The sequence below is a fragment of the Apodemus sylvaticus genome, chromosome 15, assembly GCF_947179515.1.
Source record: "Apodemus sylvaticus chromosome 15, mApoSyl1.1, whole genome shotgun sequence".
Taxonomy (NCBI): Eukaryota; Metazoa; Chordata; class Mammalia; order Rodentia; family Muridae; genus Apodemus; species Apodemus sylvaticus.
The window spans coordinates 70,238,384-70,382,562 of NC_067486.1; the positions used below are offsets into that span (position 1 = coordinate 70,238,384).

The following is a 144,179-nucleotide window of genomic DNA, read 5'->3' on the forward strand; positions in this document are numbered from 1 at the left end:
TCAGAACCGCCTGAGAGAGCTGCCTACCGGGCTGCTCCAGTCTCTTACCAGTCTGCAAATACTGAAGCTGAGTGACAATATGCTAGCCGGACTCCCAGAGGGAGTGCTGGGCGGCCTGGGCAGCCTGCAGGAGCTCTTTCTGGACGGCAATGGTATCACAGAGCTGTCCCCACAGCTGTTCTCACAGCTGTTCAGCCTGGAGAACCTGTGGCTGCAGCACAACGCCATCCGCCACCTGCCCACCTCCGTCTTCTCCTCCCTGCACAATCTGACCTTGCTAAACCTGAAGGACAACGCCCTGAGGACTCTGCCCGAGGGTCTCTTTACCCACAACCCAGGCCTGCTCCACCTGTCCCTTTCCTACAACCAGCTGGAGACCATCCCCGAGGGCAGCTTTGCCAGCCTGTCGAGTCTGGTTTCCCTCACGCTCTCACACAACGCCATCGCCTCCCTTCCTGGGGAGGTTTTCAGGAACCTTGAGCAGTTGGTCAAACTCTCTCTGGACAGCAATAACTTGACGGCCTTGCACCCAGCCCTCTTTCACAACCTGTCCAGGCTTGAACTCCTCAACTTGTCCAGGAACCAGCTGACCACGCTCCCCGGGGGCATCTTTGACACCAACTATGACCTCTTCAACCTGGCCTTGGTCGGCAACCCCTGGCAGTGTGACTGCCATCTGTCCTACCTCACCGGCTGGCTCCGTCTCTACAGTGACCGGATCTTCAACACCTATACTTACTGTGCAGGCCCGGCATATCTCCAGGGCCAGTTGGTGCCAAACTTGAAGCAGGAGCAGCTGATATGCCCGGTCAACCCAGGCCACTCCAGCCTCAGGGCCCCGGGGCTGGGTGACAGGGGACCAGCGGGCAGTTGGGATCTAGCCCTGGAGGGGAGGGCAGCCCACAGCCAGTGTGCCTATAGCAACCCTGAGGGCACTGTGCTGCTCGCCTGTGAGGAGGGCCAGTGCCGCTGGCTGAGCATTCAGCTGTCTTCCCGGGAGGGCTCAGCCTCCTCAGCAATGGCCTTCAATTCCAGTCAGGAGTGGGAGGTGAGGTCAAGCTGTGGCTCCCTCAGGGTCACTGTGTTTATTGAGGCTGGGGCTGCTGGGCCTTAGGAGCAGCGGATTCAGAAGCCTCAGGGCAGAGGGGACAGAATGTCTGAAGCTAATGTAAGAGGCGTGGCCACAGTTCCAGGGTAGAAAGGTGAGAGGTCAGCTTCACCTAGGATTTCCTGGTCTTCCGTCACCGTCACGGTCACCATCTTGGAGCCTCAGGCCTAACAAGTTCATCCTCACACCTTCCAAGGTACCCAGGAGAACCACACCATGGTCTAGCACAGTGGTTCTCGACCTTTCTAATGCTGTGGCCCTGTAATACAGTTCCTCATGCTGTGCTGACCCCAACCATACAATTACTTCACTGCCACTTTTATAACTGTAATTTTGGTACTGTTTTGAATGATAATCTAAGCATTTTTTTTAAGAGATAGAGGTTTGGCAAAGGGGTCCTGACCACTGGCCTGGAGATTATGCGACACCCCCAAGACTTCAGTGTTTTTCTGTCTTTAAGCCCCACCCTACTCCCTGCTCTGAGTTCTAGCCTTGAGGTGTGTTCACCTCTACTCTAATTATACAAAGGAGAGGCCGTGTCCCTTTGATAGATCAAAGATCAATAGTCAGTTCTGATGTCTTGGCCCCAATTTTGTCTTTAATGGCTAGAGAGAGGAGAAGGGGGTGAGAGGACCTGAGGTGACTGGAAAAGGGCAGGGTGGGGCTGTGCTGGGGGGCGGGGAGAGATTGTCCTGGCCGCCTCTCAAGCTGCACCCAGGAGAAATCAAGGCAAGAATGTGCCCTAGGGCAGAGCCCAACTGTATGGCTCTCAGGGAGGCAGTGTGGCATTGCCTCTTCAGCACACAAGGTGGCTGTTCTCTGAGAAGAAAGAAAATGCATGAGGAGGAAGGGGGAGAACAGGGAGGAGGGGGAGGAGAAGGGAGGAGGAAGGGGAGGAGGGAGAGGAGGAGAAGAACGGGAGGAGGGGGAGGAGGCGAGCTGGTGTGGACTTGGATAGCTGCTTTGTGCCATGGCCTTCAGGGCATCTGGTTCTGGGCTGCCCGGTCACGGACCAGCTCTTCTATGGTTTCTGAGATGTCTCCCTTGCCCCAGCTGGTGGTCCTCCTCAGCCACGGCTCACTGGTGGTCCTCCTCAGCCACGGCTCACTGGTGGTCCTCCTCAGCCACGGCTCACTGGTGGTCCTCCTCAGCCACGGCTCACTGGTGGTCCTCCTCAGCCACCGCCCACTGGTGGTCCTCCTCAGCCACCGCCCACTGGTGGTCCTCCTCAGCCACCGCTCACTGGTGGTCCTCCTCAGCCACCGCTCACTGGTGGTCCTCCTCAGCCACGGCTCACTGGTGGTCCTCCTCAGCCACCGCTCACTGGTGATCCTCCTCAGCCACCGGTCACTGGTGGTCCTCCTCAGCACTGATGGCCTCACTCCTTCCTCATCTTAGGCTCAGCACTTCCTCCACCCAATTAGCCACAGCTCGTCTCATCAACCAATCAGCTCTGGCTTCCCACCCTCTGTACCTGCAGCCCCTGTTCTGGAACCTCCCCATTCCCTCAGGCCACCGAGTGGCTCTCCTTCATCTTCACTTCCTTCCTTCTCACTCCCCTCCCCCCAGAATGTCGCACAACCTCCTGCTTGGCTCCAGGACTGCAGAGTGGAAAGGCACTGTGCCCCCACCCTAGCAGCCCATAGCTCAGGGTAGACTGGGGTGTGTGGAAGGTACCTCCAAACGCAAAGGTCTGTGCGCGAATGTGCCAAGGCCTTGACGTTCAGGAGGCATTCTAGCTGTGATTCTGTTGTGATAAAACCCTGGACCAACTAAGCTTGGAGGAGGAAAGAGTTTATTTGGCTAATGAGTCCATACCCCAGTCCATCCTTGTGGGAACTCAGGGCAGGACGTCAAGGCAGGACCAGAAGTGGAGATGAGGAGGAACACTGTCGCTTCCAGGATTATGCACAGCCGCTTTTCTAAAACCTTGCAGGACCACCTGCCCAGGGGTGGTGCTGTGCACAGTGGGTGGGGCCCTCCCACACCAATCATTAATCCATATAAAGCCCCACTGCTGGGCGTAGTGGCACACACCCTTAATCCCAGGAGGCAAAAGCAAGCGGATGTCTGTGAGTTCAAGGCTAGCCTGATTTACATAGAGAGTTCCAGGCTAGCCAGAACTACACAGTGAGACTCTATCTCACCATTAATAATGATAAGAACAACAATAAATAAATAATATAAAGGCCCCTATTGGCTAATATGAGACAGGCATTTTCTCAGCTGAGTTTGCCTTTCCAGATGCCCCTTGCTTGTGCAAGTTGACAAAACTAACCAGCACAGGAGGCCTGCAGGTCCCTGGCCTTGTGGAAGCTACAGGCCGAGCAGAGTGGGCGTTAGATGCTGGAGACACCTAAGCCGGGAGGACAGGGTAAGGCACTGGAGAACAGGCCCCTGGAGTCGGGAAGAGCAGGGGTGAAGATCAAGGTGTGGAGCCCAGAGGAGCCTCTAGGCCTCCTGGGCGTCTAGGGAGGGTGTGGTGGTAGGGAGTGTGGGAACAGAAGCTGGGCCCTCTGCATCTCTCCAGCGCTCTGGAGGAATCTGTGCTCGGTAAGGATTCTGCAGGCAGTTCACACAGCGGCAGGACACGTCCCTGCTTATGCTCCACGCAGTTGGCCCAGAACAGGAGGGTGACAGCTTGAGCTAGTGCCTGGCTAGAGATGACAATCAACAGGGTGAGGGAGGCTAAGGAAATAGAACCAGATGGTTTCGGCAGCTCAACAGCGCGCGCGCGCACACACACACACACACACACACACACACACAGGAGGATTAAAGCCCCCCCCCCTCAAGGTGAATACGGAAATGCAAATGAACCCAAGATAGGCTCTGCTTTACACCTAAAGCCCATACGTAGTCGTGTAACAGGGTCCAGACCTTAGCACAACTGACTCCATGATGGAAGTACCATTCAGGCCGTAAAACTCAGCACATAGACAGTACCACCTGCCAAAATGAAAACACAGACCTAATTCACCAAAGTCCATAGTTCTAAGAAAGTCTCTAAGTGTACTGACCTTGCATTTTAGCTTCTGTAGCTCTGCTTCTGGCCAACTGCTCTTGTTAACTGAGGCATGTCTACTTAAAAGCTCATCTGGAGAAAGGCTCGGGTCTACACGGGCATCCTGAATAGCCAGTGTAGTAGCCGGCCAGCTACTAAAGACTTTCTATTGGCTTACACCCATGTCTGAGCAGTCTTTTCTGTGAATACCCCACAACAGGAATGTAGTGTAGTGGTGCTGGTGACTGCAGCCTTTCAAAAGCTGCCGACAGGTTCCAGTAAAAGAAGGGCTGGGTGGGGAGTGGGGGGCCGAGCGGGCGTGGCGGGCGTGGTGGGAGACACAGAGGAAGAGCCTGGTCTCAGGGGTTTCTCTTCTGTGTGACTGAAGGCACTGAGGTTGTGAACAGGGCAGGGACAGACTAGGCAAAGGGAGGGGCAGGGTGCCTGAGTTAACACAGAAGCAAAGGTTCTCCTTTACTCCTCGGTACTCAAATGGATTAATTCCGAAGTGACAGGAAGGAGCCTGCAGATTTGCCGAAGAAGCAGAACCCAGATCCATTTCTAAAAGTCATCTGGTTTAGGAGTAAATTGGGGGCGGGTGATGGTGGCGCTCACCTGTAATCCCAGCACTTGGGAGGCAGAGGCAGGTGGATTTCTGAGTTTGAGGCCAGCCTGGTCTACAGAGTGAGTTCCAGGACAGCCAGGGCTACACAGAGAACCCTGTCTTGAAAAAAAAAAAAAAGGAGTAAATTGGACAGCTTGCTCTGGAGAGGCTGAGGAGGCTGTGCTGTGCTGGACCGCTAACTTGCATCAGGTGAGGGAGTCTACCATTGGAGACATCATGGCACAGAGCACATTAGAGCATCCTAGGACTGCCATCTGAGGAACTCCTGCCTGAGTTCCAGGCGTGACCCAAGAAGTCATTCACTCACTACAGAAAGAAAGGAGAAAGGCAGCTAACAGTTCTCTCAATTACGACTTCTCAAAAGCATGACTCTAGGGCTGTCAGGACAGACGGCTCAGAGCATAAGAGGACTTCCTGTGTATCACCCATGGCCTGAATTTGATCCCCAGGTCACGTGGTAGAGGGAGAGAGCTGTTCCCAAAAGTTGTCCACTAACTTCACAAACATTCCGTAGCATGTGTGTGCATGCGCGCGCACATCTGTATTCACACACATGCACGTTTGAACACACACAAAGAGTAAATATATATTTTTTAGAACGTTAAAAGCATTCCTCTGGATTACATTAGGATGAATTACCGTGTTGAGCCACGATTCTGAGGAGAAGGCATTGGTGAACAGACAGCTTACACCGAGGTAAGCTCTGCGAGCAGGTGGCTCTCCGGTGGCTCTCCGTGTACTGCCTGACACCCAGCGGTCTCCTGTCACGTCTCCTTGTAGGACAGCCCAGCCTGATCCAACAGCTGAGACTTTTTTAAAAAAAGATTTACGCTAGTTTGAATGATGTATAAGTATGTATATCCATGTAGGAGTATGTGCATATGTGTGCAGTGTCCCTGGAGGACAGAAAAGGAGAGTCAGATCTCGTGAAACTGGAGTCACAGGCATCGCGAGTCACCGGAAATGAGCCCTAGGAACAGAACCTCCGTCTCTGGAAGAGCAAACCACCGAGTGCTCTTAACCACCGAGCTGTGTTGACAACCATCAGGAATCGAGTGGTTTGGGGTTTGGACTCTATGTGTGTTTGTTTTTATAATTCTGTACGAGAAGTCAGGGCATCTGTCTCCTGCTTCCAGAACTTTTGACATTTATTAACTTTATTTATTAACATTATTAACTTGTGACCTCTTGCTGGGTCCGTGTGTTCATCTATGCAACTCAGAGGTCAGAGGAGCCCCAGAGTCATCCAGACTTTAAAAACAGACAGAGCAAATATCAGAAACTGGTGCTGTGGCTCTGGGTGTGTGTGTGTGTGGGGGGGAGGATTTTGCTTGCCTAGCACGGTTGAGCCCCAGCACCAACATATAAACAATGCCCCAAACATTAGCTGAGCATAGTGATGTATGCCAATAGTCCCGACTTCTCAGGGAGCTGAGGCAGGAGGATCACTTGGACAATATAGGGAGAACCCATCACAAAATAAAATAAAATAAAATAAAATAAAATAAAATAAAATAAAATAAAATAAAATAAAATAAAATATCGAAGTCCTGAAAAAAACAAACTAAGATGTCTGGGCTTCACCTTCTGAGATTCTGACTAAAATGATGTTGGGAGGTGGCAAGGATGTCACCCTCTGAAATAAACAACAAAGTGCTCACTCCTCACGATTCTAACCCACAGCCAGGGTTGAGAACAAGGCTCAGCTTGTACAGACGCTGCCCAGATTGTGCCCAACAGCGCCATTGCATCCTAAGGCAGGGCTGTGCTGTGACTGCTGCCTTCATGGGACCCAGTATAACGTGGTATACAGATCTTTGATGGAATCAAGCCACAGACACCATAGAAAACCATGTCTCATATCACCCGCCATGCCTCCCCCAGGTGTCCTTGTAGAGCACATCTGTCGGCACTCAGGATTCCGTCGCAGGAGTCGTTTGACACGCAAGTGGGTGACCTCCTGTCACCTGCTAGCTATGGAACTCTGGGCAGATGGCTGAGGTCTGCGTCTCCTAATCAACAGTTCAGTACTCCACAGCACACCAAGACAGTGGTTTGAGATAGGTTTCCAAAGAGTGATTGCTGTATTATTATTAATATTATTGTTATTATTCGGATGTTATTGTTATTATTTATTATTATTATTATTATTAGCCCTAATGTTTTAGTCAGTGGTGGACCACGCACATGGACTGTCTCATAAGAGAGTAACAGATCTGAAAACTTATTACCTTCTAGCCACGTAGTAACTGTTCAAACATCCGGGGACCTTACTCACCACCTTCTGGGGAATCTACTGTAAACAACGCTGCAGTCATAAAAGTATAGCATATGCAATTATGGACGGCATGCGATACCTACAAGTGAGTAACATACTGTTAGGCCTGTTTACCATTGTTCAGAGTGCATTCCTTCATTGTGAGAAACATTTACAGAGATGCAGACTGCCTGTCTAGTGTGAGAGGCCTTGGATGGTGACCCTGAGACCCCAAAAAGAGCAAAACAAAACGTTTATTGTGAGGCAGCTTGATTTAGACTTTGGCATCTAAATGCATCTCGTGTTGCCCACTCTCTAGATCGCATGAGACCACGTAGAGTGGCTGACCGGGGGTACGCCTGAGCTGGCGCCAGTGCACCCGAGATCCTGACGGAACCTCCTAGCATTATACAAATGTGTTCCCCGTGTGATAAGACACAGCTGTGCTTCTAAGGAAGCGGGCGTGGGTGGGGATAGAGTGGGACAAATGCCGGCCTCTTGCTCAGCCATGGCTTTATTTTACCGGATCTGGTTGACCTGTCTCCTGACAGCGTGGAATCTGCTGTTTCTTTTTCGGGGTTGCATTCTTGGGCATAGGGTAAATGAATTTTCCAAATCTTCAGTTGCTAATAGAAGATGTTGGAGAATTGGACGGTGCTGTGAAAGCGTAAACAATCTAGCACCGTGCAAGGTTCCCCCCCCCCCTCCGCCGCCCCCAACCCCTCCGGGGAATTATTTCCCTGGTTTCCGCTTGCTTCTGAGGACACATCTGGCTGGGACCCTGCAGATGTTATGATCCTGGTCTCGGCACTCCCCCTTGTGGCCGATTGGTAGAACTGCTTTCCGCGGTGGCCGCGACGCCTCCCTCTGGCGGCACAGCTGCAGTGCCAGGGCCTCTCCGCGCCCACGCGCCCAGGAACGGAGTTGGTAATTGGGCGTTCTGCCTGGTGTCAGGGAGGCCGGTCTGGCACAAAGCTAACTTGTTGTTTCCTCCCACGATGCCCAAAGGTGCCGCTAGACACCGCTATGATGTCAATGCTGTCAACAGTCATTACTGTCTACATCTACTACTGGAGACTGTGTGCATGGAAGTCGCTTCTCAGGGTTCCAGGACCGCCAGGACATTCTGGAAGAAGCGGCTTCTGTCTGTTTAGAATTATATTGGTCGTTCATCATGTTGTAAAATCATTTTCTCATGACAATATATAGCTTGTATTTTGGAATCTTAGATTTGGTTTTTTGTTTTTTTTTTTGAGACAGGGTTTTTCTGTGTAGCCGTGGCTGTCCTGGAACTAACTCTGTAGACCAGGCTGGCCTCGAACCCAGAAATCCGACTGCCTCTGCCTCCCAGAGTGCTGGGATTACAGGCGTGCACCACCAACGCCCGGCTGTATTTTGGAATCTTAATTCGAGTGTGAACAGAGAACCTTTTCTTTTACATCTCTATGTACTGCAAGCAGGCGCGCCTGTCTTCAGGCCTTTTAAACGTCTCCCCTGCCCTCAAGGCCCATGTGTTAGAACAACGGCTCTCGGCCTTCCTAATGTTTAATATAGTCCCCTCGTGTTGTGGTGACCTTTCACCATAAAATTATTTCCTTGCTACTTCAAAATTGTAATTTTGCTACTGTTATGAATCATAATGTAATTATCTGATTTTCAGGATGGTCTTGGGTGATCTTGTGAAATCACAGTTCGACAACCCCAGGCCGCAGGTGTCCGCAGGTTAAGAAACACTGTGCTAGAGGCCTAGTCCTCAGTGGACACTGGCAGGGGATGACAACCATTATAGGGTCAGCCACTGGGGGCTGGAGGGAGGGAGATGCCTCTTCAGAGCTCTGTGTGTGTGTGTGTGTGTGTGAGAGAGAGAGAGAGAGAGAGAGAGAGAGAGAGAGAGAGAGAGAGAGAGCGCCTGCAGCATCTACTTGGAAACAAGAGCATCACTCCCCAGGAGACCCGGCGTGCCACACTCCCTCGAGCCTTTGCTTTATGTGGCGGCTGCTGAAGAGTTCTGACTAAGGTGCTTCAGAGTGGCCGAGTGAGCCAGGGGCTTCTGCCCAGTGACTGTCAGAGAACTTGACTAGTACCGATGTTTCTGTCTTGCCCAAGGGACCAGCATTCCACCTGGCATGTGCCCTTGGCCGAGAGTCCCGTTCAGCCGGAAGACACATCGAAGTTGGATCTCCTGTAAAAAGCCAGATGGTGATAAACACAGGTGGTCCCAGGACTCCTACGGCTAAGTGGGAGGCAGAGAGAGAGAGAGAGAGAGAGAGAGAGAGAGAGAGAGAGAGAGAGAGAGAGAGAGATCTAGTCAGAATCTACACAGTGGCAGAAACAAGATCGGACTGTGGTAATTGGCTCCTGAAACTTGTCTCCTGACCTCTACACTCATGCCATGTCTTGTGCATATCCACACACAAAAGAACATTTCAAATACCAGTAAGAGACAGGAAGGAAGGAAGGAAGGAAGGAAGGAAGGAAGGAAGGAAGGAAGGAAGGAAGGAAGGAAGGAAGGAAAGCTTTTCAGAGCTTTTCCTTTTCCTTTTTTTTTTTTTTTTTTTTTTTTTTTTTTGGTTTTTTCAAGACAGGGTTTCTCTGTGTAGCCCTGGCTGTCCTGGAACTCACTTTGTAGACCAGGCTGGCTCAAACTGAGAAATCCGCCTGCCTCTGCCTCCCACATGCTGGGATTACAGGCGTGCGCCACCACCTCATGGCTCAGAGCTTTTCCTAATGCACACACACACACACACACACACACACACACACACACACACACACTGTGACCACAGCACCCCCTCCAGGCGAGCTGAGCACGCTAGAGCTCCCCGGATTCTAAGCACCCCGCGTACCTGGTGAGTTGAGCCACAGAACCACTGTCTGCTCCCTCCCCCTCCCCTCCCCAACGAAGCACTTTCTCTGGGACTGTCCATGCCATGCCTTCTTTGGAACCACCAAGCACACGGTGGAGACACTCCCGGGCCAGTCCTGCTGGGTACTCAGAGCAGGCGTCCAGCGGGAACAGCCGTGTACCCGGCCGGCTGCCCATCCACGGTGCTGCTGATCAGTTCTCATTTCTCAGCTCTGCCATTGAGAATCTCGACTCTCAGAGGCTTTGGGGTACTCCTGGATTCCTGCCTAGAGGCCAGTTAAAGCCTGGGCTCACAGGGTGGAGTCCTTCCTGCTCCTGCAGAATCTGAGAATTTCCCCGGGCCTGTGACAGCCATCCAGGCTCTCTCTCAGCTCTCTCGTCTGGGAGCCTCCGAGGGCTTCCGCGCAGGTGCAGATGTCAGCATCCCACTGACATCCTTTCTGCCAGAACTCACGGTGGTTCTGGCCCCAGCCTTGTTTACTAATGGCCACCCTGAGCTGTCACCCTCAAGAGTACCAAGAGGGTCACCAGATGCCTCCAGAGCATGCTAACAGCTCCCCAACCTCCAGGCAGGAGCCCGTCCCCCATCCCCATCTGCTTGGCTTGCTGCAGCCTTCCAACCACACCAGTGACCGAGCTTTGCGCTGCAACCATGACCTCTAACCCCTGCTCTCTTACCATCTGTTGCCTGAAGACCTTGGGACCTTCACGAGCACGACATCGACATGGAGTCCAGAGCTGTGGTGGAATGTGCCACCCTTGCCTGGACTTCCGGTCCCTCTCCAGAGGAGCACACAGCTACCCCGTATAGCTCCACCCATTCATCAGGGGGTCCCCGTTTACTTTCTGTCCCGGGGAGACCTCTGCAGCAGCCTCTTCCTCTCCCCTGTGTAAAACTTCCCACAATAAATCTCCCAAATGGCTGGGCGGCGGTGGCGCACGCCTTTAATCCCAGCACTTGGGAGGCAGAGGCAGGAGGATTTCTGAGTTGGAGGCCAGCCTGGTCTACAGAGTGAGTTCCAGGACAGCCAGGGCTACACAGAGAAACCCTGTCTTGGAAAAAAAAAATCTCCCACGTGCTACACTAGTCATTCTTCCCTCCCCCACTCCCCGGACTCTGATGCAGGCGACACTGGATACGCCTGCTGGCGTCCTGCTTGTGTGTGCTCCTGAGCCCGGAGATGGAACACACAAATAACGACAAATAACGATTTGGTCGTCACCACATGTGTTCATCAGCTGTGGCATGCAGAGGCCTGCTCCCCACACTTTGAGGTTCAAATGGTTGCAGAGGAGGGAACTCCCCCCCAACACACACACACACACACACACACACACACACACACACACGAGGAACAACACACAACTTTTTTTGTGAAGATTTAGATCTGTCCCTGACACACCTGTGTCTTGATGCTGTGGCTCTCTCTTGAACATTGAGGAGCCTTTGGGAAAAGTGGGGCTTAGCCAGGCGGTGGTGCGAACCTTTAATCCTAGGATTTAGGAGGCAGAGGCAGGGGCAGGGGCAGGGGCAGGGGCAGGGGCAGGCAGATCTCTGAGTTCAAGGCCATCCTGGTCTACAGAGGGAGTTCTAGGACAGTAGGGGCTACACAGAGAAATTCTGTTTCAACAAACAAACATACAAATAAAACAAATGAGGAGGAAGAAGAGAAGGAAGAGGAGGAGAAAGAGGAAGAAGAGGAAGAAGAGGAGGAGGCGAGCTGGCCTTAGAGGGTGGGGTGGAAGCAGGTCTTCAGGGTTGACCCTTTGAAATTCACACCTGCTCTTGGCCACGGTGTTTTCCCTGTCCCAGCCTGTCACCATGGCAACAGCAGCTGGGGCAGATCAAGCCCGTGCACAGCCTTCCGCACAGTGAGAACTTGACCCTGACTGTTGGAGACCCTTAGCCATGATCATTCTGTCTTCCCTCAGTTGTTCCGGTTGGTCACGAGTGTCCCAGTGATGAGGAAGGAGACAGAAGCACCCCTGCCGCCAGCACGCCCCTCCCCCGCCTCCTCCCACCTACGACAGGAAACGGGGGGGGGGGGGGGGGGCTTTCCAGGGATTTGGCACTTGTGAGGGAGACTCAGATGCTGAGGGGAGGGATTGGGATTGGGTGTTGGGATAATCTAATTTTTTGGCTCTGAAATCACCGTGTCCTGGTGTGTGACATTGTTTTGACATCTGTGAAACCAGGAAACTCGTGAAGTCTCCAGGCATCTTAAAAATTGGGTCTATAAAATCGGCGTGTCCTAATAAACGGCAAACAGAAGGCCCAAGGGCATGAACGTGCCATTGGATACCCAAACCTCAACCACAGATGTGGCTGGCTTTCAACTCAAAAAGTAAGAACTCCAGCAAGGAAAATCCCAGTAGCCCATCCTTCCACTCACCGAATGGGAGCTTTCTACAGCAGGAATGAACATTGCTCCTAGGTAGCCAAAATGCTCCAGGCACCTAAGTTACAATCTCTGCATTTGTTCTCAGGGGAGTTTTCCCGCCCTAGAAGTCAGTAGCCTCGGTATTAGATCCAGGCCGGCAGGTTTGCCCACAGGATTTACAGACTGTAGATTAAAAGCAAAAGACAAAAAGCTGGAGGGCATACAGAGTCTTGCTGAGGAAGGACAGAAGGTGACAGAAAATGACAAAAATCAGCCCAACCACAAAGTGCAAAAGTCAGGACAGTCCTGTGGTGTCTTGCAAAGGGAGTTCACACCATGAGTGTAGCACACAGAGGGAGTTCACACCATGAGTATAGCACACAGAGGGAGTTTACATTGTGAATATAGCACACAGAGGGAGTTCACACCTCGAGTGTAGCATACAGAGGGAGTTCACACCACGAGTGTAGGAGTGTAGTACACAGAGGGAGTTCACACCATGAGTATAGCACACAGAGGGAGTTCACACCGTGAGTGTAGCACACAGAGGGAGTTCACACCATGAGTATAGCACACAGAGGAAATTCACACCATGAGTATAGCACACAGAAGGAGTTCACACCACGAGTGTAGGAGTGTAGCACACAGAGGGAGTTCACACCATGAGTATAGCACACAGAGGGAGTTCACACCGTGAGTGTAGCACACAGAGGGAGTTCACACCATGAGTATAGCACACCAGTGATCCTGAGCTCCCTGGGAAATTCAGCACCTCCTAGGTGCTGCCAGGATGGCCTTGCCCTGGAAGCAGGGTTTCCGATAATTCCTTAAACGCCATATAATCAGGAAGAAGCAGAAGCATGGGGAGAAGGAGGAAGACCAGCAGAAGATGTGTTGTAAAAGCTGCCATATATCCCAAGAAGCATGGAGAACAAGTCAAGGGCAGCCTTCTCATGGGGAAAAGGTGAGATTCTACCCACTAAGACCAACCACAGAGGAGTTGGACCGGCCACCACCACGGTGGCTGTCGGGAAGGGGTGAGCTGACTGCGCCTGAGGCAAACAGTACCCACACTAAACAAGAAGGGCTAGGTTTTGTGTCACCTGGGGGGTGGGGTTTGAGGTTACTTTTTTTTTTTTTTTTGGTTTTGTTTTTTTTTTTTTCGAGACAGGGTTTCTCTGTGTAGCCCTGGCTGTCCTGGAACTCACTGTGTAGACCAGACTGGCCTCCAACTCAGAAATCCACCTGCCTCTGCCTCCCAAGTGCTGGGATTACAGGCGTGTGCCGCCACCACCACCACCACCACCACCACCACCACCACCACCACCGCCTGGCTGGGTTTGAGGTTACAAAGGGCCTGTTCTTTTAGCGGTGATCCCCAACAGTGAAGAAACAAAGGCATTCTGTGGAGATGTTGCTTTGAAATGACTGACTGAAGCCTGCAAGAGAGCAGGCTTGGCTTCTTGAAGTGCATGTGAACACACACACACACACACACACACACACACAAACACACACCATCCTGTTTGGTCTAAGGCTGTTTATCTGAGACATTTTTATTTTCCCCTTTTGGCTATCTTGGGATGCTAAGACCCATTCACTAGTCCTAAGGTGTCTTAGGTCAGGATCTGCAGAGTTAACCTAGGAGCAGGAAATATATAAAGGGAAGGGATAGAGACTCCCAGTGGCACAGGCCTGCCATCCCAGCTACTGAGGAGACCTAGGACAGATCAAAAATTCAAGGTCAGCTTGAGCTAAGAATAAGTTCAAAACCGGCTTGGCCAACTTTGTGAGACATTGTCTCAAAACAAAAAGGAAAAGGAAGTCAGGGGCTCTGTTCAATGGTGGTTTGCCTGGCAGACACAAGGCCCTGGGCTCACAGCCACAGTAGGGCAAAGCAAACACACAAAGGTAAAACAAGAGGTGATCTCAGAAGAGTTTGGAACGGAGTAGGGAACTGGGGACACATGTGGTGGGGAACCTCTATGGTGATCAGTGAACCTCTGAAATGCCAGTGATTTGTCTTCGTTTGCCTCAACTCAGGCAAAAGAGGATGCTCCTACAGGCAGCAGCAGGTCAGTGAGTCACAGAGACCAGGAGGGAAACAGGAAGGGTCCCTGATGTCTCCCAGTGTCCAGAACAGCGGCCTCTCCATGCTGGGCCCTCGGATTAGGACATGACCCCTCTGTGTGTGTGACCTCTTCCTGCTTGGAGAACTGTTTTTAGATACCAAGAGTTCTGTCCCTTGGCTTTAAGGAAGTCATTGTCTCTTGGGCCTCTGTCTGCCCCATGTGACTAAAAGCACTTGGCTCTGTGAGACCCCACTTTCCTCTCCCCTGGGAGTTCGAGTAGGTATGGCCCCATAGACTCATGTGTTTGAAGGCTTGGCTCTCATGAAGTGGCACTATTGGGAGGTGTGGTCTTGTTGAAGTAGGTGTGACCTTGTTGGAGGAAGTGTGTCACTATGGGGGTGAGTATGCTCAAGCTACGCCCAGAGTTGAGCCAGTTTCCTTCTGATCAAGATGTAGAACTCTCAGTTCCTCCAGCACCGCGTCTTCCCACGCGCTGCCATCTTTCCCACCTTGACGATAATGGACTGAACCTCTGAACCTGTAAGCCAGACCCAACTGCATTGCATGCTGTCCTTTATAAGAGTTGCCTTGTCTGTTCGCAGCAATGGAAACCCTGACTAAGACACCTCATGACTCTGGTCATCAAGATCTAGATGTAGGTGCTGAGTGAGCGCTTGTCAGCTGGGTGTCCCTCACTCTTGATGTAGGAATATATGAGTGAAACTTTTCCCAAGGCTGTCTGTTGGCACGTGGGTTGGACAGCTCTTCATCTCTGTGGCAAACACCCGTAAATGTAAAAGGAAGCTAAGTCCTGGTCCTCGAGGTCTCTGAGGTTTCCATCTGTCATTGCTTGGCTGGATGTTTCTGGGCCCAAGGCAAGGGAAAGCACCACTACAGAAGTTGTGGAATAAAGGACGATGTTCACATCATGGCCTTGGAAGAAACATAGCAAGAATCAGGTAAGGCTTGGCATAGCCGTAGCCTTCAAAGGTGTGCCTCTGATCATCCACTTCTCCTGGCTTAGACTCTAACTCCTGATGCTACAGCATTTCCCAATACTGCCATGTCAGGAGGAGTCCATTAATGGGTTAACCCACTAAATATCAAGAGTCTTCAAGATCCACTCTTCTATCAGTGATCGCACCCCCAGCTGAGGACCAAAGTTCTAACCCATGAGTCTTTGGAGTTGTTTCAGAGACAGTCCACATATGAGGGAGGGCAAGCTTGTTGTTGGAGGTGGACATTTTCAGGGCGATTGAAGAACGGTCAGGACTGGAGCGGTCTCGGTGTTAAGAGTACCTGGGCCTCAACATCCCTATCGGGTGACTCATAACCACCTATAGCGCCAGCTCCAGGGGGATCCAGCACCTCTGGTCTCTGTGGGCACTCGCACTTGTGTGCATACACACAGATATGCATGCACAACTAAAAATTAATTTTTAATTCTTTTTTAAAAAGTCACTCACTGCTATATCCGAGTTCAGAACAAGAGTGTAAACTGTTGTGTTTTCATCCTTTGGCTTGTGCCCACCCACACTGAGAAGACCACAAAGAGCAGGTTTCCCCGTAGATGATCTCACTGGGAAGCCGCCCCCCACCCCCACCCCCACCCCGGGAGCCGCTGCTGGGTGGGACCAGTGGGATCTAGCACCCTCCTCCCCAGCCCCCGCAGAGGGAATGCAGCTCTGCTTTGTGCGGACTGGCTTGGGTTGATGAAAAATAGTCTCTGTCATCTGTAAAGTGTGATGGCAGGGCATGCAGATGTCCCCAAGCAGGGTGTTCCCAGGTTTACCTGTTCTGGGCCCCGGGAAGGGATGCTGTCTGCTGAAGAAGAATGCTTGGGGCGCACTGGAGCCAGGCCGGGCGGAAGCCTGAATGCCAGGCAGTCATTTCGAGAGATTGATGGAAGGGGCGTGGCGTGTGTCCCGGGAGGCTGAGGCCTGCCGAGTTTCATTACTCTTATTTACAGCGCACCCCTGGGCATCCATCACCTGCTGACAGCTCGCCGTAAACTGATGACTGGTGCTGCCCAGCCTGTGTCCTTCCTGCCCGGCCCTTAGCTGGAGCGATGCTAGCCTCAGAGACACCAAGACTTGGAGGCGAGTAGGAGGTTACAGAGTGTGTCTTGATCGGCATTGAGCGCATTATCCGGGGACTAGGGGCTTGCACACACGCTTGCACACCCGAATGTTTATATAACCAATACTTGTGAGAAGATAGAGCTTGGATAACTTGATTCTTAGTTTAGTACAGGAGAAAGAAACAGTTAACCTAAGAAGTAAGCAACTCCAAGAGTTATTTAACGTTGGTTTCGGAAGAGAGCATCAAAAGAGTCTTTGTCGTCTTGGATAGTTGGCTGGCTCCGCGCGCGCGCGCGCGCGTGCGTGCGTGTGTGTGTGTGTGTGTGTGTGTGTGTGTGTGTGTGTAAAATGTATGTGTTTGTTTTAGTTAGTGTTTTACTGCTGTGACCAGACACCATGACCAAGGCAACAATTATAAGGACAACATTTAATTGGGACTGGCTTGCAGGTTCAGAGGTTTAGAGGTTCAGAGATTCAGTCCATTATCATCAAGGTGGGAGCATGGCAGCATCCCGGCAGACATGAAGTTGGAGGAGCTGAGAGTTCTACATCTTGTTTTGAAGGTGAACAGGAGAATACTAGTTTACAGGCATCTAGAAAGAGGGTCTTTTTGTTGTTGTTGTTGTTGTTGTTTGGGTTTTTTTGTCTTGTTTTGTTTTGTTTTGTTTTGTTTTGTTTTTCGAGACAGGGTTTCTCTGAGTAGCCCTAGCTGTCCTGGAACTCACTCTGTAGACCAGGCTGGCCTCGAACTCAGAAATCCACCTGCCTCTGCCTCCCAAGTGCTGGGATTACAGGCATGTGCCAACACTTCCCGGCTTTTTTTTTTTAACAAGATGTTTTTGGCTTTTTTAAAAACGAATTATTTATTATTATATGTAAGCACACTGCAGCTGTCTTTAGACACACCAGAAGAGGGCGTCAGATCTCATTACAGATGGTTGTGAGCCACCATGTGGTTGCTGGGGTTTGAACTCAGGACCTTTGGAAGAGCAGTCAGTGCTCTTAACCATTGAGCCATCTCACCAGCCTTAGCAAGAGGGTCTTAAAGCTCATGCTCACAGTGACACACTTCTTCCAACAAGGACACACCTACTCCAACAAGGCTACATCTCCTAATAGTGCCACCCCCTGGGCCAAGCATATACAAACTATCACAGTGTGTATATATCTATTTGTGTAAGAACGTATAGATGTCTATGTATAAATGCAAGAGCATGTATGTGTGTGTGTGTGTGAGTTTATGTGTATTTGTGCGTATATGCAAACAGAAGCATATGTGTATATATGTATTGTGTACATGCATGTATATTGCATGTGTGTATGTGACTGTGTGTATATATGTGTATGCATGTGAGAGAGTATGCGCATGTGTGTATGTTTCTTCTGTCAGCAGATGTGCTAGTTGTATCCAGTGCAATGTGGCTGCATGTAGATTTCCTGTGCTTAGTTAACACAGGGCTGAACAACACTCCAGGTGCTCAGAGACAAAGAATCCCTTCATGGTCAGCCAACCCTGAGCATATCCTAGCGGGACCAGGCCTAGTAGCAGCTGTACTGTGTTTGGAATGCCTGAGGGCTGGGGTTTGGAGTCAGAGGTCCAGGCAAGAGACCCCCGTTGACCACTTCCCTTGCCGATAGCAGCGTCTTTGTTCCTATCTTGTCGATGGAAAGGGTGCTACTCAAATGACATATGACAGGAGAGCTGAAAACCGCAAGTGTTCCTGGGAGGTTGCTGTGGTTGTAAATCCCTGCTGGGAGGGCCTCGAGATGCAGTGTTGGCCTGGTACTTGGACAGATGGCTTCCGTGGAGGACAAACAAACCTCTACATGCTGCAGCAGGCACGGCCGTGCTATGCGAAACCTTGACAGTCTAGAGGAATATCCCATCCATGCTGCCTTCGCCTTGAACCATCCATCTTGTGTGGCGAGAGATGTAGCTCATGGTTCTGTCACCAAAGAACTCACCTTTGACATGGCCGATTCTCTCTCCCTTCCTGGGGCCTGCTGGGTAAACCTTTGTGGAATGTGTCTGGTCAGGGAAGGCAGCTGGCATGATGACCTCAGTGTCTGAGTGATGGAAATGCAGCAGGAGAGACGTCTAGTCAGCCGCTGGTGAGAGAAATGCTCTGAGCAGGAGGCAAGGGACCCCAGAGAAGTGTTTCTGTCCCTTGCTGAGTGACAAATTGCTTTCAAATGTCATGGCTTAAAATAGCAGTGCTCACTGAGACTCGTGCATTACTGAGGGTTAGGGGGCAGTGAAGGAACCAGGGATGGTCTGGGCCATCAGATACAGCTTCTCACTGTGGCCAGGACTCCCTCGTGTGCCCCCAAGCACGATGAGAGGAGAGAGAAGTGTTATCCTTTAATAACTCAGCCTCAGAAGTGACGAGTCTCATCCAGGTCCCAGGGAAGGAACACAGACTCCATCTCTGGGTCTCTCCATGAAGGCTGGAACTAGCACATGGGGGAGATCAACTTGGAATAAGGTAGCCTACCATGTCAGGAGAAGGAGGTGGGGTGTCCAGAGAGACCTTCTAGGGGAGGTGATGCTTGGCTTGCGTCTTGAGGACTGGAGAGATTAGATGTGAGAAGATTCTGGGGGCAAGGTAGCATCCACACAGGCCAGGATGCTGAGGAAACAGAGTGAGCAAACACAGGCTGCTTCCTGAGGTGCAGAACATGTGCACAGCAGGCTGGGGGCGGGGTGCAGCTGCAGGGTGGGAGAGCTTAACCTGGAAGTGTTCCCGACTCACTGGCTGCCAGCACCTCTGAGGACTAAAGGAAATGTGCTGTCAGATTCTCACACCATTCCTGGAACCTTGGGTTAAAGCCCTCCATTAAAGTAATCTCAAGAGTCCGTTTTCTGCCTGTACATCTGTGGAACCAGAATGTTCCCGAGGAGGCTCGTGTGTTAAGGAGATGCCTAGGGAAACCGTTAGATCCGAGGACTCAGGCCTAATCCCTTGGTGGATTTATAATCTGATGGTGCTGGGAGGTGGTGGGAGGCAGGAGGTAGGGACCGGGTAGAGGACAGGAATCCTTGTAGTCACATGGGTCTGTGGCCTACAGCATGACTGTCCACAGCAGTCAAGCAAGGTGACTGGCTTTGTTAGAGTTTTTGGTTCCTGCAACACCTTGGCCAAAAGCAATTTGGGGAGGAAAGGGTTTATTTGACTTATACTTCCTTATTGTAGTCCATCCCTGAAGGAAGTCAGGGCAGGACCTCAAACAGGGCAGGATCCCGGAGGCAGGAGCTGATACAGAGGCCATGGAGGGTGCTGCTTACTGGCTTGCTCCTCGTGGCTTGGCTCAGCCTGCTTTCTTATAGAACCCAGGACCACCAGTCCAGGGACAGCATCAACATAGCAGGTTGGGCCCTCACCCAGCAATCACTAATTTTAAAAAAATGCCCTATAGACTTGCCTGCATCTGGAATTTTTGTTGTTTTTGTTTTTGTTTTTGTTTTTTGAGACAGGGTTTCTCTGGCTGTCCTGGAACTCACTCTGTAGACCAGGCTGGCCTCGAACTCAGAAATCTGCCTGCCTCTGCCTCCCAAGTGCTGGGATTAAAGGCGTGCGCCCACCACTGCCTGGCTTGCAGCCTGATCTTATAAAGTTATTTTCTTAAGTGAGTTTCCCTGCTCTCAGATGACTCTAGCCTGTGTTGACAAAACACTATCCAACACACTGACAATGGGTTAAAAACTTCAAAATACTGAGCAAGCTGAGTTCGATTCCTGGAAGAAGAGATGGACTCTACAGTGTCATTCTCTAATCTCCACACATGTGCAGACACCCTAGACACTCGTGCCATGCTCAGGGATATCTGTTGGTCATGCGTGCTCCTGTGTGGCATCTGTGTTGGGCTCAGAACCCAGGTTTGCATGTTCCTACGGGCATTTACCCTCAGTTCAATCACCTCCCTGCTTGTCACAGGTCCTGTCAAAAAAGGACAAGGAACTGTGTGTGGCTCCCGTAGCCTGCCACATATTGCTGTGCCTTCTGAGTCACTTCAAAGGGAAGTGGCTGGCCGTGGAGAGATGTCCAGAGACGGGACCACTAGAAAGCAACCTTCCAGTACAGCAGTCAGCAGCAGGGCTGTGGTGCCACTTCTGTGGGTGTCTATAACTCTAAGAAGTCTGCCAGCCTCAAATCAGTTCTTGGCCCAAATGATTCACCCAACAAACAGTGACGTCTCCAAACTTCTGCTATACCTGGGGCTCAGGTGACATCTTGTGTTTCTAGCCCTTTGTACGCTTACAAAGTACTCATACGTGATTTTGATCCTGGAAATTGGGGAGGTGTGAAATCTAGTTTATGGGTGGGTACTGAGGTTCAGGGAACTCACTTGTCCCAAGTCATACCTATTTATTGTCAGAATGGGGGAAGGGGTCACAGGCCTCATAGCATCTCTAAGGCAGCCCTGTGTACACCACGACACCCCTGTTATTGGAGTTGTTAGGGTCAGAGCCTGGGCTCTCAGAGCCCCTGGAAGCTGGTCAGCTATCTGTCCTCAATCCAGTTGTTAAAGAGATATCTAACAGGAAAGCAGAGAGAAGAGCGATAGTCAGTATTTTTCAATGCTGCTGCGCTGAGGAAAGGAGCGCACAGTTATAGTAACGCTGAACCTTTGAGGTGTTCTCCCACGGTTTAGGTTGGAAAGAAAGAAAAACGTCTGCACAGCGGAGCGGCCTGGCCAAGGCGTGTCCGCACCATTGTCTCCTAGCCAATCTCTCCTGCAAGGTCACCTGAAAGTTCTCAGAACTGAGTAAAATCTCTTCTAAGGAACAAGTTCCTCCTTTGGTTTTTATCAGAGATTCTGCCTTTCTTTCCACCAGCATGAGACTCATGGGGAAATCCCAGTTCCTAGGGAGCCATGGTCTCAATAGTCTCATGGCCAAAGTCTTTCTCTTTAGAATATCTTTACTTCCTCTCTCCCAGTCCCGAGGCCTGACACTGAGTCACTGGCACTGAGTCACTGAGTCACCTGACACCATCTTATGCTATTTCCCCCAGGAGATTCAGCTCCAGGACAGGTGACTCCGTGTAGTGGGTAATAATTACTAATAGTACCGCCCCGCCAGGGCTCTGCACCACTCCTTCCAAGTATCTGGTAAAGCATGACTCTTAAACTTGAATAGTTAACCAAATATGTTCATGTATAAGAAACTCCCAATTTCACAAAGCCAATTTACAATGATAAGATCTTACCCCAATATTTCTAACCTCTTCAAAGCACCAGAAATATGTCTGAAGCCATCTGGATATCCACGCCTCCCTCTCTCTCTGCTCATGTGGTCCACCGAGTCTCTCTGTCTCTCCTCCCCTCACTTCTCTTAGCTCCTCCTCCTCTCTCCCCTCCAATCCCTGGCCTCTCACTGCCTCAATGTGAATGGACAGGAACTATCTTGCAACAACCCGGGAGAGCCAGGAATCTGGGACATGTCTCTTAAGACAGAAAGCAGGCATTGGAGGACCAAAAGAGGACATAGGGCACCTGGAACATGCCCGATGCCGGCACACCAGAGGAAACACTCGAGGTATGCAGACAGAGCTGAAAATGGAAAGCTGAGGATGAGGAGGCGGTCCCCAGAGGGAAGGGGCACCCAGGCTACAGCTTACCCTGATTGGGGGGAGCAGAGGAGGTAGGCATGGTAAGCACACTCTCTGGACTCCCAAATAGGTTTGGGGGTCTACTATCCCAGGTAGTAGACACAGGCTTAGATTTTTCAAAACCTACTTTAATTAGGGTTCACAAACAGGTCGACTCCCCTTCTAGCCCACCATCCAAAGGCAGGGGAAGAAAGACGGTAAATAGGACAAGGGGTGTGGACCTGTGTAGAAGTAGTTCTTTGGTGTGATTCTATTTTCTATTGTCAGGACAGCAGCAGCCCAGGGCAGCAGTGTCAGGATACCAAACATGAATCAGCTTCGATGGCAAGATCCAGCAGAAACTGCCAGGCCTCCGCTGGTCAGCAGGAGTGACCAGGACAAGCCGGGAAAAGTTCTCCGCCATGCCTTTCTCAACAAAGTGAAGATCAGCAAAAACAGGAGACCAACTAATTGTTGCAAGGCTAGCTGTGCAATCTCCTCTTCACTGACCGTTGAGTCCTGTTTATACTCTCTCCAAATATCACCTGCCCTCCCACAGGTCTTACCTCAGCAAAACACCACCAGTGAGTCTGCAACAGGTGACACAGCCAGAAACCTCCACTTCAAGTAGATCAGAGCAGAAGGAAGGGGAGGAGCTGGCTTGTAGCTCCGCCTCACTCTGCTTAGGGGAAGAAGGACCTAAGCTTGGACCCAGGGTCAGACCTGCTGTGGTTTCTATTCCAGCCACTTGCTGTCATTTCTGCTTCTTTTTCTGCAGACGGTTCCAGAGACTTCCATCTGCTGCTAAACTCTGGACAGCCTCAACATCTGGCTTGGCTTTTAGGGTTTGATAGAGGCTATGGGAGCAGTGTCCTTTCTGTTCAATTCCTCTGTTTGAAATGCCAGCAGATGCAGGGCAGTGGTGGCGCACGCCTTTAATTCCAGCACTTGGGAGGCAGAGGCAGGCAGATTTTTGAGTTCGAGGCCAGCCTGGTCTACAAAGTAAGTTCCAGGACAGCCAGGGCTACACAGAGAAACCATGTCTCGAAAAACCCTCTCTCGAAAAACCAAAAAAAGAAATGCCAGCAGGTATAATGACTTCTGGGGAGAGCTTCATGTCAGAGGCTAACAGTGCTTGGAGGTAGGGTGAGCGCTTCTGTCCTAATACGGTTGCTCTTTCCTTTGACAAAACAAAACGCTTATCAGAAGCAATGTGGGAGAGCAAAGGGTTTATTCAGTAGAGCTTAGAAGAGGGTGTCCAAGCCCTTGGAACTCTAGACAGATGTGAGCTGCCATTCGAATACTGAGAACTGATCCTGCGTCCTCCACAAGAGGCGAAAGTGCTCTTAACTTCTCCAGTCGCCTGAGCTTGTTTCTTTTAAAACAAGCGTGTTTCCTAGGCAGGGGTCCACCCCGAGTGGGCTGGGCTCTCCTGTATCAATCACTGATGAGGAGAATGTTCCGCAGAGCACGCTAAAGCTGGCCCTGATGGAGGGGGTGTGGGTGAGCAGGTCCCAAAGGCGTGAGTCCAGGAGAGCTGGCCCGCCACTCATCTGTCGTGAGGCGGGCTCAGGGGTGATGCTCTCCCTCTCAGCACCTGGAGCAGTCGGGAGAACAGGCCCTGCAGTCAGGATGGAGGGTGGGTGGGGCGTGTAAAGGGGTCAAGTTATCCCTGCCCCTCACTGGCTGTAGCACTAGAAGAGTGGGCCCTGCTCCTGGCCTGGGTAACACAGCGGAGCTGACTCTAAGGGGAAGGGGCAGGTGAGTAAGTCCTGAGGGTGTGAGAGCGAGGGAGCTGGCCCAGGCCCGCGTCATCTGTAGCACTTGGGAGGGACTTGGGAGAGTGGTGCTGGTGATCTGTTTTGTAATATGGCGGCATGATGACGGCATGATAGGGGGTGCCTCAGCCGGGCCCATGAGGGGTCGAGTACAAAATACCGTTTATCTGGGGCTATGAGAAGGGAGTAGAGGCAGAGAAAGAGGGGACTGAGAAGGACAGAGGGAGAGAGAAGAGGGAAGAGGAGAGGAGAGGACACAAGAATGGCTGGGAGCACGTAGAGAGAAAAGGGGGTGGGGTGGGGGAGAGAGGGAGGCTAGTACCTGGCGGTTGCTAGGTAACCGTTGGGCGGAGCCTAGAAGAAATGCCAACAGGGCTCCACGCCTTGACTGGGCAAGACAATGGAGCAGAGTCGTGGGTGCAGGTGAGCCAGCCTTGAGGGCGTGAGAGCAGGAGAGCTGACCCTGCCTCCCGCCATCGGTGGTGCCGTGGGTGGTCTAACCTGAGCATGACGAAGAGCCTTGGTGCTACCGATGCTCACTGTTGGTATGGGTGCTGGAGAACCCATAGGCCGGCCGACTCAGCTATCAGTCAGACCCAGGTCCCGGGCTTTGAGTCGGTACCGGGCTTTGAGTTGGCCCATCCCAAAATCTACATCATCTGTGAACTGTTGGGGTCCACGAAAGGGCCAGTCCTGCTGATCCAAAGCTGCAGGATCTCCATGACCCAGGGCCACAACAGGATAACCGGGAGGAGTCCCGGCGAGGATCCAGTATTGATGGTGTCACAGGTGCCGGAGTCTTAAACCAGACTCTCTGCAAGTGAAGATGACTGGACAGAGGGCCACTCTGTGAGACACACTGTGACACGCTTCAGCTGACGCGATGAGATGTCTTCCATGCTTTGTTTTTGTTTATGGTGTGTGTGTGTGTGTGTGTGTGTGTGTGTGTGTGTGTGTATGTGTGTTTATTTGGGGGGTGTTGCGAGGGCAGAGGGCGGATATGAGGGGACAGGGACATGAGTGTCCCTAGGGTACATGATGTAAAATTCATGAAGAATCAATACAAAGTTAAAAGAAAGAAAATGACACGCAGACATGCTCGCAGGCCAGTCTGATAGAGGCAGTTCCTTCCTCAGTTGAGGTTCCCTCTTCCCCAGCTTGTGTCAAGGTGACAATAACTAGACAGCACATAGCACAGTGTCACCTTCCACTGCCCAGCAAGTCAGGAGACTGAGCCATTTCACCTTGCCTCTCACGGCCTCAACCTTGTTACCTGCATCCAGGGCAGCTCAGATGTCTCCCTCTCGGGTCTGTGGTCTGTCCACCCGTCCTGGGTGCCATCTTAGGTGCCATTGTAAGGTGTCTATCTGGCCAGTCCACCATGATTTAGATGAGATTCTTTGACTTCTTTTAATTTATTTTTATTTTTTAAAAGATTTATTTGTTATTATAAATAAGTACACTGTAGCTGTCTTCAGACACGCCAGAAGAGGGCATCACATCTCATTATGGATGGTTGTGAGCCACCATGTGGGTGCTGGGATTTGAACTCAGGACCTTCAGAAGAGCAGTCAGTACTCTTAACCTCTGAGCCATCTCTGCACCCCTCCTCCTCCTTCTTTTTTAAAGATTTATTTATTTATTTTATGTATGTAAGTACACTGTAGCTGTCTTCAGACACACCAGAAGAGGGCATCGGATTCCATTATAGATAGTTGTGAGCCATCATGTGGTTGCTGGGAATCGAACTCAGGACCTCTGGAAGAGCAGTCAGTGCTCTTAACCACTGAGCCATCTCTCCAGTCCTTTAACTTCTAAACTTAGGCCTGTTTCAGAGCTGGCTTTCTCTATTCGGTGCCTCGATAGCTATTCTTGGTTGTCAACTTGACTACATATGAGATTAACTGAAACCCAAAAACGACTGCGCACACCTGTGAGGGATTTTTGCTTAATTTTTTTTTTTTTCTTTTTTGAGACAAGGTTTCTCCATTTAACTCTGGCTGTCCCAGAACTTGCTCTGTAGCCCAGGCTGGCCTAGAACTCAGCTATCCATCTGCATCTGCCTCCCGAGTGCTAAGATTAAAGGGATGCACCACCACCTTGCAGTTTACTTAATCATTTAAAGTGCAAAGATCCTTCTACTCTGGATCTTTTTGGGGAGACTGACTTGTAATCTGGGCCCCACTTCTGCTGACAGCCTGTGCCAAGGACACGGGAGACGGAAGGAAGGAAGCTTACCCTAGCCCGCTTGCTCTCTCTCTCTCTCTCTCTCTCTCTCTCCCTCTCTCTCTCTCTCTCTCTCTCTCTGGCAAGTCCGTTCCTTCGCTGGCGTTAGAGCCTACTTCTTCTGGATCAGCACATACTGAAGAGCAGCTGAGACATGACAGACTGAACAACTACTGGATTCCTGGACCTTCTGTTGGTAGACAGCCATTGTTGGACTAGCTGGACCACAGCCTGTAAGTCATTCTAGTAAATCCCCTTTATATGTGTGTGCGCATACATATATATTATTTATAAATTCTTCATATGTATATATAAACACACACGCATGTATTCTATAAATTCTGTTTCTCTAGAGAACCGACTAATACAGCTCCCAAGCTGCCTTCCAGTCCTGCACCATTGCCCCCACTCCCTCTGCATACCATGCACCCCCAAAGTCTGTCAGCACATTGGTCACTTACTAAGTACTCTGCATTGTCCTCTGTCCCTCTGTTCACGCTGTCCCCTGTGCCCCGGCCTTCTCTTCCTTTCCTAGATTGTCTATTGAGAATATAAGACCCTCATTCCTTTATCCTCAGAGCCCTTCTTGCGTGTAACTGGAGATTTCCTGCCTGAGCCCTCCTTGTGCCCTGGTGTGGCTCGTCCTAAGTGGCTACCCTACACAGAGATTCAGTAAATATTTATTAACTGCAATGAAAAGTACTTCTTGGAATCAGCTGACTCCCAGTCCCTTGGAGATGTGTCCTCCCACATGGTTTCTTCCTGTTTGAACAGTCAACTGGGGTTAGGGAGCTCTGATCCCCTAAGCCAGGACTGTGCATTTTGCCCGCTTCTCAGTCATCCTGGTTAATGTTTAGCTCAGTGGTTTTGCTTTCTGTAAGGCAGCTAACAGGGTAGTGTGGCTGGGAATGCAAAAGAGCAAGGCCCCCAAGAAAGCCAATACCCACTCCATTTTGACTTAACAGGAAAATCGATCACTTGGGAGCTGGAGAGATGACTTAGCAGTTAAGAGCACTTGCCGCTCTTGTAGAAGACCTGGGCTCCATTTCTGACACCCGTTTGATGTCTCCAAACTAACTGCCGATAACTCCAGTTCCAGCGGATCTGATGCCTTCCAGCCTCTGCAGGCACATGCATGTGATGCATCTACACATTTGTGGGAAAGCACACACACACACACACTCAAACACACATACTCACATACATACATGCATACTCACACATATGATAAATTAAACCTTAAAAAATGATTATTTGCTAGAGCTTTTTTGGAGAAAATGGAAATGAATATAGAATGCTAAATAAAATAGTACAGACCATGCGGAATACTTTAACCATAGATCTGGGTCATGAGAGGAGTAGGGGGGGGCGGGGGAAGGGAAGAGGGAGGGGCAAAGGAGACAGAGACCAAGAGAACAAAGAATCCAGAGATGAGCACAAGGCCAAAATGACAGGTCCTAAAGACAGCCAGGACAAAATGACAGGTCCTAAAGAAAGCCAGGACAAAACGACAGGTCCTAAAGAAAGCCAGGACAAAATGACAGGTCCTAAAGAAAGCCAGGACAAAACGACAGGTCCTAAAGAAAGCCAGGACAAAATGACAGGTCCTAAAGAAAGCCAGGACAAAACGACAGGCCCTAAAGAAAGCCAGGACAAAATGACAGGTCCTAAAGAAAGCCAGGACAAAACGACAGGCCCTAAAGAAAGCCAGGACAAAATGACAGGCCCTAAAGAAAGCCAGGCCAAGCAGCTAGCTGTGGTGCCTATCTGCATGCCAAAGCTCCCCCTGCCCCCAGCTTCCCTCAGTACCTGGGCCCCTCTCTGCTCTTCTCACCCCACCCCTACCCTAAAGCTCTCCCGCCTGTGGAGTCGGCTCCCCCAGCTTCTCTTTCCTGTATAACCATTCTTGTCCGTGCTCCCTTGGTGATCCTGGTGCTCTCTCTGCCCGCTGCACTCTTGTTCCTCCCTCTCAATCTCCTTGCCTGCCCCTCCTCCTCTCACGCCCAGCTCAGTCTGCTGGCTCTGTTCAGTGCACCAGTTTCTCTCCCAGCTCCGGACTCTTCCAGATGCCTCTGGCTGTTCTCTCCCTCACATCTGCATCGAAAACCTTCTCTTCATCCCTTGGAGCGGTTATGTTCTTATTTCATTCACTACAGTCAAAGTTTGATAACACGCTGGCCTCTGGGAAGACTCCATCTTCCTGAAGCTTCCATCACTTTCACAACCAACCCCATAATGTAGATGGCTTTCTGTAGAGTCTGAAGAAAGCATGCATGTGCCAACTTTAAATTCAAGGTCATCTCTCTGGAACGCTCTCTTCAGCCTTGGCCATCTTGGTATGAGCCCTCCTTCCAGGCAGACATCCTTTTTACAGATGTTAAACAGTCTTGTTTTTTGTTTTTTGAGACAGGGTTTCTCTGTATAGCCCTGGCTGTCCTAGAACTCACTCTGTAGACCAGGGTGGCCTCGAACTCGGAAATCTGCCTGCATCTGCCTCCCAGAGTGCTGGGATTACAGGCGTGCGCCACCACCGTCCAGCTTGTTAAACAGTCTTGAAGTAAGGTTTACTTACTCCTGGCCCTGAGGACAGGGTAGGGGAGTGACTATGGCTGTGTGGTGGCTTGAATGAGAATGGTTCCCATCTGCTCACATATTTGAATGCTTAGTCACTGAGGTATGGAACTGTTTGAGAAGGATTAGGAAGGGTGGACTTGTTGGAGTGGGTGTGGTCTTGTTGGAGTGGGTGTGGTTTTGTTGGAGTGGGTGTGGTCTTGTTGGAGTGGGTGTGGTCTTGTTGGAGTGGGTGTGGTCTTACCGGAGTGGGTGTGGCTTTGTGGAGGTGGTGTGGCCCTGTTGGAGCAAATGAGTGTCTGGCTTTGAGGTTTCAAAAGTCCACACCAGGTCCAGTCTCTTTTTTTCCTCTGCCTGCTGTCTGTGGTTCAGGATGTAAAGCTCTCACTTACTACTCCAGAGCCATCCATGCCTGCCTCGGTCCCACCATGATGATCATGGACTAATTCTCTAAAACGCTAAGCAGACTTCCAATGAAATGTTTTCTTTTATAAGAGCTGCCTTGGTCATGGTGTCTCTTCACAGCAATAGAACAGTAGCGTGACGTTTGGTTCCCATCCAACATTCACTATGCTCCTCCGATGATGGCCGTCAATCTCCAGAAAGCCCGCTCTGGTGTCCCTGGGCCATGCAAGTGTCTCCTAAGTGTCCACCTGCTCCTTTGTGGACACTGGACTCTCCAGACTTGTGGTGTTATTTCTCATGTATTCATGTTTATTTCGCTTCTTACGTGGACTCTAAACTATGGTCAAATCAGGACTATTACCTGTCTCTGCACACGCATGAGAATCATGACCACCCTGCCTTGTCTGGTCTCAGTGGGAGAGGAAGTGATTGCCTCGCAGAGACTTGAGGTACCAGGGCTGGGGGAGATCTAGGGCACCCCGCCTGCTCAGAGGAGAAGGGGGGAGTGGGGCGAAGGATTGTGAGAGGGAGTGGCCGGGAGGGAGGCAATGAGCAGGATGTAAAGTGTATAAGTAAAAAAATTTAAATAGCGGTTGGGGATTTAGCTCAGTGGTAGAGCGCTTGCCTAGCAAGCCCAAGGCCCTGGGTTCGGTCCTCAGCTCTGTTAAAAAAAAAATTTTTTTTAAATAAAAAAAAATAAAAGGATAATGGCCGCCAGGAGTTCTCACCATGCGCTCCTCACATTTCTATTTGCAGTCGGCGTGGTCTGGGGTTTGTACAACTTCACCGACCACTCAGGGCTTAGCCAAAACACTGGATGATGTCAACAAAGAGGATGGAGACCCACCAGATGCTGCTTCGAGGCCCACTCCGGGGACGGGATGCTCCGCGCTACAGACTTCTTTGGTTCATAAGATAAGCTCTAATCCACCCCTGAGAATTCAGACGGATGATTGCAAGCAGGTGATGGCCGAAGTCTTGGCACTGGGGGTCAGAAGCTGACAGATCCTCCCAACCTCTGCCTGTTTCCTGTCCTCAGCTGCTGTTTTCCTGGGTCTCCGCTTGCTCCCTGGCCCCTCCCAGGAAGCAGAGGAGAGGCCCGACAGCAGTAGCTCCTGACAGTCTGATTAGTAGAGGAGACGACCAAACCCCACAAGGGGTGATAGGTCACCCGGGAACCCAGGTTCTGGGGCATGCTTCCATGCTGTGGGCCTCAGTTTCTCCCATATAGCGTGCAAGATAATTGGATCCTGGGACATCCTATGCTGCCCTCTGATTCAGCACTGTTGGGGAGGGTGAGAAGCACTCCCACCAGCTTGCTGTGTGAACTCTGACCAAAGAGTGCTTAAACTAACATTTCTCAGCCACGATATCAGAGGACTCATTCACGTGTGTCAAACAGATTGTGATTAAGCTGGTGGAAGGTGGTCTCTAAGCCTAAATTTCTAGCGAGGTCCCAGCCAGTGCTCAATCTCTGCCAGTCCTGTTTATATCCCGGGAAATGAAAAGCTGATTCACAAGACCCTACCACAGACCCATGGGATCAGACACTCCGGGGGTATCGCTCAGCAATCCACGCCTTATGCTGTCTCCACAGTTGTTCAGATGCCCCTCAAGTTCAGAACTACTAGGACAGATGCTTCTGAACTTGATTGAGGACTGGAGACTCCTGCAGAGAGTTTTTGAAGCCCTAGTGCCTGAATCCGGCTCTCATATTCAAATTTAATAATGGGATGCCAACGAGGCATCAGGATTTTTAAACACTCCCGAATGTATATGAAGGCACTGGCTTCCAGGCTGCCAGCACGCCGTTCTCTGAAGCCGCTCTGCCTGAGACTACCATGAGGGGGCGCTGTGGCGCCACGGGGAGAGCTCCCGGCTCCCGGCGACTGCGGGTCCGGGCTGCGGAGGTGGCGGCTGCGCCTGGGGCGCGCGCCTCCGGGAGCGGCTTCTGGCCGAGGCTTGCCCCGCGCCTGCATCTGTACCTAATTAATGCTGGCGGCTGCCTAGTCGCGCCTGACGTTAGATGTGCTGGTGCTGGGGGAACGCCTGCAACCACTCGGCACAGGTTGCTTCACTCCACCAGCTTTGCTCTCTCTGCCTCCTCCCGAACTCGGGCTCACCTCTGGGGCTGCTCCCTGATACTTTCTGCCTGTTCTAACTTCACCTTGCTGGGTTCCTTGACTCATTCCGAGGATCCCGGCAAGTTCCCCAAGCCAAGGGACCTGCTGCTCAGCCCCAGAAACCAGCTCCTGCTCCTGCCTTCCTCTCTCTCTCTCTCTCTCTCTCTCTCTCTCTCTCTCTCTCTCTCTCTCTCTCTCTCTCTCTCTCTCTCTCTCTTCTTTCTGCCTTTAGCTGAGCTCTGTGGGTCTTAATAATAAAGGTTTTCATACTCAGGGTTTGCCTCTGATTTTGTGACCCATAAAGCAGGGTCGTTTGTAAGGGACTTTCGATGTCTATGGGGTGGAGGGTTAGGAATGGAGGGTTGCTTCTGAGTTTTGATATGTGTGTGTGTGTGTGTGTGTGTGTGTGTGTGTGTATTCTATTTTTAGGGATGAGGCTTTATGCTGGAAAGGAGAGTTCCTTGTTTAGCTTCTTAGCTGGCTGGATACATCACCCACCCCCTCCAGTGGTAGGCGGGGGCAGTGTGTGTGTGTGTGTGTGTGTGTGTGTGTGTGTGTGTGTAGGGATGGGAAGGGGCGGGGGTCGCTTTCCCAGCAGGCAGCTAAAGTGACCTTTATCATAAATAATCCACTTCATATTTCATCCCACCCACTGCCCCATCTGGTTGATATTCTGCCTTTCCTGGTGTGAGGCCTCATCTGGAGACAAGCCGTGCGGGTAAAAGAAGCTGCTCTGTCCCTGCTCTGGAGGATTCCTGCTTGTCCTGACAGCTTCCCCAGAGCATACTTCCCAGAGGACAGGAAGAGGGGCAATTGGAGAGACTGTGGTGCTTCTTTCCTGACCCCCGGCGGCTCTCGGTCCCAGGGCCTGGTTTCCTCCTGTGAAGCCCATGCTACCTCTAGGAGCCAGTCCTCATTCCTAGGCAGTTGGCAGGGAGCCACCCCAGTCCAGGGGCCTCTGAGGCCCAAGAAGTTTGAAGGCACACCCTCCCCCCCTTGCCGCCGGCCACATAGCTGATTCCTGGCAGGTTCTGTTTCTACAGAAGTGTTCAAAGTTCTCCCTAGGGTCAGTGGACACTTCCCAGCAGTAAGGCAGCGGTGGCAGAGGTCCAGAGGGAACTGGTTTAATTTGAAGAACAGCCGTCCTTCCTAGAATCCAAATGAGCCACGTCATCACAGAGCTCAGCTCGACTCCAGGGTGTCAGACTAGGCCTGGCCTGTGGGTAGAAACCAGGCCTATGGGTTCAAAGGGGAATCCCTTGTCAGCCATGAGGCTCGGGACTTGATGGGTGTGGGGGGACTTGGGAGGGTAGATGTGCTGTGTCAGAATGAGTCCTGCTCCCTCTAACGGGAACCCTGAAATGAAGGCTCTCAGGTGGGACTAGGGGCTAGCCAGGAAAATCTGGGCAGCAGTCATTTGGGACAAGTTTCCCTGCTGGCTTGGCCATGTGTCTGGGCAGAGCCCAGCTGGAAACCATGACTCTGAAAGAACTGCTCAGGAGGACAGAGCTCTGGTGTGTGTGTGTGTGTGTGTGTGTGTGTGTATGTGGAGGGGTGGTTTGCTGGTAACTGAGGGAAGAGCAGGAGAAGGGCTAGCTCAAGGTCACGGGGCAATCGGCAGCACAGCTGGAGCTCCGTTGCAGGCACTGGACAGGGAACCAGGTTGTCCCCACTATTGTTCTTCCCTATGGACGGATGGATGGGTGCTCTGACCCTGCTCCGACCCCGTTGTTGGTGGATGCTGTGTCTTGTTGAGATTTTGCACAGACATTTTCAGTTGTGTCTTTCTGCTCCCAAGTTGTTGTTGGTGGTGGTAGTGGTGATTGTCGTTTCTCCTTCTCCTCCTCCTCCTTCTTCTCCTCCTTCTCCTCCTCTTCCTTCTCCCCCACCTCTTCTCCTTCCTCCTCCTCCTCTCCTTCCTCCTCCTCTCCTTCCTTCTCCCCCTCCTCCTCCTTCCTCCTCCTCCTCCTTCTCCTCCTCCTGTTTCTTCTTCCTCCTCCTCTCCTTCCTCCTCCTGCTGCTTCTTCTTCCTCCTCCTCTCCCTCCTCCTCTCCTTCCTCCTCCTCCTCTCCCTCCTCCTCCTTTCCTCCTCCTCCTCTCCTTCCTCCTCTCCCTTCTTTTCCTTCTCTTCTTCTCCCTCCTCCTTCAGTTTCCTCTCCTTCTCCTCTTTCTCTTATTGCCCAGAGAAAGAAAACCCCATAATCTTATTCACCTATACCAGAAACCCCACAAGAAAGTCATGGTTCTTTCCAATCACATTTCCCACATTCTAAGTCCCCACAGGTAGAGGTGGCGAGAGTCTCTGGGACCTTCTCTCAGGGATGGAGTGCTTAACCTGTGGCTCACAAGCCGGATAGATAGGAAGCCTCAAATCTAAAAGATCCTCCTCAGCCATGCCTGCCGGTCTTTGCCTGCTGCTGCTGCCGCCACAGCTGCCCCCACTGCCACTGCTGCAGCTGCTGCAGGCTGAGGAACAGGCTCTGAGTGCAGCAGGTTTCCAGGCTCCAGTCTGGCTAGTGCCAGTGCTCACATACTTCCCCGAGCAGGGTTTCTGGTGATGTGGGTCTCTGGACATCTATCTGCAATACCGTTGCTATCTCGTTCAGACAGTTGTTTGAAACAAGTAGTTGAACCTGCTTGGGGCTCCTGGGATTTGGCAGTGGGCAAGGCAAGTCCTCCCTCCCCTCATGGACTCTCTATGTTGGGGTTGGGGGAACAGGGATGATCAATAACTAATATGGAAGATATGTACATTGCATGGCAGAGTAGAAAGTAAAGGTAATTTGAAAAATAACAATAGGAAAGGGGCTAAGAAGGAAGTATGTTGGTTGTAAATGGATGGATATGTTTATATGTATGTATGCATATATTAAGTCTTTGAGACATGGTCTCTGCCTCAGTCTCCCTAGTACAGGGCTTACAGGTGTGCACCTTCATACCTGGCTTTTTGTAATGTTAAGTGTAGCAGTTTGGAAGGCTCTTACTGCAAAAATGACATTTGAACCAAGACTTCAAAGAGATAAGCCCTTAGCTATTGAAACTGGCTCCTGCGCCTGTTGCAGCCTGTTCCTGCGAACCCTAAGGAGAGAGCCCAGGGCCTGAACCTCCAGAGTCCTTTACACACGGCACCTGGCAATCCTGCTGCTCATCTTAATTCACGACCCCGCAGGGCTTTCCCCTCCCAGCTCAGGAAGTGTGTGCCCAGGTGTGACTTCAGGGGGTGCCATCTAGGTGGAAGCTAGACTGGGTGTCTCAGTGGTACCTCTCGGTGTGACATGACAATCAGCCGGTAACTCAGACAGATGCAAGTTTCTCACTACTGGGACATGTCTGGAAAGGTCCGTGTGGGAACAAGGAGGGATGCAGCTGTCCGGTGAAGGTGCAATCGGGCTATTAGAACAGCAAGCTGGCGTCACAGAGAGAGCACAGAGTGAGCTCCAGCCGGGAGCCATGGGAACTCTGTAAGTCATTTACGTTAAGGCTTCTCACCTTCTGAGTTGGGGGCATGAAACAGCAAAGCCTCTCCTCATCCCACAGGGCCATGGTGACCAGGAGTCTGTGTGTCTACCCATCCACCTACTACCCACCCACCCACCCACCATTGCCACCACTATCACCAGCCCTCAGACACCAACAGCTTCTTTTGGTGTGCCCCATGCCAGGATCTACAGAATTCCAGCCCAATCAAATAATTTGGCTCATGGTTGGGACCTTATAGCAAAGCAAGCTGACATGAAAAAATACAGAAGAAATATGGCACTGGGAGCAATGAAATGGAAAACCGAAATCTTGCATCTTGGAACCTCTGTTCAGCCAGGTCCAAAGGGTTGTGTTGCTTGCTCTTGTAGGTGGGTCAGACAAGTGGGTCTGTAACTCAGATGCTGTGAAAGCCTCTATGAACAGCAGCCCAGACTCTCCCTCCGGTGGCAGGGAGCCCTGCCTCAGTGCCTAACCCTATTAACTGTTGGCTTCCCAGTTGCGGACTCGAGCCAAAAACATGCTCTGCTGTTTGAAGTGCTTATTGGAAAAGCAGACCTCATCTTGGCGGCTGCTCTGAGCAGTTCCTTGTGTGTGGGGTGCTCCCCAGGGCTGTAATGAACACAAGAAAGCATTCCCTACGTTTGGCGTGTTTGCTTTTATCTCCAAGTCACATTTAAAAATTTATATTTAAAGAAAGTCAGGGAAAGGGGCCAGCACGGCTCACACAGCCCCTAGCACCAGAACACCCAGCACAGCGACTCCAGAGACCAAGGCTTCTGAGGATTAGCGGGGGAATTAGAACCATACCAGTGTGGTAGGGCCTCTAGCCAGGCAGCCGGACCTGCAACGGCTTTGGAGACAGCACAGCGGTACCTCTGGGCTGCATACAGAGTTCTCAGGGTCCAGGTGAGCCCATCACTCCACTCCAGGGGTGTCGGATTTTCTCTAGGACAGGGAGGACTTGGGAGTCCAAAGCTTGCCTCAGGTCTAACTAGCCCCCACCCCCCACGCCCCACTGGGCTACTGGTGAACCCACTTCCTGAGGCTTGCTCTCTACATTGACAGCTGAGGTTGGGGGGAAAGGGTTGAGTTTTCCTTCTGCTTTTCTACAGGATTCTGGAAACAATGCACTACTGGTGTTTATCAGCACTGGACTGCTGAGCTCCTCTCCCTGGAAGACTGAATTTAAAGAGCATCCCATAGGGCGCCTTTAATCCCAGTACTGGGAGGCAAAGACAGGTGGATGAATCTCTATGCGTTCAAGGATGGTTTAGTCTGTGTAGTGAGTTCCTGGAGAGCCAGGGTTTTGAAGAGAGACCCTTTCTCAAAACAAACAAACAAACAAACAGATAACCCCCAAAACAAACAAACAGCCAGACCACCACCACCATTAACAACAACACAACTTACCACCAATAAATAAATATTCTTTCCCCAAATAAGACCAAAACAGTCTTCCAACATCCCAGGGAAGGAAGACACCCCCCCACACACACACACACCACAGTCAAACATGAACACACAGTTCTTGTGCACAATTGTGTTTACCTCTAGCTCATGCCCCACCCTGACCCCTTACTTTTTTCTGGGAGTGTTGGTTTATGGGGTGCTATTGGTGTTTTGGTATCTGGCTTCTCTGGGTGTAGTCCCCCGTATTTATCCCTGTTTGGCACTGAACTCAATGATACTTTGTAAAGACAACAGGCCTGAGAATACAGCTCGCTCAGTGGGTAGAGTGTTTGCCTAGCATGCATAAGGCTCTGGGTTCAAGCCCCAGTACTTCATAAATTCAGAGTGGCAGAGGCAGGAAGATCAGGAATTCAGGGTCATCCTCTGCTACAGAATGAGTTCAAGGCCAGTTGGAGCTATATGAGACCTGCTCTATTAAAAAGAGGGAATCGGAAAAAAACATTTGAGAGGCTTACAACAAATAAACGATACTGAGATTATTAAAATAGTCATCTTATTTTCAGAACCATAGGAAAGAAGAGGGAAGTACACATGCAAAAATTAAACTTTAAAAAATGTTTTTGTTTCATTTGTTTGCTTGTTTATTGGTTCATGCATGAACACAGGCCATGAGGTGCTTGTGGGGTCGGAGGGCAAAGGTGGGAGTTCTCTCCTTTCACCTTGTGGGCCCTAGTCAGTCAGTCAGTCAGTCAGTCAGTCTGAACCACAACCTACCGAGTCATCTCAACAGCCCCAGATCTGACAGCTTTACTAAACTTAACTCTTAGGCTCTCAGTGGCCGTAGAGGGGGAGGAGATTATATGGATTCTAGGAGAGATAAAATTGCATAGTTCTTGAGTTCTAAAAGAAACTTGTGAGGGATTCCTACAGGATGTGCAAAGGGCAAACCTGTTGGCAGTGCCTGTAAGAAAGATACAGATGGATTTTTTCATGATGACTTTCCTGCGATGGCCCAGCGCTGTCATGTAGAGAATCACCTTAGTGACCCAGTCTGGTATGCAACAGTAACCTTGGGGTAAAAACAGATAGGAGATTCCAACATGATTGATGTAACCGCTGGGGTTGCATGAGCGCCTTCCATGCTTCACAGCACTTTGAATTGGGTCTGGGGCAGAAGACAAGCTGCAGAAAATACGAACACACACGCCAGCGTGGACCAGGGCGGGGTGGCCGGCTGCACTCGCAGAGCTTTGTCCATCCCCAGTCAAATGTGGTTCAGCTGGCTGAATTAGCTGATGCCCACGTGCTGGTGTATGTCTGTGACACGAGCCCTCTCTACCCTTCCACCCTTCCCAACCCCAACTCACGTCCCACCACTGAGCAGAAAAGTCTCAGTAGCTTGAAATCAAGCTGGTTCTGGTTGGTACTGAGAACTAGCCAAAATGGAAGAGCTTTTCAGAGTCCAAAGATCATTGTCCCTTTAGGAGCACAGGATGGTTTTTGAATGCTAGGGACCGACAGCACAGGTCTAGCCACTCTGCTACCTGCTCAGGAATGGAGGCAGGCAACTGGACAGAATTCAGGGAGGGATTTGCCTCAGCTCTATGTATTCCCAGCTAGCTGACTGGCTCTGAATATCGCTTCTGTGTAGTCTCAGCTGGAGTGCTCTGGTCTCTTTGGGAAACTTTGGCTTTAGAACTCAACCAAGCATATTTCTCAAGTTTCTCAGGCACTGTGGGAGGAGGCCTTGGGTGAGATGCCTCCCTGTCTGAGCAAGTCGGAGAGTCCGTACCTGTCTCCATCACACGCTTGCATTGTGAGACAATGAAATCTCGAGTACCATGGGAACATTCTAGAAAATGAAAGTAGCGTCTGGAGTTCTGCCGTTCCAGACTGTGGCTTTTCTGCTCTGCACAGGTGTGTTTTTTCTCCGTACGGTGATTACAACTATCACTGACATTCAGAGTGTAGCTTGACTTTGATGTAAATGATGCACAGTTGATTGCCACAGGGTCGCTATAAACTGTAAGAATGGGACCCTCGCCTCTGGGTGGAAGGTGTCTTCCAGAGCTGAGGAAGTAGGTGGCCACTGGGGTCAAGGGTGTCTTGCCCCTGTATTTGCCTCCTGCCAAGTGGCCATACTTCTTAAGAGAGGTTCCACAAACTCTGCTCAGTTCCAAGTTCTCATTAAAAAACGAGTGGCGATGCAGTTCACACAGCCAATTTCCCCAGTTGTGACAAGAAAGACAACGTAGGGTCTACAAATGTGGGCGCTGCCTGTAGCACTGTAGGCAGAGCCTCGGTTGGCGTGCTCTGATGTCAGACTCTCTGTCACTTCTCTAGCATTTCAGCACTTGGCAGGAGAACCATAGAGACACCAACCCATGCTCTTTCCCACGTCAGATAAGAGAGCACTTTTCCAAACCAGCCGATCTTAACCATTTCCTACAGCTGGCTTTTCAGGGCCTGAACTGGCATCGTCTGGAACTTGCTAGAAACCCACAGAAGCGTGAGAGGGCTGAGTAGACTAAGGGACTGCTTGAGCCAGTTCCTCGGTGTCTGTGGTGCTCACTGGGGTTTGGAGTCACTGAGGACAAAGGCTGTCTGTGGTGGTATTCTTGGCTGGAGCCCAAGCCAGGAGCTCTAAAAGGGGTGGAGGTGGCTGACGGTTCCGGTCCCAACCTCTTCCTGTTCCCCCTCCTCTCTCTCTGAGAGTCATGGATCTGAGAGCAACCTTTTGTCAGAGAATAACCTCCAGTAACTCTGTATAGTTTGAGGTTTTTTTTTTTTAAGCTTTGGAAATTTTATTCCAATATTGGAATAGCTTGCGTTTAGCCCAAAACTCTTCCTCATGGCTGCTACACAAAGGTTTTCTTTATGGAGAGGGTACTGCGGACCGTCAAGTGTTTGGAGACCCTGAACATCAGGATTGCTTTGCCAGTCTCCAACAAGCACAAGCCCACAGCATTCTGCTTCAGGCACACTTTAATAGATGCTAGGGGTTCTTGTAGTCTCCCTCCAAGGAGGAAAAGCTACTATCTGCAGGTGTTCTCCGGCCTCTGCCCGCCCCCACCCCCCTCCCGGGGCCAACCCCATGGGAAGGGGACAGGCTTCTTAGAAAATGTGCTTTCCTGTCATGGTGGGCAGTGACAGGCCCCTCCTCTCCCCAGGCTGGTGTTTGTCTTGTGGCCACTGCGGGAGGAAGCAGGTGGCAGGGCGCTGACCTCATAGCTATCCCTGAGCGGGTGGGTGGATATGCCACCAACTGTGGCACGGTGGGAGTGGGCTGCTGTGGCTGATTGCTGAGTGGTCCTGAGCCGCTGAGAGAGATAGACAGGAGCAGCTGACGTGCTCTGGTTGACAGATCCTCACTGCAGACCGGAGAGGAGGTGCATCGGGGCTCCCACTCTGGGAACTAGGACCAAAAGGATCTAAGGCTGCCGCTCACCCTGGCATGACGAACTCTGCATGAACCTGACAAGGAGGGGTGTGGGAGGGAGTTGAGTTGTCTAGAACTGTGTCTGGGATATAGTAGGGTCTTTTTTTTTCCCTTTTTTAAATATTTATTTATTATATGTAAGCACACTGTAGCTCTCTTCATACATACCAGAAGAGGGCATCAGATCTCATTACAGATGGTTGTGAACCACCATGTGGTTGCTGGGGTTTGAACTCAAGACCTTCGGAAGAGCAGGTAGTACTCTTAACCGCTGAGCCATCTCTCCAGCCCCTAGTAGGTTTTTGTTTTTTGTTTTTTGTTTTTCTTCGAGACAGGGTTTCTCTGTGTAGCTCCGGCTGTCCTGGAACTCACTCTGAAGACCAGGCTGGCCTTGAACTCAGAAATCTGCCTGCCTCTGCCTCTCAAGTGCTGGGATTAAAGGCATGCGCCACCACTGCCCGGCCCCCTAGTAGGTTCTTGACAAATATGTCTTGACTTAGTAATTAGGTTTGTCTCCAACCTTTCTTCCTCAGCCTCCCATTGGCTTGACAAGGAAGGAATAAAATCCTGTTTCAGCAGGATGTGCCTACTTGTAATCTTAATACTAGGGAGGATGGTACAGGAGGATGTCCAGTTCCAGCCGGGACTACACAAGATTCTTCCAAACAAAAAAGGCCAATCCATTACCCAACAAGCAACCCTCTCCCCTGCTGCTCTTAAAAAATAGAGACTTGTGCCTGGCTGTGTGGGTCACCTGCTGTTCAGGTGTCCTGGGGATGAAAAAGAACCTAGAAGGATGGCTTACTTTCTGCAGATGTGGCCAAGGAGAAGCTCAGACTGACTGATGAAATCAGTGTTCTATACTAGGAACACCGATGAGTTGGGATGGGGGTGGGGAACCTGCCCCTCCCACCTTCCAGGTGGAGGGGGATCCGGTAACTCCTTCTCAGATATTTGTTGTCATTTAAGGCAACAGCTTCACTGGTTGGCTCTCTCTTTCTCAATCTCTCTCTCTCTCTCTCTCTCTCTCTCTCTCTCTCTCTCTCTCTCATACTGTTGTGCCACCAAACATTCGTGAACCCCTAAAAGACCACCAAGGAGTCAAATGCAGTTACATTAGGATCTCTTTATTCAAGTTGAGCTTGGGCCGCACAGAAGTCTCTGACACAGAGGAACAGGAGCCGCCCCTCCCCCAAGCCCAGTTTCAGGCAAGCATTTATAGAGGCAAGAAGAGATTCAATCATTGATTTGTTACTTTTTTTTTTTTTAAAGATTTATTTATTTATTTTATGCACATGAGTACACTATAGCTGTCCTCAGACACACCAGGAAAGTGCATCAAATTTCATTACGGATGGTTGTGAGCCCCCATGTGGTTGCTGGGAATTGAACTCAGGACCTCTGGAAGTGTAGTCAGTGCTCTTAACCTCTGAGCCACCTCCCTAGCCCTGATTTGTTACTCTTAAAGATTTATTTTTGACTGGGCTTAGAATTAGAAGCTCTGAGCAAGGACGGCCTATCTCTTGGTCATCTGTTCCTGCCATTTTCTTTGGCTTCCTTCATTCTCTTGACTAAAAGTTTAGCTCCTTCTACAGCCTCCTTGTTTTCATTGTTTCCTCATAGCGCTACATTACTGCTCATGGATAATAAGGCACGAATCCCAATGCTACCGCTGTGCCAGGACGTGTTGGCGAACCCCTAAAGACCACCAAGGAGCCTCCGATGTGATGACATTAGGGTCTTCTTATAAACTCAAGTTTGGGTGGACTCACCACCAGCCCACAGGACAGTCTGGTGAAGTAGCCTCAAACCGCATTGGGACAGGGTTTTAAAGGAAAATGGGGACAAGTGAGAGGGTGACCAGCCTGGCAAACATCTAACTGAATACTATTGTAAGCAGACCGGTGGATCCTCTGAAGCCAGTGACTGAAGGAACACCTGAAACAATCAGACTAATCTTTGACTAACTGTTGTTAGGAAGTAGTTAGGAGCCAGGCAGTGGTGGCGCACGCCTTTAATCCCAGCACTTGGGAGGCAGAGGCAAGTAGATTTCTGAGTTCGAGGCCCGGTCTACAGAGTGAGTTCCAGGACAGCCAGGACTACAGAGAAACCCTGTCTCAAAAAGCAAAAACAAAACAAAACAAAACAAGGAAGTAGTTAGGGAGTAGCTCTGGGGAATGGGCTGTGGGATCTTTTCTGGTACTCGGGTGTAGCTTGGGTTCAGCTGCAGGTCAAGTTTTTAGGATTTTTTTCTTTTTAAATGGAGGCTGGTCCCAAGATGCAGTGGTCTTGTCCTCTCATTGTGGTCCTGAGTTTCTTACCTTCTTTGTTTAATGGTTTTCTGATAACATATCGATGGACACCATTTTCTTTAAAGAGATTAGAAAGCTTTCAGATTCTGCTAGCTCTCGGGCCCCAACAGCTGAAGCACGGTAGCAAGCCCCTCCCTCCCAACTACCAAGTTGAGAATACTCAGATCTGCTCCCACAATGCATCTGCAAACAGACGTATACTTCCTCTCCAGTTGGTCCCCTTTCTCGACAGCAGATGCACCTACTGTACTGAGGGCAAAGACACATTGTTTCGTGGGGAAACTTTGTCATCCCCCACTGATGCAGACCATGTAATTCCTCTTCTACTCTTCGTCCAGAGCATCAGCTATATTGTGGCTGTAGCTTCTCATAGTGCAATGGTTCTCAACCTATAGGTCACAAGCGCATTTTCATGACCCTTTTGGGGGTTGGATGACCATCAAAAAAAAATAACACAGAGATTTACATTATGATTCATAACAGTAGCAAAATTCCAGCTATGAAGTAGCAACAAAATAATTTTATGGCCGGGGGCGGGGTTCACCATGACATATGGAACTGTGTTAAAGGGTCATTTAGGAAGACTCAAGTTGAGAACCATTGCCATAGATGGTACAAAGCATCTATTCATTATCAGGACCACCTCACTGAGCTTCTGACAGCCAGTGGCTAGGGAGGAGATGTTCAGCTTCCTCTTGATGGCCACACACACACACACACACACACACACACACACACACACGAAAATAAAAGAAAAAGGAAAAAATTTTTTTTTAAAATATAGGGCACTAAACCTAGAGCTCACAGATATGACTAAAGTAACTAGCCAATGAGCGTCTATCTGTCTCTACCCTCCCGACCAGATCTGGGGTTATAGGCATGCACTATTATACCTGTCTTCTTATTGTCATTTTATTTTTTGAGACAGTGCAACCCTAGCTGTTTTGGAACAGAAATCATTCTGTTGATTAGGCTGTCCTCGAACTCAGAGATCTGTCTGCCTCTGCCCCCAGAGTGCTGGGACCTAAGGTGTGCGTCACCACACTTTCTGTTTTTCATGTGAATGCTGGGATCTAAATGAAGGTCCTCATGCTTGCTCAGCCTATTTCGTCGCCTGTGTTACCTCCCTCGATTCTTGGCCCCTGCCTTTTGAACCAGCAGTTCACTCAGAAGTGAGGGCCACCCATCAGGTTGCAGGAAGGGCTGATGTTGGTACAGGCTGGACTTGGTGGTTTATGCTTGCTGCCTATTGCATTGTGGCAGTGGTCTAGCTTTCTGCCCTTGGGGGTACTGTTGTGGGAAATGGTAAAAAAAAAAAAAAAGTAGAACCGACACGTTCCTGCACTTGTGCCTCGAACACTCTACCCTGGCAGCCTGGGCCGCCATGCACTGGCGAGCAACGGCTGACCTGGTTTTATTTCATGGAGATTCCCTGGCCTGGAGCTCCCGAAATGTCTCCACCCAGGTCGCTAGGTTCCCAGTGGCAGGTTGCTACCATGCCAAACCATGCTTCCAATCCCCCACAGCCTTTGTGCAGCACCTCGGGCAAGCCCACACTTGACTGCCGTACCTTTCTCTCTTGAAACCAGCCAAGCCGCCTGTGAAGGAAAACACAACACAAACTTAGTTCAGAAACAATGGTCACTCAATCTCTGGGTGCAACAACTAAAACCTAATCTTGTAAGCCTTATTAAAATCTGATCCCTCCAGTGGCAGATCCTTGGATCTGCCACCATACTAGGAAACTCTAGCAGCTACATCTTACCCCTCTGCTGTCCCTGCTCCAAAGAGAAGTAACTCCCTCCTGCTTCCTCTCTCCTTTTGTCCAACCCGGAAGTCCCGCCTACTCGCCCAGTGATTGGCTCCTTTATTCATTAGGGTATTGGTTCACAAGAACAGCACCAGGCCTATCCTCAACAGGGTGCAAGCTATATCCTTGGATAAAGGTCTTTACCTCTACAGTTTTGGTATAAACCAGAAGATTCCAGACAGTTTAAAATGCTAGGCATATACATGGGCATATTAGTTTTGTGGTGAATTGACACTCTCTGGGTCTTTACTCAGTGATAGGATTGTAATAGTACCTATAAAAATAAGTGTTTTTCTTTCCTTTCTTTTTTTCCTTCTCACTCCTGTCCTGCTCACTCCAGCCCCAAATAAGTGCTTTTCAAACCTTCATTTCTCTAGAGATGGTGACAGTGACCATGAGTTCACCTCCTTGGGGCCAGCAACACAAATATGACAGTGTGTAATATCGCTGGGAACAAAATCAAGAGCCTCGGATGCATGCAGACATGACATGCTACACGCATGCAGATGTGACATGCTACATTGAGCCTGAATCAGACACAGCTGGAGCTCACCCTTCCTAAACTCAGTTCAAAGGCGGGCGGGGCAGACTGGCGGGAGGTCCAGAGGAGTGTAGGCAAGGCAGCTGTACATCTACATGGTTCAGATTAGCACTGGGCTCTGTCTGGAGGCTGGAACACTGACTAGCTAATTTCAGGCCCCAGACAGTTTGCCCATTCACCATCGAGCAAGCGGCCTAACACCTGGCCAGCCTCACAGGACGAGGCTCTCACCTTCATGACTTTAGAGTCCAACCAGACCAGCAGTACAATACGCTTTGTTTTCCACGGTGGAGAGATGATCTTGAACTATCTCCAAATCACGCCCACCTTTCTGTGTTCTTATGTCTTGTCTCTGCCTCGCCTGCCAGCATGGGCCATCTCTCCATGCTGCCTAAGGCTAGCCCTCTACTGTACCTCCATTCTTTGTCCCCTAATTGCTTAGGGGTGACTCTACACCTCCCTTCCCATCACGGACCACTGGCCTCTCCTTGACTACTGGTTCTCTCTAGCACACTTTCACACCACCACCCCTGACTCACCCATCCTCCCCTCCCAGTGCTGTCCTCCAGACAGTTCAGTGCTTGTTCCCTGCGAAGCCTGACCCCTCATTCCCCCTTGACCCCACCCTAACCAGACTGTCTTCATTTGTCTAACTGAGTGTGCATTTCTAGATCTCCATCTTGACTGGCTCTTTGCTACTCTAGGGGTCCCCTACCCCCCACAATCCAGGTGAGCTCTGGCGACCGTGATCGGCTCAGGAACCCATGTGCTGAGTCGCCCACGGCTGCCAGGGGGATTATTTCCCTCCGCATCCAGAACAGAAACCTTATAGACTTAAAAAAAAAAAGAATTTTGAAATAAAAAAAAAATTTAACTAGTTCAAAGTCAGAGTTCAAAAATGGGTCAGTTCATATTTAAGTTGGATAGGTGGCTGAACAAAATTAATTTTGAAACTTGCACTGTTTTTTTTTTTAAAGAAACCTAAATTAAAAAAAAAAACAACTGTTTCACTTACAATGTATTAAAGCATTAAATAGATGTTGAGGTTTTTTTTTGTTTGGTGGCTTCCTCCCAAGACCTTACAAACCACTGCCAATGAATACAAATTTTCTCCCCTCTCCTATGCAATTCCCCTGTACATGTGAACACTGCTCACTTTGAGACCTGGTGGACTGTCCTCAAGTGCCTTCTGTGAGACGCCCCTGGGATTCTGCTCCCCGAGAGTGGGGATTCTGACCCTTGGGAAATTTCGGACCTCAGGCTGCCTAAGCAGGACTGTGAACCTCACGGGCATTTGGAGATTCTTGGTGCGGAGGCCTTCTGCCTCCTTTTCAGTCAGCCCGCCGGAAGAGGCCAGGATTGATGACGGCATCCATCTTGGGCCTGATCCCACCTGTCTGAGACCTGAGTGTTTCCAGAGCCTTCCCACAGCTCAGCTGTCATTCATGACACCCAGAGGGGTAAATCATCACGGGGCACACGCTCCTCCAGAAGGCTGCAGACATCTCCCAGGGTTTACAGGACAGTGCGCTTTCCTGAGGGACAGTAGAGTGCCAGCCTTGGGTGCAGCTTGAGACTTTGAGAGGAGGAAAGTTCATTGTTAAGTAATTAATTAATGATAATTAATGTTTTAATTTAGGTTCAGGGGACCTAAGCTCAGATTCTGTCTAGTTAAGAAGTCAAACTGCCCAGCACTCTGGGAGGCAGAGGCAGGCAGATTTCTGAGTTCGAGGCCAGCCTGGTCTACAGAGTGAGTTCCAGTTCAGCCAGGGCTACACAGAGAAACCCTGTCTCAAAAAAACCAAATCCAAAAAACCGGAAAAAAAAAAAGAAGTCAAACTGTGTCTGCTTGTTATCCCAGTTCTGGGTGGCACAGGTGAGGAGGTGTACACAGACAGATCTTTGGAGCTTACTGGCCAGCCCATCTAGCCAAAACACCCTGCTTCAGGGGCAGTGAGAGACTCTATCTCAAAAAATGAGGTAGAATGCCCAGCAGTGGTGACATACCCCTTTGATCTTGGTAGGCAGAGGCAGGCAGATCTTTATGAGTTCAAGGCCAGCCTGGTCTACAAAGCAACATTAATAATAATAATAATAACAACAACAACAGCAGCAGCAACAACAATAATAATAATGAAATAAATGATGATGATGATGATGATGGTGATGATGATGATGATGATGACGATGACGATGACGGTGATGATGATGATGATGATGATGATGATACATAGAGAGATACCTAACATTGCCCTCTGGCCTCTCCACATGCATGCATTGTCAAGCACGCCCCAAGGCTACATGGGAACATACACATGCACTCTCCCACAAAGTAAAGAAAAGTAAGGAGGGTATATAAACAGAAAGTGAAAATCCTCACCTGTCAGAGTTGGCAGTGCATTCAGATTTGTTAGTAATTACGCGGTATGGGTGGTCTGGCTAAAGTTAGGCCCCATTGGTGTATATATTTGAATTCTTAGTCACTGATCAGTGGCATTATTTGAGAAGGACTGGGAGGTGTGACCCTGTTGGAAGACGTATGTCACTGGGGTGCATATTCAGGTTTCAAAAGCACATTCTAGCCTTAGACTCTGTTTCTTTCTCTGTCTGACTGTCTCTGTCTGTCTCCATCTGTCTCTGTCTCTCTGTCTCTCTGTCTCTCCCTCTCCCTCTGCTTGCAGATCAGGGTGTAGCTCTCAGCTCCTTCTCTAGCATCATACCTGCCACCATGCTCCCGCCATGATGATAGTGGATAAACCTCTGAAACTGTGAGTCAGCCCTCAGTTAAATGCTTTGTTTGATAAGAAGCAGTGACTAAGGCAGGCATGCAGGCAGACATGCAGGCAGACATGCAGGCAGGCATGCAGGCAGACATGCAGGCATGCATGCAGGCAGGCATGCAGGCAGACATGCAGTCAGGCATGCAGGCAGGCATGCCTGAAACCAACCAAGGAAAAGAAAAAAGTCAGATCAGCAGGTATGGTGGTGTAGACCTGTGTAATTCCAGTAATGGGAAGGTTAAGATAGAAGAATCCTGAGTTCAAGGCCATCCTTGGCCTTGGTTTGCGGCCAGGTATGTACGCATGTGATCTGCCTCAATGACAGACAGAGAGAGAAAAGATAAGGTTCTCCTTGGAGGGACCTTGCTTACCACAGCTAGTGTGCTATGGCGCGTCAGGCATCACTAGAGGAAAGTGCCCAGTATGAATCAGTCATCTGAAGGGCTGGCAGGAGCCACTGTCCCACACTGTCCTGGCCCTTAGGGGGGGCGTTCTAAGCAGGCTGTTGGCTGGCATATGGGGAAAGGCTGCCTGGTCGTGCAGTCTTCTGTCTTCATATTGACCACCCTAGTGAGAAGGAAGACCATCTGGATGGGGCGGTGTATGGGACTGTGGATGTTCTCACTGTCTGCGGGGTTGTCCTTCCTGCCTGTCCGGGAAGAGGTGTCACTCCATCCCTGGTTCCTGTCCTGTGGACACTGGCCAGACCCCTGTGCCTCGAGGAGGCTCAGTTGGGTCTGCAACTGCCCGCCAGCATGGGAGACATTCTGATAACTGGAGGCCGCAGCTTAAGTGTGACTTCTTCCTGGGCTTAGGATCCCAGAGCTTTCCCATTAAGAGAGGGCCACGCCCATCTCGGGGCAGCTCCCTATGTAAGTCACGAGGGATCTGGGTGGGTCTTCTTGGGGTGTGGGTCTAGGGCAGCTTGTACCAGGGCTACTAGCAAGGCCGGAGGGAGACACAGGGAGGGTCACCTGGATGGGTGGACATGCTCACAAGGCCTAAAGTAGAAGAGCGGTGAAGCCCAGCGTGCCTCGGTAACCTTCGCCTTTTGCTCCATTTGATAAAGGCAAGCCCGTTTCCCTGGAGTGGCGGCCGGAAGAGCTGAACGCCCCCTTCTGGCGGCTCCCAGGCGCTGTAGTCACCATGCACTGTGGGACCTAGAAGCCCACCAAGAGACAGCAAAGGATGGGAGAAAACAAGCCTTCTCTGCCCCGTCGGGGTGAAGGGTTGCACGGTGTAGATCCCTTAGAAGTTTCTAGAGGCTCACCTGGCGGATGAGCACAGTGGCCGCTGGGCCTGTGAGACGAGTCGCCAAGTTTCCCCACTGCAGCCACCGTGCAATTATCGGGAAACCAGGGGATCTTTTCTCCCCTCCATTCCGCTCCTGCCCCTCCTCCCTTCAGTTTTTTCTTCCAGGCATGGAATTATCTACTTTAGCAGTTCAAACGGCATTCCATCCCCATGACAGAAACAGAAACCCGCGATGCTGGCATGCTGTAGCTCTCGAGCTCTGTTACGGGGAGATTCCGGCAGTAAATCATCATGACTGAAAATTTCAAAGACCATTTCTTTACATTTTAATGGCCTACCTTTCTTACTTTGAAAGCAGCACCAGCAGCGTTCCCATTGCCCACAGGGGCCATCGCTGAAGGAGCCAGTGCTCAATTTTATTCCTTTAGTATATTAGAAAAGGGGGGGGGGGAGGAGAGGAGGGTTGTTGACAGGCTCGTTTTATTTTTTTGATACAGGGACTTGCTATGTAGGTCAGACTGGCCTGAATTGGAGGTGTTCCTCTCACCTCAGCCTCTTGGGTGCTGGGATTACAGGTGTGGTGGGCCTTACCTGTCCTTGGGAATTTGTTTTCAACCCTCTGAAAACTCTAAAAGGCCTTGTATATTCCTTATACCAGATGGGTTTTTAAAACATGGGATGGGGGGATCACCATGGCAACAGCTGGGCCTGGTGGGGCATGCAGAGGCAGGTGGATCTCTGAGTTTGAGGCCAGATGGGTCTACAGAGTGAGTTCTAGGACAGCCAGAGCTGCACAGTCTCCAACAAACAAACACAAACACTAACAACAGAACTGGTCCTTGTGACTTCGCCTCCATCTCTTTCAGAAGCAATGATCGATACACGTGGACATGGTAGCTCATAAAGGCCTCACTTCAGCCTATGCCCAAGTATCTGGAGTTACATGGTCAGGAATGTTCTCTATAAGGTGCCATCAGATAAAGACACCACAGTAAATCAGGAGGTATTTCCCCCAAGAGAGCAGGGTATTTGGAAAAATTGAACCTGTCTTTAAACAAAACAGTCTTAATCCTTCATAGACATGTTGCAATTTACACTTGGGCTGGAGGAGGATTTCCAGACTCATAAAATCCCTGCAAGTCCTGTTATACTGGTATTTTCCACAGTTCACCGGACCCCGTGGGTCTCGGGCAACACGGTGGAAGAGAGGATGGGCCAATTACCAGCAAAGCCCACAGTCTTCTATTGGAGAGGTTAAGGAGGGGAGCAGAGGCCACTGAGCCCTTGTCATCTGTCTTGGGGCTTAATCAAGTTATCGATCACATTGCTGCTTGTCCCCTAGCCTTCACCCCTCATTTGAATGAAAGCAAAAATTTGCAGACAGAGTTCTAGCAGCAAGTAGCACAGGCTTTCCTGGGAGGCAGGATGAAAGGCACCTGTAACCTCACCCGCCTCCATCCAGCTCCTGCTGGGAGCCACCCAGGCGGCAGCCTGCCGGCTTCAGAGTCCCTGTGTTAGTCCCAGCTGCTCTGGGGGAGGATGGCGGTCTGTGTGGGAAGAGGATGAGGCAGAATGGACTGAGGTGTGGGAGGGAAGGCACGACGTGGCCAGCGACCCATGAAAGGTGAACAGTCTCCTGTTCTTTTTGATATTGGATCTTTCAGGGGACTGATGTGCAGGGATCCTCGGGGTGGCGAGAAGGGAGTAGGGGTATCTCTGGAGAGAGGATGAGAGGCAAGGAGGGTGACAGCTGGCCACCAAAGCCTGCCATCGGCTCCTCTAAGCTGCCTTTTCTCCCTTTGGGGAGTTCAGGCATGTGGCAGATCACATGGAATCTCCCGGTAGTGGAAAGGGATCCTTAGGTCCCAACTCGAGCGTGTTGTGTAGGGGTCAGGAACTGTGTTGTAGTTCTGGATGCTTGACTTGAGGAGGGGGCTCAGCTATTGGTTGTAGTTATTGTAAAAACAAGAGGGTAACTATCAGGCTAAACCCTACTCTCAGAAAATGGCATAGGCTGGGCAGGAAACGGAAACCCTTGGAAACCCATCATTAGAATCTCTAGAGGTCCTCTATCTAGTGTTGATGTTTTGTGATCCAACGTCAGGAAGAAGGATGAGAGAAAAGGGGAGATCTGAACTGGCGTTAAGATTTCAGTATTTCATCCTGAGGATAAATCGATCACTGGCCAGGGGTACCCTTCTCACCAGCAGGAAAAGCCAGGCAGTGAGACTAACAGGGTGAAGTTCCTTGGTCTGGTCAAAAAAATCTTTCGAGGCTCACAGGCAGTGTTATGGCTTTTCTTTCCCCCATTTCTTGTTTCTTTTCTCTCTCTCTCTCTCTCTCTCTCTCTCTCTCTCTCTCTCTCTCTCTCCCTCTCTCTCTCCCCCCTCTCTTCTTTCTTTCTTTCTTTCTTTCTTTCTTTCTTTCTTTCTTTCTTTCTTTCTTTCTTTCTTTCTTTCTTTCTTCCTTTCTTCTTTTCTTTCTGTTTCTGTTATTTTTGGAATCAGGGCATCTTGTATCTGAGGCTAGCCCCAAATTTGCTAGATGGAAGATATCAGATGGAAGAATGATCTTAAACGTCTGATCCTCATGCCTCTGTCTACCACTTACTGTGCTAGCATGTGTACCTCATCAGAGCCAAATTGATTTTTAAAAGATCAATCATTCAATTGATCGATCTGCGCGTGCGCGCGCGCTTGTGGCTGTGAATGTCCATATGTGTACGTGCAGTTGAGCAGGTGTCTGCATGGCAGCCTCAGGTGCCCGTCATCTTGGGGGCACGGTCTCCTGTTTCTCCCTTTTGCACTCCAGGCTAGCTGCCCTGGGAGCTGGGGTGCTCATTCTATTCTGCCTCTGTCTTTCGACAGGAGCACTGGGATTATACTCACTCCTGCGCCTGGCTTTTGTGTGGGCTTGGCGTCAGGTTCTTCTTTACCACAAGTGCTTCACTCACTGAAAGTGAGCATCCCCATCTCCCAGCCCCTTTTCCTTCTCACGACTGTCTCACTACGCAAACAGACAGCGAGTAGACGCTGGGCCTCAGCTGTGATCTCCCTGCTGCAGTTTTCAGATACTGAGAGGTCACATCTGCATTATTGTATGTATTGTATGATTCCTGGTATGTAGGATGTGGGTGTCCCGGGTGCTATGGGTTCCATGTGTGGGCATCAGAGGATGGTCTTCTGGTGTTAGTTCTCACCTGCACCTGTATGCAGGTTGTAGGGAGTGAGCTCGGGGCCCCAGGCTGAGCAGCAGGCTCTTGTATCTGGAGAGTCGTCCTGCCTGCCCCCTTTCTGCATCTTGATACAAAGCTTGTGGTTAAAACTCCAAGGTGGAGACCCACTCACTCCGTTCCTCCTTCCCCTCCTGCCCTTCGCACTGTGTTTATTTAGGTCCCAGCCACTCTGGCAGAAGAGTGTCAGCTGTCGGCTCAGGTGGTGGCAGCTGTAGCCTGCTTCCTCAGGTATCCAGCAGGATGCCGTCAGTCTGTGCGCCTCGTGGAAGCAGTGCTTGAGTCTGCTGGTCCATGGAGAGGAAGACAGTGCTTTGTGGTCTGGAAGGTCTTGTTCTCTAAGGTCCTGTGTGCTGTTACCTTCTGTGCGGAACTGGAGGGAAAGAAAGCGTTTCCATGTTTATTTATTTCAGTGAAAGCCAATTTGGGTTTTCCTTGGCTTTCTGTCTTACTGTCTTTCTTTCTTTCTTTCTTTCTTTCTTTCTTTCTTTCTTTCTTTCTTTCCTTCTTTCTTTCTTATTTGCCTTATTTTATGAATATGAGTACACTGTCACTCTCTCTCGTCAGACACACCAGAAGAGGCCATCAGATCCCATTACAGATGTTTGTGAGCCACCATGTGGTTGCTGGGAATTGAACTGAGGACCTCTGGAACAGCAGTCAGTGCTAGTAACCACTGAGCCATCTTTCCAGGCCCTAGTTTTCCTTTCCAATCTGTGTGACAACTACAGGTAATTTAAATGTAAATGTAAATTCTAGTCAGAGAAATGGAAGCACTAGTAGGAACAAGTTTGTGCGTGTGTGCATGTGTGTGTGTGTGTGGGGGGTGCATGGGTGTGGGTGCGTGGGTATGTGTGCATGGGTGTGTGTGCATGTGCGTGCGTGCATGTGTGTGTGCATGTGTGTACGTGTGTGTGTGTGTGTGTGTGTGTGTATGTGTGTGTGTGTGTGCACATCTGTGCCTGTTATACAAGTTATCCCATGCAGTTATGCAGATGCAAATCTCACTGCGGAGACTCTAGGCAGCCCCAGCCTAGCAAACACGGCTCCTGTAGGTCTTGCCTTCCTCCCCATGCCCTGTCTCACTCAACCCGTTAGATTGCATCCTTAAACTCGCTCCACAATCCATCCTCTGACCTGGCTGCTTCCACCACCCGGGTCTGACTACCAAGGTCCAGCTATCAGAGCAGTAAAGTCCAGCAAGCAAAAGCCCCCTTTAGCTCACCTGATTAGCATGCCTGATTAACATTAAACACCTCATCCTCACACAGGGCTTCCATTTTCCTTTCATAAACTGCCATTTTCCTATGCCCCACATCTGTCTCCTCTCCATCCAGAGTCAGCTCTTTGTTCCTCTGGGATAAGTATTCCCTCCCCCCTTCCTTGTTTCCTTCCTTTCTCCCACCTCCTCTATCTTCTGCTTTTGTCTTTTATTCCCTGCCCTCTGTCCTTCTGGAAGCAAATAAATCTCCTTGGTGCTGAGACTTTGGTCTGGGAGGTCCTGAGCTGATGTTCTCGCTTTCACTCACAGTCTGCTTGGAGGGAGTGGGAGAAGCGGAGCTGCCCTTCGGTCCAGACACAGGGGAGGGGGTGGAGGGGGGTTGGGGGTGGGGGGTTGGGAGTGGGGGTGGAGCTGACATCTGGTAAGAGCCGTGTAAATCCTGATCTATACCCAAGGGCCTAGGAACGGGAGAGCCAGGATGTCTTGCTTTAGAGGGGAGTTTGTCCTCTTCCACGTGTGGTTCTATGTGAGTCCCCAGCGGATTGGAGGGTGCTTACCACACAGGGAAGGGAGGTTTTATCCAACCTGCCGATGTTATACTCACACAGACATAGATATCTTACCAGATATCTGGGCAGTCCTCAGTCCAGTTGAGATGACACACAGAATTATGACTCCTTTTTTGAAATATTTTAAGGATGTCCACTAAGGGTTCCTTTACTGCCTCCCAAGACGGATGGAAATCCTGGCACAGATGATTCCCGGATAAGCAGGTGGCATGGTGCTAATTCTACAGATTCGAGGAGAAAGGCCACTGGCCCCAATCAGCATTGGCCAAATTAATTAAATCAAGCAATTAATTGAAGCAAGCTTTTTTTTAAAAAAAAAATCATGTATACAACTGTTTCCCTTTAAAGGTGGAGGTCACCACTGACACGAGGAAGATAAGGCAGTAGGGGGTTTCCAAATGGGGGATTTGGTAGGGAAAATAAGGTTACAGGAATAGAACACAAGCACAAAGTAGTCACAATGATCTCCTGAAACAAAGAGATGATTGGTGGTTGTAACTTGCAACAACAAGCAGTTATAACAAGGTAGCCATAACAAACTTTTGAAACAAAGGTAGGGATACAAGATGGTTATAGTGACTTTTTGAAACAAAGATTCGGTTGCAGTTTCCTGGAACAAGCAGTACAGAACCACCTATGAGTTGAGTTAAGGTTTCAGATGGGGCTTAGTTCAACCCCCATCAGAGGTTTAACCATAAACAGACATGAACCTAGTTCGTCTTTACTGAAAGAAGGTTTTTAAGCCTAAGATGGAGGCTAGTGTAGAAGTGGCGGCGTGAGCTCTTTGCTTAGCTTTGGTATTCTGGATTTATGAATGAAACACACACACACACACACACACACACACACACACACACACACACAGCCTTCTATTTTAATATGCCTTAATCAGCTCAATGGCTGGGCCACTCCCAAACTTCAAACTTCTAATGCCTCCCCTCTGATACCCCTGAATTGTTACTTACTAAAATCTCTATTTCATCTTCACTATCCTAGATCCAGTGGGGAGGGGCCTGAGGCCATTCTTCCCCGGCTCTTACATGATTGGTATGGTTTTTCCTCTGCAGCTCTCAAGCCTGGATCCTAGCTCTCAAAAGCTTAAGATCTTCTGGATCTTATTCCTTTCTTCCCATGAGGAGTCCACTCCCTCCTCCCTTCTGAGTTTCTTGCGGGGGTGGGGGGGGTGGGGGTGGGGGGCGGGCGGGAGGTGTCCTAAAAGTCCTGCCTCTGTCTCTCTACCCAACTATTGGCTGCCAGCAACTTTATTTACCAATCAAAGCTAACTAGGGGCAGAGACGTGCGGATTCCTGTGTAATCTGAGGAATGAACATAAGTAGTGTTAGACCCAATCCACAGCAGGCTAGTTCATCAATGGCGGCCCTGGTTGGGAACTGAGCCTTACCAAACACCCTGCGTGCACGGCCACGTCCACACAAAGGTATAAACCTCATGCATGCTTCACGAAGGACCCTGTAGGATCCTGTTTCCCAGTTCCATTTTCATGTTTAGCACGGAGCTCACTGACTCCTCTGGTGCTCAGTTAGAGCCCTGGACTCCCTGGGATTCACAAAAGCAGTACGATGGTTTTGAGCTTTGCAGCACTTCAAAAGCCTGACCTCCAAATGCCTGACTTGGGAAGTCATAGAGTTCCTGTTTGGTTTTGGTCCAGTTCTGTATGGTCCTACTAAATAATCAGAATCATAAAACAAAGTTTCTAATAACGATCTTTAATTTCTTTGGTTTAAGGATTTTTGTAGGTATGATTCCATAATCATAGTCATATGTTTGACGTAAGTAACTTGAGTTGTCTGCAAGCACACACTGTCATGTGGTTAGCAGTGCAGTTAAGACATTTCCATCATTCTGGGAATCTCCTTCGAGCCTTATGGAAGTCGTCGCAGTCTCTGGGCAGCCTGCAGCAGACTTGCTCTGTACCCTCTGTCAACTGACTTTAAAAGCAATTATTTGTTCTAGTTTGTTCTACTGAGTACATGGTAGCATCTCACTGTGGCTTTTTTTTTTTTTTCAAGACAGGGTCTCTCTGTAGCCCTGGCTGTCCTACTGTCCTGGAACTCACTCTGTAGACCAGGCTGACCTCAAACTCAGAAATCCGCCTGCCTCTGCCTCTTAGAGTGCTGGGATTAAAGGTGTGCGCCACCATTGCCTGGCTCACCATGGCTTTAATTTGTATTTTATTCATGTTCAGTCCTGTCTATATCATCTTTCTTCCTTCCTTCCTTCCTTCCTTCCTTCCTTCCTTCCTTCCTTCCTTCCTTCCTTCCTTCCTCTCTCAGACATGTATGTTGCTTTTGTATTATAAGATGATAAGATATAAGGCAAAATTTAATATTCAATACTCTAGCTCAGGAATATATACATATATACCCTCTTCCATATATCTGCTCTTCTAGAGTCTTGAATTCAATTCCTAACAACCACATAATGGCTTACAACTATCTGTAATGGGATCTGATGCCTTCATCTGGTGTGTCTGAAGACAGCTACCATGTATTTACATTAAACAAACAACAAACAAACACATAATTAATTAATTAAAAGAAAGCAGGCCAAGCAAGCCATTGAAAGCAATCTGGTAAGCCGCACTCCTCCATGGCTTCCATATCAGCTCCTGTGCTAGGTTCTTGATCTGTTTGAGTTCCTATCCTGACGACTTCCTTTGATGATGAACAGTGATACAGAAATGGAAGCAAATAAATCCTTTTCTCCTTAAGCTGCTTTGGTTAGTTAACTAAGACACCGGCTTCCTATATTTATTTTATGTCCTGCTATCTTGCTAGACTCCCTTATTCTTGAAAATTCACAGGTTTCTTTGCTTGTTTCCGATTCTAGAGGAAAGGGTCTCACCTGTTGCTGTTAAGTAAGATATTAGCTGTAGTATATATACATATATGTGGCATACCATATATACATAGATGTAGGATATGTCAAACATCTTTTCATGTGTATGTGATTTATTGTTGAGAGCTTTTTCTCTTTTTTAAAAAAGTCACCAGTATGAAATGTATTGATATATTCATGTTTTCCCTCTTTATTAATATGATGAATTGCAGTTATGTATTCCTGGGTTAAAGGTATATAGTTATACTGTATTACCTTTTAAAATTCTAATATCATGTTAGATTTTATCTTCTAAAGTTCTGATTTAAAAAAAATGAGCATGTAACACTCTTTTAAAAAAGATTTATTTATTTATTTATTTATTTATTTATTTATTTATTTATGTGTATGAGTACACTGTCACTGTCTTCAGACACACCAGAAGAGGCTACTGGATCCCATTACAGATGGTTGTGAGCCACTGTGTGGCTTCTGGGAATTGAACTCAGGACCTTTGGAAGTGCAGCCAGTGCTCTTAACTACTGAACCATCTCTCCAGCACTAAAGTTCTGATTTAAAAAAAAAAAAGATTTATTATTTATTTTATGTGCATGTACAGTTGTGTACTGCATGCCTGCAGTGCCAGCAGTGGCCAGAAGAGGGAAGTAGGTCCCCAGGAATTGGGGTTACAGATAATTGTTACTGACTATGAGGGTGCTGGGAATCCAACATGGGTCCTTCTAGAAAACAGGCAGTGCTCTTAACCACCGAGTCTTCTCTCCATGCTAAAAATCTGATTTTATGTGGATGTTTGTGAGGGATTGTGGATTCAATGGAGAGTTGATTTTCTGTAATCTCTTCGTGGTTTTTGGTGTCAGAGTAATGCTAACCTTCTAGAACAAATGAAGAAATGCTCCTGCCTCTCTCCATTTTGAACGGTTTGTGGCGGCACAGCCTGTGCTATCAGCACCAGGGGGGTGGGAGAGTGAGCAGGGTCAGGTGCTTCTAACTGCTGAGCTGTCTGCGGCCGCTCTGCCTCCTTCGTTTTACACACTGGATATAACGTCTTTGTTTCATATTTAAGTCCATTTCTCTCCTTCTCTACTAAATCTATCCTGTTGTTAAAATGCGGGGACCATTTTATTTTTTTCTGATCTTGTGTTTTTTTAGTTTTGGGATTTCAGTGCTTATTATTTTCATTTTCCATTCCTATCTAATAATTTCCTATGAACGTGTTTTCTTTTATGGATTATTATAATCCATTCTCGAAATCCCCTGTCTGCTAATTATATCTGTCTCCTTTGGCGCTGCTTTGTTAGGGAAATGCATCCTTTTTTGTGGTTCTTATCAGAGTGAGTGCTTTAGGAATGTAATTCAGGACACTGTACATGCTAGGTACAGTTTTTGGATTTTGCTATTTTTTTTAGTGGATGATTCTCTCTCTCTCTCTCTCTCTCTCTCTCTCTCTCTCTGTGTGTGTGTGTGTGTGTGTGTGTGTGTGTGTGTGGTGTTTCTTAGTGGTGGTAGGGTGCAGGATCTTGCTGTGTATCCCAGGTTGTCCTCGAACTCACAAAATTCTGCCTTTCTCTGTCATCTGAGTATGGGGTTGAAGGCCGTGCTAGCACAGATGGCTGGATATTATTTCTTTAATCAAGCAATCGTTTTAGTTGGATTCAAATGCAACGTCTGAGTCTTACAGAGCAGACACCAGAAGCAGCTCAACTCTTTAACAGCTTAGTGGGTTTCCCTGTGAATACACAACTCGATGCTTGAGCAGACAGGCTGCTGGGAACCGCCCTGACTCTCTCTCTTGAGGGCTTACGGTTTCCCTCTGTTCTTGAGGTTTGCTTGATTCCTACAACTAAAACCTTTTTTCTTTCACTAGCCCTTTGCTCCCCAATGCCCCTGGCCACACAGAGTGGGCCGGATTCCAGCCAGGAGCTCCCAAGTGGGTGCAGCGGCCTCAGCCCCTCCAGCCAGTTTTGTTAAACATCTCTAGTCCCAGTTTGGCCCTGGCCTCTGTCCTTCAAGCTTCATGGCTTTTTTAAGGTGTGTTGTCTGGAAGGACGTCTCCACCTTTCTGGTCCCAAAGCCTCTTCCTTTCACAAAGCCGGTGAGGTTTCCAGTGACTCTCCTGGCAGCCGCGGCGCGATTGGCTGATACTGAGCCAGTATCTGCGAGCAACATAGCGCCTCTTTTCTCTCTCCCTCTGTAAGAGCACACATCAGTTTTTCCTCACGTCCTCCCTTTCAAAGCCACCAAACATCTGGTTTTGAGGAACTCGTTACCGTCAAAGCCCAGCTTGCTCTGAGATGGTGTCACCTTAAGGGCATCAAGCTTGGACAGGCTACTTACACATTTCAGAAACATTAATCTCTATCAGATGATATAATTTTTGTTCAAGGCAGGGTCTACCCAGACAATAGTGGGGCAAAAAAAAAAAATGAAAAATGCTATTTAGAATCTTATGGTTGGCAAAGCAGTTTCTACACGACCTCACTGGATCTACAGGAAAATTGTTTGGACACGGGAAGGGCGGGTGTGCGCGCACCGTTTGACAAATGTGGAAAAAGAGCGTCAAACACCAAGGGGTTCTACATGTTGATTGGAAAATACTTTCCTCTGTACCTCAGAGACCACAGTCGGAATTCATCTCCGCCAATCTCTCTCCGTGGCAGTTTTGTCACAGAAGATCTGTACTCAACTGTGTCTCCTTACCCTGATTCCAGGGCTGGACGGGAGGGCCGCTGTGGGCCAGGAGACAGAGGCTTCTCAAAGATGCTTTTCAGGACGCTGCCTCTGGACTCCAGCAACCAACAAAAGCCCAGGTATAGAGGCTTGGCTGCCCCTGACCTTTTACACACCCTGAGCTGAGTTGGGGGAGGAGGGGGATTGCTACACAAAAGGGTCTAAGGAATGACCCGGCCTGCCTCAGCTACCTGCTGTTCCACACAAAGGGGCCCGAGGCCCCCCGGCTGCCTCTGGAGGCCAGAAAAAAGGGCGGAATAATGGGTGGCTGGGTTACCGCTGCTCTCTTCAGAGAAACCAGAGAAGGAAGGCGGCAAAACCTCCCTGATAATAAAGAAGTAACAAATGAGGAATAAAAGCTTATGGAAGACATCTTAACCCGGGGATGAAAAAAAATGTCAACATCTGTGAAGCTTTCTGCACCGACGGCCCCGGCCCTAATGAAAACTCTCCAGAAAGCATTCACTGCACACAGGCAAAAAGGCTACATTTTTCTCCGGGGCGTGGAGGGTTCGACCAGGCTGCCCTTTCTTTTTTCAGACGCTGCTGAACCAAACACTAATGTTCATCTCCAGCTCTCTGAAGGACGCAGGGGCAGCAGGAGAATGAAGCGCGAGACCGGCTTTATTCCCCGAGTCAGAGGTGGGTGGATTTAAGAACTGGCTACACGTCTGCACGTTAAGGCCGGGAGAAAAAGGCAGAGGAATTAGAGAAAATGCTGTTTAACAAGGGTCTCTTTTGACCGGGGCCTCTCCAAAGGACGCAGGACCAGGGAGAGTAATCCTCTTAGCACAGACTTATGTGTGTGTACAAAACAGGAGAGTCGCATCTGGCTAAAACACCTCATGAAAACACAGAGATTTGTGTTCTGGTCTTCACCTTGCATTCAGGAGCCAGAGAACCGCAGATGTTTGCTTGTAAGGTTGGCTCATTTACAAATGCAGACTGGGAGTTTGGGGGTGGGGGAGGAGCTGACGCCGCTGTCTAAAGAGGTGGGGGTTTCAGGATTTTGAGCCCCACAACTTACCTTTGGGGTTTGGGGCAGTCCTAACCCCCCCACCTCATGCCTTTGAAGTGTTCCCTGTGGTCGGAATTTCTTGAGTGTGTGTGCTGACTTCACCATAGGATGGGATTGCAGGGCACAGCACAGGAAATGTAAAACCCTGACCAACAAATGCAGTTGGCTCTGGAGGCTGGCACGAGAAGAAATGGGCCTCTAAACCCGGACACAGTTCGTTACTGTAGTCACCATGTCATGATCAGAAAATGCAGAGATGGTCCTTAACACCACACACACACACACACCACCACCACCACCACCACCACTACCACACAAGCAATGTACACACACACACACACACATACCACCACCACACATGCATGCACACACAGACACCACCACCACGCATGCATGCACACACACACCACATGCATACACACACACCTTCACACATGCACACACACCACATGCATACACATACACCACATGCATACACATACACCACATGCATACACATACACCACATGCATATACACACATCACATATACACACACACACCACATGCATTCACACACACCACATGCATACACACATACATACCACATGCATACACACACGCCACCACACATGCACGCACACACATATGTACATGTGTATACATAGTAGGCAACCTGAAGAGCATGCGCACATATGGACATTATTCACCCACAGATGTATGCAGACATCTGCATCCTCTCAGTCATAAGCGGACACCCTCCTACACCTCCAGATTGGTCCCTGCACCCCCTCCCAGCCAGGTCCCTTTCCTGATTCTTCTTCACACACAGATTATCAGGTCAAAATGCCTTTTATGATTTAACCTTAAACCGAAACAAGAAGTGATAGGGTAAATGAACAGAGACGATTGCCAAGGACAAGTCACCTAACTGAAAACAGGGCTCTTCCTTCCAGGGCGGGGCTGCTCAGAATCTAAACTGTTTGCTCTTACAACACAAAGGAGAGGGCAGCCAGGGCCAGAGCAGCTCGGGTCAGGTGTAAGCTGTCCCTCTGTGGGTTGGCCCTGTGGTCCTTCTGGGACAGGGAGTGAGCTTCTAGATTGTTGTGGAAACTAAGCAGTGTTCTGAAAGTTTTCTGTCCGGTCACATTATTTTTATTAATTTATTTTATTTGCACATATGCACACACACTCTCACACACATACACACACTCACACATAAACACACAAACATGTACACACATGCACACATACACACATACACACACACTCCCCCCCACATGCACACATGCACACACACTCTCACACATACACACACGAATGCCTGCACACACATGCACACATATACATACCCTCTCACACATACACACACAAACACATGCACACACATGCACACATACACACACTTCCCCCCCACACACATGCACACATGCACACACACTCACACATACACACACGAGTGCATGCACACACATGCACACATATACACACCCTCTCACACATACACACACGAACACATGCACACACATGCACACATACACACACACTCCCCCCACGCACACATGCACACATGCACACACACTTACATATGAACACATGCACACACATGTACACGAATATGCTTGTGGAGATTAGCAGACAACTTGTGCAATTTGATTCTTTTCTTCTTTCCCAACTGCAGGGGATTGAACTCAGCTGTGGGGTTTGTATAGCAAGTCCTTTAGTCAGCCGAGCCCTCTTGGGGTCCCAGTGCAGGTCTTTTTAAGTTGGAGAGGATCAGCCTGGTGGTGATGGGGCATGCCTTTAATCCCAAAGAACAGGCAGATCTCTGAGTTCAAGGCCAGCCTAGTCTACAGAGTGAGTTCCAGGACAGCCAGGACTACACAGAGAAACCTTGCCTTGATAAAACAAAAAAGAAGCAAATAAGCAAATGGGGAGAGGATCTCTGCTGATGTGTAGTTGATGTGGGAGTGCCCTGGCATTTGTGACATGTGTGACCTTCAGGGGGTTCAGACACTCAAGTCCTCATTGTTGGTTTCTGCATTGATTTCTGTGGCTGCCGCTGCTGACCGGGCCACACGTGCGCACCCCGGGCGCCGGGCTGCAGGCCGCGGTGGAACCGTGAACCGCAATGAGGCACGCTAGACCAGATAGTTCCACGTGGGCTTTATTTAAGAAGGGGGGGGGGTAGCCGGCGGGAAGGGAAGTGGGAAGAGAAAGAAAGAGAGAGAGGAAAGGAGCGCTGCTCAGTTATATACCGGCGGTGACGTAATTACAGGTAAAGGTGGGCTATGGAATTCTGGGTAAATGGCAGCCGTTGCCTAGGCAACAGACCTATACATTGCTTTGCAGGCTTCAGGCCTTGGGTACCTACACTCATGCCTGCCCCTTTGTGTCTGAGCCATCTCCCCAGTCCAGATTCTCTTCTGATGCCGAATTTGCCTATAAAGAATCATGCCCAAAGAGGTTTATGGACATAGCTAGCGGTGACAGTATCTGAACTCAGAGACAGCTGCCGGCATTAGCCTCGCACTGGTATCCTTTGAAGAGACTGTTAACTGGTAATTTCCCTTCCCCCTCCCGTCGTGGTTAGTGATGAGACCCAACTGGACCGTCTCATCCCTCAGCATCTTGCTTGGAGGGAAGCCATGAACATCTTTGGTCTCTCCTAGAGAGACTTCACATTCAGTCATTGCTAAGGTCCAGGACCACTGAGGTGGTTAGACATTGCTCCTCAAATGTCCACAGTCCACAGCTGGGAGCTGGGTCAGACGCTATGTTCAGGATGCAGGACAGCAGGTCCTCCGTGGGGGGAGAATGAGTGTCCTGGTATGTACGACTCTCAGAGTCACCTTTCTCACTCCTCCGCAGCCCTTCCTCTCCTCTGAGGTGAGCCCCTCATCTCAGAGAAAGAGCCACAGACCTGCTGCTCCTTTCATGCCATACCTAATGCTCTGAGGGTAGGGAGCCATAATCGGAGATCTAGAATCTTTAAAGAGCTGGGTGGGCTGGAGACATGGCTCAGAGGTTAAGAGCACTGACTGCTCTTTCAGAGGTCCTGAGTTCAAATCCCAGCGACCACATGGTGGCTCACAACCATCTCTGATGGGATCCGATGCCCTCTTCTGGTGTGTGTGTCTGAAGACAGCTACAGTGTACTCACATACATAGAATAAATAAATCTTTATGTGTGTGTGTGTGTGTGTGTGTGTGTGTGTGTGTGTGTGACTGGATCTAATGCCCTGTGCTAAGTCCAAGGGGAAGCAGTTACCAAATTGCAATCGATACAATTCCACTTTACCCTTTTCAGAGGCAGGGGTCCTCTTGACTGTGGCCTAGGTTTGGAGTGGGGGGGAAGGGTGTGCTGTCACTACTAAGTCTGGGTTAGGGAGTGACAGCTGCTGACATTGGTTCTCACATCTCTCTCTGTCCCCATAGCCCTGGCTGTCCTGCAACTTCCTCTGTAGACCAGGCTGGCCTCAAACTCAGAGATCTGCCTGCTTCTGCCTCCCAGGTACTAGAATGAAGGCATGCACCACCATCTCCGAAATCTCACTGCGGGGAAGGTCACCTGCCATTTGGGGAAACCACGATGCACTGTGGAAAGGCCATTTAGTGAGAAACGGAGCTCTGCCAGTCCCCGGAGTGGCTCTTCCCAGCTTTATGGAGGCCATGTAAGTGGGTCTGGGATAGGTCTGTCTCAGTCTAACTGCAGGACTAAGAACACATTGACTGTAACCTCAGGAGAGACCTTGTACCTAAGACATCAGAATAACCCCCTTCAGAGAAACAAATGCTTGTTGTTGAAGTCACTGCTTTTGGGGACAATTTGCTATTCAAGAGCTATGTAGCTAGTATGAGCCTTCGTTGGACAGCTGGGAGGACAAGGACTGAGAGGAAGTCACAGCTCTTGCTCTTGTCTGCATGCTTTCTAGGATAAGAACAACTTCCTCCATCTCCTCTTCTTCCTCCTCCTCCTCCCCCTTCTCATCCTCCTTTTCTTCTTCTTCTTCTTCTTCTTCTTCTTCTTCTTCTTCTTCTTCTTCTTCTTCTTCTTCTTCTTCTTCTTGATTTATTTATTTTATATAAATACGTGAATTCAGACACCAGAAGAGGGTATTGGTTTCCTTTGTGGATGGTTGTGAACCGCCATGTGGTTGCTGGGATTTGAACTCAGGACCTCTGAAAGAGCCATCAGTGCTCTTAACTGCTGAGCCATCTCTCCAGACTGATATAAAACTTCTTACATATTTTTTCCCCAAAATACTCCGGAAGAAGTAAATTTAGTTAGTTTCTTGTACCGAACTCGGGTTTCTCTGTGCTGCAAGGGCTCAGCATGTGGTGGTAGCAGGGATAATTGGTCATATGTGTGAGTGTGTGTGTGTGTGTGTGTGTGTGTGTGTGTTTTATCACCTTGACACAAGCTAGAATCATTTGGGAAGGAAAACTCAGTTGAGAAAATATCTCCATCAGACTGACTGGTGAGCAGTTCTGTGGGGCATTGTCTTGATTAATGATTGATGTGGATGTCTATGGGGCATGGTGCTACCCTTGGGCAAGTGGTCTTGAGTTCAATAAGAAAGCAGTCTGAGAAAGCCATGAGGTGCAAGCTGTGTCTTCTGCTTCAGTTCCTGCCTCCAGGTTCCTGTTCTGCCTTGAGTTCCCGCTTTGGCTTCCCTTAGTGATGACTCCTCGCCAGGAAGTCTTAGATGAAATAAACCTTTTCTTCCCCAAGTTGCTTTTGATCAGGATGGGTTTTTTGGTTTTGTTTTTTGTTTTTTTTTTTTTTTTGCTTGTTTGTTTGCTTTTCGGTTTTTCAAGACAGGGTTTCTCTGTGTAGCCCTGGCTGTCCTGAAACTCACTCTGAAGACCAGGCTGGCCTCGAACTTGGAAATCTGCCTGCCTCTGCCTCCCAAGTGCTGAGATTAAAGGTGTGTGCCACCACTGCCCAGCAGATCAGGATGTTTTATCACAGCAATAGAACCTTACCTAAGACAGGAATTGGCACAATGGACTATCGCTGTGACAGATCCAACATGTTTTGGGGAGGATTGTGAAAGGATTTTGGAACTTTGGGCTGGAAAACCCAGTGAGGCTTCAGAGCTTAAGGGGGTTATTGTGTGAATTTGGGCTGTAGAAACCCCAAGAACCGTGTAGATAACGGAAACCTCAGATGTGAAGTTTCAGAGTGCAGTAAAAGCTCTATGAGGGCTGTTGGAGCTGCAGTGTGAATGTAAGAGTACTGCAGTGAAACCTCTTCTTTTCCAGGGCCATTGATGCCGGTCAGCTGAGGCCGAGAAACAAGCTGTGATTAAAAAGCAATCAGCATCAGTGAGTTGAAGGCCTTTGGGAGGTTGACCTCAGGCTCAGCCCACTGATGCTGTGGTCCAGCAGTAGCTAACGCTACGGTACATCGTGCCCGCAGACAGACTTGGCAATATAAAAGTTTCCACTGTGGTATTGAAAGCATGAAGGGTCCTGGATTGCAGCTGCGACTTGGCACCACGTGGCCAGGTTAGAGTCCCCGGAGAGAGCGAGCCCAGGAGAGGTTATTGCTGAGGGGTACAGTCTAGTTGCAGTGTAGACTCCAGCAGTTTGGAGATGTCTGTACCATCAAGGACAGCAGCAGCTATGCAGGGGAGTCAGCTGAACGGAGGAGACAAACTGTGCATCATAACACAGAGGGCAGAGTCAGAGCCGCCCTGAGCCCTTTGGAGTCTCGGGATGATGAGTGGGTCCCAGACAGCAGCACTGAACTTTTTGCACTGTCAGATTTGGGGTTTGCTTTGATTGATTGTAACCCTGTGCCCTGGATTCTTCCCTCTTGGAGTGAGAAAGCATTCAATTCGCTTTTCAATTTTACTGAAGTCCACTGTTGAGAAACCGGATATTTTATAAGGACTTGGGATGTTTTAAAGAGGCTAAATTTTTAAAGTGTTTGGCTAATATAAGAGGTTTAACCCGTCCATATCAATTTTGAAAGCTGTACAGAACATGCTCATGAAGTGAGCATGATTTATTCACTCATTCATTCATTCATTTATATGAATTTAAGCAAAGTTTTTGGAAAGAAGGAACCTGACAGTCATGAGGTATAGCTTTTTTTTTTTTTTTTTAAACCATCTGTACTCTGTACCCAGCTGTCAGGGTCTCTGTGCTTTGCCGCCTGACTTACCAGAAGCACCCTGTGACCCTGGCTGGCCCTTTGTGGTTGGAAATCCAAGTCTGCAGTACCCGAAGCCCTCCCAGACTCTCTCCAGATCCCCAGTCCTTCCTGGCCCAGCTGCCTCAGGTTTCACACCTGGGTCAGCTCCAGATCCCCTCCTCTTGGCTTGGCTGACTGCTTAAAGCACAGCTGTGCGGGCTCAGGTCTGCAGTCCCATCCCCCTGCCTCAGGCTTCTGTGTGGAGTTGCCTTGGCTTGTCACTCCCCAGAAGTAAGTGGTTCTTCTGTTGCTCCCCCAGCCAGGAGGCTCCACGCACAACCTTGGTGCTGCTGAGGGGCCCGAGAGACATCGCTGTGGGGCTTGAGCATTCATCCACCAAGTTTGACTGGAATCTGGTGGGGCTTGCATTACTGCCCTGTTGCTGTGAAGAGACACCGTGACCAAGGCAACCAGGGGCTGGCTTACAGTCTCACAGGGTTAGTCTGTTGTCATCATGGTGGGAAGCAAACAGGCTGAAGCAGCAGCTGAGGGCTTTAGGTGGATAGATAGGGGAGAGAGAGAGAGAGAGAGAGAGAGAGAGAGAGAGGAGAGAGCGCCTGGGCCTGGTATGGGCTTTTGAAACCTCAAGCTCTAGAAACTTAGGACCCTGCAGCACACCTCATTCACCAACCCCAAGAAAGCCCAAGACAGAGGCGAAACAGCTAAACAGTCTCAGCTTCTACCTCCAAGGCGGCTGTAGCTGTGCAGTGGCCACGGAGAACCGGGTCCACCTGGAAGGAGAGCTGGGGATGGAATAGGACGGGCGGGCGAGAGAGGTAACGAGAGCCAAGACAGAAGTTCTTTCTGATCAAGGCTCAAAGTTTACTGTTGGGCTCTGAGTACATAGGGAACAACCCAGGGACCTATCCTTTGTGACAGCTGGATTGAGTTGCAAAGTGGACTCAGGAGGTGATCAGAGTCTGCAGGAGAAGTGTGGATATGGCAGGACCGGAGAGGAGACTTCTACGATGTCAGAAGACCCCGCCCTAAGTGGGCCAGGTCCGCGGAAGACCGACTGTCACAAACAATTGAGGTCTGTTTAGCCTGCTCACGGCTGGGGGAAGGGCACAGGTGGCTTCCTTCCTTGTTCACCTGTCTGGAGCTCCGGGTGACATGCCAACAGCAGCTGGGATCAACGTGTCAGTGGGTAAGAAAAGTGCGGGGCCACTCCCAGTGACACACCTCCTCCAACAAAGCCACACCCCCTAAATCCTTCCCAAACAGTTCTCCAACTGGGGCCATTCCCACTCGAGCCACCACAGTGGGCTTTAGTCACTGTTCTTCTCTCAGTCATCCATGATACTAAGTCTATCACTGTTCTTGATTTCCCTCCCAATAACTATCACACATCATTTGGAATTTGGAAAATTATTTTGCCTCCCAGTGTCTCCATTTTTGAGAGTCATTGGGTTCACCATGGCTCCAGCTGTAGGTTGGAAAGTCATTTCTAGACCCAAGGTCACGAGATATTTGTAGCAAATGGGGGATCTCTCGGTATCACTTAACTCCTACTTGAATACGGTCTCCTTTCTTTCTTTGAGGCTTGGACCAGTAGTGTTGGTGTGTGACCCTGTTCCCAGGTCCTGTAAAATTCTCCCAAGTTAGTGCAGAGATGAACCAGAGGAAGCCCCATGTGTTGTGATCATAGAAAGAGAAATAGGTAAAGAATACATTCTGTTGAGGTGTGCGGGAAGGGGCCCATGCCGAGGCATCCCTTCCCCACGAGGGACCAGACACACGACAATATAGTATAGAATAGAGTTTATTCAGAGCATGGGGAGGGGAGCTAAAGGGAAGGTAGAGGCAGAGAAAGGCAGAGAGGGAGAGAGTAGAGAAATAGAGGTTGGCCATGACCATGTGGAGAGAAGGGGGGGGGGGAGGGGAAGAGGGAAGAGCCCAAGAGGGCAAGAGAGAAGCTAAGAGAGTAAGAGAGGATAAGACAGAGAGGAGGGGCAAGCAGCCCCTTTTATAGTGGGCCAGGCCTACCTGGCTGTTGCCAGGTAACTGTGGGGCGGAGTTTAGACAGAATCCTAACACCACGGGCTGCAAAGGAGAGTCTGCGGATCCATGCTCCCTTTCATACCTGCTGAACTGACTCCCAAGAAGAAGGCTGGGCAAGCAGCCAGGAAGTCGTCAGCCTCTAGCTTAGTACCTTTGCTTTGAGGTCTGGGATGTCTGAGTTTGCCTCTACCTGTCTGAGAAGGCTGCGAGGGGTAAGGAATTCCCGGGGATATGCACAGCAGGAGGCAGGCATGATCAGAGTCTCAGCAGGTCTGCTGTGAGAGCCGTAGGTGGGAGGCACAGGCTAGTACAGGCCCCTGGACTTGTACCCGTGCATCCCTGTGTGACAGCCAGCCTCTCCCTCAACCTGGGTGTCCTCTGTGTCACCTGCAGCCACTGTTACGATAGCTTCTGTTGTTGAGATTTTGGGTCTTGCGCAATGTTATAACCCAGGAAAACCTATTTGTGGTATTCTCTGTCGTGGGCACTTTTCTTGCCCACTGACACGTTGATCCCAGCTGTTGGCCGGCCCCCCAGAACTCCAAACCGGTAAACAAGGAAGGAAGCCACCTTGGAGGTGGAAGCTGAGACTGCTTGCCCTTTTCACCTCTGTTTTGAGTTTTCTTGGTGTTGATAAGTGAGGTGGCACAGGCTCCTAAGTTTCTAGAGCCCCTGCTGCAGGAGCAAGATCCATTCATTAACTATTTCAAAAATTATTTATCTTATGTATCTGAATATGCTGTTGCTGTCTTCAGATACACCTGAAGAGGGCGCCAGATCGCGTTACAGATGGTTGTGGGTCACCATGTGGCTGCTGGGAATTGAACTCAGGACCCCTGGAAGAGCCATCAGTGCCCTTAGCCACTAAGCCACCTCTCCAGCCCCCACCCCTTCCCGTTCCATTAACTTGATGCTGGTTTCCATAGTGGGTCTAATTCCATAAATCCTCACTCGAGCACACACAGCGGTAGCCAAGAGACCAGAGAGGATGGCCAAGGCTGAGAGACAGAAGTCTGGTCATATCCTGAAGGCCAGGACAGAGGGACAAAGTCACCCCTCCCAGAAAATGCTGCCAAGATATGCTTGTGATAAATGTGTGATCCGTGCTGGGAATCCTTTTCTCATCCCCAAGGGGAGGAAATGACCTCATAGCAGCCTTGTAGTGAATCCACCGGCTGGAGTGTGGGGAGCTGAGGCTAGTGTCCTACTACCACTGTCTGTCCAGATCACAGTGGTCCTCATCCACCCTGATGCTGTGACCCTTTAATATAGTTCCTCATGTTGTGGTGATGCCCCCCCCCACCATAAAACCAAAAAATTATTTTTGTTGATTCTTCATAACTGTAATTTGCGACTGTCTTGGTTAGTAGAGTTTTCATTGCTGTACACAGACACCATGACCAAGAACTCTTCTTATAAAGAAAACATTTAATTGGGGCTGGCTTACAGGTTCAGAGGTTCAGTCCATTATCATCAAGGCAGGAGCATGGCAGCATCCAGACAGGCATGGTGCAGGAGGAGCTGAGAGTTCTACATCTTCATCTGGAGGCTGCTAGTGGAAGACTGACTTCCAGGCAGCTAGGATGAGAGTCTTTTTCTTTTTTCTTTTCTTTCTGAAACAGGGTTTCTCTGTGTAGCCCTGACTGTCCTGGAACTTACTCCGCAGACCAGGCTGGCCTCGAACTCAGAAATCGGTCTACCTCTGCTTACCAGAGTGCTGGGATTACAGGCGTGTGCCACCACGGCCTGGATGAGAGTCTTAAAGCCCACACTCACAGTAACATACCTATTCCAACAGGGCCACACCTACTCCAACAAGGCCACACCTACTTCAACAAGCCCATACCTACTCCAACAGGGCCACACCTTCTAATGTCACTCCCTGGGCCTAGCATATACAGACCAGCATATACAAATCATAATGTAAACATCTGATATGCAGGATATCTGACATGTGACCCCCAAATGGGTCATGACCCATAGGTTGAGAACTGCTGGTCTAGAACTACCCCTGTCTATTTCCCATCATTGTCAGACATCTGTTTGTCTCAGTGTCTTGTCTCACTGTCATCTATGTGAGGCTTTCTCTGGGGTGCCCCAAATAAGCAACCGCTCATCCCACCAGACCGCTACCGAAGCTCACCCATCCCCTCCCTCATCCTCAGGCCAGGGGTAGCCTTTGCCAGGGCCAGGCCTGCACAGAATGAAGGTCTTTCCTACTGTCTTTCTAGCTTTCTGGAATGACCGGAACATAGTAGGTACTCAGTGAATGAGTGAGAAGTTGAAGTTACTCCGAAGGTAGTAACTTCCACCGTGAAGGCTCCCCAAGCTTGTTACTGTTATCATTGGGCCTTAGAAGTGAGGCTCTGTACCCCAGCTACATTTTACAGATAGTGCAGAAGTGTGCAGGCACGAATGTCCCAATGTAAGGAGAGGCAGAAGGGGCTGGAGAGGTGGCTCAGCGGTTAAGAGCATTGACTGCTCTTCGGAAGATCCTGAGTTCAAATCCCAGCAACCACATGGTGGCTCACAACCATCTGTAATGAGATCTGATGCCCTATTCTAGAGTGTCTGAAGATAGCTACAGTGTACTTTCATATAACATAAAGTAAATCTTTAAAAAAAAAAAAAGGAGAGGCAGAGGGAACCCAAGATAGGCTTCCAAGTGGACTCCCTGGGGGTCTTTGGAGCAGGCTGGAGAGAGAGGATCCTGGGCCCCCTGTGCTTGCCCGTGGAGAGGACTCAGCTGAGCCTCTACCTGAGTGGCCATGACTGAGATGGCGCCGTCTTTCCATGGCCCATTTTCACCGCTGGAAGTGTCCGTTCAGTTCCCGTTTGAAGTCCAGTGAGCGTCAGGGCCAAGGATGATGGAGAGGTGCCCTGGTGCCTTCCTCCAAGTGACACCTACCGTAGAATCTCTTCTTCCCATTTGTTCAGAGCTGGGTTAAAGCGCAAGCTTCTGAACGACTCCTGGACACAGGCAGTAAGTACAGACCCGAGATGGCCATCGGGCTTCCCAGAGCTAAGCCAGTGCTGAGCCACCTGCCCACGCGCACTGTGGGCTGTGTCCTCCTCCCTCTCACATGAGAAGCTCTGCACTGGGCCATGTGGTTTCAACCTAGGCTGTCAAGTCAGACAGGCTGGAGTTTAAAGCCCAGTCCTGATGCAAGGAAACGATCCTTCAGGGAAACATCTGCCTGGAAGTTGTGGTTATGTTCAACCCCAGAAGCTGTCTTCAGAGTGTCTGAGACCCAGCACTTTCTTTCCCTCATAGTAGGAGAGGGAGATAAAAATTTGCCTCTTAGGGACCCAGGAGGCAGATGTGAATTCACTGTGCTTCCCAGAGAGAAGTTGAGGTTACTTCAAAGGTCCTTCTGCTCCACCACGGGGGTTCCCCAAACTTGTTACCTGACATCTTTAGGTGTTAGATGTGAGATTCAAAGGTCCTGGCCCCTCCCTGTGATGTGTGGACTCAGGGGAGCTTCAGGGAAGAGCTAGACCTTGGGTAGTAAAGGGTAGTATTTTACCAGGTCCCTGGCTCCTTACCTGACCCTCTGCACGGTGTTACTGGATTTTGGAAGGTCTGAATCTTGTCCAAAACTGGAGAGTCTGAAAAAGGTCTGTCCAAACCGTGTAGACACTGGAACCTTTGTTGTTGACAGCATTTTCCTAAAGAATAACGACATTAAAAAAAAGTCCTAACAGAATATCTTACAAACCTTTTTCACCGGAAGAGGTGGTGATGGTGAGGGAAAGGTTAAAAAGAGATGGGGTTTGAGCCAATAGTTCTGACTTGCTGCAGGCCAGCTTGGGGGGCGGGGGGAGGCGGGTAGAAGGGAGAGGCAGGGCTTTCTCTCCAGGGGAGTGCGCTGAGGCCAGCTGAGGCACTGCCAACCCTGATGGGCCAGCCGCCAAGATCACAGGGAGGGGGGCGACTGCCCTGTGCCCTCCGGGCGCTGTGTCTTCTGCTGTGTGTTAAGCAGGGATCTTCCTGAGGGGTGGGGGGACAGTGGGGAGAGGAGGGTAAGGGGCCAGTGGTCCCCCTTGGGGGCCTAGCTTCTTGAGGTTGGGTCAAGTTCTGCTTCTCTCTGGATGACCCTCAGGGGAGAGAAGGAGAGAGGGAACTGGCTGAAACCTGGAGGTTTGAGGCTTCATCCAGGACGATCCAGTGATGGCCAGCTGCTCGCCCATGTTGGGCTGAGTGACAGGCAGAGCCTGGGGTTTGGCCAGGAGACCCTGAGCGTGAGGGCAGGAGGTATCTTCTTTTGCTTTCTCTCCTGCCACAGAGCCTGCAAAGGTTGCTTTAGTTCATCCTGTCTTCTGTCATTCTTTACTAAATCTTTATTTGTGACAGTTCTCAGGTGTCCCTGGAGACAAAGATGATTGCAGCTCCCTCTACCTCTCCCCTATCCCAGGCTGTGTCCCCCGGTCCCTCCCCAGTGCCCCCCACCATGGATGGCAGAGGGCACACTGGTTGGAGTGGACTTTGGTACCTCCCTCACTGGGACCTCGGCTGTGGGCATACTGCCTTGTCAGGAAGTCCCGAGAGCCATCCAAGGCCAGACAGGAAGGGACAAGGAGGTGGGATTGATGGGGTCGCTTGCCAGCCAGCGAGACTGTCAGCCACTGGCAGGTGCAGACACCGCCTGGCCCAGTGAGCAGCATCGGCAGACAGGCCTGGCAGGAAGCGGCTTTCTCCTGTCAGATACTGGTATGTTCTCACTGGTGAATTCGGTGGCAGACAGTTCCTCCTTCTTCACCATACAGAGAGACCCTTGGGGCTGTAAAAATGCCCGACCCTGCAAGAGGAGGATGGGCGGAAGGCAGGGACAGGCTCACACATGGCTGTGAGGGAAAGGTCAGAGGCAAACCTTTCCTTAGAACCAACCATCCGGCCCTTTATTTATGGTTAGGAAACAGGCCAGGAGCGGGGCGGGGACTCTCCCAGAGGTAGAGTCCTCCACCCTGAGCTCCTATCAGCTCTGCCACCCAACCAGGCAAGGCCATGGGTGTGTCCTGTAATCACAACCAAAATCAAGCCATTCGGCTGATTGTTGAGCAGGTATATTTCCCCAAAGAAAAGGGTATTTTTTGGTCAGCTGCACCTCCCAGGGTAACGTGTGTCTTTTCCATCCTTGATGTCTTTTAAGCGAAGACAAGACAGACGGTTCTTTAGAAGGTCCCTTGTCCAGGCAGTGCCCACATGAAGGGATCTCAGCTGAAGGAACGGAGTCACTCTGGCCCCCTCTGAGTACACGAACGTTCACTCAGACAGATAAGGGAGGAATCTGTGTTGTGGGTGGACTGTCATGACACATACAACCCCTGTGTGTCACACACATTGACTCACAAACACACAGCACACACAACACACATACAACACACTGTATACACAACATACATCACACACATACACACACACATAATCAATCCCATATATATATGGGACTCACACACACACTCACCATATATACATTTACATTATACATACACACTCATGAACAGTCTCATACATATACCACACACACACAAACCACATACACCTCACACACATACACACTCACACACATTTACACGCTCCACGCACATTCACACACATATTAACACACCCATACACAACATACATCACACACATCACAAACACACAGCACACACAACACACATACAACACACATACGACTGTATACACAACATACATCACACACATACACACACACATAATCAATCCCATATATATATATATATATATATCACTCACACCACATACTCACAGACACCACACACATATTCACATACACCACACATACGACTGTATACACAACATACATCACACACATACACACACACATAATCAATCCCATATAATATAATATATATATATATATATCACTCACACCACATACTCACAGACACCACACACATATTCACATGCATACATACATGCTACACACATATTCACACACACACCACATAAATATTCACACACACACCACATACATATTCACACACAGACACCACATACTCATGCACATTCACACATAACATGCACACACACACAGAGACAGAGAGAGAGAGAGAGAGAGAGAGAGAGAGAGAGAGAGAGCTAACCATTCCAATCCACAGAGGCCATCTGGCCTGACAACATCCTTAATGGGAGTTTGAAGGAAGATGACAGAGGAGAGGGTCTAGGCTTGCCCACAGGCAGTCACAGAAAGGATTTGAAATTGGAGCCTGAGACATCATTTCCTTACTATTGCAGTTTCCCAAGGCTACCCCACCCTGCCACTCTGCTCTGCCTGGCCCCTTTCACCCGTCCCTTCTCCTGGCAGCAGCCCCTAGACTGGGTTTTCCCTACCACCGTCTGTTTTACTGACATTTAAATGTTAATAGGAAGAAAAAGAAATATGTGCACATGTGCACACACACATGTGCACACTGCATACACACACAAACAGCAGAGGACACTCTCTAAAGTAACATGCTGGATCATGATGTAGCGGGCAGGGAAGGCTTCCTGGAGATGGCCCAGGAGCTGAGGGCAGACTCACAGCCTGGCTACAGAAGGAGGAGACTAGCTAGAGGGGTAGCATTGACAACGGGACTGCTGGGTCCAGCAGCATTAGGAGAGAGAGAGAGAGAGAGAGAGCGCAGCGTGGATCCCTATAGCAGCATGTGCCTCACCATGTGTATCTCCTAGTTCATGTGAAGCAGGGTCTGGTGGGGAGAGACCTGTGGTGGGAGGGTGCTGATCTAGATCCGACCTGCTGTGGAGGTGCTGCAGGATGGGCCTCCAACAAGATGCTTCCCAAGCTACTTCCTGTCCTGCCCTCTGCTGCTCCTCTCCTTTGTGACGGCCGACCATGACACTTCTAAAAAGCACGGCTATTCCAGTGCTTGGCTATTACAAGCTAGAGGAAAACAAGATACAGTGTAATCCGGTTGTCGAGATTCATTTGCCTGAAGAAGCCCAGCTCCCTTCCATGTGAGCTGCCCTTTCCTGGGGGGTCTGGGCTAGGCCCCCTCTTAGATGAGGGCTGCGTCTCTGTGTCAAGGCTCTTCCTTGCTGGTTTTTCTCAGGCCAACAGCTGGTCTGCAGCTGCCCATCTGCTGGCCTGGTTCCAGGCTGATAGGGATGACTTGATGATAGAAAGCCATTGGGGTTGTAGCCCCACCCCCACCCCCACCCACCCCCTTCCCCCACCCCCCACCCCCCCCGGAAATCGCCTAGTGTCTCCTTAGAAACCGGCAACTGCCTAATACCTTCCCTCCATGACTTAATGTGACTGGCGTGTGGATTTTGGCAGGTGAACACCATGCACCAATCTCATACGGAGCAACCCGGGGACCACCCAGCCCTGAAACGCTGGCCTGCCACACTCCGGGGTGAGTTCCCTTCATGCTTGGTCTTGATTTTCCTGGCACTTCGAAGGCCACATGCTTTGTGGCCTCACGCGTGAGCTCCCTTTCCACAGCAAAGGGAGAGAGATAGAGCGGGCTACGCGGGAACAGAACCATTTATAACCCATTAAACTGCCTGTCCTGATAGATACCCAGTCCCTCCTGCTTGGAATAATGTGTACAAGATGTGTAACGCTTCAGGCGGTCCGCGCAGTGTGATCTGGCCAAGCGCTCGTGTTCTGCATAACCTCGTAGGCAGTGCTTGCTAATTAATACCAGGAATGGCCTCCCAGTCCGGAGAGAACAGAGAAGCCAGAGACAAGGGGAGGATTCGCTAACGCCCTTGACTCCCCCTCACTTTGTAGATTCACCCACCACCCTCACAGATCCACACAAACACTCCTAGTGACTGGAATACACTGCCTATGACTTCAGACTAGTCTGCTGGAAGCTAGCTTCTAGAAAGTTCTTTTCTCAAGGAATCCAGACCCAGTCTCTGCAGATCTTTGCTTTGGGGCCTTGCCAGTCAGCGGAGTGTAGTCCCTCTCACAGGGGAGCCCTTTGCAGTTGAAAGACAATTGTCCAGAGTTGGCTCCAACTACTTGAGACCCTCAAACTTCATTTTCTGGGATCTTCTGAGGCAAGTAATTTGGCAAGTGCGTGCCAAATGGCCCAATGAGGAATCAGATGAGTTCCAGACTCACCCATGGTTTGTCCTTAGTGGCCAAGGACACCTGCTGTGGCAGCTACCAGGAACTAGGAGGCCTCTTCCTTCTCAGGGTCTCATATGATAATTGTTAAGAGCCCAAGTCTATGCCCGGGAGCTCACACCAACCCTTACCTTCATTTCCTCAACAGATTCATAAGATGACATCCAAGCCTTTGACACCAAGAAACTGCAGCCCTCATGGGAGAGCCGCTCTTCAGGTGCAGCCACATACATCTTAGGCTCTTAGGTTTTAAGCAGCCAGGAAGGTTAGCACATCTGGGAAACTGAGGCTGGGATTAGGAGAAATGACAGGTACAAGGCATACTAGTTAGGATTAGTGCTCTGCCTATCTACTACTGTTTATCTGTCTGTCTATCTATCTATCTATCTATCTATCTATCTATCTATCTATCTATCTATCTATCCATCCATCCATCTATCCATCCATCTATCTATCTATCTATCTATCTATCTATCTATCTATCTATCTATCTATCTATCTATCTTGAGACAGAGTTTCTCTGTGGAGCTCTGGCTGTCCTGGAAATCACTGTAGACCAGGTTAGCCTCAAACTCAGATAACCACCCGCCTCTGCCTCCCATGTGCTTCCAGAGTGCTGGGATTAAAGGCACAAGCCACCACAACCTGGCTGAGCTTGGCATCTTTTGTGGCCAAGCCAAAGGCTTCTCCCTTGCCCTCAGACAGCTGGCCAAGTAGAGGAGACAGGACTCACTTAGGATCAGCTACCAGAGACTTTGTGTGTCCTTTGTGTGTTTCTGGGCACAAGGTGTGTGGCTCTGAGTCTCCACTGTGCCTCTCCTCCCTTCAAGAGCAAGGAACTGAGTGTGTGTGGCTATCTGGCACCAGAAGCAGGGTGTGCCCACTCAGCCCGGACTGGAGGGAGCTGAGGCGGCCAGTGCCTGCTCTACCACTCTCAGTGCCCGGAAGCCTGAGGGCAGCAGGACTGGCTTCCTTCCCAGAAAACCCGGCTCACTGCCTGCCTTCTCTCTGTCCTTGAGCTCAGGCCCAGTGTGGTCCCGTGACAGGATCCCAGCTGGGGATGGTGGGCAGCAGACATTTTCCTCCTCCTGTGCCTTCCAAGAACCTCCCAGCTAGGGTCTCCAGACCAGACCTCCAGGGCTGGTCCCTAGGACACACACTCCCAAGGCAGCATGTGGCTTCATTCAGCCCTGTTTCTGAAGAGGACAAGGGTCACCTCCCCTCCTTGATGAGTGACTACTTACTCCAAAATGCCCTCTCTCCTCTATGGCAGGGGTGAGGACAGGGGCTTGGAGACTCTCCAGGGGACAGCCTGCAGCCTTCTGTGGTTTCTACTGACAGGGCTGGAGACACTCCCCACTCCAGTAGCTTGTGAACTGGTGTGTGGTAGAGTTAGCCAGAGGCAACTCTTGGAACTCACTCTGCCCACAGTGAGCAGAAAGCCCCTGGCTCCTGCTTTGGTGGGGTTAGGTGGATTGTTGGCTCTGAAGGGGCCAGTGCTCAGTCAGTCTAAAGGCTTTTTTAATCAGATATCCCAGGGTGCTGGGTTTCTAGTGACCAAGGTCAGAGAGCAAAGAGAGATTCAGGTCTGTTCTCAAGATGTTCTCTGTGACATCTGTGTGTGACCAGGTGGGAAAGCATGGGCCATGGGTATGAGAAAGGTGGTCAAGTCTTGCTTGTTGTTAATTTTGAGAGTAACACACTGATGTAAAGAAAACAGTTGCAGTTTGGCCTGAGGCCGACTCAGTGTTCTCGTCTGTAAAATGGGTCCCAAAAGTGTGCCGCACTCAAAAGGCACTGGGTATGAGTGGGCCTTTGGCACTGTGAGGTGGCTTGAGATCTGTTGGTGTGGCCATCTATCTGGCCTGGGAAGAAGCCCTTGGTTTTAGCTGCCCAGAGGAGGGCAGCAAGTGGGGGTCGCGCATCCTTCCTTCCCCACTAGGAGGAGCACTCGGCACTTGCTCAGACGCGTGTGCGTGGCGGGTCAGGAGGGCGGGAGGAGCGCAGGGTCCCCTCTGCGGGCTCCTGCCCTCCCCGCGGAGCCGGACCTCACGTCTCCTGGGCCTGCTCTCCCTCCCGGGTGCTGGCAGACTTTCAGAGGCCTGAGGAGGAGGAGGTCTGGCTGCCAGGAAGGGTGGGGCTGCCAGACACTGCAGAGCCACACTGTGACCCAGCCGTCCCGGAAACGCTCCCAACCTCGGCCCTCTGCGCGCACATCCGGCCGGGAGGAGTGTCCCAGGCTGGGGGGATGAGGGGTGGGGTGGGGGGTAAGGGGAGGAGGAGGGAGGATGGGGGGTAGGGCAGAGGGTGCTCGTGGGATGCCTCTGGGGTCAGGCTGCTAACGATCACCCAGAGAGTACAAGCGCCCCCCCCCCTTTTTTCTCTTTTAAAAACCTTATTCTGGGGCGAGAGCCTTTGTGACGGGCTTGGTGTTACAGAAGCAAGCCACTTAGTGCGTTGCACTCCCGAGGCTTCCCCAGGCTTGCGTGTAAGTGTCTATTCGATTTATTAATTAGAGTGTAGTCATCTTGTGCCAAATTGGTTACCTACAGGAGCCCTTTTACAACTGGCTGCTTATTTTGTCCATTTTATACACGAGAATGCAGAGGTGGCAAGGGTCACATGACCAAAGTTACGGTCAGTCTGGGTTCTTGGATCTCAGATACAAACCTTGGAATTTTTTTTTTTTTTTTAAAGCAAGACCTCAGGTTACCCATCTCTGCAAACTGCCAGCCCCTGGTAGAGCACTCAGTACAAATGTGCAAAGCAGGAGCCCATGGGCACTTGGGCGTGTCTCTTCACCACTGTGGACAGATGAAACGTCATAAAACAAGTGACAGACAGCTTTAGCAATGGTCATGCTATGGGGTCACATGATCCTGGAGCTGAGGGTCTAGCTTTCTTCTTTTGATGTGATTTTCCTTTTTCCACAGACTGTGTCAGGGCGAGGCATCCCAGGCAGACCCCTCATTCTGCTGAGGAAGGAGATACTTTGTTGTGGGAGTGGAGGAGGCAGGGCGGAGAGTCTCTTCTGTGTCCCAGATACTCCATGCCTGGGGGGGAGGGGTTGAGTGGAAAGACACCTGCTTCCTTCGATGACATCACTGTGGGAGGCCTTCTCACCAAGTCCTGTGGAAGGGGTGACGTGGACATGAAAGCTTGACCTGCCCAGATCCCTGAGTCACAGGATCTGGCCCGGATACTTGAGAAGCATGGGCCCTTGTGTCCTGGCTTCAGAGGATACCAGGGCTGGCTCAGCCTTCTGCAGCTAGGTGTGAGAAGGGATGGGGTACAGGCGGGTCTGAGAGTGGGTATCCTGACCCCCCAACATGGCACCTCACTTACAAGCTACCAGCGTAACTCAGCTTTCTCTCCTATGCCCCATCCGGGCCCTGCGTTTGTCTTTTTGTCCAGTCAGACCTGCTCCTTCCTCCCTTCATTTTGACATAACCCATCAGAAACCTCAGGAGATGGAGGTGTGGGAAGTCGGGAAGTGTCGGGGACACATGGGGACAGCAGCCTGAGACTGACAAGACAGGAAGCCGCTGTTATTCCAGGCTACCAGGCCAGAGAGAACATGGCGGGGGCCAGAAGCCGGAGGGGAACTAGGACCTTGGTGCAGATTTTTCGGTAGGAGATGGGGTTCTAGGGTTGGTGTTGAGGACAAAAGGAAAGAAACTGGCCCTCCTCCTCCTCCCTTTCATCCCTGGGTCTCTGGCCATGAGAGGTTCCTTGGCAAGAACAGAGCCAAGTATCAGACGGACAGACGGATGGACGGACAGACGGATGGAGGATGGGCTAGTAGGGCCTGGATCTGAGGCTGAACAGCTCACAGACCTGCTAACGTCTTGTCCCCTCCAATGTCTCTCCAGAATGGAACAGCACTTCTGCCTTTGATGGTTGGCCGAGGTTGTTAATCACTAATAGTGCAAATGTTACCTCTGTCCTGAATGAGGACGGAAGGGACGGACTATTTTAGGAAGATAACCTGCTTCCTGCACATTTTTTTTCAGAAGATAGACGAGTGTCTGGTGCTTAACCGAACACCAGATGTTTTGATAGGCCGTCACAGCAAGATCTGTGGAGGCGGTAAGACAGACTGATTGACACGCACATGTGGATGACGCTGGACTCAAATCAGCTTAAAGAATCATCTCAGATGCCGTAGCTGTCCTTGAGCTCCGGGCTCTGTGACTTTGCCCAAATGGGGACTCGCATTTTCAGGGTTCTATAGAAATGAATAACAAAGGGAACATATAAATAGCTTGCTTGTGCCCGTAAACAAGTGCCCCACAGGGGAGCTGCCCGTCCTCGCCCGTTCGTGGTTATTATCCGGACGCCCTCTGGGGTGGGCACCTGTAATCTTCACCTCATAACCACAGAAACAACAAACGGTGTTCAAGAGCAGGCTTGTTCACCGTCTCCCCCAAAGGAGAAGTTTGCTCTTCAAAGTCTGCAGGCCCCTCCCCCTGCCCTCCTTTATGCCTCTGTCACCTCCCTGCTCTTGTTTCGAAGACATTCGGAGCATTCTGTCAGGAACTGTGGGAAAGCTGTCCCTCCTGGAGCTGGGTCTGGGCTCATCCACCCATGTGCTTTTTGAACAGTGTGTGAACATTGTTGGGTAGGGCTGGTAGCAGGAGGCTTGCCGCTCTAAGGGGCAGCATAATCTCCTTTATTAAAACTGAGTTCTGCCTCTCTGCTATGTTTGGACCGACTCCATGGATCTTTCTAGATTGAACGTAGCTCCATTTTCTATGTCACAGCCCTTGAAACGTGGGAGAAAAAAAAACATGGTAGGCCCAGCAAATATTTTCACTCTCTGGTTTCCATTTGGGACCGGGTAGCTGATTTTTCCACACAGCATTAAATCCCTCAAGATAGGGAGATCAAAGCCAGGATCCAGGGCTGTTGGTGCCTGGATTCTGTCACCAGAATTCTTAGGGCGCAGGGAAGCTGGATGGTGTACCCACAGAGGAACACAGGTGGGGATAGAGGTGAGTTGCTGGGAATCCCAGGGGTCCGCCCATCTGGGGTGTGGCCCGTCTGGGAACCGCGCTCTGGCTGGCTGCCTGAGACAAGCCTTAGCCGCACTTTGGGGTCTTAGCCACAGCTTCTCTGGTCCCAAAGGATCCCTTTCTCACAGCCTGACCCCAGTATCCCTGGGAACAGCGGCGACTGACAGCTGCACTGAGTGAAACCGCAACAGCCCTGTCGGGTGCCAGCTGGACGTGTCTGGCCGCCACCCGGGGATGTCAGAGCAGGGCTGCAGGCCACCCTTCCGCCAGCAGGAAGCCCAGCCGCAAACACTTGGACAGGAAGCCTGTGTGCTGGCCAGCTGAGCCAGCTCTGGTTTCTCTTGTGTCTGAGGGTTTGGCCTCTGGGTAGAGGAAAGCGAGCCAGGTGCTGTGGCCTGTACTGTTGGGACATGGACTCCCCCCCGCCCCGCCCCCGCATCTCCTCCCCTGAGAGCTTGGGTTGTGGGTTCAAGGGTGTAAGCCGAAAAGCATCATCCAAGCTGAGGCAGAAGGGGTGTTTCCTGGAGGAAGGGCGAGGGAGCAGGGAACACAGTGTTTACCAGGACTGGGCCAGCTGGCTGAGACTCTGCTGTGAACCCTCTGTGCTGGCTTCAGACACGATGGAGTTGATGGTTCAGACCTGCTAACCCCGGCTGGTTCCCACTTCTTAGCTGCATCTGTCTCAGAAGGTTGCCATGTCCACATATTCCTGGCTGTCAGGGGCACCCCTCAGGGGTCCCAAGTTGTGCTGTGAGAGAATTACTGGAAACTGAGTATGTTCAGCCAGGGATAGAGATGATTTTGCATGCACGGCTGACTAGATACATAAATCTCTTGAAGGCGGTCAGTCTATACTTGCATATAACAGTCATGAAGGCATCTGGGATCATAGGACACTTAGGCGTTTCACAAGTCCCCCTCACAGCCTGATTGTCCAGTAAGAGATGTCTGGTGTCAGGGACCCAGGTAAGCAGATTAGCTCAAGGCCACACAACTGAGCAGCGACAGAGCCTGGGTGACCACAATGGCTCCTGCCGCTCTGGAAAGAGAATGGAGAGGTTTCTTTTCAAAATATATGAGCATCTATCTAACATGCTCTCCTGGGGACATGCTCTGGGCTGGCAACCGCTGCGCACATCCCAAGGGAGACTCGTAGCTTTAGTCACTTCCGTGCTCCCTCACAGCTTGAATAATCCAGGTTTTATTCCACGTTATGGTCTCTGTGGTTCTGACTTTAGACCAGGGCTTGGCAGCTTTGTCTACAAAGGCTACCCCGGTAATCATGCTAAGCTTTGTTGGTGGGACATATATTATTGGTGGCTGTGACTCAATTTTTTTTTTGCTGTGGAAGTGTAAAATTAGCTATAGATAATGCATATCTTTGTCCTAGTAAAGCTTATCCACCAAACAGAGAGTGGGCTAGAGTTCCGCGCCCCCCTCCCCCCCCCACACACATAGTTTGTTGGTCTTCAAGTCAAAACTGTTGTCTTTTTATTTTTAAGATGAGTCTCATGTAGCCCAGGCTAGCCTTGAATTTACTATGTAGTTAAGAGTCAGAACTGATCTAATGACTGAATAAACGGATGAATTAGTTTTGCAGTAAGATCGTTTTAGGTACTACTCCCTGTACGCCATTCTCATCCCCATGTGGGGACAGTGTGATGTGTGTGACTCAGTGCCACCCCCCTGAAGGAAGGCACAGGCTAGTTGCAACTCATCATTCTCATCTTTGTCCCCCTTTGAAAGATGAGGTGACTCCAGCCGCAGGGGATTGCAGCAGGGCAGCAAATGTATGTGAAGTTTGGGGTTCAGAGGCAAGGGTGGGAGAAATGACAAGAAGTGTCCCCCGGGTGGAGGCTATGCTGCTGGGGGGCCACCTACCGCGTGCTGACAGTGAGTGTTGGTGCCTGTGTTCCCTCGTCCTCAGCACAGGCAGAGGACGCCGTGCCACCGGTACGCCTTAGCCAGGGCACCGGGCTCCCAGAAGCTTGCACAGGGCTCCCGTGTGGCATCCCAACTCACTCTGTCCAAAATGACGACTTCATCGCCACCCCTTCCTCTCCATCTCTCTAGACCCCACGCAGGAAGCCCTCTTGACCCATCTCCTCTGCTCCCCGTCCTGCCTGCTTGGGGGTTCATCAGCTTTATAGGTTTATTGAGAGAGACCCAATACACAGAGTTTGTAACTGACTGGTTTGGGCTACAATTCAAAGGTTTTCATATGTTTACACAGTTGCATGATCACTACTACAATGATTTTGAGCATTTCCATTGTCCCTAAAAACAGAACCCCGGAGGCACTTCAGTGTCCACACTTCTTCCTAGCACTGAGCGACTGCTAGGCCAGCTTACTATGATCTGCCACTAGAGACCTGTCCACTCTAACATTTTGTGCAAATTGATCAAACTATGCTATACGTGCTCTCCGGGGCTTAACTTCTTTCGCTGAGCCTAATATTTTTAAGGGCTCATCCAATTTGCCTCCCTTACCAATACTTTTACTCTCTTTTAAGGGCTGAATAGTATTCCATGGTATAGATTTATGACATTGTATTTATCCATCCATAAATTTTTATTCATCTTTCAAAGAAGAAGGGGGAAAAAAGCAAGGAGATGCTCAAGGAATCACTGTTCCCATGAGATTTAATAGAATAAAAACCGGACAGAAGTTTAACAGCCGTGCATTGCTTTGATGTTGTGACTCACTGGGGGAAGACCATTTCCCAAGCTCCATCCACTCCAGGGCACTGGGGTGAGTACCAGTGACCTGGCCTCCCATCTTGCTCCGTTTCCAGCTACCTTACACGCCGGAGTGTGGAGAGTGGATGAAAGCCCTGGGAAGTGTGTGTTTTTGACATGAGTGTGTCCGTGTCAGGGTTGCCAGTGCCTCAGAGTCATGGGAACAGCAAGGCTCTCCCAGGGTCAGGCTCCGGAGAGCGGTACAGCTTTTCTTTGGTTCAAGTTTGAAGGTTGACCTTTGGTTAGAAACAGAAGGTTGGCCTTTGGCTAAAAATGGTACATTTAAAAAAAAAAAAAAGGACTTCAGGGTCATTCGCCACAGGCTGCTCCCTAGATTAGATGACCCTCTTTGTTTGTGCTGCGCATAACAAGCACCCGAGTACCCTGGCTTCATCTCCAGTCACTCCTGCCCAGATTTCTAGGAGCCTGCCTCGTGGACAGAAGCACCACCGCTTTCAGGACAGACATCTAGGTAGACATAGACACAGCGAGCAGTGCAGAGCCTGTTCGCCTCAGTTTTAATCTGTGTCCTGGAAAAACAGAGCTTAAAATCCTGAGGTAGGTCTCCGATTACTTTTAGAGAATGATTTTAAAGACCGGAAGCCACTTTCGGTCATAATAATAGATCCCCAAGACCATTAGTTGTCATGCTAAAAGGACTTCTTCTGGTTCAGAGGCTTTGAGCGAGAGTTCGGTCTCTGATGGACAGCTGTTGATTAAGTATTCATGGTGGGAGCACATAGCTGAACAAAACCACCCACGTCATGGTGGAAGGGAGAAAGGAGGCATCCAGAGTCCTCCAGGCTCCCCTGAGTGTGCACAGCCAGTGTCCTGAAGGCCTCCTCAACAGCCCCCACCTCTGAAAGACTTCATCCTCTCAACAGACCTGTCCTAGAGACCAACCTTTACCCCGTGGACCTTCGGGGGACACTTAGAAGCCAAATTATAACAAACTGTTATTGCATTGCTTGTCTGATATTCTGGGTCCCACCCAACCCTCTACCTCACTTACAGCTTCCTGCCTTAGTCAGTGGGAAGGCTGCACTTACAAACTCAGGAATCAAGTGTTCTAGAGCTGGAAGATACCTTAGAACACCTATTCTATAGCAGGGTTCGCAGGGGGAAGATGACTGTCCGGGAAGCACCTCTGGCAGGGACAGGCAGCGTTTGCAGAGCCCCATCTGTCTGCGGTTTTCTAGCAAACCACAGAGGCTCCTTCTGTGCATGATGCCGCCACCCAAGGGTACTAGCTGCCTCTCTGTTGGGTCTTTGGCTCTGCCACCACCATAAACAGCCATGCGGGCTCCCTGCCTTTGTATGGTCTCGCTGGCTTCATGCTGTCAGGCAGAAGCGTGTGTTTAGCGGGCTGTGAAGTGTGGAGGGCGGAGACCCGCCCTCCTTCGGCCTCTCTGCCAGCAGGTGGGCCAGGCTCTCACCTATTTTGGGATTTTTCTAAAACAGGAAAAAAATCTTTGGATATTGAACTGTTGCAAAAAACAACAACAGGTGTCCATGACAGCTCTAAATATAGCCTTCTCGAGGGAACAAAACGCAAAGCATTGTCCCATCAACAATGCCAGAGGCAAGCAATGAGTCAGAGAGCCGGAAGCCGAGACGATGGGAGACAGACGCTTTAGAAGGTTGTGTCCTAGCGGGGTGTCTCATAGGGACAGCAGGGTGAACTGAACAGGGCACTGGGGTCCCACAAGGGGTGAGGTGTTCCTAGTAACCAGGAGGCGGGCTTTACAAGCAAACAGGCCGATTGAAGAGGGCAGGGAAGGTCTGATGCCCGAGGTCTTGAGTGGACACTGGAGTGGCGACCAGGTTCCCACAGGTACAGAGCAAGCCGGCTGGCTTGTCTGTCTACCACAGCAGACAAGCAGGTACTCATCCATGTGACATTGGGGCTCTCATTAAATGATACTCTCATACGGGGCCGGAGAGATGGAGCAGAGGTTAGAATAACTTGTTGCGCATCAGAGGATTCATGATCAGTCTGGCTCTAACACATTGAATGTCCCTGTCCCCAAACTGTCCCTTTGGGGCTAAACAGGTGTCCATATTGGCGGGGTCCTGTGGAACCCAGTACAAAACAACCTTGTTCTCTTCCTATGTGTAGAAATAACTCTGAGGATCCTTGATCTTGGCTAGGCTGAAGAACAGTGAGGCCCTATAGGCTTCCTAACACAGCCTCTGGAAAGGACAGCCTTTTGCCCATGTGCCAGGGTCTTACGCAGATGGGCAAATGTGGGCTTCCCTCAAGGGCAGGCAGGCCTGATTGGGGCGGGGTGGGGGCTACTGTTTCCAGGATGGGAGAGGCAGGTGTGGGCTCTTCTTCCCCAGTCAGAGCAGTCATCCTTTTTGTGGGGAAAAGCTTATTTCTGTCAGTACAGGTGGAAGACCCAGGCCAATTCAGCGTTTTAAAGTTTGAGAAATATCCCAGTATCTGGTGTGGAGAGAGGCGGAGTCTGGGGCAGGGAATGGACTTCGGAGCCGTCACTTGGGCAAATTACTCAGCCTGACTAAGCTCTCTCTGTCTCCTCATCAGTGTTGATAATGGTCGCTTGGGCACCGAATGACAGGGTGGGGAAAGACACCACCTTACTGAGTTGGGCTCAGTACAGCCGCTTCTGCTCACACTCAGTGTCTATTACAGGCCACATCCCCCAAGCTGCAGGCTGTGGCTGGGGTTTTCCTATCTCTCGCTAGCTGGATTTCTATCTTGTCGGGTTTCAGAGCCGTTAGGGATTCAGATACCATCGAGTCTGGTTGCAGATTAGGGAACTGGTCTGCAAGTATGAAAGGGATGGGGCAGCTAGGAAGAGGGCCATATATGACCTGGCTTCTCCACCCTGTCACCACAGCTTCCTAGACCTAGTCATTCAGGGAGACGGTCCAGTCCACCTAACCAGAAACCAGGAAGCCTGCCGGGCCCCCTCCCATCCTGGTTGCAGGAGGGCCCCACTCTCAACAACCACATTGCCTGGAAGTGTCTCTCCCATGGTCTAATAGTATCTCCAGCACACCCTAACGCCTTGATGTGGCCTGGATCAGGAACTTTAGATCCCAGTTGCTCTGTTTTCTTCCCCTTTTATATCCTGATGGCAACATTAGACCATCTGAGATTCCAGGGGCCCTGTCCCAGCACCTGGAAAGAGATAAGGAGATTTGTGTGTGTGTGTGTGGTTTAATTTTTCATATATTCCATTCTATTGCTTTTAAATTTTAAATAATTATTAGATTAACTAATTTAACATAAGTCTGTTCCTAACTCAAAGTATCCTATGATACTTTGATAAGAAGCTACTTTTCTTACATTTAAAGAAGTCAAGCCACAAAGGATATGTTGCAAAATCAATTTTCATCTTAAAGTAAATACAAATGGGCCAAAGTTTCGCTAGGCGTAATGACACCTGTGGACACCCATGCCTTCGTATGTGAGCACAACATGCATCATAGCCATTTGCTCCAGACACACGTGCTTTGGGGAGCTTACTTCTAGTCCGTTTGATGATAAGAAGCAGGAACATTCTGGAAGAGAAGTACAGGCAGGCCAGGTGGAGTTCACCTACAGTTTCTGATCACCTCACATGTGGAGAACAGTCACGGGAACGCACGGCAGAGGTCTGGCTTCTCAGCTTGGTGTCAGCCTGTCGAGCTGTCATGACGTCACTCTTGACTCTATCTCTACAACCTTTGGAGATGTGCCCTGCTGAGCCCTGTCACACAAAGACAGCCCTGGGGTTACAAAAAAAAAAAAAAAGACCTCTGCTCTGGTGTCCCAGGCCAAGATGAATCACAGGGATGGCACCTCAGAGTCTGTGGTGCTGGGCACCATGACGTGTCACAGTGTGAGGTGGAGTCTGTGCTTCTGAATCTGCAGTCAGCCAGCCATGGCGCTTGTGCAGCTGAGTGAGATTTTTCACGTTCCCGGCTTCCAATTTCTTTTCTGTGGTTCTGTTCCTGTCAGTCTCCTCATGTCTCCAGCTTGGCTTCAAGTTCCAAATCCTCCTGCCTCTGCTCCCTGAGTACTAGGATTATAGATGTGTCTCACACACTGGTCTCCATTGCTTTTCAGTGGGAAAAATTCTGGTTTTTCCAATTGCTTGCTTTGTAGATTGCAATTTATTTATTGCAATTATTTATTGAGCGAAAGCACTTCTGAAATGCACCTATTCTGAAATGCACCAAGAGGTCCCTCTTGGAAGGGCAATAAAACTTCAGCCTTAAAACTGTTCTCTCCCCCTTTTTGTCTGTCTGCCTGTTTTTATTTAGTGCAGGCACGAACTTTCAGCCTGGTTTGTGAAGTCTGTCTGTTTATTTTGAACAATGAGTCTGGACTTCATCAAAATGGCAGTATTTTAGAGACTCCCCCTAAGGTGAAAGTTGGAGTCTCAGGGTTTAAACCCCAGCCTCTGACTTCAGTCCCAGAAGCATAGAGGTGGTTTTTTTAAAAAAGCCACTGCCTTGAGGGAGGATTTCCTCTAACCAGCACCCCGCATCTGTGGGGCATGCGTTCTCCAAACCCCAGAAGATGCAGGAACACAAACAGGATATGTGCTGAGCTTTGTCCTGTACAGACACACTGCTAATGGTGTGTAATTTCTAAGGTGGGTTCAGTAAGAGGTGAACTACAGCGCCACACAGCATAACACCGGTAATAACCGACTGCGCCGTGGAAGCCACGGTGCACATCTGACACAACCTGAGTACAAGTCATGTGGACGTGGCCTCTTTCTGTGTCCGGCATTGTATTGTACCCCGCCGCTTGGCTTCCTGTGACTATGTGACACACGCTGGAAGGAAACACTTCCCGGCCTCTGTGGTGTCTGGATTGTTCAGGTTCCTGTTCCTGGCTTTTGGGGTCCTTGTTAAGTAAGTAGGGGTCATGTGAACTGAGGTGCTATCATGCTACAAAGTGACCATGAGAGGGACCACAGCAGCTCTGGCGGCGTATGTTGTGTAGATTCCCTCCCTACCCCGGGGTACAGTGGAACAGGGGCTTCCTCATATCATTCAGAACTTATGAACTGTAGCCAGCTGTGGCAGTGCATGGTAGCCCTTGGGAGCCATGAGGAGCATGGGGAGCACGGGGAGCAGGAGGAGCACAAGGAGCAGGAACTCAAGGTCATCCTCAACTCATAATGAATTTAAGGCCCTGGGTTTCATGAGACCCTATCTCAAGACAAAGCAAAGACTCCACAAAACCAAACCATTTTTCTTTGTTCCTGGGATCTTCCTAATTGATATTTTCAGACCATGGTTGGCAGTAGATGGTAGTAGTCCATGGGGCAGGGTGGGGAGATGGGGTGGGGTGGGGAGATGGGGGGTATGCGAACAACAGGGGACTCCTTCTGCAAATGAGACTTTCTTCTTATGTAGTCAGAAGAAGCCAGCAGCTCCAGTTCCATCCAGAGAAAAGCTAGTGTGGGCATTCAGGGCATCGCTGGAGCGCCTCAGCGTTGGCCAGGGGTCTGCCCCCAGCAGGGTGTTTAGTGAGCACTTACTAACACACCAGCTTTGTGACCAACCTAAGACTATATCACATGGGAAGCTATATCACATGGGGGAGGTAGGCCCCCTCCCCAGCATCGCTCACTGTGTGCCTTCTGTGCAGATTCCTGGCAGCCAGAGCCCTGGTATTTTGGTTGGTTTTAATGGCAAGCTGGCACAAATTAGAACTACCTGAGTCAGGAGCCTCAGCAGAAAAACCAAGCATCCTGATTGCCTTGCCTTGATGTGGGAAGGCCTACCTTGATTCCAGGCCACAGCCTCTGGATAAAAAGGTATCTTAGAAGGTTCTGCAGCCAGTGAGTCCAAGCATTTATTATAGGGACCAGTGGCTGTGCAGGAAACTTCCCAGCCAGACTAGGACAACAGAGGTACCCCACCTCACAGACTGAGTAACCGAAGGTTGCTCCCTACACCCTGTGAGAGACAGCTGTTTCAGGACTACTCCCCACTGTTCAGACATCTAACCACCTAATCCTAAGGACCCAGTAACTACCAGGTTCTCCGTTTCTCCTGTGTGATTCTGCTGCTATTCCTATTTTAAAATTGACTTAGTAAATTCATGTACTCATGTATACATACACACACACACACACACATTGCTGTAAATGAGCTGTGTAATTCACGGTGCACATGAAGTTACACACGGTGTAACTACAGGGCTGTAATAGAAGTCATGTGAATGTGTTCTCTTTCTGTGTCCAGTATTGTATTGTACCCTGTTGCTTTTCTCCTCCTCCTCCTCCTCCTCCTTCTCTTCCTTTTCCTCTTCCTCCTCCTCCTCCTCTTCCTCCTCCTCCTTGTGCTGGTGGTGGTGATGATGATGATGATGAGTGTGTGTGTGTATGTGTGTGTGTGTGTTTTCACTTGGACTGTAGTTTCTGCCTTGCGTGCTCCAGTCCCCATCTGCAGCTAAGTTTGTGTCCCAAACCTTGCTTTTCTAGGTTGGAGCCTGCTGCTGGCTCTGGGCTGTGCCAGCCTGGATAGCCACCGGCTCCCACCTGACTTGACTGCCCCATTGCCTCTGAAAACAAACAAGGACAATGCAGACTCAACAGTTCCACTCTGCCTACACTGGGTCACCTTGGCATTTCCTATCACCAAGAGATGCCTCCTACATCCTAGCACCCAACATATATCAAAGACTCGAGAATCATCTTAGATTATATCTCCTTCCCCCCATCTTCCAATTAAAGGTGTGCATGCACTCTCTGCTCTGCAGAATTCGCTCCTTCCCCACGTGACCGTTTGCTCGCTCACCGTGGCAGCCTCAGACCCAGCACGGGAGCTATTAACTAGCTTGTGACATATGTGGGACCCTTGGATATGGCATGAGTGAGCTGCAGGTTCCTTCCCTGATGACCTGACCCTCCCAGCATCTCGACCTCTCTGATTTCTTTTTTTTTTTTTTTTAAGATTTATTTATTTATTTTATGTGAGTACACTGTTGCTGTCTTCAGACACACTAGAAGAGGGCATCAGATCTCATTACAGATGGTTGTGAGCCACCATGTGGTTGCTGGGATTTGAACTCAGGACCTCTGGAAGAGCAGTTAGTGCTCTTAACCGCTGAGCCATCTCTCCAGCCCACATCTCTGATTAATTAACTGGCAATTTCTGAACACCTTGTAGCTCTGCGTACATCCTGGGCCCTTCCTACTCCTCCAGAGGCCCCCCACTTCTGTCTTCGTGGATGGTCCCTGCTCCCTGTTCTGTATCTGTCTATAGAGAACATGCCTTTTTGTTTCAAGATAGGGTTTCTAACCTGGAACTCACTCTGTAGACCAGGATGGCTTCAAACTCAGAGATCCACCCACCCTGCCTTCCAAGTTCTTAGATTCAAGGCATGAGCGCCTTTGTCTACTTTATCTGCCACTGCCTGTTGCTATAGAGACCATTCTTAGAGAGCCCACATCCCGTGCCTCCGCTCTTGCCTGTCCCCATATTGACTGTTGTTGTTGTGTACATTGATTGTTCTTTCTGGGCAACGTACCAGAAACAGGTTCTGGGTTCTTCAGTCACTGCATTTCAGCAAGGAGTGTCCTAAGAATCTGTTGTCTGATAAAGATGTAGAGTCCTGACTCTGTGTCTGTGTCTAAGTCCTGTGTTACTCTCCTGTGTTGCTCCCCACTCTGGTTCATTCTGATTCTAGCACTGGTCACTCAGAGGTGACTGTAGAGCTGCTGGTGGCCTCAAGAGCAGCTCTACCCGGCTGCTGTCTCCGAGAGCTGGAATTGCCTGTCCTGTTCTTTGCCTTGCCAGCTCGACTTAGGGCACAGTGCCCTGACCGATGCAGTAAGATCTGGCTTACCGCCCTTTGACCTCCTAGGGTGTGTGCAGTGTCCCTGCCTTTCTGCGGTGCCCCATGTGTTTCTCCTGTGGGGCTCTGTGCTTTGAAAGGTTCACTGACTTGTGAACTCCCCTAGGGCAGGGGTGACATCAATTCTCCCATCCCCCCTTCCCCATGCCTCAGACACCCAGAACAAGAGCATGTGTGTACCAAATAGGTTCCTGGGAAAGGGCAGCTGGTTCTGCTGAGTGGATTTGAAGGCCGAGGGGAGGGGAAGAGGGAAAGAACTCTGGGAAATAGGCCAGCCGGGAGGGAAGCCATGAAACTGAGGGAGGAGGAGGGTGGAGGAGGGTGGAAGAGGGAGAAGGAGGGAGGAGGAAGGAGGATGGTGGGAGGAGGGTGGAGGAGAACAGAGAAGGGAGGAGGAGGGAGAAGGTGGGAGGAGGGAGGAGGGTGGGGGAGGAGGGTGGAGGAGAGCAGAGAAAGGAGGAGGAGGGTGGGGGAGGAGGGTGGAGGAGAGCAGAGAAAGGAGGAGGAGGGTGGAGGAGGGAGAAGGTGGGAGGAGGGAGGAGGGTGGTGGGAGGAGGGAGGAGGGTGGAGGAGGGAGGAAAGCCGGTGAAGGGCCATGCTGGAGTAGTTAGCACAAAAGCCCCGAGAGCTGCCGAGGAGAGCAGGGCCTGAGCCCCGCTGCTTTGCTGGACAAGGTAAAGCCTCCCACACAGCAAAGATCCCAGGGCTCACCAGGCACAGGCCCCTCTGGCCACAAGCAGGGCTGATAGGAATGGGTGCTTAATTCTCCATCCCGGCTACCTATGTAAACATCTTCTGTTCTTATTAAGGTGAGAGCCAAGCCAGCAGGATGCTCTCTGTCCCCTGCATAAGGGGCGTTGCCATTGTCCTCCATTGGCCCGAGATGCTGATGCGGTTGCTGCCTCCACCACCAACACCTTCGCCTCTCACATCAAAGGCTCCACAGTTTCTTGGTGCTCACCACTGTTTCTCATTTCGGTCCTTGCTGCTGCTGTGGTTTGTACAGGCCCAGAGAGGTCGGAAGGCTAGCCTCAGGTCGCTGGACTCCCATCTAGTCTTCTCCTGGGGATGGATTCAAACCTGCTCTGGTGACTGGAGGAGAGAACATTTGCAGTGCTAGCGTGCGTGCCTGAGTTCGGATCCCAGCACCCATGGAAAAGGTCCTGCATGGACATGAGTGCCTGTAGCTCCAGAGCTGGGGATGGAGATGGGGGAGGGGTGGTGTGGGGGTGGTGTGGGGGTGGGGTGGAGTGGGGTGGGGGTGGGGTGGTATGGGGGTGGTGTGGGGTGGTGTGGGGTGGGGGTGAGGTGGGGGTGGGGTTGAGTGGGGGTGGGGTAGGGTGGGGGTGAGGTGGGTGGGGTGGGGTGGGGGTGGGGCAGGGGTGGGGGGTGGGGAATAAGAGGATTGCTAGGGCTTGCTGGCTGTCAGCCAAGCTCTAGATTCAGTAAGAGTCCCTATTTCAAGAGAATAAGAATGACAGAGCAGGACACTCAGTATTCTCAGGTCTCCAAATATACACACAGGCATGTATTTCTGCATTTGAGTGCACACATGTACACCATGTGCTCCCCAAGAGAGAGAGACAGAGACAGAGACAGAGAGATGAGAGAGAGACAGAGAGATGAAGAGAGAGACAGAGAGATGGAGAGAGAGAGACAGGGAGATGGAGGGAGAGAGACAGGGAGATGGAGGGGGAGAGAGAGGGAGAGAGAGAGAGAGAGAGAGAGAGAGAGAGAGAGAGAGAGAGGCAGCACTGGCTTCTCCTAGAAATTATTGCTGGGCATAGCTTAAGTCTGTGCCTGTGTGTCCTGGTCCTCTGTATGTGCGCACCTGTGTCATTGATACCCTTCATGCTGGGGTGACCATAAGCAGTCAGTAGGTTACACACCATAGGCACTTAGTAGGTATGCACATGCAGAACCGTGCTGGAGTGTTCTGAGGTCAAGCCTGTCACACGTGGCCCGTGTGTACAAGCCGTCACGCACAGGGGCACTCCGCCCCCTTCTCAGATGTCTTGGCTGTGGCTTTGACAACTGAAACCCAGCTGCGCTCTGGCTGGGGACACATCCGCTGTGGAAACCTAGAGGCTGTCAGTCCCTAAAGAGGGGTTCCACATGCTGCCAGTGAGCGGGCCTGGCCCTCCGCCTAATTCCCTGCAAATGCTCCTTAAATCTGTTTCTAATTTGAACGCTGCCTCCTCCCGTCCTCACCAAGCCTTCCCAACTTGCCCCAAGCCAGTCAAATTATGCTGAATAATGGCTGGGGGCGGGGGCAGGGACGCCAAGGGTCCACGGAGGACTGTTGGGGGGGGGTCATAACAACAGTGTCACTTATTTTTTTATTTATACAGAGAATGGTTCAGAAATCAAGAGTAATAAATAATTTGGGTTAACGTTACAGGTCACGCCGCTTTGTGGGAGAACTCAGTAAAGATCACGGCCCACTGTTCTCCATGTTTAAGAAAGCCCGTGTGCATGTGTGTACAGATACACAGCAGGGGAGTTCCTTTCAAAAGAGAGGTGCCACACCAGCAAGATCTCCAGTTGTCTGAGCAGTAGCCAGATGTTCTGGGTATAAAGGTTCTCAAATAGAATATGGGAAACAGAGTCAGAGGAGACAGAAAGGGAGTAGGGTTGTTACATACATACGCACGGTACACACTAACAGGCTTGTCCAAGGAGGGAAGGGTGGGGCAGAGGGCCAGAGACGTCGGTCAGAACTTGTCTGTGTTGGGGGCTGGGAAGCACTGGAGATACAGTTGTTTTGAGGGTTAGTGTGCACAAGGAAATGGTGCATGCATTCTTTAAAGCCAGAGGACTTGCCCTTCTGAACCCCTTTGGCACCTTGCAGACCAGTGAGCTGGGAAGAGGCCAAGGAGGACTTAAGTCAACTGGGCTTTGCAGCCAGGTAACTGAGGAGGCCTTGAGGAGGACCAGGCCTCGTTGTCTGTCCTTTGCAGGACTCTGGGAAGGAGCACCATGTGTCTCCCCTGCCCCAACCCTGAGCGTGAGCGTTAGCAGCTGGTGTGCGATGGAGGTGACCGGCGAGTGCTCGTGTGTGTGTGTGTGTGTGTGTGTGTGTGTGTGTGTGTGTGTGTGTGTGATGCTGCCGAGCCTGGCGTGTAGCCAGCCCCTCAGCTGGCTTGGCAATTGTGGGAAGGTGGGGCTTGCAGCCTCGGGCCACCAGGGAAGCTGTGAGGCTGTCAAGACCCAGAGCCACACGCTTCCCGCTTCTCCGCTTCTCCGTCTGGCTGCCAAGGAAGCCTGGTAGAAACCACGCTGAGCTCAATGACACCCTGAGGACTTTGCTCTCCTTTTCCTAACACAAGGCAGACAAGGCCACCAGGAAGCCTTGAGAAGAAAGGGGTGGATGTGGCCACCCTTCTGTGTGCCCAGGCCCTGTCTCCTATTTCACCCAGCAGACACTTCCCCCTCCCGTCTTTCCCATTTTTAAACTGTTGCCACTTAGTTATGTGCAAGGCGAAGCGCCCTGCAGACGTCCCAGCCCCGTGTTTAGTGCCAAGTGCACATCCGGAGGTTCTATCAGCAATGAAGGCTAACTGTCTGAGACAGGTCCCCGCCCCCGCCCCCGCCCCGCCCTGCCTTGGAATTAGCCATTCCTTCACAATTCCTACCCTGCCCAGTGTCTCCTGGGCCTTGGTTCTGACTCAGGTCTTTGAGGAGAGGAGAGGGCGATGGTCCCTAGAAACTTCCCAAGAATTTTCCATGCTTTCTCCTCCTCTTCCCAGACGGGACAAGGACGAGCTGACCTTGGGGGGGACACCAATTAAAATGGTAAAGCAGCTGCCCCTGGCACGCTGGCTTTCTGAGTCCTCTACAGAGAATGGCTAACGGCAGCATGTCTTCTAGATAGTTCTGGGCAACAAATGAGCCACTCTCCTGTGTTGGTAACACATGCTGCTGGTGTTTGTTATAGCAGCGAACTAACCGCTAACTGATTAACTAGAAATCTTCTCTTCCCTTTACTCAAACGAGGAGAAACAATGCCGCAGTTGTCTGTTCAGTAAATAGCAAGTCTAGGAGCAGAGCGCCTTATGCTCTGCTTGTGGTCTTTCTCTCTCACAAGAGCATCTTACCTGGAGGTCAACAACAGCTCTACCAAAATAACGTTAAGACCCCCACCCCCAATCCCCTTATCCAGTAGGCTTGGGAAATGTCAGCTTCAGGTCCACAGGTTTCTTCGCTCAGCCCTCTTCAGGATGTGAATGTTCTGTGATGTCTCAGTGACCTCCAGCCCCGGGGGGTTTCCCCTAATGTCAGGAGATAGACGCCTTTCCTCTCAGAGCATTTGGCAGAGAGGTTAAACTCCAGCTTTCTGCCTGTCAAGAAGTGATGAATGTTTCCTGCTGTATTCAAGAATGTACATCAAATTCCAAGTCCCCGGGGACGTTAGTTAAGAGGAGTCAATGCAACAGGTGTCAGTATACAGGAGAAGATTCATGTGTGAGTGGCTCAAGGGATGCAGAGGGAGACAACTGAGATCCGCATGTCACGTGAAGACAGAGTGTTGGAAGGAAGTGTGTCTGAGTCAAGAAGTATTAATGGCGGTTGGGCAGTGGTGGCGCATGCCTGTAATCCCAGCACATGGGAGGCAGAAGCAGGCGGATTTCTGAGTTCGAGGCCAGCTTGGTCTCCAGAGTGAGTTCCAGGACAGCCAGGGCTACACAGAGAAACCCTGTCTCGAAAAATACCAAAAAAAATCACACACACACACACACACACACACACATACATACAAAAAAGTGTCAATGGTGCCAGGATCTGGAGAAAGACCCTCACAGAGCCAGTAACTCAGTACCTGGCGCCATCGTTTGGTCTTCCAGCCTTCAGAACGACCCCTCTCCCTTCAGGCATGAGTGTTGTCTAGAGAAGCACACAGCAGCAGAGAGGGGCCGCTGGGCTTGGCCGCCTACTTCTTCTGAGTTTTGGGTTCACCATTTCATGTCTCCCAAAGGCTTTCTTTTCTGTAAGAGGAGATGCTAACACTTCATAGAGGGGGCAGAAGGGTTAGATGGGTTCAGGTATGTGAAATGCCCAGGCTAGTAGGCTTGAAGGTAGCCGGTACCTGTTTGCTTTGACACAATCCAGGTTTCACATGCTAACACTAGAGGTGGACATACCTGCGTGGAATTTGAAATGCTTCACTTTACGGCGACTGTTGTTGTGGGTGATCGACACTCACCCAAGTGAGGGACCAAAGCCAGGGCCTTGCACATGTAGGTGAGCCCTCTACCACTGTCTTGTACCCCCCGAGCTCTTTCTCTGAGACTGGGTTCCATGTCATTCAGGCTGTCCACAAACTCAGTCTTCCGGCCTCTACCAGCACACCTGACTCAAAGATTCTTTCTCTTAAAGTAAAACCATGACTCCAAAAAGGATAAAGCAAACCTGTGTTACTATAATGATCGAACAGGGGATCTTGAACCTAGTTCAAAGTTGAATCCGAAGAACAGACACGTGTGGGTCAGGAGTGTTGGTTTTCTGGTGGGATCCGTGAACACTTCGAATGCTCTCTATCTCACCTGATTTCAGAAGGTCACAGCACACTGGTTTTTGTTCTGGGTAAGGGGGTGGTGGATCTCATTTGTAGGTCCATCTTTGAGAGTCCCTGTGTGGAGCTCTACAATTAGCTCAGAGGCTCGAATCAAGCCACCAGTCTGGACCGACTTCCGGAAGCACGACGGAGTTTCTTGCACATTCAGTGGCACTGCTGCTTATTCTAGATCTCCTTAGAGTCGCTCGCATGCTGCTGCGTGTGGTGTTGGGAAAAGAACGATGGACGCACAGGAAGAGGGAATCTCTTCCCAAGGTATGATCCTGTTTTCATACAAACAAATAAGCTGTGTTTATATAAATATGCACACACGAGTGGGTGTGCATATATAGCGCTGATTAAATATAGACAAATGTCAGAAGGCATGCACAAAGACTAAACAACGGCCGCCTCTAGAGAGCAGGATTAGTGATGGTGGTGGTAGAGGGAGCCTTTCGTGACTTATTTTCTAAACTTTGGACTTGTTTAAATAAAAACACGCCTTCCCGTGTGTTGAGACGAGGAATATCTCCGTGCGGAAAACATCTATTGTGTTTAGCAACACGTCTGGCGTTCAGTATGATTAGTTACACTCTAAGAGTCCAGTGGCCTGTTCTTAGGAAGAAAATTGTCAGCAAGAAGCCTCCCATTGAAGCCCAAGGCCCACTCTTTCTGAGAGAAGCTATTTGGCCTTATCCTGAGTTGTTAAGAACTGGGTGGTTCTGTTTTGTTACCTAAGCTCCACAAATAGTCCCACACTCATGTGTACCCAGGGTTTGGCTGAGAGAAACATCTCAACTAACGGGGGCCAAATCCCTAGATGGAAGATTTGCATGGCCTTAGGTTAGCCCCTGCCCAGCCTGGGGCTAAGAGACACTCATTAACTTGAGGAGTCTGGTTAGCCTCTGTGGTGGTTTGAATAAGAATGGCCCTCATAGGCTCTTAGATTTGAATGCTTGGTTACCAGGTAGGAGATGTGGCTTTGTTGAAGTGGGTGTGGCCTTGTTGGAAGATGTGAGTGGGGGTGGGGGGCGGGGTGGGGGTGGGGGTGGGGGCGGGGGATGGGCTTTGGAGTTTCAAGTGCTCAAGCCAGGCCCCTCGTCTCGCTCTCTTCCTGCTGCCTTCCAATCTGGATAGAGACTGCTCAACTTCCTCTCCAGCACCATATCTGCCTAGACGCTGGCATGCTTCCTACCGCGATGACAGTGGACTAACCCTCTGAATGTTTGCCTTTATAAGAGTTACTGTGGTCATGGCATCTCTTCATAGCAAGAACAATGACTAAGACAGCATCTCAAACATGGAGGAGGTATGAGACACCTAGTTGTTTGGTTGGTTGTTTTATTTTGCTTTGTTTTTGAGACAGTATAGCCCTGTCTGTCCTAGAACTCACTCTGTAGACCAGGTTGGTCTCAGACTTACAGAGACCCATCTGCCTCTGTCTTCTTAGTACTGGGATTTAAGGTATGTATCACCAATACCCTGCTAGAGAAATCTAGTTTTTGATCATGCAAAACTGAGGGTCAGTTTGAGCTTCTGACTCGTCAGCCAGTGATCAGCTGATTACATTGCAGAGGACTTAGGGTGTAGGTGAGGTAACCCTTACTGAGTGAACATATTTTCTGTGTTTCTATAGGCTGTGCCTGTTTGCCTATCTGTCCCATGACTATAACAGTACTGCCAATATCATTAATGGATACTGTGAGGTTCTAGTTCTACTGGGGCAACACCTGGGAAAATTCCTTAAGGTCTATGCAGATCTGTAGAGATTTTACTTTGACTGATTAAGTGAATAACTTCATGTAGTCAATATACTATTATACTATAATAATAGCAAACATATGGCTCCCACCCATGCAAGGCCTGGATTCCTGATGTATAGGAAAATAACTGACATTTATACACTCACATACAAATTTGTATATTTGTATATGTACATGAAACATTTATAGGTTTCATGAAGGTGTTTTAAATCTTTTGTTTTTAAATCAATTGTTTTGGATTTCTATATGAACAATTATGTTATCAGTGAACAGACAATTTTGATGATTTTTCTTCCCTGAATAAGTATATCTCTTATTTCTGTTTCTTTCTTGTTGCAAACGAAGTCTTTAGTTTCAACCACTAACTGATATGTGAGCTATATATTTCTGTAGATATTTTTTATCAAGTTGAGGGTGTTCAGTTCATAGAGGAAATTCCTTACTATTATTAGTGGCTATACTTTATCAAATGATTTTTTAGAGCATTTTTTACATTTAGTCATTTAATGGGTGGAGGTCAGAGGACACTTGTGAGAGTCAGTTCTTCCTGTCTGTCATGTGGTCTAGGAATAAAACTCAGGCCGTCAAGCTGGGTGGCAAGTGGTTGTTTTGCCCACTGGGCTATCACAGTGCACCACCGATCTCCCCCATTTTTCTGTGTCTATTGGTTTGTAATGTGATTTTCTTCTTCAGACTGTTGATTTAATTGGTTAGATTATTTCATTTTCCAAAGTCCAGTCAGTGCTGCATCCCTGGGACAGGTGTCAGCTTGGCTGTAATAGATAATTTTCTGTACATTGTTGGGTTTGACTTGTTTTTTTATTTATTTATTTTTATTGAATATCATCTTCATTTACATTGGCAATGGTAAAACCTTTCCCGATATCCCCCCTCCCCTAAGACTCCCAACCCCTCCCCTTCCTCCTTCCCTCTGCCTCCACATATATGCCTCTCCACCCAACGCACTACCATCTCCTTCCCCTCCTTCCCCTCAGTTTTGTTTGGGCCTCTGTTGAGCCTTTACCTGACCAAGGACCATTCCTCCCACTAATGCCCAACAAGGCCTTCCTCTGCCGCATTTTTGGCTGGAACCATGTGTGCCCCTTAGTTGATGGTTCAGTCTCTGGGAGTCTTGGGGCGTCTGGGTGGTGTTCTTCCCATGGGGCTGTAAGCCCCTCAGCTCTTCTGGACCACCCTCTAGATCCTCCATTGGGGACCCCATGTCTAGTCCAATAGTTGATTGTTAGCATCTGCCTCTGTATTTGTAAGGCTCTGGCAGGGCCCCTCAGGAGACAACCATGGCATGCTCCTTTTGGTATATACTTCTTGTCCATAGTGGTGTCGGGGTTTGTTGACTGTTTATAGGATGAATCCCCTGGTAGGGCAGTCTCTTGGTGGCCTTTACTTCAGTCTCTGCTCCACACATTGTCTCCTTTATTGTTCCTGTGACTATTTTGTTCCCTTTCTTAGAGGAACCAAATCACCCTCACTTAAGTCCTCCTTCTTCTTGTGCTGGGTGAATTGTAACTTGTTTATTTTGAGCTTTTGGGCTGACATCCACTTATTAGTGAGTGCATACCATGTGTGTTCTTTTGTGACTGGGTTGCCTCGTTCAGGATGACACTTTTTAGTTCCATCCATTTGCCTAAGAATTTCATGAATTCATTGTTTTTAATAGCTGAATAGTACTCCATTGTGTATATATACCATAGTTTCTGTATCCATTCCTCTGTTTAGGGACATCAGGGTTCTTTCCAACTTCTGGCTATTATAAATAAGGCAGCTATGGACATAGTGGAGCATGTGTCCTTATTACATGTAGGACCATCTTCTGGGTATATGCCCAGGAGTGGTATAGCTGGGTCCGCTGGTAGTACTATGTCTAATTTTCTGAGGAATCGCCAAACTGATTTCCAGAGTGGTTTTACCAGCTTGCAATCCCACCAACAATGGAGAAATTTTCCTTTTTCCCCACATCCTCTCCAGCAACTGCTGTCCCCTGAGTTTTTCATCTCAGCTATTCTGACTGGTATAAGATGGAATCTCAGTGTTGTCTTGATTTGCATTTCCCTGACAACTTAAGGATGCTGAACATGTCTTTAGGTGCTTTAGAGCCATTTGCGTTTCCTCAGTTGAGAATTCTCTGTTTAGCTCTGTACCCCATTTTTTAATAGGGTTATTTGACTCTCTGGAGACTAACTTCTTGAGTTCTTTGTATACATTGGATATTAGCCCTCTATCGGATGTAGAGTTGGTAAAGATCTTTTCCCAATTTGTTGGTTTTGTTCTATTGACTGTGTCCTTTGCTTTACAGAAGCTTTGCAGTTTTATGAGGTCCCATTTGTCGATTCTTGTTCTTAGAACATAAGCCATTGGTGTTCTGTCCAGGAACTTTTCCCCCTGTGCCCACGTGTTCAAGATTTGTCTCCACTTTCTCCTCTATAAGCTTCAGTGTGTCTGGTTTTATGTGTAGACCCTTGATCCACTTGGACTTGAGTTTTGTACAAGGAGATAAGAATGGGTCTATTTGCATTTTTCTGCATGCAGATCTCCAGTTGATCCAGCATCATTTGTTAAAAACGCTATCTTTTTTCCACTGGATGTTTTTAGCTCCTTTGTCAAATATCAAATGACCTTACATGTGTGGGTTCATTTCTGGGTCTTCAATTCTATTCCATTGATCTTCCTGCCTGTCTGCATACCAATACCAGTTTTTATCTATATTTCTCTGAAGTAGAGCTTGAAGTTAGGGATGGTGATTCCCCCAGAAGATCTTTTGTTGTGGAGAATAGTTTTTGCTATCCTGGGGTTTTTTTTTGTTATTCCAGGTGAATTTGAGAATTGTTCTTTCTATATCTATGAAGAATTGATTTGGGATTTTGATGGGGATTGCATTGAATCTATAGATTGCTTTGGGCAAGATGGCCATTTTTACTATATTGATTCTACCAATCCAAGAACATGGGAGATCTTTCCAACTTCTGAGACTTTCTTTGATTTCTTTCTTCAGAGACTTAAAGTTCTTGTCATATAGATCTTTTACTTGCTTCGTTAGTGTCACACCTAGGTATGACATATTATTTGGGACTATTGTAAAGGGTGTCATTTCCCTAATTTCTTTCTCCTCTTGTTTATCCTTTGAGTAGAGGAAAGCTACTGATTTGCTTGAGTTAATTTTATATCCAGCCACTTTGCTGAAGTTGTTTATCAGCTGTAGGAGTTCTCTGGTGGAAGTCTTGGAGTCGCTTAAGTATACTATCATATCATCTGCAAATAGTGATATTTTGGCTTCTTCCTTTTCAATTTGTATACCTTTGACCTCCTTTTGCTGCCTGATTGCTCTGGCTAGGACTTCAAGTACTATATTGAATAGATAGGGAGAGAGTGGGCAGCCTTGTCTGGTCCCTGATTTTAGTGGAATTGCTTCAAGTTTCTCTCCGTTTAACTTGATGTTGGCTACTGGTTTGCAGTATATTGCTTTCACTATGTTTAGGTATGGGCCTTGGATTACCAATCTCTCCAAGACTTTTATCATGAAGGGATGCTGGATTTTGTCAAAAGCCTTTTCAGCATCTAATGAAATGATCATGTGTTTTTTTTTTTTTCCTTTAGCTTGTTTATGTAACTACATTGACAGATTTCTGTATATTGAACCATCCCTGCATCCCTGGGATGAAGCCTTAGGCTTGATTTGTTAATATATTGTTGAGTATTATTTCATATATATGCAAGGGAAATATTAATAGTTTTCCTTTCTTGTAATATTTTTGTCTAGTGTCTCAACTACATATTAGTTTGGTATTAGGATGATGCTGACCTTAAAGGATGAGTCAGAGAGCATTAATACTGTCTTCTCTAACATCTTCTAAGATTGTAGACAATGGATGCATTCTTTCCTTGAGTGTGTGGTAGAACTCACACATGTGAGCAGTGGTTGTTTATTTTTAAGGCATTGGTTCCATTTCTTAAATAAATTTAGGTCTATTTAGATTGTTTCTTCTTGCAGGGCTTTTTGCAGGCTGTGTCCTTCAAGAAATAGATCTCTTTTCTTTTCTTTTCTTTTCTTTTCTTTTCTTTTCTTTTCTTTTCTTTTCTTTTTTCTTTTCTTTCCTTCCTTCTTTCTTTCTTTCTTTCTTTCTTTCTTTCTTTCTTTCTTTCTTTCTTTCTTTTTTTCTTTCTTTCTTTCTTTCTTATAGAATAGAGTTTATTTAGGGCATGAGGAGGGGGTTAAGAGGGTTGTAGAGGCAGAGCAAGGCAGAGAGAGGGTGTGAGTAGAGAAGTAGAGGCCGGCCATGACCATGTGGAGAGAGGGGGGAAGGGAAGGGAGAAGGGAGGAGAGCCCAAGAGGGAAAGAGGCAAGAGGCAAGGAGAGAGAGAGAGACAAGAGGGTAAGAGGCAAGAGCTAGACCTATTTTCACAGGCATGGTGGTATAGGCCTCTAGTCTGAACACTTGGGAGGTAGAAATGGGAAGACATCCTCGGCTGCACAATAAGACCATGCCTCAAAAATGAAAAGGAGAGAGGCCGCTGCTGCTGCTGATGTGTGTGGGGGGTGGGGGTGGGGGTAGGGACTGGACTTAGGTTCTCAGCTTTGTGACATAATCTGGTTCACAGTGTTCCTTTTTATCCTTTTAATGTTCATGGCGTCCAGAGTGATGCCTTCTCTTTCATTTAAATATTTGCCCTTTCTCTTGTATTCTTAACTAGTTTGTATAGGCTTTTCACTTGTCTTAAACAAAAACAAAAACACCCAGCCTTTTTTATGTGCTTTGTATATTCCTTTGCATTTCTTCAGATTTGACTTATTGAACGTGATCTGTCATGGCGATGGTACGTGTCCTTGAGAAATGTGCTTTGTGCTGTTTGTGGTCAGCGACTCTCCAGAAGTCCTTCATCTCCAGGTGGCTGCAAAGGTTCCTGAACTCAGTGGTGTGTGCACTCACTCTGTCCATTGCTGTTCCGGTTTCTGCCGGAAGTGGCGGAGTCACTTATTTCATACTTTGCAGCATCTTCCCACCTCCCATCCTGTGATGCTCTATGGGGTGCACACACGTTAAGGACCACTGTGTCTTCTGCAGAGCTGACCTACATCGTTGCACAGAGACATTTCCTTAGCCCCCATCTCTTTCCTTGTTCTGACGCCCGTCCAAAACTAATCTCGCTCTTCTCACCTTCTTACGTTGGCCTGGTGCACCTTTTCTCATCCACTTGCTTGACATTTATATGTGACCTTATATATTTAAAGTGTGCTTTTCGTAGATACACGGAGCTGGATATTATGTTCTGATTCACTATGACAATCCTTTCTTTCCTCTTTCATTTATTTGTATTCGTAAGGCAGTCTTTCACTATAGCTCCCAGACTGTCGTCTTGATTCCACGCTCCTTTTGTCTTTCTCCCTCCCCGGTTTTTTATATTTACTTCTCTCTCTCTCTCTCTTTTCTTTTCTTTCTTTTCTTTCTTTTTTTTTTTTGGTTTTTTCAAGACAGGGTTTCTCTGTGTAGCCCTGTCTGTCCTGGAACTCACTCTGTAGACCAGGCTGGCCTTGAACTCAGAAATCCACCTGCCTCTGCCTCCCAAGTGCTGGGATTAAAGGCGTGCACCACCACTGCCTGGCTCTTTCTTTCTCTCTTTCTTCCTTCCTTTGTTCCTTCATTCCTTTCTTTCTTTGTTCCTTCCTTTTTTTTCTTTTTGGTTTTATTTGTTCTGTTTTTGTTTTTGTTTTTGTTTTTGTTTTGGCTGGCTGGGCTGTGAGGAACATCTTGGGTTATAGATGTATACCACTGTGCCTGATTTTAGATCTTCTTTTCTAGTGTGTATTAAATGCTATAAATAGATGCTGAAGATCGGAACTCAGGTCCTTGTGCTGAGCCACTTGGCCATCTTCCGGCCCCCATACATGTGTGTGTATGTATGTATATATGTATGCATGTATGTATGCGTGTATGTATGTATATATATGTATGTATGTGTGTGTTTGTGTGTATGTATGCATACATGCATGTATGTGTATATGTATGCGTGTATGTATACATGTATGTGTATATGTGTGTGTATGTATATGTTTATATGTATGTGTGTATGTATGTATGTATGTATGCATGTATGTGTGTGTGTATGTGTGTATGTATGTATGCATGTATGCATGCGTGTGCATACAATGGGAATGTCAGAAGGAGAAGAGAGAGAGGAGAGTCTTCCTCTGGCTTATTTCAGGGATATTTTCCCTTTGTTTCTGGAGTTTGAGGTAACATGCACAGATGTGGCATTTACTTTATTTGAACCAGTTTGTTTGTTCGCTGGTGTTTATCCTGCATGGTGAGCTTGTTGTGTCCTTGGCTTTGTGCGTCACACTAATTTGAGGGATGTTCTGAGTCCTCGCCTCCTTGCCCGGAGTCACCCTCTCCGGGTCCAAGAAGCCCTGCTGTGTTTTCAGGCTGCTCAGTTTTACACCTTTCAGGGTGGGATTGTGGCTTCCCAGCTTCCCATCTGCTGCATTTGAAGCCCGACATCCTGTCAGCCTTGCTTTATTGAGTTTTAATAACAAGAATATCCAGTACTTGGGAGGCAGAAGCAGTTGTATCTCTGTATGACCAGCCAGAGAGTTCAGGGCAGCCAGGGCTACACAGAGAAATCCTGCCTTGAAAAAAAACAAAACAAAAACAAAACTAAAAACAAAAAACACCCCCCCAAACAAACAAACAAAAAAAAAACCCCTGAAAACTGCCAATAGCACCACCACCACAACCAACAACAACAACCCAATGATAAAACAAAACAAAGCCCCAAATCCAACCAGGAATAGAGATGGAATCCTCTTCCTCTCTCAGACCCTTCATGGTTAGTTCTCTCTCTCTCAGTGTTTGTGATGCCTCTGTAAAAGAATGTACTCTAGGATCAGGGGCAACTTGGACCTAAGTGGAACCCAAAACCAGAAAGGAAAATGGAGGTCTGGAGAAATGGTTCAGGTAACAGTACTGGCCATCCTTCCAGAGGCCCCAGGTTCAGTTCCCAGCACCCACATGGTGCCGCCCAGACATCTGTGACTCCAGTCCCAGGGGACCCAGTGGTCTCTTGTGGCTTCCACGGACATCAGACACACATGTGGTTCAAGACAACATCTGGAAAACTCAAGAGCTCTTCCATCTTCCCATGATTTAGTCAGAAACCTCCCCCTGTATAGCAATAGTAATTTGGGGCTAGGATGCTATGGTGGAAGATGGTATCTGTAACATATCCTAGGGCCTGGGCTTTTGATCCCAGGTCAACACAGCAGGATCAGGAGTTCAAAGTCATCTTTGGTTATACAGTGAATTCAAGACCAACCTGGGTTACATGAAACACTGTCTTAAAAACAAACAAACAAACAAACAAACAAACAAACCAAAAACCCCATCACTTCTGGAGAACACACAATATTGCAGATACTGTTTTAAATTTTAGTTCAGTGTGAAAATGAATTTATTCTCCACAAGCCTGTATTATTACTGTTTAGAATGAGGAACCAGGCTGATGTACCATGACTACAGTACTGTGTGTCATGTCACCCCCTATGCTTGCTAGAGAGAAAACAGCCTTATCTTGGGGCATCCTGGACTCCCCAGGATTACTTAATCGACACTTTGAAATGCTGTTTTCTTACTCCTCCCAGCCTCTTGCATCTCAACACAGAGCATAAACTAAAAATTCCTTTTATCTTTGGAGGGTCAGGGAGAGGGGTGGGGGTTGGGGGGTGGGAGTGGGGGTGGGGTGGGGGTGGGGGTGGGGGGAGTGGGGGGTGGTGGTGGGGGCGGGGTGGTGGTGGTGGTGGGGATGGGGATGAGGGTGGGGGGTGGGGGCGGGGTGGTGGTGGTGGTGGTGGGGGTGGTGGTGGGGGTGGGGGTGGAGGTGGGTTGGCAGTTTGCCTGCCCAGCCACTATTTCCATCCAGGTCCCCATCTCAGAATTTCCTCCTAGACCACGAATCATGCTTTCTCACCAGGCAGTCTTCCCAAGATGAGTCCCTGGTGAAAGGGGGAGGCTCACTTTACCTCTGATGTTAGGAACACACAGTGTTGCTTTCCCACAAAGGCATTCTGGGAAATCCTGCTTATTTTGGCTGACTCTCCAAACAAGGATTCTCCTACCTCAAAACAAAGTGAAGGAACAGCACAGCCTCCCAGGGTCCTGTGAGATTAGAGATTAGACGCTGAGCAGCGCCCAAAGCCAAACATCTGCAGAATGAGGAGGTGACCTTGGCGCCTCCTGAGGATGCCACCTGTCTACCACTCCTTGTGAGGGTGAGGTGGGGTGGGGGGTGGGGGGAGAATGACTGATAAGCTTTAAGCCACCCCAAGGTTCTGTTGGAAGTCAAACCACCTCTCTACTCCCAGAATGTAGGACAGGAGGGACTGTGGGGGAGGGGACTTAGGAGTCCTGGCAGTTTAGATTCCTCTCCTCTGAGATCCTTCAAAACGTGCTTATTAGGGTTATAACGTTATTAAACGAGGCCCAGGGGCTGGAGAAATGGCTCAGCGGTTAAGAGCACTGACTGCTCTTCCAGAGGTCCTGAGTTCAAATCCCAGTGACCACATGGTGGCTCACAACTATCTGTCACAGGGATCTGATGCCCTCTTCTGGTGTGTCTGAAGACAGTGACAGTGTACTCACATACAGGAGCTAAATAAATAAATCTTTAAACAAGGGCCAGTCAGGCTGGTCATTTTTAATTGTGGTTCGTCTAACTGAATGTTGAAACACTCTAGAGAGAGGTAGATACAGCTTCTGAAGGACAGGTATGTGGGGGTTGGAGCTGTGTAGGACCTCCCACACCAAAGTAAGAAATGGCTAGGACGGTGACTTCTGCTCGATGGTGTTCCTTATTACGCTTATTAGGGTTATAATGTTATTAAACAGGGGTGATGTGAGGACAGGTTAACAAGTGCCTTGACTGAGCAGTGAAACCGTGGAAAGCAAAGTCCCTGATGTCATCTTGGTCTGGTCAAATAAAGATACGGTAGAGTGAGCGATTGACCCTGAGCGTCGCAGAAGGTTGAGGAACTGCTGTACCTCAGCTTCCTGGCAAACAGCCATGTTTGGTAGATGTCCACCAGCGTGAAGAAGGTCTGGATGTGCCAACGTGCAGGTGAGATTTCTCTGAGTAAGCAGACTTCCCCTCACTTCAGTGGCGGAAGAGTGGATGGCCACCAAACAGACAGCTATAACCTTGAATCGGGTCTGGAATGCATCGGTGTGCGCCCCGTGCAGCTTTTCCTTCCTGCTGCTGCAGGATTTCAGGGGCAGAACACCATGGGACGGAAACCCCAGTGCACAGCATCAGAGGAGGCAGACAGATCAATCCCTCTCTGCACAGGAGCTGTTCTCTGAGGGACCTGTTGCACACACCTCCCTGGAGTCCACTGAGGCTCCACACTCTCCGCTCACAGGCTGCTAAGCCCACTGGAGATATGCAGTCTCTGTTGGTAGAAGGTTCCACCATGTTCCATGACCTTTCTTCTCTGCCGTGGCAAGGCTGAAGGTGATGACAGACTCTGTCAGCAGAGGAAATGGCCTGGGGCAAAATTCCACTGAGTCCAGAAAGCAAACGGGGTTTTCTGAGAAGTTACAAATATGGTTTGAAGACTCACTCAGCCCTTGACTTGGCCAGCCGTTCCCGTGGCATTGTGCGCCAATTCCCTAGGATTGCAAACGAAAGGCTGGGGATTACCATGGTCTGCCTCTGTCAACACCAGCTATGTGAACTTCGAGGAATACTTGATCTTTCCTGGTGCTTCCTCTTGCTCACGTGTAAAAGGGGCCATAATACTATGGGCTGTTGAGAGAATCGTGTGACCTCATTAGAGAAGTGTCTCTGCCCTGTAATGAGTTATCACTGTTATTAAATGAGAAACATGGTTGGTTAGTTAGATACATATAGACAGCCATCAAGAGAAAGCATTCCTGGTTAGCTTCTTGGTAGCACCAGAGCCTTGTGGATGTCTACGTTCTGGTCCATGGCTTAATGTTCAGAGCATCTCTGAAAGCAACTCTTGGTTGACACACACTTTGTTGTATCTTGTCTCCAGATGAGTAGACTCCTCGTTCCTGCTTCCAAAGAAAAGCTAGTGGGGTGGGGGGTGGGTGGGGTGGGGGAGAACTTCATAACCACACTTTGGATGAATGCTGGATGAACTGTCAGCAGAAAACCCGGCAGGCTGAGGCTGCTGGGTGTTAAAATGATAGAACACGAAGACAAGGTGGTGGTGGTACAGGCCTTTAATCCCAGCACTTGGGAGGTAGAGGCAGGTGGATTTCTGAGTTCAAGGCCAGCCTGGTAAACATAGTGAGTTCCAGGACAGCCAGGGTTACACAGAGAAACCTTCCAAAACAAACAAACAAACAAAAATTAAAATTAAATAAAAAAAAAAAAAACCAGCTGGGCGGTGGTGGCGCACACCTGTAATCCCAGCACTCTGGGAGGCAGAGGCAGGCGGATTTCTGAGTTCGAGGCCAGCCTGGTCTACAGAGTGAGTTCCAGGGCTGTACAGAGAAACCCTGTCTCGAAAAAACCAAATCTCCCCCTAAAAAAAAAGGAAAGGAAAGGAAAGGAAAGGAAAGGAAAGAAGGAAGGAAGGAAGGAAGGAAGGAAGGAAGGAAGGAAGGAAGGAAGAAAGAAAGAAAGAAAGAAAGAAAGAAAGAAAGAAAGAAAGAAAGAAAGAAAGAAAGAAAGAAAGAAAGAAAGAAAGAAAAGAAAAGAAAAGAAAAGAAAAGAAAAGAAAAGAAAAGAAAAGAAAAGGAAGACAATTCAGCTTCGGGTTTCCACAGGGAATTTTGATCTGAGCAAACTAGAGCAAGGCGAGCCAGCAGCTGTGACAGCTGTGACAGGTGAGAAGGAAATACAGACAAAGGACAGAGGACAGACATGGACCCAGGGACAGCATCTCCTCCTGGAGACACTTTGGAAATGACAGTGGAGTTTGCCACAACTTACCACATCTGAAACAGGAAAGATGCTTCCTACTTCTAAAGGCAACATTCCAGCTGGGACCAGGAAGGTATGAAGCCACATCTGAAGACCTGGGTGTGAGCCACCTGGACCTCTGCTCTGTTCTTCTTTAGGACAGTGGGTCCCCAGGGACACAGCGTGAGACCCACGTCAAGGAACTGTGACCCGATCTTCATCACACTAGAAGCAAAAATAGTACAAACTCAGAGGTCTTTCGGTTGGTAGTGAACTTGCTTCCACCGCTGCCACTGCCGCTGGCTCCACCTCAGTCTTCACCGGGCTGCCTTCTTCATTACTCACATCACCCTGTGCTGAGTCAGGTCTGGTGCGCAGAAAAAAGGCCACCTAGCCAGGGAGGATTGCAGCAGAGCTGCTGCTGGTGTTCAGGAGAGCAGATCTCTCCCCAAATGTTACAGCTCTTAAGACAGAAGCTCTCTTCTGTCTGAGTACTCCTCGCACACCTTAATTCCCTGGATAGGATTTATATACAGTTTCGAGGGTGATTCGGGGGTTTGACAGCAGGTACTTCTCATTGGCTTGGACTGAGAGCTTGGGGAGACCTTACTTACATGTGGGAAGGCTTGGTGCTGCTCCTATGTGACTGATAGCCACACACTTCTCCTGGGGGGTGTGCTGGGGGGCTGTAACTGTGACAGGGGTCAGGGAGCCCAGGGGGTTTGACTGAACTACTTCCGTCCCACGTAGGGGGAAACCCCTGCCTACTAGGTCACTGGGGGTTCAAGGTCTGTGTTCAACCTGGTCCCAGGCTGCCTGTGCACAGCTCACTCCCCTCAACCCCCACAGTCCTCTGCCTCACAATGAGTTGGAGAGCATTCTGGGAAACATGAGACCTATTATTTGACTAGGACTTAAGAACTGTAGATTACCTGCTGTCAGAACCTATAGATGACGTCTTTAAAAAGTTTGGTGTGCTTTCTTTAGGGTTTAGGGGAAAAGCTCGAATGATATTGTCCTGGGTATCTTTTGTCAACTTGACACAAATGAGAGTCGTCTGAGAAGAGGAATCCTCAGCTAAGAAAGGTTCCCACTAGATTGGCCTGTGGGCAAGCCTGTGAGACATTTTCTTGATTGATATAATTGACATGGGTGTGGCCATTTCACAGCTGGGTGGTGTCATCCCTGGACCAGTAGTCCTGAGTTGTATTAGAAAGCAGGCTGGGCAGGCCAGTAAGCAGCGGTCCTCTGTGGCCACAGCCTCAGTTCCTGCTTCTAAGTTTGGGCCTGGACTTCCTTGGACCATGGGCTGTTATGTGGAGGTAGAAGTGAAATTATTCCTTTCCTCCCCAAGTTGCTTTTGGTCATGGTGTTTTACCACAGCAATAAAAACCTAACTAAGATGAATATAACTTAAAAAGTATGTGTAATTGTAACTTGATCTTCCTTAATATTGCTTCGTATTTATTCTATATAGCATAATAGCATTCTGTAGATATGATTAAATCCCTATATAGTATATCAATAAAAGTAGATTTATTATTGGTGAATTATTCTTTTACATAAAGACATTTTGAACAGTCCATACTTTTACTAATATAAATAATACCACAACAAATGTCTCTTAAATAACTTATTGGGCTGTAACTCACATGTTATAAAATTCACTCATTAAAAGTGTATAGTGTGGGGCTGGAGAGATGGCTCAGTGCTTGAGAGCACACAACTGCTTTTCTGAGGTCCTGAGTTCAAATCCCAGCCACTACATGGTGGCTCACAACCATCAGTAATGGGATCCAATGCCCTCTTCTGGTGTGTCTGACAGTTATAGTGTACTCGTCTAAATTAAATAAATCAAAAAGAATCATCTTTTAAAAATGTGTATAGTGTGGGTCTGGGAGACAGTTCAGGCAATAAAGTTCTAGCGAGTCTTGCGAGCATGGAGACCTGGGTTTGATCCCTAGAACTCGTATGAGTAAGCATGCCCACCTCTGTGAGGCTGAGGACTGGCTGGCCGCTGGACCTCACTTGCTAACCCGCTTACACCACTTGTCAATCCCAAGGGCGGTGAGAGGCCCTGCCTCACAGAAATCAACACAAATGACTCCCGAGGAGTGAGATCCCAGCCTGTGCAAATGCATACCCACCCCATACACACATGTGCCTCCACACATCAGTGTACAAGGGTGAAGTTTTCAGCACAGCAAAGAGTTGGACAACCATCAGCACTAGTTAGTTCTAGGGCAGTCTATCAGCCTGCAGAGGAATCACCTGTAGACTGCTTGCAATACAAGATAAATAGAAAGTGAAGAGCAGATATGCTATATTGTTTAGGGAATAACAGCAAAGAAAAGGCCTGTTCATGTTCATTACAGATGACACACACGCACACACACACACACACACACACACACATGCACTTACACACACGCACACACATACACATGCACTTGCACACACACACACACGCACATACATATGCACTTGCATACACACACATATACATGCACTTGCACACACACACATGCACATACACATGCACTTGCACACACACATACACATGCACCTGCACACACACATACACATGCACTTGCACACACACACATGCACTTGCACACACACACATACACATGCACTTGCACACACACATGCACATACACATGCACTTGCACACACACATGCACATACACACACATACACATGCACACGCACGTGCACACACACACACGCACATACACATGCATACACACACATACACATGTACACACACACGCACATACACATGCACTTGCACATGCATGCGTGCACACACACATACACATGCACACACACACATACACATGCACTTGCACACACATACATATGCACACACAAGCACATACATATGCACTTGCACATGCGTGTGCGCGCACACACACATGCACTTGCACACACACATACACATGCACACGTGTGCGCACACACATGCACATACACATGCACACACACACATACACATGCACTTGCACACACACACACACACAGACATGCATGGGCCACGCACACACATGAGCTAGTTTTTTTCCTCTGTAAGACTCTGGTGAGCCTTAGCTTACCAGGGACCTCCTGAGTGAACACGCAGAGTCAGCAATCAGTGCAAGAAGCAAGAGGAATTTATTGTTCCAACATGTTGGCGTAGCCCTGCACATGGAGAGAGAGAACACACACAGCCCGTCCAGTGGGCCTTTATACACTTCTCAAGGCAGCAGCCATTCGGCACAATGTGATTGGCAGAACAGTGTGACTTTTAAACTGATTGGTCTTTGGGGAAGGAGGTAGGTGAGCAATGGTCCTGGAATAGCTCCAGGCCTCCCCTACCCGCAGGTGGCCGTGGTCAGTCCCTCCTCCCTGTGGTCTGAGGAACGTAATCAGCCCTTCCCTTCCGGAGGGGAGAAGTGCCTATGTTCTTTATGACCTTTCTCTTTCTGGTGGGGAGGGGTCTGGTGGAATTTTCCAAAGTTCCTGAGCTGACCTCTTCACCTCCAATCCACAATTGATTGACTCCCCAGATGAGGAAGCTGTGCCGGCTGTGAAGCGGTGACATGCGCTTCACTGTACAGATGATGCAACACACCCATGACAGTGGTAGGAGGGGCCTTGATACAAGTTTTCAGACAGCCAGTAACTCAAGCCTCGAGAGCCAGGATGCACACATAGCAGGCCGCTGTTTGACAGTCCGCCTTCTCGATTCGGGCTGTCAGGGAAGCTGCAGCTGGAATCAAGAAGAAAAAAGAAAAGATCCCAGCTAAACAAAACTGGACGGGAATGATGGGGGTGGGAAACAGGCTGCCACCCAGAGCAGAGATGTTGATTGGAGCCAGCTGTGGCAGCTGGATGGCTACGCTGAATGGCTTCTGGCTGAGAGCGAGGCAGTGGCTCTGGTGTGAGGGTGATCCTAGCATCACCTTGGCAACCAGAAATGGATGAGCACTCTGACAGCTGGGTACCAGCCCGCTACCGTCACAGCGGTGGAAGCGGGATCTGCCACTTGATGGGGAACTTCTGGCCAGCCCAGAGTTCTTCCCCCTCCCCTCTACACCTGACAGTTCTTCCCCCTCTCTTATTAGTCCCATTTTGCATCTTACTGGCATGCACACGCACCCGGCCAGTCAGAGCCCACCTGGCTGATGAAGGAGACAGACAGAAGAGGAGAGAGACTTCAGAACCCAGACTGTCTCCAGATTCCAGCTCCCAGACCTGCTGGAGACTTTCGGTGGCCCAGCCTTGGGCCTCAGGCCTGGGACTGACTCAGGTTTCCACTGCTCCAGCTTCTGGGAGCAGCAGCTGCAGGCAGGGGTGGAGTGGGGGGGAGAGGGGGAGTTGTTATTCCTGCCTCAATTTCTGAGACACTTGGGCTGCAGATGGGAATTGGTTTCTGCAGCCTGGAGGACACCAGCTGTTCATTGATCTCAGGCCCACAGGCCCTGCCTCCAGCCACTCCCGCTGACCTGCCTCCTGAAGGAGCGCTTGGTGAGAACTGCTCTCAGTCGGCACCCGGAGGTCCTCCAGGAACGTTTGAGTGATAACACTTGCCAACAGGCTCTCAGCTGGCACCCAGAGCTGCTCAGAGTGCGCTGGGCTCAGTATTGCTGGTATTGCCACCCACTGCCTCGGGGTTCTGCTCTTCTATCGGAGGTTTTACTGTCTTATTTGTCTTATTTCTCTCAGGTGGCAAATGAAGCCACCCACCCCCTTCTCCTTGACCATTTGCCCACTTCCCTCCTGGAGGAGGAAGAGCAAGGCGCAGACTTGAGGCAGAAAAAAAATCGACGTCTCAGCTTTTAAATCCGTTCATCATTTGGTGACACATTTGACTGCTATAAATAGTGCTGCTGGGAACAGTAATGGACAAGGTTTTCAAGGACGCATCTTTTCCCCTCCATTCCTTCCTTCTTCTTCTCCTCCTTTTTTTCATTCTTCCCTCTTATGTCCCCCAATCTCCCCCAGTCTCCCCACCCCCACATCCCCTCTCTCCCAGACCCCTCCTCCTGCCTCCCATTATAAAGGAGTAGGCCTCCCAGGGACATCAACCAAACATGGTGAAATGAGCTACAATAAGAACAGGTGCATACCCTCACATCAAGGCTGGGTGAGGAAGTCCAGTGGTGAAGAAAGGATCTTACAGGCAGCAAAAAAGCCCGCCCCCTGCTCCCTCTGTTAGGAATCCCACAAGAACCAAGTAACTCAGCCATAATATATACAGAGAACCCATCAGACCTTTACTGATCTCTGTTAGCCCCTACGAGTCCAGGTCATTTAATTCTGTGGGCCTTGTCCTTGTGGTGTGTTCCTTACGCCTCTGGCCCCTCCAAATATTCCTCCTTTGCTGTGAGACTCTGTATCTACTGGATGAAGTCTCACTGGTCTTTCTGATGATGTTTAGGTTAGCTCTGGTCCCATCACATCATGCAGGCACCATAAACTATAGGTTGAAGGTTTTGTGGCTGAGTTGGTGTCCCAATTCCATTTGAGGCGTTCCCTCTCCCCCCTCCTCCTCCTCCTCTTCCTCCTCCTCCTCTTCCTTCTATTCCTCCGCCTTTTTCTTCCTCCTTTCTCCTCTTCCTCTTCCCTCTCTTCCTCCTCCTTCTCCTTTCTCGTCCATCCTCCTCTTCCTTCCCTTCCTCCTCCTGTAATGCCTCTTTCTTGCCAATAGCTGACATTGCCTGGGCCTCACGGGAAACATGTTGAACCAGCTGTGGGATCTGACAAGCTTTGTCAATCGGGAAGAGGACTGAGCTGCAGAAGAAAATCCTGGGAACGGGATGGATGGAAGGTGGCAGTAGAAATGTCCACTGAGAACATCTCCTTTCTGCTTCCAAGACCTTAGAAATGTCTAATCCTTCCTTGTGTCCAAAGAGGCGGAGAGGAAGTCAGGGTTTCTTAGCTACTTGCAGCTAAGTGAGAGGCAAGAGGCAGAGGGAGTTCTTAGTGGAACTATGTGGGAACAAAGGTTTGAAGGCAAGAACCAGTGAGCCAAGAATCACCAGTAGTCACAGGATGACATAGGACAGTTGGCTGTCAGTGATCTTTTCAAGGGGTTCTCCACTGCTGGCTTTTGGGTGACCTCCTTTTTCATAGAGAAAGCCCCCTTCTTGAGCTTGGAGAACACCAGCTGTTCATTTCTCTCAATCCCCAAGGACCCTGTTCCCCTTGAACTCAGTCTCTGGGCCCAGATAATTCTTCTTCACGGCATTTTCCAGAGCAAGGTAGGTTACCTCAAAGCTGCCCCATCATGACTGGGCTCTGCCCTGGCTCCCTAGTTATCCCTGCCACTCTGCTCCAGGGATGCTCCTGCGTGCCTGCCTGTCTGCCCCGTCCCTCCTTCCCTCCTTTCTCTCTGCCTTCCCTTCCCTCTTTCTTTCTTTCTTTCTTTCTTTCTTTCTTTCTTTCTTTCTTTCTTTCTTTCTTTCTTTCTTTCTTTCTTTCTTTCTTCCTTCCTTCCTTCCTTCCTTCCTTCCTTCCTTCCTTCCTTCCTTCCTTCCTTCCTTCCTTCCCTCCTCCTCCTCCTCCTCCTCCTCCTTCTTCTTCCTCTCTCTCTCTCTCTCTCTCTCTCTCTCTCTCTCTCTCTCTCTCTCTCTCTCTCTCCATCTCATATATCCCAGATGGACCTTAAACTCACTATGTAGCTGAGGATAACTTTGCACTTCTGTTTTTCCTGCCTCATCTTCTGAGTTCTGGGTGTGTGATGTCTGTCATGCCTACTTTTGTAAGTGCTGTGGGTTAGACTCAGGGCTTCAAAGCTGACGGTGCAAGCACTCTCCCCTCTGAGCTACCTTCCCAGCCCCTTATTGTCCTGATAACATTCCTTAACACACCGAAGTTTTAAAATTAAGTCCAACTTACCTCATTCTTTCCTTTGATTGTGAGTGCTTCTGACATACTATCTGAGAACTAAGTGCTTGGAACAACATCACTAAGTCCACAGCTCCATTTTCTTCTAAAAGATTTACAGTTTGGGCTGTTACCATTCCATCTCAACATCTGTATCCCAAGATCTCAGTAACCATACCCCATGGAAACACTTATGACTGTTTCCTAGAAAAAAGTACCAACTGAAATGCCCCCAACATTTTGGCATCTCTAGATACATAGTATCAACTTGTTCTCCAAAGTGAGTGCACCAATTTTCATGCCTTCTAGCAAATATGGGAGGTGTGTTGTTTCATTGCACACTGAGAAGCTTGTATACAGCTTCTGTTAATCGTGGTAGATCAGACAGCATCCAATCTTACTACCCTTCATCCCATGATACCACTCTTTTCTAACTAACATTATTTCTAAGTATTAAGATAATCAGCAATAGGCAGAATCTTTTTGTGTTGCCCAAACTGAAGAAATGAATACAAATTGAGATACCATGGGCAGATTTATCTCATCAGTGTGAATAAGACCCCATGTATGAGCTTGGGGCACAGCGCTGTGGAGGGCAGGGATAACAGGAAGAGAAAGGAGACACAACAGTGAATGAGTTAGCTCCACATGCTCAGGGTTCATCCCTATCAGGAAAAACTTGTGCTCCTGAGGTATGGTCTTACAATTCTGAGAAGTTCTGAATAGTCTGATGATAGACAAGATCTGCAGTAACCATGAAGATCAGCTTGGCGGTAGAAATGATTGGCGTGAAGTCAAAAAGTCATTAGCTACTAGTTACTGATTATCCGTCATGCACTTGGTGCTGACTTAGAGGAGAGGTACTTAGCTTGGTACTTACATTGTGCTTGAGAAGACACAAACACAAAAAGGTCAATTTTTCCAAGGAAGAGTGAATGTCTACTCATCTCAGATAGGGTGCCAATGAAAGACCCAATACATGAACCCATATACATCTAATTTATTAATAAACTGGTGAATTTATTGAGGTGAATCAAGAGAGGTGTAGATAAAGAGGTACCACTTTGTGACTGAAAAGCCTACCCACTGCGGACGACCCTTCAACAAAGTTTCATATCAGAAAGAATTATCCAGTGCTGCACTGTGGGACTGGGCCCCAGAGAGAACAGCAGTATGCAAAAGGACAGAGCAGAGCCCCTGATGGTTTGGCCACATTCATAGACCTGTCCCTCCCAGGTGCTGGCCTTTGCTCATCGGAAGCTCGTACACACTGGGCAGTTTGCCCAGGGTTTGCTAGATTGTGTTGAATGTCCACATGCCACCCTCCTCGAGGAGGACACAGAAGAACATTCCCACGATGGCAGGTAGGATCCTGAGTGCAGCTTGTCAGCCAAGTCTTTGGAGCTTTTTAGTGTTGGGTGTTTTCTGCTGAGCTTACTGGCCTAGGACATGGATGGGTGCTGGGAGGGGTCGTCTGCTGAGAGGAGAGTGACAGAGAGCAGACAAGAGCTTCACCTCAGCTGCCCGGTGTCCTGAGGAAGGAGGCATCGGCCAAACGGAAGCCTAGAGCACCTGACGGGCAGGACAGCTGCCGGCTCCCTGGCCACCTCACTTCCACCAAAACAGCCTTGAGCTTTCTGTCCTCTCTTTAGTCAGGCTTCAGTCCCATCTGTGTAGTTCCCAGGGTATAGACAAATCCTATCTCTCCCTCACCAAGTTTTAACTTTTCGCTAATCAGCACAGTAATAGAGGAATTTTCCCCCTAGACTTAAATTAAACCCTGCTTCACAAAAGTGGACTTTCTCTGATGTATGCTCATGAAACGTCCATTGAAATAGAGATTCTAGCTCACCTGTTTGTCCTGAGTGCAGGATTTTCACTTTTTACCAGCTTCCTGGCAATGCCAGTGCTGCTGGTCCCCAGGTCACAGTTTGGGGTCATGATTTTCAAGTGCCTATGAGACACACACAATTGATCCAAAGCCTGGAAATCACAGAGCCATTTCTGGCTTGTGTGTGCACGCTTAGCACATCAAATGGCCCTGACAGGAGCCTCCAGCAGCCATAGCTGGTTTCTCATCCTTGGGAGCTTAGCTCCAATCCCAGTGCACACCCAGCCGCAGCTCAGCTTCCACTGCTGCTTAAGTGCATCTTGCTCTGAACCCCTGAGCCATGTCTGCTGGGAAGCCTGGGATGGTTGGAGAATCCTCCTCCTGTTTCTGATGCATGACAGCTTAACCACACCCCAGAACCCTGCCTTCAGCTGTGTTTGGGGAGAAATCCTAGCATGTGCTACAAACACACACACACACACACACAGTCCACTGAGGAGTTGCCTCCTCTGATGCCAGGGGGTTTAAGTCTTTCCCTGGTGATCTAAGAGTTGGGCTTCCTGTTTGGGTGGGTCTGAAGGCTGAGTTTACTTCCAAGAGAGGACCTAGGCTTCAGAGAAAGAAATGTAAATTAGGAAGAGGTCCTGCTTAGGGAGACCTAAGGTCTTTGATGACTCTACCACAGTGAGTCTGATTTCCTTCTTAATCACAGTGGAATATATAAATATGATCCCTTTAAATGCCAAACCCACCTGACTACTGGCAGTCTCAGATGGGTTGACCTAACACTGCAGTCCACAGCGAGGCCAACCTCAGTGAACTCAGAGACACAGTGTACAGAACTGTCATGGCTTGAATGGGAATGGCTCCCAAAGACTCACTTGCTTGAATGCTTGGTCAGTCTGGCCTGCAGATCGGGATGTGGCTCCCAGCTACTGCTCCAGTGCTGTCCTTTCCCCCATGTTCCTTGTTATGATGATAACGAACTGACATTCTGAAATGGTAAGCAAGTCCCTAATTAAATGCTTCCTTTTACAAAAGTTGCCTTGGTCATAGTGTCTCTTCACAACAACAGAACAGTGACTAAGACAGAAGTTGGTACCAGGAGTGGGGTCTTGCCCCGACTCCCTTTGTTCCACTTAGCATCAGGCTTTCCTTTAAACATTTGATCTCCTTGAGCACTGGACAACTCCATTACAATTCCTGGTGCTCCTTTTCTGCACAAATGACATTTTATATTCCTCTTTGTCCAGCTTGCTCCTTTCATTATAGATCTGTGTGAGATTGATTACTAATAACCACATGACATAGTCAATACTAGGCTGCCTTAAAATCTCCTCTGCCAGCATCAGTAAACCCAAACTCTTCAATTTAGCCTTAGGCAGACTTTTAGGACAAGAGCATCACATTCTTTGACAGAATATCACAAAAATGTCCTTTAAAAACCTTTTTATTGGTTCTGTGTTAATTTTACACCGTGTATTCTAATCCCTCTCATCACCCCCTCCCCTGGCATCTGCCCTCCACCCTTGCAATCTCTCACCAAACCAGAAAAAGCGATCTCATTGTGTAAGCTGTAGCATGTCACAGTGTGTCCCACAGACTACCCTTCTGTCCACTCTTCTTTGCTCACAATGTTGACCATCACAGGAAGGCTTGGCGAAGACCTCCCTAAGGTAGTGGTGTCTGAGTCAAGGGTTGAAGCATCTGGGGAAGAGCCTTCTGTGTAAAGGGGATAGGAAATTCTGGAGTGAGAGCCAGCTTGAGGATTTTAGGAATGAAGAGACCTGTGTGTGTGGAAGGAGGAGAGCAAGTGGATGATTTGTGGGGAGGAGGTGGGAAAGCCCATGCTGTATGGCACTGTAAATCGTGAATAGACCTTGGATTTCATTCTAAATTATATGGAAAGGTGCTGAAGTGACATCAAGAAGACTGTGGGAGGAAACAGGAAGACCATCTATTTGTGTTTGCTGGGGGAGGGGCCAGTGTAAGGTCAAGACATGGGGCTGTAAAGATGATGGTCATAGATTAGATGTATTTTGATAGTGGGGCTTGTAGAACCTGCTAGTGGACTTATCATAACATGGAAGACTAAAAAATGAATAAAATATTATTCCTGGATTCTGGGCTGAGCAAGCAGGTATATACTGGTGTTGGTTATAAAACTAGCAAGTGTTTTCTGGGACAAGGAATAACATTTTAGAGATGATCAGAGTTCTCTTTGGACCACACCCAAACCCAGGTTTAGTTCTTTTAGACTGCTGTAACAAAACAGAGGACTGGGTGACTTGAAGACAACAGAACTTTCTCATCCTTTTGGGGGCAGGGAGTCCAGGTAGACTCAGTGTTTGTCCAGATCCACTGCCTTGTAGACAGGCTTCTGGCTCCAGCTTCATGTGTCAGAAGGGCTGAGGGAGCTTTATTAGGCATCCTTTATTAAACGAACAAACAAACAAACAAGAACAAAAAGGCACCAGTGTAATTTATGGGATTTCAACCATCACAGCTATTCTTCCAAAGCCTTAATGTTGATACTTAAATGTATTCAAGGGTCTCTAGAGGAATGGAACTTATAGAATCTGTCTGTCTAGGGGATTTATTTGACAGCTTACATGCTGTGGTCCAGATACTCCAGGAATGGCTGTCTACCTATAGAAGTTTCAAGAATCTAGTAGTTTTTTTTAGTTCATGAGATTGGATATCTCAGCTGCTCCTCAGTGTACTCTACAATCCCAAAGAAGAAGGCTCTAATACTGGTGAAGGAATGGCCTTGTCAATGAAAGCAAATAAGCAGGCAAAGAGAAAGTGAGCTTCCTTCTTCCATGTCCTTTCTATCGGCTGCCAACAGAAGGTGGGGCCCAGATTAGAGGTGTCTCTTCCCACCTCAAAAGATCCAGATTAGAAGTGAGTCACCCCACTACAAATGATTTAATTAAGGGGGAAAAAACCCATCACAGATGTGCCCAGCCATTTAGGTTTTAGTTAATTCCAAATATAGTCAAGTTGACACCAGAGAACAGCCATCACAGTTAATATCATAAAATTTAAATTATAGGGAGACATCAGTACTCAGCTCCTTGCATGTCCTGGCCAGCACTGGGTTTCCCTGCTCTCTCCCCTACTTATCCATCAAAACTCTATTTCCTGAGAACCACTATACACAGTGCTCAGGGAGAACAGCACAGGACAAACTAACACAGAAAGGACCCTGTCTGCAGCTAAGTCCTAAGTCAGGTCCAGAAGGTCTGCTGAGGTTCTCCTATGCGTTGGACACATGCACTAGCCCAGGCACACCCCCAGTACCTCAGTGGTTCAGCCTAATCGGATAGTGTAGGCGGAGAACTGCGAGCCATAAATTCATACACGATGCACTTTGTGGATGCTTGCATCGTCCAGGCACTGTGCTAAATGTGCTGGGTGCTGTGTGTGTGTATGTGTGTGTGTACACAGACACAAAACACATTTTTGCATCCCCCAAACTCCCCTTCACATGGAGAGAGGTGGGCAAGCAAATGCTTCCATCCCAGAGTGGTAGAGAAGGAATCCTAAAGAAGCAGACATGTGTGTTACAGAGGCTGCTGCTCCCACTAGGGGAGGTCACTGAGAGGAGCTCTCCTGGCTTGGCTGTGTCTTGAAGGATGAAGCTGACCAACAACCACAGCAACCAACACCACAACAACCACAGCAACCACCACAACAACCACAGCAACCACCACAACAACCACCACCACAACAACAACCACCACCATCACCACCACCACAACAACAACTAAAACAACCACAACAACAATGAAGCCACTCCTGGTCAGGGGGACTGCAGGAACAGACAGAGTGAGGGTCTGGAGAGAACAGAGCTGAGGGACCCGCAGGGAAGGGAGTCAGCCCCTCAGAGTGCTCAGTGAGGACTCACTTTACACTTCCACATGCACAGCCTAACTAGCTGTTGAGACAGATGTACACGCATGCACACACACACACACACACACACACACGACATATGCATGAGTATGGAATGACGCTGACAGGGAGAGAGAAGACAGGGGAGCCGGAAATGAAAGACAGGGGAGCTGGGTGAGCGTAGGCCTCAGCCACGCTGCAGTCCTGTGTGGTTGGGAAAATTTCCCTAGGGAAAAGGTAGAGAAGAGAGGAAAGGAGAAGTCGGACCCAACATAGCTCACAGGGCAAGGAGGGCTGTGGTCACATGAGAAGCAGAGTGGCCCTTCACTGTGGCCTTTTATCCTCCCAGTGACAGTGAGTTAGCTTTATTTATTTATTTATTTATTTATTTATTTTAATTATTATTTATTGCTGTTGTTGTTGTTGTTTTTATTGTTATTTATGTGTTCCTCTATTGCTTCTGCCTTATTGGGTTGAGAGAAGGTCTCTCACCGAATGGGAAGCAAGCTCTCAAGAGTTTCCCAATGCTTGGCTTTTTATGCAGCAAAGGGAATTTGAACTTTGGTCCTTCCTGCTTGTAGCGCATGTATCCGTACCCACTGAACCATCTCCCTAGCCCCAACCTACCCCATTTTAAGGCAAGGAAACAAAGCGACAGAGTGGCTGGTCATGGTGGCAGACTGTGTCGGACCAGCTTTGATACTTCAGTCTATCTGCCTTTGGTCCGGATATAACCCTTCTGTTGTGGGTTAGAACTCAGACGACAACCTTTGCCCCTGAAGGGACCTGGGCATTATACCGAAACCCCCAAGGAACAGGAACAGGTTAGACCACAGCTGGAAGCAGGGTGGGTCCCTCACCCAGCCTAGCAGCCCCTCCCTGAGCAGTGTGAGCCTTCCTCCCCTGAGACTCACTGCCCCACCTTCCCTGCGCCCCAGCACGTCTGACAGCCGCCAAACTCATCACCTCTGAGATCAGAAAGGCTTGCAAGTAGACACTCGTGGTCTCGAGCTGAGGAAACACACAGGAGAGCAATTAGGGGCCGCACGTGGTTGTGGGCCCGCCTCTGGTGGTTTGCAGCTGCAGAAATCGCTGCCGCCCCTGGGCTCCAGGCTCGCTGGCTCGCTCTCGCTGGGGCTGCCTGTCTGTACTTCCCATCCTGACCAATTAGAGCCCCATGTGTGCTGCAGGCGTGAAAAAAAAAATAGAAAGTGAGTAATCCTTCATGCGCCTCTGCGTGGCACAGCTTTGATCCTCGTGGTGCGGTGGCCCCGTTCCATCAGAAAGTGCGTCTGTCTCGGGTTCTTTTCTTTTCTTTTTTTTGTTAACCCAATTTCTTTTTTCAGAATGACATGAACCTCCACCCAGAGACCTGTGCAATGACCACCATCCATCTTCAGACCCTTCTGATCAAAGCTGGGTTGGATTTTTTTTTCCTTTGTCGCATTTTTTTTTTCAGACTTTCGCTACAGCCCGGTCCCTCCTAAGGTTGGTTTGCTGCCAGTGTTTCCAGGCTGAATCAAAAGGAGTCGTCTATTAATATCAGCCTTGGGCAACAAGGCCACCATTGTTTGCTTCATTTTGGAGTGTCTACAGTCTGGGCTGGGAGTGGCGGAGTGGAGGGAGAGAGATTAGATAAGTGGTTTCAAAAATAAGGAGGGATGAGGGGTGTTAACCCTGGTGTCTTTCACAGTTGTGAGCAGTGTCAATAAATAGTTACAGATTCAAATATTGGGGAACTGCTGGATTTTGAAAGGGCTGCAGTCCTAGAGGCCTCTCTGGTGTGAAGGCCTGCTCCGAGCTTACAGATAAGGTGGTGTGTCATTTCTGAGGCCGGTGGAAGAGGAGGTGACAGAGATCTGTGGTGCTGCAGAGGAGGAGGTGGAGTTAAGGGTGGTGGGGGTGGTCTGGGGGATGTGTGTGGAGGAGATTCAGGTGGAATAAGAACGGGGAGGTGTTTGTGGAGACGTGGGAGAGTGTTGAGTGGAGGTGAGAAGAGGTAGAATGGAGGGGTGCTGGTGACGGTTGAGGGGTGCTGGTGATGGTTGAGGGGTGCTGGTGACAGTGGAGGGTGCTGGTGACAGTGGAGGGTGCTGGTGACAGTAGAGGGGTGCTGGTGACAGAGAAGGGGTGCTGGTGACAGTGGAGGGTACTGGTGACCGTGGAGGGGTGCTGGTGACAGTGGAGGGTGCTGGTGACAGTGGAGGGTGCTGGTGACAGAGAAGGGTGCTGGTGACAGAGAAGGGTGCTGGTGACAGTGGAGGGTGCTGGTGACAGTGGAGGGTGCTGGTGATGGAGAAGGGTGCTGGTGACAGTGGAGGGTGCTGGTGACAGTAGAGGGGTGCTGGTGACAGAGAAGGGGTGCTGGTGACAGTGGAGGGTGCTGGTGACAGTGGAGGGTGCTGGTGACAGAGAAGGGTGCTGGTGACAGTGGAGGGTGCTGGTGACAGTGGAGGGTGCTGGTGATGGAGGAGGGTGCTGGTGACAGTGGAGGGTGCTGGTGACAGTAGAGGGGTGCTGGTGACAGAGAAGGGTGCTGGTGACAGTGGAGGGTGCTGGTGACAGTAGAGGGGTGCTGGTGACAGTGGAGGGTGCTGGTGACAGTGGAGGGTGCTGGTGACAGAGAAGGGTGCTGGTGACAGTGGAGGGTGCTGGTGACAGTGGAGGGTGCTGGTGATGGAGGAGGGTGCTGGTGACAGTGGAGGGTGCTGGTGACAGTAGAGGGGTGCTGGTGACAGAGAAGGGTGCTGGTGATGGAGGAGGGTGCTGGTGACAGAGGAGGGTGCTGGTGACAGTGGAGGGTGCTGGTGACAGTAGAGGGGTGCTGGTGACAGTGGAGGGTGCTGGTGACAGTGGAGGGTGCTGGTGACAGTGGAGGGTGCTGGTGACAGAGGAGGGTGCTGGTGACAGAGGAGGGTGCTGGTGACAGAGGAGGGTGCTGGTGACAGTGGAGGGGTGCTGGTGACAGTGGCCAAGCTGGTATAGTAGGAAGGTGGCAGGGACATGGTTGAGGGGGAGAAAGCTGTGGCATATACACGGAAAGATGGAGAGAGGGTCAAGGGATGAGGTCTGAGCACAGCAGCGGGTGTGTGAGTTACTTCTTGTTGGTGTGAAAAAAATACTGATTAAAACTGGCTTGGGGAAGAAAGGATTTATTGGGCTTACACTTCCATGTCACAGCCTATCACTGAGAGATCTAGGGACAGGAACTCCAGTAAGAACATGGAGACAGGAGCTGAAGCAGACCCTGTGCAGAACTGCTGCTCCCTGGCTCGCTTTCCATGGCTTGCTCAGCCTGCTTTATTAGACAACTCGGGACCACACACTCAGGGGTGCCACTGTCCATGGTGGCCTGGGCCCTCCCACACCATTGGTCAATCAAGGAAATGCCACAGACACGCCCACAGGCCAGTCTGAGAGAGGAGGCCTGCACTGGGCACTTTCCAATTGCTGGGTGATCAGCATGACTTATAAAGGAAAGCGTTTAATTGGGCTTATGGTTCCAGAGGGCTAGAGTCCATGATGGCAGAGGAAAGGTGTGGTGACAGGAACAGCTGAGAGCTCACATCCCAAACTGCAAGCAGGAGGCAGAGGGCACAATGCGAATGTGCTTGGCATTTCTGAGTAGCCCACCTGTGTGGTTTAATTAGAAACGGCCCTCTTAGGTGCATATATTTAAATGCTCGGTCGTCAGGGGGTACTGTACTTGATGGGATTAGGAGGCGTGGCCTTATTGGAATAGGTGTGGCCTTGTTGGAGGAAATGGTCACTAGGAGTGGACTTTGAGGTCTCAGATGCTCAAGCCACACCCAGTGTGACACTCCTTTTGTGGCTACCTGTGGATCAAGACACAGAATTCTCAGCTCCTTCTCCAGCACCATGTCTACCTGTACGCCACCTTGTTTCCCACCGTGACCACAATGGACTAAACTGAAATGGAGGCCAGCCCCAGTTCAGTGATTTTCTTTATAGGAGTTGCTGTGGTCATGGTGTCCCCTCACAGCAATAGAAACCCTGTCTAAGACACTGCCTGATCCAGTAAGAAACGTGCACTGGGAATCCTGGGCCGGTGTGTTGGCTCTACTTTGGCCAAGCTGAGTGGCTTTGACTGAAGCACCTTTCCTTTCAGCCCCACCCCTCATCCCCAGTCTCCATCGTGCAAAGTGAGGTCATCCAATCTGAGACATTGTACAAGCTCTGACTTCCTGCTTCTGCTTAGGAGAACCTAGTGATGTCACTGGAGCTCTGCCCAAGGTCATCCCCCCTTTAGCTATGGAGTTCTGACTTGCATTGCTTCTGCCTGGTCCAGACCGAAGGTCTCTGTTTGCGCTTTAGATAATGGGTGAGTTGGACCACATCACCCAATGCCCACTACTCTCCAGTGACAACAGAATCAGAAGCAAATGAATTCTTGCTCTAGAGGACAGGTTTCAGGTATTGAGTAAGGGCTCCCATGTGAACTGTTACCAGCTGTGAAAGCACACTGGCTAAGACAGTGCTGGCAAAAGTCACCGACTAAATTCAAGTGATCCACCAGAGAAAGCTAGTGAGCAGCCAGCATCAGGACAGGAAAGCCGGCAAAGGAAAGGAGGCAGAGGTCCCATAGTGAACTAACTCCCTGCTGCCAACAGTGAGCCAGTCACGGTCTCTCTGGCATCCGGTGCTCTGTGTCCCCAAGCCAAGGAGAAGGCTTTAAGGGATCAGAAAGATTTTTGTCCCTTTGGATCTGAAATTGGTTCCAAGGGGTTTTGAGGCAAGTTGCTGCTCATAAATGCTTCCAAAATAAATTAACCTCTGTCAGTGATGTGTTTTCAATTAGAGGTTGGGGCTGGTGGGTAGCTTGGAGGTAGAGAGTGTTTCTTCAACCATACTTTCCTGAAAGTGCCTGATCTCATATGATCTTGGAAGCTTAGGAGGGTAGGTTCTGGTTAGATTGGAGGGTGTACCTAGCATGTGTAAAACCTCCAGTTTACTATACCCAGCATGGAGAAGGAGGGAAGGAGGAAGTGTGGTGGAGTGATGGATTGATTCTGAGATGTATTTCTGAGACTCCTGGTAGTACATGCCTCCTTGATCTCAGTCTTCTTATTTCCATTGTCTTGGGAACAGTATTGGAGGCTCCTGAGTTATCCCTGTCCTTATCCTTATCCGTGATGAGGACGTGATGGTTCCTATGGTCCTGGACTCTGACCGGTATGATGAGGCAGGTGGAAGGAAAGAAGAACATGAGGAAGAGGAGGGTGTCCTTCTGCTGTCGCTGAGCAGTCCCTCTCCATGCCAACCCCAACATTTCCAATGGGAAGAGCACTATTAATGGTGAAGAGCTGAAGTCTGATTTGACACCCACTGGCCATGACTATTACTATTACTACATTACTACTGAATGCTTCTAGAGATGTAATTACCCAATAGAAGAACCAAGTCTTGAGAAGAAAAGAGCTGACATTTTCTAGTTTCGGCTATTCAGCAGGTGGAGGGCTGTTCATGGTGGATGGTGATTAATTCTTTCAGGATGGATATTATTTTCTCTTTCTGATAGTGTAAGGGTTCAAGATCCTCAAAGAACAATACCCCAGACTCAAATCGTATACAACAGCAATGAATGTTTATTCTTCAGAGAACCTGCATGCAGGGGTCCACCACACACTGGGTGGAAGACAGGCATATGGAGTTTGCAGGATCAATTTAAAGCTTGTTAGGTTAGGAGTTGGTGAATTTTACCTTTCCTTTCCTTGATTGGTTGACTGTATCTCCGTTAGTATGGATGCCTTTGTGACTGGGGGATTTGGGGGACTTTTGCTGATTAACTATACTTGGCTCAAGTTTCTTGGGATGGCTTCTACAACTCCTGATTGGCTGCCCACGAGGGGTGTTTTTTTCCTTGAATTGACTTGTTTTGGACTTTTCCAGTTCTGAGAAGCAGAAAATTAGAAGCAGAAACTTCCAGTTTGCAGGCTGTCATGGAGTCAGCCTGGCTCTGGCAACTCTGTCCTCTTGACAAATACGAAGATTGAGGCTCAGAAAGACTGAGTAGCCCAAAGTCATAGAAGTGGTTGGTGGAAGAATTGGGGTTCAGATCCAGGCTTTTCTGTCTGCCTGCCCCTCCATGGTAGGTTGGTTTTTGTGGTAGTCTGAATGGGAAATACTCCATATTCCTGAGCATCTGAATACTGAGTCCTAGTCTGTGATAGTTTGGGTAGGCTTAGGAGGTGTGGCCTTACTGAAGGAAATATGTAGGGGGCGGGGGCTTTGCTGTTTCAAAAGCCATGTGCTATTTCCAGTGTGCTTTCTCTGCTTCCTGTTGTGGCTTGAGATGTGAGCTTTTAGCTGATGTTCCAACTACTTGATGCCTACTGATTGCTACCCTCAGTCCTCCATCATTTGCTCTCTGGAACCGTAAGCCAAATAAATTCTATCAGATGCTTTGGTCATGATATCATATCACAGAAACAGAAAAGTAATTAATACAGAAGTTTTTTTTTTTTTTGTTTTTGTTTTTTTAACCAGGGAGTGGGCATTTCCTACAATAGAGCTGACCATGTTTTTTTGTTTGTTTGAGAGATTCAGAAGGCTTTGCAACTTTGCACTAGAAAAGCAGTTGAACACAGTAAGCCAGAGGTTCTTGACCTTCCTATTGTCCCTTTAATAACTGTTCCTCATGTTGTGGTCACCCCCAGCCAAAAATTATTTTTGTTGCTACTTTATAACTGTAATTTTGCTGTTATGAATCATAATATAAATACCTATATTTCAGATGGTCTTAGGTGATCCCTGTGAAAGGATTGTTTGACCCCAACAGAGAACCACCGATGTAAACAGAATCTGATGGGGCCAACCTTGTAGGACCTTGGAAGGCTGTTTGGCTCTTGGAGAGCTATGTGGACTCTGGAGCCTCAGATCAAGAGGTTATAGCATGGAAGAACATTATCACCAGGACTAAAAACCATTCTTGTGATATCTTTTCTAAGAATGTGGCTGAGGACTAAAAAACATTCTTGTGATATCTTGCTAAGAATGTGGCTGATTTTTGTCCTTATCCTAAGAACTTGCCTGTGGCTAAATATAAAAGTAATGGGCTAACTTCTTTGGTGGAGATTTCAAGACAGTCTAATACTGACTCTGTCATGTGGTTATTATTAATTACTCTTATGCTGGTCTACAATGGAAAGGAGCAAGTGGGACAGAAATACACATGTAGTCTGAAGAGGGAAATAAAAACATGGGGATGGGTAATGGTACAGCCAAGACTTGTGCTAGAAGAGAGGCTGTAATTGTTAAGGAGGTTGGCTCCATGAGGGACTAGATCTACTTTGCAATAAATGGAAGGATGTAGGGACAGTTTTGATGCTAAGGTCCTGTTCCCCAATTGGTTCTTGATCTGTCAGTAAAGAAGCCATAGGCCTATATTTGAGTGGAAGGAACAGGTGGGACTTCCAGGTCCCTGGAGGAAAAGAGACAGACACAAGGGAGGAGAGGAGAGTTCACCAGGCTTCTGATGGAGAAAAGTACACCGGTCATGTGAGATCTCAAAATGGACTGGCCACACAGGCCACTTCTACTGGCTGGTGGTTAGGAATGTAACAGAGCAAATAAGTTTAGGGTAGGTGGGAGGTGCCAAGATAAGAATATCAATGATGGAGCACTTTTCCAGGTGGGAGATATCAGTGCCCAACAATTGTGTCAGAAGGCAAGTTGAAAATAAGCAACTTCTGTGTGTGTGTGTGTGTGTGTGTGTGTTGTATCCATGGATTCAAGGGAATCTGAGTGGGGGATGGTAGTTGGGCACAAGAGAAATTCTGTTGGGGATGGGGAAGAAAGAGGGAGAAGCAAGATTACCTTGAGTCTAAGAAGAGACTTTGAACTTTTGAATAGTATTGGTTCTGAGGGAGTACAGGGCTTTAAAATTAAACTAATTTTAAATTAATGTATTTTACATTATGATAAGGCAATGAGATTAAGGGGGCCAGGGAATGAAATGTGGTAGTTTGAATGAGTGTATTCCCCATAATCTCCAGTAATTGAATACTTGGTCCATAGTTGGTGAAACTGTTTGGGAAGGCTTAGTGGGCATGGCCTTGATGGAGGAAGTATGTCACTAGGGGCAGGCTTTGAATTTTCAGAAGCCACATGCTATTTCCAGTGTACTCTTTCTGTTTCCTGCTTGTGGTTTGAGATGTGAGCTCTCAGCTGCTTCTTCAGCTGCATGCCTCCTGCCCCCTGCCTCCTGCCCCTGCTCCCTCCCTCTGCCCCCTGCCTTCTGCCCCCTGCCTCCTGCCCCTGCTCCCTCCCTCTGCCCCCTGCCTCCTGTCCCCTGCCCCCTCCCCCTGCCCCCTGACCCCTCCCCCTGCCCTCTGCCCCCTGCCCCCTGCCTCCTGCCCCCTGCCCCCTGCCTCCTGCCTCCTGCCCCCTGCCTCCTGCCTCCTGCCACCTCTACTCTGCCATCATGGACTGTTATCACTCTGGAACTGTAGGCCCCAAAATAAGTTCTTTATTTTATAAGTTGTCTTGCATGATGTCTTATGACAGAAAACCACACCAAACAAAAAATAAAACATAACAAAAAGCAAAACAAGCATCTTACTAAGACAAGTTGATGCCTTTGTATGATTGACTAAACAAAGAAATTATGATCTGCCCCTGGAGTTACACTCATTTTCTAATCTATTTCTCCATCTTCTGAATCAGCCAAGGAGGACATCGGGAGACCTAAGAGGGAAACCTGGAATACTGTTTGCCTGAATTAATTCTCATCTCCTCCTATGTGGGGGTGGGGGACAGTCCTAAAGAATCCCAGAAGTGACGGGACTTTATTCTTCTTAGTATGATTGCCTGAGGCCAGGGGACTCATTGCTCAAAAGTCTTGGTAATAGCATACAAGTGACAGTGTCTGGGTGGTGGGTGCTCACAAAGACCCCTGGGAGAAGCAACCTTGGGGTGCTTAGTGAGGAGGCAGAGCTCTATGCTCACTGACATCCATAGTGATCACACCTCGCTATAGGGAAGAAAGTCATATGATGTCATATGATGTCATATGATGTCATATGATGTCATATGATGTTCCTGAGCTTCTCACCGACGCCAGTGGGAGCAAATGCCAGTTTTGCTGTCGCTCTGGCTGGATGCTGCCCCTTCCTTTCTGGGTCTTTCTTATTTCTCAGATCATAGTTTATTTACTATTTTAGACCCTGGGGATCAAACCCAGGGCCTTGTGCACAACAGGCAAGTACTCTCATTTGTCTCAGCCCCTGGGTCTTACTGAAATGTCACCCAACTCTGTAGGCTGTCCTTTTGTCACTTAGATCTATTACTGGAGATTTGTTCACATTGTGAACCCCAAGGTTGTGTTCTTTACTGAATTCCTGCTTTTAGTTGTGGTGTGGCGCAGCTCTTAGTACACACCTTTAACCACTCTGGCTGGAATACAGACACACCCTTAGTACACACCTTTAATTTCAAACGATGAAGGTAAAGTTAGTTTGTAGAAGGAAGCACCCATGTTTAAAAGTGTCCAATTGATTGGCAGACAAAGTGATGAATCGTGGAAAGATTTGACAGACTAGGATCTGCCCAACTCATGAGAAGAGAAAGGAAAGGGAAACTGCTTAAACTTAAGAGAGCAGTGCAGAGACAAAGAAGGAGGAGGAGGAAGAAGAGAGAAGAGAGGAGGAGGAGGAAGAAGAGAGAAGAAGGAGGAGGAGGAAGAGGAGGAGGAGGCAGTTTTACTTGGATAATTGTAGAGAGACAGGTTGAAGGGAGCACAAGCTAGACACGGATGAAACATAATAAGCCAGAGAATGAGAAGGACCCAAAAGATTAAAACACAAGGCCAAGCAGAGTAATTTGGGGAGGGAGGGAGGGAGAGAGGGAGGGAGAGAGGGAACACAGATTGAATTAGTCAGTGAGGAGAAGAGTTCTGAGCTAGAACAGCTGAGTTGATCAACCAGCCAAAGTTCAGAAAGAGCTGAAAAGGGTGAGCTTATTCAATAGTAGGTCTCAGAGACTGAAAACATTCTAGGCCTAGATAAGACTGTATGGAGGCTAGAAGTTTCCAGGACTTGGCCTAAGTTAGCAGACTGAGTCCTTAAGCCTTGGGGAGTAGTTATCTCTGGAGGATAAAAGCTACACTGACACATAACACACCCCATCATCCTGCCCCTTTAAAGGCACACCCGTCACAAGTTATAATATTTGTTGTTCTCTCTGTGTGACATCTGTCTCCACAGGAGACCACTGTCCTGAGAGCATTCTTTTTTTTGTTTTGTTTTGTTTTGTTTTTCCGAGACAGGGTTTCTCTGTATAGCCCTGGCTGTCCTGGAACTCACTCTGTAGACCAGGCTGGCCTCAAACTCAGAAATCCACCTGCCTCTGCCTCCCAAGTGCTGGGATTACAGACGTGTGCCATCACTGCCCAGCGCCTGAGAACATTCTTATCACCAAGATACAGTGGTGTCATCACCACAGAGGAGTTGCTGCTCTAGTGGGCGTAGTGGCACCTGCCTTTGATTCCAGCACTAGGAGGCAGGAGCATCTTAGGAGCTGAAGGCCAGCCTGGTCTACAGGTGAGCTCCAGGACAACCAGGGATACATAGTGAGACTCTTTTGTCTAGGGAAAAAGAAGAAAAGAAAAGCTGCTGCTCTGTATGATGGATGGACAAGGAGGGTGGGGAAAGGAAAGGAGTTTTTGTGTCTGAGGGATTAACATCAGAGCTCTGGAGGGGGAAAGCGTCTATAGAAAAACAGAGGCCTAAACTTAAAGCAGCTCTAAAAAATAAGATCATTTATTCGGTACTCACAGGGGCTTCCATAATCAGCACAGCGATCTCGGATGTCTTTAGAGGTCTGCGTGTTTCCAGCCCTCTGCTTATCTGTCCTTCTGATCCCACAGAGGGGCTCCTACCCTCCCAGGGGTGCCTTCTGGCCAATCACACCCAGGGAAGGAGAGGAAACCTGTGGTCTGGTCATCAGAGACTGACTTGCAGCTGACGTCTCTGACTGCGGGATCCTTGTCCACTTGTTCCCGAACTGGCCCCAAGGAGTCACTTCAGACCCAAATGAAAGTAACTCAGTAGACGTCTATTGTGAAGTTAGCACTAGAATTTGACTTGGGTTCTTTCTTGGAAGACCACACTAAAGATGACCAGGTGACACCACCTGAGAAGTACAAGGTTATCTCAGTCTCCAGACAAGTCTTCCCATTAGACATCACAAATCCCTCCATTACTGTGAATTTCGTGGATCGCATATCTGGCTGTTTATAGCATTAGTATTAACATCCCTAAACCATGTCTGGGCTATTACTGTCTCCTACAAATGAGCTTCTTTCCAGTCTTTTCTGTGATACCAGAAAAAGTACCACCATGAACTTCCCCTCAAGCCCACATCAAGGAATGTTACTAGGTCTGAGAATTTGCCTTTATCCAATCTGAGACCTTCTATCTTAACCTCTAAAGCCCACACCAGGTCCAGCGCTTCCCAGCGCTCCCTTGCCGCGACCTTGAGTGCCCTTCTCTTGGCTACACAATGATAAGTGACTTGGGTTTGTCTCCCTGTTGTTAGCCTTACCCCTCATAGGCCATTTTCCACTTGGCCATCAGAGTGGTCTTTTGGAAGAGCGAAACAACCATATCTCTGCCCACTTGACATCTCTGGTGGTTTCGCAATGCTCGTAGAATACAATGCAGCCTTCCTTTATGCCCCCCCCCCCCCCCGTAAGATCGTCTGCCGCCGCCCTCTTCCAATACCACCAACCCCTCGCAAGCTTTGCCTGCCCGGCTCCAGTGGCGTGGACTCTGTCCTGGGAAATGCAGCAGGCTGGCCTTTTCTTGCTTGGTCTTCTTGTTCCCATGCTTCTGGTCACTAGCTCCTTGCTAGGATTCTGTTTTTTCATAGCACTTGTCATTTGGAGTTATTTTATTTAGTGGCTGGACTTTACTTTGCCTTCTGCAGAAGAATCTGTTATCTTCATATGAGCACTTCTGCTATCCCTGCTTAGAGCCATATTGCTCGGAAACCAGTGAACCAGAATGAAGCTCTGGCCTGGCAGTGGTAACATACCCCTCTAATCCCAACCCTCAGGAGGCAGAGGCAGGCAGATCTCTGTGAGTTCAAGACCAGCCTGGTCCACAGAGGTAGTTCCAGGACAGCCAGGGCCACACAAAGAAACCCTGCCTCAAGCAATAGCAATAACAAACAAACAAACAGGAATGAATAAAGCTTTTAAATCTCATATCAGTGTACATGTTCTTTGAAAGAAAAAGAAAGCAGCTGGGCAGTGGTGGTCACGCCTGTAATCCCAGCACTCTGGGAGGCAGAGGCAGGCAGATTTCTGAGTTTGAGGCCAGCCTGGTCTACAGAGTGAGTTCCAGGACAGCCAGGGCTATACAGAGAAACCCTGTCTCGAAAAAACCAAATCCAAAAAAACCAAAAAAAAAAAAAAAGAAGAAGAAGAAGAAGAAGAAGAAGAAGAAGAAGAAGAAGAAGAAGAAGAAAGAAAGAAAGAAAGAAAGAAAGGAAGGAAGGAAGGAAGGAAGGAAGGAAGAAAGAAAGAAAGAAAGAAAGAAAGAAAGAAAGAAAGAAAGAAAGAAAGAAAGAAAGAAAGAAAGAAAGAAAGAAAAGAAAGGAAAAGAAAAGAAAGGAAAGGAAAGGAAAGGGAAGGAAAAGAAAACAATTACTTCCTGGACACTGGGAGGTCTGAAAAGTGTGTAGGGGGTGAGGAGCCCTAGATATAAGGGCAGCGGACACGTAAGACACTGCACAGAGCAGGACAGGTCAGCGGAGGCGAAGGGAACTGGAGCCTGGATTTGGTCTTGATTCATCCATGATAAATCTGGAGCCTGAGATGTTAAGATTGCTAGAGATGTGAAGCGAAGAAAATCATTTTAGTTACATTTCTGTTACTGGGGTAAAAATGCCCTGACAAACAGCAACTTTAGGGAAAAGTTTATTTGGCTTGTAGTTCCAGAAAGAACACAGTCCTCAAAGACAGGCAAGGCTTAGCAACGGAAGCAGGAAGCTGGTCAATCACATTTTCAGAGAGAGAGAGAGAGAGAGAGAGAGAGAGAGAGAGAGAGAGAGAGAGAGAGAGAGAGGTGGGGGGGGGCAAAGAGGAAGGGGGAGAGGGAGAGAGAGAACAGGAAAAAGGGTGAGGCTATAAAACTTCTAAGCCTGACTCCAGTGAAGTCCATCCTCCGGCAGGCCCCACCTCCTAAAGGTTTCCTATCTTTCCCTAACAGTGCCTCCAATGGCGACCAAGTGTTTAAATACTTCCGCCTATGGGGGACTTTTCTTTTTCATTCAAATCCCAACAAAAGTCGTGTGAACATTTGTCTAGTGCCTCTGTCATTTAGAGTTGTTCCGCTCACCAACTTTCAGATGCTCAGTCAGCCCTTCAGCCTCTCTGAGTTCGATTCCCAGGACAATGAGGCACTTACTCTCTGAGGCTTGACCTACTATGTTGGCTTCACGTCTTTGCCACGTGTTAGCTAACATTGAGGATAGATATTGACCAGTTCCGTAAAGGTGCCACAAATGATCTTAGGTAGAGAAAGGGTTCAGCGTGGGTGTACAGAAGCGTTCCCGCGAGGACTGCAGCACCGGACCTCCTGTGCCAAAACAAACGTAAACTCTGACATCTCTTAGCTTTATACAGATTTGATCTTTGGGGACGCAGACAGGTGGCTTTGGGGAATCTCTGACAACGATCTCTCCCTTGCTCTCCTTTCCTCATCGCGGTGGTGGACGAATCCGTTGGCTCTTCTGAACCCAGGGGGCGGGGTCAGTGGGATAACCCGGGCAGGGTAGTGTGATGCACCATTGCCTTCCAAGTAGCAGAAGAGGAAACTGCATGGGCGTTCACAGTCCTTAAGCTCAGGCGGCCAATAGAAGGACAAAGTTGTTCGGGTCACCTGCTCAGGGTGTGTTTATGGAGGGTGCGCACCTCTCAGCGCATCGTTTTTTTTGTTTGTTTGTTTTTTAAAGATTTATTTATTTATTATATGTAAGTACACTGTAGCTGTCTTCAGACACACCAGAAGAGGGCATCAGATCTAATTACGGATGGTTGTGAGCCACCATGTGGTTGCTGGGATTTGAACTCAGGACCTCTGGAAGAGCAGTCAGTGCTCTTACCCACTGAGCCATCTCTCCAGCCCAAAAGGACTACATTTTTTTTCTTTTTTCTTTTGGACATGGGTTTCTCTGTGTAGCCCTGGCTGGCCTTGAACTCTTATAAGAGATCAGCCTGCCTCTGCTTCCCAAGGGCTGGGATTAAAGGCGTGCGCCACCACTGCCTGGCCTTCAGCGCATCGTTTTATCTGTACAGTAAATGTCACTCAATTTCCTCCTCCAGGACCTGCCTTCCAAATGCAGAGAAGTCAATACCTGAAAAGTCAGGAACTCACGCCTCTGCTTCCCCCAACCCAAGGTCCCTGAATCCAGCCAGACTTGCTCTTCCTGGTGTACCAGAGTCCCTCATTTAGGAAATCTGACACACCAAAGGGATGAGGCTCCCTGCAGGTCTCAGAGTCTCCCCCAGACCGGGAAACTTCTTACCATGTTTCTCCCCTAAGCAACTTCAAAAGCTCCTGCTGAGACACCTGGCCTCATGCTTGCCTTTGGCTTCAAAAAAAAAATGCACACTAAGGTTTGATTTACAGGCAGTATTTAGCATTCACCCTATAGAAACCCCGGAGACAGGACTGTCTACCTGTTTGGGCGGCTTTGAAAATTCTGGAAATAGCACACACATCAATCCTTTCTGAAAGCAATCTTGCCACAGAAGTGGGGCTCCTCCACTCTGGCCAAACCTGTATCCATCAGACTCTGGTTTTTACCTGGACAGATTTGCTACTTGTTTCAGAGTGATATATTTATTTTACCTTGTCTCCACCTCAAGGGCTCTCACGGTGGAATTACTGTGAGAAAGGTAAATATATATTGTGTGTCTAGCACATTCTGAGAACACACTAAATAGTGACTGAGGTTTCACTAACACGACTGTGTGCGGGTGGGAGAGAGGGGAGCTGTGCCTGCTCAGGTAGCAGGCTTCTTCGTCTGTTGCTCTCTCCACTGTCTTCTCTGAGGAGACAGGGCTTCTCAACTGATTCTGTAGTCCACTGATTTGGCTAAGTTGGGAGATGTGTTCCAGGGACCTGCCTGTCTTTACGTAGATACACCCTGAGCCTTCTGTGGGTCGTGCCTATGCTCAGTCCCTCGGGATTGCCCACGGGAACTTACCCCATGCAGTTACCTAATATTTGATTTGAACTAATGTTAAAAGATTATCAGAGGGAACCCTGGGAGGGGGAATAACACTGGACTGTAAAATGAATAATAGTAATAATAATATTATTATTAAAAGATTAGCGGTAAGGCTGGTGACTTTGCTCTAAAAATGGGCGATTATCTAAAACTATCCATTATTCTCACCTAGCTCGGCAATGCTACACAAAGGTTTAGTGACAATGCTACACAATGCTGAGGAGCCCTGGCTTCCCTCTACCCTGCCTGGCAAGGCTGATGGTGAATGGCACACTCCCTGAGAAGCAGGCGATACAGTCTCATCTTGATCTCTCTCCATCAGCCTTCCAGTACAATGCATAGAAAGTGATCTCCTCCTTAGAGCAGAGTCTGCCCCACCTACTTCTCTTCTCCCATGCCCATGCTTCCTCTCCAAAATGTTATAAGTAAATATCACTTATATTGATTTTTAAAAAAATTTCCCTCTGGGGAACCCACTGCCACCCCCTGAAAGTCTGAGAGGCCTACCTGTGATTATATTTTTTTCCTAAGCCCAAGTTCAATTTTTGTTTGTTATGGAAACATTTAGTCATTTTAAAAACAGCCTCAAGCCTTGGAGACTGACACTATTGTGGGCCACTTATTCCCACCAAGAACAGAAGTGGAGCTGAGCTGGAGAGCAGCATTCTCTGCTGAGACCAGTCATGGTGGGTAGGAGTAAACAACACAGGAAGGAAGGGAGGGGGAGGAGGGAGGGGAGGGGGAGGAGGGAGGGGAGGGGGAGGGAGGAGAGAAGAAGGGAGGGAAGGAAGAAGGGAGGGAGGAAGGAAGAAGGGAGGGAGGGAGGAGGGAGGAAGAAAGAAGGGAGGGAGGAGGAGGGAGGAAGGAAGAAGGGAGGGAGGAGGAGGGAAGAAGGGAGGGGGAAGGAGGGAGGGAGGAGAAATGGAGAAGAAGGGAGAGAGGGAGACAGGGAGAGAGGAAAAGAGAGGGAGAGGGAGAGAGGGAAGGAGAGAGGGAAGGATAAAGGGAGGAAGGGAGAGAGAGGGAAGGAGAGATGGAGGACAGAGGGAGAGGGGAAAGAGAGAAGGGAGAAAAAGAGGAAGAGAGGGAAAGAGAGATGAAGAGAGAGGGAAAGAGGGAGAGAGAGAAGGAGGGAGGGAGGGAAAGAGGAAGAGAAGGAAGAAGGGAGGGAGGGAGGAGGGTTCTGAGGAAGAGAAGGAAGAAGGTTCTGAGGAGCAAAAGCATGGAATGGGAAGCTGGGGACATTTTTTTAAGAAGACAGTGGTCTCTGTATTCATTGTAAGACTCTGGTGAGCCTTAGCTTACCAGGACCTCCTGCGTGAACAACAGAGTCAGGAATCAATGCAAAAAGCAAGAGGAGTTTATTGTTCCAACATGTTGGGGACATGGAGAGAGAATGGCCACCCGCAGCCTGTCCAGCGGGCCTTCGTACAGTTCTCAGGGCAGAACAGTGTTACCTTTAAACTGATTGGCAGTGGGGATGAGCTAGGTGACCAAGGGTCTCTGAATAACTCTGGGCCTCCCCTAGCTGCAGGGACCTCCCTGTGGTCTGAGGAATGTCTGACTTCCGGAGGAGTCTGGTGGAATTTTCCGAAGTTCCTGAGCCGGCCCTTCCAATCTCAAGCTTTCAAGTCTAGGGAATGGTGCAACACCGAACAAGGAGCGGATATCAACCCTTTGTGTATAAACGTCCAGCCGAGGCTTAGGGTTTATCGGTTTCTACTATCCGGCTTCAGGTTGATTTACTTTTTCTTTTTACATCTATGTATTTTGTGTATTGGGGACAGGTGTGGCCATGTGGCCTGGCGCATGTCCTTCACATTTTAAACATATGATTTCAACTTCCCTGGCAGGTTAAAACTGGCCAGGCCTGGTGGTGCATCATTCCCGTGGTCCCACCTACTCAGGAACCTGAGACCAGAAGAGTGTTGGGGTCCACGAGTTCAAGGCCAATCTGGGCCAGATATCAAGACCCCTGTCTTAAAATAATAATTCTTTAATATGCTGCTTCTCTTACTTCTTTACGACGTGGAGCCTTTCTGTTGATTTGAATGGACCACTGTTTCGTTTTTTGTTTGTTTTGGGGTTTGGTTTTGGGTTTTGGGTTTTTTCCCCCCCATACTTTGAAGAAACAGGCAATGCCGTGAACCTTGTGGGCCCTGGGGGACGCTATATTTAAGGAGTGGCTTTTCCTCAGTGCCTGTCAAGCAATTAGCAGGAGTAGCTTCATAAAGGTGCTTGAATCAAGCATAACAACTGTCTGGTACGGTGATACTGTTTTCTTGTTGGTAAACACGGGAAGTGAGGAACTGAAGGCTAAAGACACTGGCTAGAGCCATGGTTCTCAACCTGTGAGTCACAATCAAAAGGGTTCACATATCAGACGTCCTTCACATCAGACATTTACAATACGATTCACAAATACAGAAAAATTACAGTTATGAAGCAGCAGTGAAAATAATTGTATGGTTGTGGTCACCACAGCCTGAGGGGCTGTATTAAAGGGTCTCAGCGTTAAGAAGGCTGAGAACCACTGACCCGAAGCATGTGAGCTGTGTGGAAGCTGGAGTTCCATCTGGGTTGGCCCCACATGACCTTTGTTTCCAGTCTGGAGGACTCTGGACATCTCTCTGCACTCCCCGGCCTCCTTCTGTCACCACAGCCCACGGAACTAATTGCCCAAGGCTTCCTTGCTCGCCCAGTTGCATGCACTCAAAACACCAACCCTCACCTGAGAGCACTCTGACCTTTTATGACAGGGCTCCACGATGGCTGTAGAAGGGCCAGCGTGTCCCAGGTAGCCGTCACATCCTTCTGACAGACAGCTTCCTGAACCCCTATGAAAACAAGGAGGAGCGAGGCAGTCAGTGACACTTCAATTTAAGTTCTCATACTTAATCAAAATTATACCTGTACACAACTTGGAGACAGAAGGGGTCTACAACATCCTCCTGTATTAAGAATTAATTCTTAAATGTCCACCGTAACTGGCTTTTTAAATCTCACCTCTCCCAGAACTTGATATCAGATTGACATCAATGCTTGTCACAGTCATGAATAAACTAAGAAAGGGAGACCAGAAAACAGCAGAAAGAAGCTTGCCAGACACCTAAAAGGCAAAAGAGAGATTTGCATAAATCATGGTGAAATTGGAGAGAGCACTCTTCCACGGGAGGGAAGAGAGACCCCGAATGACCACGTTTCCTTTCTGGGACTTGGTTTGTCTCTGCAAAAAAGACGCGGATGATGTCACCTACTAAGGAAAATCATCATCTGGATTGAGGGCTCAGCTGTGCTGCGCACGTTCACGTGTCATCGTTTTAAAATGGCATTTAGACTAAATCCCCAGCACTATGCCAGTCTTTGTAGAACTTACTCACAGGAGGGATTGGCTCTAGGTACTAGGATGGCCAGGCCCTCAGCATCACTGTATGCAACAGGGTGAATTATGTTCAAAACAATTATAGAAAACCAGCAGTGGAGGATTGGGGCGTGGCTCCGAGTTAGAGTTCTTGCTTAACATGCAAAGACTCAAGGAAAAGAAGTTTAACTTTGGATTTAATGCAGTGGTGTAGAGGTCACCAGGAGTTCCTGACTCCCACTGTGAAGTTACTGTGTGTTCTTAGGTAAGGTTCTTTCCCGCCCAGTCTTGAGTAGTTTCTTTAGTGAAATGTCTCTGGCCCCTTTACCCTACCACCTCTGTTATTTCACACAATATTGTCTTGTGAAATACCCTTCCAGAATAACCCCTCCCCACCTGCTGCTGTGAACCAGCCTGGACTCCTGGCACCAGCTTCCTCACAGTCTGGGGTTCAGGCTGCTGGCCTCTGGGCAGAGTGGGAGACTAGCCCACAGCACAGTCTTCTGCAATGGAATGCAAAACAGATCTGGCCTTGGTTCCAGCGAACGCCAGGGAAATGGTTGTAACCTGCCATCTTGTCAGCGTCAGGCCCGAGTGATTAATGACTCTTTAATCCCATAGCCCAATACCTGACAAAATATACTTGGGCCAAAAAGGCAGAACAAACCTAATTAGCCTGGTCACCCCACTCCCAAGGTGTGGGTTGCTAAGGATCCCCAGGGCTTGGAGAGCAAGCCTCTCCCTCCCTGTCCCTTTCAGGTCTGTGAAAGAATCAAGTGGTCACAATGGAAAAGGGACTCCATTAAAAGGCGGGGGGCTGGCCAATGAATAAACATGCAGGTTACCGTGTTGATATTACACTGAATGCAATTCTGAAGTGGGGTGCTTGGGGCCTCGGAGGCCGGCGCCCCGGGTATTGTGCTGGGGGAGGGACTGGCCATTTGAAGTCAAGGTGAGAACATACTGGGGGCAGATGGAACCTGCTTTGTTTGTGAAAGAGTTTTTCTGCTATTTATGCTAATGAATGGGAAATACTTCTCAAGCATTTCAGATGGTTCTGTAATGAGGCCCGGCAGAATGTGCCAACATTGTTGGCCCTAGACAATCTCCAACTCCCTCTCGGCACATTAGCAGCCCCTTTCTTTACAGGAAGGCCCTCAGAGGGTGAAAGAGGACAATGGGGGAAGAGTGAAAACATCACAAAGACGGCTTTTGTTTCCCGGTCCTTTGAACCCTCTCAAAGGCCCGGTTTCAAGGGGTATGTTGGGCCTGCCTTTCAACAGCGCTGAACCCGGAATCCCCTGTTGTTTAGCAACATAGAAAGCTGACCTTAATTGACCCCACTTCTGAGCAGGCTTTGTAAATCACTCTGCCCAGACTGAAATTTCCTGATGGTGTCTGTGGGCCAGAGAGACTGTCTGTACACAGGACACCAATTCGATCCTGTGTGCACACACAATGGCTTACAGCTGACCACTCTGGTAGCCGGTATCCACTTTTATTCTCACAAGGACTCCACCTTCCCAATGAGGAATCCTGACTCCATTTTAAGGTAAGAAAATCGAGGCTCCCAGAGGCTTGGAGATCTGCTGAGAACCCTATATCGAGAAGGGAGAGGATCTGGGACTTGACCCTTCCTGCCGCACCACAGATGGTCTGGGCTCTAGTGTGTGTGTGTGTGTGTGTGTGTGTGTGTGTGTGTCAGGAGATCCCTTCCATGATATGTTTCTTTAACTGACTGTTTTGCAGAGAAAGAATAACACCACGAGGCTGGGGTTGCACTCTGGATTCCCCTTTTGGTTCCCCGTCATCTTAGCATTTCCTTGATAAGGCTTCCTTCCCTTCCTCAGTACAGGGCTGATTTCCACCCACCCTTCCCCCTCACACCCAGTGTCATTGAGCAACTAGATCTCCAGCAGAGAAGGGAGGGAGGCTCCACCTTCTGTGTGGGGATGATGCTTCACTAGGCCTTGTGGGATCCAGGGTGTGGTAAGGAAGGGCTTACCTGAGACACCCTGTCTACACCCTCAAAGTCCTTAGATCTGTGTCAGTTAAATATGGCCACGAGGTCCTTCTGATAGGCCCCATGCTCCGGAGGGGGCATGTTTATATCAGTCCTATCAGTACAATCTTGGTGTTCTTGTTGGTATTGTCTCTATTTTGTGAATGGGGTCCAACATGACAGTGGGGCAGGCGATATCAGAACAACCACCACGATATGCTTCCTCACGCTTGTAGAGCATCCTTCATGCCCCAGGGCTACAGGATTCCAGGGCCCAGAGATACCCAAGTGTTTATGGCCTCATGTGAATAAATGGGACACTGGTGGTCTCAAGATCCATGCTTTCCATCCAAACTAGACTGAAGATTCCAGACTAGATGACAGTAGTGCTCCTAAGAATCTCCAGTGACCAAGGATCCCACGATATTTCTTCTTATTCTCCCGTGACTATTCATATCAAGAACACTACAGAAGAGGAAGTTGCCTAGGCGAGGCTAGCTGCTGCCTTTAGCATGAGCCTCATTCTCTGGCCAAGAGACACGGCTGGCTCAACGCAGCGCTTCAGTTCTGGTGAGAGCCAATGAAAGCCATGCATGAGTGGACTGCAAGAAGAAAATTCTAGTTGGGAGGTAAATGCTCTTATATTTTCAGTAAAATTGGCGAATCAGCATGACACGTTGAGACCACAGCAAAGAGGACAAAAAAGAAGAAATAAAAAAGAAAGAAAGAAAGAAAGAAAGAAAGAAAGAAAGAAAGAAAGAAAGAAAGAAAATGTCTTTTTAGTGCAACTTTCCCTGTCTTAGTTGCTCTCCTGTTGTGGCAAAAATACTCTGACCAGAGCAACTTAAGGGAGAAAGGCCTTGCTTCTGGCTCACAGTGCAGGTCACGGCTCATCATGGAGGGGAAGGCATCGGGAGCTTGAAGCTGCTGCTTCCTGTGACTGCGGCCAGAAGACAGCCACAGTGACAAGAGGGCCATGAATGCCTGTGTGCCAGGGCCACTTACACAGCCCTGGTCCCCAAGTCCAAGGGATGGTGCCCCTGAGGTATGTGGGTGAGACGCATGTGCCGTCAGCCTCATGAAGGAA

The 144,179-nt window shown here is 49.2% G+C and overlaps 1 protein-coding gene across 1 annotated transcript in view; it reads left to right on the plus strand.

Moving 5' to 3' along the window:
* Positions 1-1,741, plus strand: part of Cpn2 (carboxypeptidase N subunit 2) — a 10,567-nt gene extending 8,826 nt beyond the window's left edge. Inside the window, exon 2 of the mRNA XM_052158256.1 lies at positions 1-1,741. This exon is cut by the window's left edge and continues 539 nt beyond it. Coding sequence (XP_052014216.1) covers positions 1-1,114 — 1,114 coding nt within the window. The 3' untranslated portion in view covers positions 1,115-1,741.
* Positions 1,742-144,179: the final 142,438 nt, after the last annotated feature.